This window comes from Sus scrofa, chromosome 1, assembly GCF_054392235.1.
Source record: "Sus scrofa isolate SSC_HxYL_T2T_F1_AM1 chromosome 1, Sscrofa_HxYL_maternal_Yorkshire_Landrace_v2.0, whole genome shotgun sequence".
Lineage (NCBI taxonomy): Eukaryota > Metazoa > Chordata > Mammalia > Artiodactyla > Suidae > Sus > Sus scrofa.
Genome location: NC_139383.1, coordinates 256,251,197 through 256,395,375, shown reverse-complemented (window position 1 = coordinate 256,395,375; position 144,179 = coordinate 256,251,197). Strand labels below are relative to the sequence as shown.

At 36.1% G+C, this 144,179-nt stretch overlaps 1 protein-coding gene and 1 pseudogene across 2 annotated transcripts; both read right to left on the bottom strand.

Annotated features, from left to right (window-relative positions):
* Positions 1–2,950: 2,950 nt before the first annotated feature.
* On the bottom strand, positions 2,951–3,261 carry LOC106509222 (cytochrome c pseudogene; annotated as a pseudogene).
* A 73,460-nt stretch (positions 3,262–76,721) lies between these two features.
* Positions 76,722–126,148, bottom strand: SMC2 (structural maintenance of chromosomes 2). Of its 2 annotated transcripts, none has more exons than XM_021066949.2 (25): positions 126,047–126,148; positions 124,387–124,615; positions 123,641–123,790; positions 121,571–121,693; positions 120,922–120,960; positions 118,026–118,136; positions 117,786–117,830; positions 116,227–116,460; positions 115,860–116,009; positions 112,804–113,037; positions 110,867–111,026; positions 109,982–110,099; positions 109,118–109,256; positions 108,632–108,751; positions 106,233–106,437; positions 104,167–104,302; positions 101,250–101,374; positions 94,825–95,018; positions 93,852–93,995; positions 92,326–92,520; positions 89,991–90,191; positions 87,477–87,593; positions 83,176–83,336; positions 79,428–79,575; positions 76,722–78,542 (listed from the first exon to the last, which is right to left on the bottom strand). In XM_021066949.2, the coding sequence occupies exons 2-25, from the start codon at positions 124,552–124,554 to the stop codon at positions 78,384–78,386; spliced, it is 3,576 nt and encodes a 1,191-aa protein (XP_020922608.1). In that variant the 5' UTR covers positions 124,555–124,615; positions 126,047–126,148; the 3' UTR covers positions 76,722–78,383. The 2 variants fall into 2 exon arrangements, with proteins under 2 accessions (XP_020922608.1, XP_020922599.1); XM_021066940.2 differs by lacking the exon at positions 126,047–126,148 and adding an exon at positions 125,480–125,640.
* Positions 126,149–144,179: the final 18,031 nt, after the last annotated feature.

The window sequence follows — 144,179 nt, the reverse complement described above, 5'->3', positions numbered from 1 at the left end:
AGAATAGATATTTTAAGGCTGTCAGAATATTTCTAGAATGAAAATACATGAAAGTCTCACATTTTCATTAACATTATAAATCCATACTATTATGTTTCTCTTCAATATAATGCACTTGAAAATAGAGTATCCCACAAATTGAAATAAGTAGTGTACACCCAGGTGAGCCTTTAATATGAATTTGCAGTTTAAACTCTTTTATGTTTGGAACATTAACAGACTAGGAAATCGTCAATATCTTTTGTGTGTTGTTGGAAATATTTTGCTAATATTATTTAGAATATTTGATCATATCCAAAGATTAATGTTATATACCAGTTTCTATTTTTGTCACCTCCAAGAGTATAGGCACTAGACAGTGTTCAACATAAGGTAACTGAATAAAGAGCAAAAGGAATTATTACTGAGAAGTAAATTCATTAATATCCTTAGGGATAAAGATATAATGAAAAAATGATTACCAGTGGTGATATTTACTTCAGTTAAACTATCATTTTCCTTATTTGTCTATTTCAAAACATTTTCTAGTGAGAAGAGTTGAATTCACTTGAAATCGTAAAAAAGAATATGAGCCAACTGGTCTGAGTACAGGGCATGAGAATGACACATGCATAATACTATTTTTTTTTTTACTGTCTTTTTTGGGCTGCATCTGTGGCACATGGAGGTTCCCAGACTAGGGATTGAATTGGAGCTACAGCTGCTGGCATAAGTAACAGCTACAGCAATGCCAGATCCAAGCCATCTCTGTGACCTACACCACAGCTCATGGCAACACTGGATCCTTAACCCATTGAGTGAGGCCAGGGATCGAACCTGTGTCATCATGGATTCTAGTCAGATTTGTTTCCCTGAGCCATGATGGGAACTCCCCATGATACTGCTTTGTAAATGCCACTTCTTAAGTTTAGCACTGGAAGAATGGTTTCTAATACCTTTCAATAACCTCTGAGCTCACACCAGCAACCTCCACTCCCTTCCCACACATTTTTTATTCCCTTACTTTCTCCCCTCTTCAAATAGTCCCTCAGATTCCCTCATCTAGACATTGCACATCTTTTTTATTATTTCTAGTTTCTCACTCAGTCAGTCCACCTTGAAAGGGACCTGAAACACAAGATGGCCATTCCAGTAAATGCTCTTACCTAAAATCTAGACCCCTTAGGTGAGCAAATCTGGTCTTAGTGATCTGATTACTAAGGGTGTCTCCTCCTCACTCCTCACAACAGACCTTGCTGCCATTTACAAAACAGTTGTCACAAATAATTTAGCAGAGCTAGATAATGAATGAATACACACAAACATCTCTATATTCCCCCTCAATCTCTAACTACAATGGCATGCATTTTCTCTTATACTAGGTTATGATTTCTGTTTTATTCTGTTGTAATAATTTTATCATGCCGATGATGCCATACTTTTGAGGGAAGGATTCTCTCTTGAGGAAGAAACTGGGACTAACAAGTATATTCTTAGAGAGGCAATAGGAAATTCCTAACCATAACATACCCAAAAATCTTAGCGGGAATTAAATTGAAAATCTAAGGGCAAACATAACAAAATTGATAGACATATGTAAAGTTATCATCACATATTTTGAAATATTATTTTTATTTGTTTTTCAAAAGAGAGAAAAAAATCATATTTATTGATCAACACAGAAAACAGAAAATATGACAATTTTACTAACCGTCTCTTGGGGGAATTACCGTGCTCTAGGTGATATATATGCATATGTGTGTGTATGTATATATTATATGTATACATATATGTAATCTCTTCTTTATTCATCCATCTATTGATGGTCACAGGTTGATTCTATATCTTGGCTATTGTAAATAATGCTGCTATGAACATTGGGGTGCAATATCTTTTCAAATTAATGTTTTTGTTTTCTTTTGGATATATACACAATAGTGGAATTGCCAGATCATGTAAGAGTTTTGAATTTAATTTTTTAAGGAACTCATACTGTTTTCCATAGTGGCTGTACCTGTTCACATTTTCATCAGTGTACTAGGGTTACCTTTTCTCCACATCCTTCCCAGCACTTGTTATTTCCTGTCTTTTTTTTTCATGATCTGTGATTTTGTTTTTAATTTCTAAGCCTTATGATCAGATAATTTACAAATCTGTGCTGATGATATAGCTCCCCTACTTTAAACCTTCCATGAGTTGGCAAAAGCACCATTATTGATCACACATTTTTAGTAGTTCTATAGTTATGTTTTTGAATATCTATCTAAAAGACAATCCTGAATGATAACAGCCTGACTTTGTAAGAATTCACAAGCAAAATTTGCTAACATATCTTGCCAGACTGAATTTTAAAAGCATCCAATCTTAAAGATCATCTATAAAATGTGAGAAATGCTAAATATTCTTTGTTTGATGCTGTACATAAACCACAATAAAATGCCTTTTAATGGGTAAAAGGCAGTACTTTAGATAGAATTTTGATGAAATTGGCATAGTTAAGGCCAAAGATACAGTGGGCATTTTCAGTTTATCTTCAGCTCATGCCTTAACAGGCTAGTGAACACAATTTGAAACACAGGTGAATCTTGCTGTGTTCTATGAGACAGTGTCAGAAGCTTCTCTGTATTTAAATATATTAATATAACCAGTTATAGAAATGTAAATATAAAACCAATCTCCTATAGGTTTTGAGAAGGTATTCACTATCTTCCTGGAAAGTTTAACATTTCATATTCAAGTTTAATCATCTCTGTAGAAAGGGAAAACAGTGATAGCACTTGTTAAACTGGAATTTTGCTACTAAAATTCATTTAGCTATCAACCAATCTTATTTGAATCAGGACCATCCAACAGAAACATTCCATCAGCCATACATGATCTGAATTCTAGTGTATGAGATCAAGTTAAATATGGTACACATATAAAAGTCATGAGATTTCAGTCTTGTAATAAATAAGGTGGTGGCCAACTATTATTCATTAGTAGCTTTTTTGAGATAAGCTACCAAGTCTTCCCTTTCTCCTTAATGCCAGCAAAGATCATTTCCGTTCCAGGGATGTACTTCTTTGGATTCTCCAACTACTCCATCAGTGTCTCCTCTCCCCAGGTGATGCCTTTGTTCTTGTTGGCATCTGTGTAAGTAAATCCAGGAGCTTGACCTGTCTTCTGCACAAACAGACCATGGAAGTTTGGTCCAGTCTTGTGCTTGCCTCCCTCTTCTATAGTATGGCACTGGGCACACTTCTGAACAAAAATCTTCTTGCCCTTCTCAACATCACCCATTTTAAAATCATTCTTTCACTGAACGCGATAAACAAGTGGCCACTCTCAAGCTGGACATCCTGGTCTATTTCCTGTCTTTTTGATGATAGCTATTCTGACAGGTATAAGGTGATAGCTCATTGTGGGTTTGATTTATATTTCCCTTATGATTAGTGATTTGAGCATCTTTTCAAATGTTTGTTGAGCATCTATATGTCTTCTTTGGAAAAAAATATGTATCCACTTCTGCCTAGTTTTAACTGGGTTATTGGGTTTTTTTGGATACTGAATAATATGAGTTTTTATATATTTTGGGTATTAGCCTTTTATCAGATATATTATTTGCAAATATTTTCTCCTGTTCAGTAGGTTGCCTTTTCATTTTCTTGATGGTTTCCTTCACTGTGCAAAGCTTCCAAGTCCTGTTTGTTTATTTTTGCTTGTGTTTCCCTCACCTGAGGAGACTGATCCAAACAAATATTGCTAAGACCAATTTTGAAGGTTGTATTTCCTATATGTTTTCTTCTAGGAATTTTATAGTTTTAGATTTTACTTCTAGGTCTTAAATCCATTTTGAGTTTACTTTTGTATGTGGTATGTGAAAATGTTCTGAGGCCATTTCTTATATGTACAGTTTCTGTCTTGCAGCTTTGGATGCCCAAAGAAAAATAATATAAACAGGTTTAGATACATTATTTCCATCCATTATTGGTATATTTCACCTTCATAGAAGGCTGAAGATTCCTGTGGAAATTTTGAATTATATACCCCTTAGATTACTTTTGTATATTCTTTAGGGACCCTGGCATCGGCCTCTTATATTGAGGACATACTGCATTAGGCTCCCTGAGAAGCTGCAAGTTGCATCACTGAAAAACAGTGATAATGGTGATGCTTGTATGGATCAGTCCATTTTAATGTTTATCTCATAAAGGATTTTTCAAAGTTCACTATAACGACTTGTTTACATGTATATCTTTTGTTTTAACTTTTGAATTTTTTGTTTAGCAGAATGGCTAGCAAAGTAGAAGTCTTTCATATACCTGTTTCTTTTGAAATGAAGTAAATTACCCTGAGAGTTTAGACATAAAATTACCCTTCCCAAGAGTTTACTAAGAACTAACACCAAACTGAATAAGAGTAGACAGGAACAGAAGTGATTAAGTCTAAAAGTAGTTTTATAGATGTGCTTTTAGGAGAAGCTTGGGAAACATCAAAGCCACTCATGGAAACCAGGACGTATGCTTAGATTTGGAGTGTAACTAAATAAAGCCTGGGGGAAACACTGCCCTGCTTCTTCACCAAAACCTGGGGCTAAATGTCTCCAGCAGAAAACCTTCCTCTCAGGGGTCCTGCTAAAGCCGAATTGTCTACTTAGATCAATATTAGTATGCTATCACAAACCAAGGGTAATCTGGCAGAACAATTACCTAGAGAAAACAGAAGCCAACTGGGGTAAAAATTCTCACATATAAGAATGAAAACAAAATCAAAGACACCATCTCAGCTACCAAATCCAATATGGGGTTAAACACACACAAAGAAAAATAGCCTAGGGCCATAAAGGCACAGGGCAGAATGTGAAATTGGAGAATTGAAGGAGGGATTGGAGAAGGCACACAAAGATTTATAACTTTACTTATGATAAGTGTAAGAATTTTCACAGCTCATTCTCTTTCTGGCTATTGGGTCTTCTGTTAGGTCAGTTAGCCTGAGTTAAACACTTAGATGTGAGATGAATACTAAGAGAGAGACAATCCTAGCTGTCCTACATGAGTTATAATATCATTGTTAAACCAAGTTTTAAGACAAGGTATATTATCTAAGATAAGCAGGATATTTAAAAGGATAGTAGAGTCAGGTCATCAGGAAGACATCAAAATAATGTGTTTGATGAAAATGTTCTTTATCTTTTTTTGTTTTATTTTGTTTTATAGGGATGCACCTGCAGCATATGGAAGTTCCCTAGGTTAGGGGCTGAATCAGAGCTGCAGCTGCAGGACCTATGCCACAGCCACAGCAATGCCATATCCAAGCCACATGTGCTACACCACAGTTCACGGCAATGCCAGATCCTTAACCCACTGACTGAGGCATCCTCATGGATACTAGTCGGGTTCATAACCTGCTGAGCCACAACAGGAACTCCCATGTTCTGTATCTTAAGTTAGGTGATGAGTAGATGGGTGGACACATTTATTTATATTCATCATATCTGCAGTTAATATCTGTGAATTTTATTTTATATAAGGTTTAACTCAATAAAAGGTTTACAAAATGAACCATATTTTCAGCTATAATAATCCTAAAAATTTATGCTATGAAGTAACTATGCATGTGTTAAAGGCAGGAGGAAAGGAGAATAATTTTAGTCTCACCTGGAGAAGTCTCTTGGACTCCAGTCCCAGACCATATGAAATGTGAAGTCTAAGAATCTATGAATCCAGTTTATTTCTGTATATCCAATGCCTAGAATATGGTCTGATGCATTAGCCAATCAATAAGCACTGAGTATTTTATCTGCCTTGTATCCTAGTGATAATGGTTTCAATGTGTTAGCCTATCTGCCTAGTTTCTTAGTGATAATGGTTTCTCTTTCTTCAGATTCTTGAATATAAATTCTTTGCTCATCCTGTGTCTATTGCAAAAAATGAGGACATGAGCCTCACTTTTTGGTGTTTCTGGAATTAGATGCTCACCTCATCCTTATCTTTAAAATGTAGCAGGTTTTTGTACTCATATATTCATTGCAACATTATTTGTAGTAGTCAAGAGTTGGAAGCAACCCAAAAGTCTATTAATGGGCGAATGAATAAAGAATATTAATGGAATATTACCTAGGCTCAAAAAAGAAGTAAATGCTGCACATGCTGCAAGATGGATGAAACCTGGGGACATTATGCCAAATGAAATGCTACAAAATGAAAAATATTTATTTAAGATATCTAAAGTAGAAACAAAAATTTAGAATGGTAGTTACCAAGAGGCTTGGGGAGTGGAAGTGGAGAGTTATTAATGGATGCAGAGTCTTAGTTTTACAAGTAGAAAAAAAAAATTCCTGAGATATGTTGCAAAACATTGCTAATATACTTAACACTATTAAACTGTACATTTAAAATGGTTAAGATATTGAATATTGTGTTATGTGATTTTTTTATCACAAACAATTTTTTAATGTAGCAAGTTTTTTTATTGTCTCATATTGTAGAGAGAATATAAAACCAAGCCATCAACAAAGATATTTGTTCCACATACTTACTTTAGGATAACTTCCTGTACCCATTGAACTTGGCTCTCTTGGTGCCACATTTCTACAATTTCTTGACCCTGTTTTCCAATTCTCCCTATTTGATCCTGGCCCTTTCCCATGTTTTGGTGCCTTTCCTAACTTACTGCTTGTTTCCTGATGCCTGCCATTGCTGGTCCCTTGATGACTCAGCATTCTCCTTTGACACTGAAAGCACCAGAAACCAGAGTAAGAGACACTTCCTCTAGATGGTATGGCCTGTGAAATCCCCACTGCCTTGGTTACCCATCCTGTCCCTCTAAAGAGCAGTTAATAGGGGATTTTGTATTTGGCAGCAGAATGGGCCCAATGCATTTAGTCCTTATAACAACTATATAAGCATCCTTCAACAGAGAATATTCAGATTGACCAGAGACCTATACTCTAAGACACCTAGCAAGGGCAGAGTCCTAGACAGCAAAGGACAATTAGGGAGAATGTCTTCCTAAAGTCATAGGAGCAGGGAAGCCAGTTTAAAACAACAACAACAACATTTTTTTAAAGCTAAGATCTGCAGAGAAATGAAGTTCAACACTGTTATAGAATATTATGTCTTGTCCATGGGGTGAATGTTTAGCCAGGTATTAGACATGGTACCAACTCATATGACTGCTAAGCACAGCTTCTAATCTTTCATCACAACTATTATACCTATTTTCTTAGTTTAAAAATTTTACTCATTCTATGCAATAAGACTTTGCTATTATATTCATTGTGATATGTTAACTGATTTCCCCAAACTGATTTAAAGGTAAACTTTTAAAAACATATAATTATTAAAAAAAATGAATAAAATAGATATGGCACATGTATATATCTAGTATACAACTTTCTTCAGTTGAATTTTTTTTCTTGTCTCATCTCTGATGTTGCCTTTTGGAGGTGATTTTTTTTAAGGTATTGATTTAGATATTTAGAAGTGGGTTTTGCAAATATCTTCAATACATCTGTTCTGTATTTATCTTAATTCAGAAGTTCACTGATGGACATAGATATGAAAATATCTAATTGATGCAGAACCACCATTATTAGGCTATCAGGGTAGAAAATAACCTTAAAGATTATCTATTTCAACTATTTCCAAAACCTAAGTCCTGGAAAGGACTTGATCATTGACTCTCTCTCCTCAACAACCTGTACTGGTCTCATCCCATCCAGTGTTCACTCCCTCATCTAGAACATCTAAAACACTACCTTCCCAATGGTTTAGAAATTCAGATCTTAAGACTTTTTAAAGGTCTCTTCTTTTGTGAGGAAATTCACTTGCATCTTCACCATCTAGTGTGGGAGGCACACAGGACATTCCCTATTCTCACATCTATCAGTCTCTCTCTTTTCTTCACAAACTGCTGCCGACATGCTGGGTATTTTCAGACCACGAAAAAGATGTTGAGCCCTCCAGCAACTTCAGAAGACACACTTGTGCATTCCTGCCTTCCCTGTTACAGACATTTCAGCCACCCATTCATCACATTCTTCTAGCACACCCCATGCCAGGATTTCTACAGTACAATGGGAAAGTGTTGCCTGATAGAAATTTCTGCAATGATGGAAATATTCCATAATTCTGAGATGTCTAATCCACATCATTATCAACATGTGACTATTGAGCACTTGAAATATAAAAAGCAAAGTATCTTGAATGATACATATTGGCATTGGGGTAAAAAATGTTAAACAGTAAACCAATTTTGTTAAACAGCAAAACACTTTTGAAAGCTTATCCAGCCCCACACCACCATGCAAGATTTCTGTTGTTAATCTCTAAGACTCATCAGTTATTCTTGATCCTAAGATCCTGAAATCTCCCAGTGAATATGGAAATTGGCCATCACACCAGATTTCTACAGTATTTTCTGAGTGTCAGAAAATGTCCTCTGTCAGCTCTCACTTCCATGTGCTGAAAACGTCAGTGAAGTTTTGTTTGGGGGAGTTAGAGATAGGTAGCTTCAGGATTTTATGCATTTGGTGTTTGATTCTTTTTAACTAACACTCTAATTCATTTATTCAATTATTTATTCTGCAAGCATCCATTTTAGTCCTAGAGCATAGCACTATGCTAACAAGAGAAGTTCCCAAATAAATATTTGATGAGTGAATATATGATTGAAATCATCAATCAAAGAATAAGACATACTAGTATATGAATCTGGAGACAAGGGGTGTTTATTTAAAACATAACAGGGTACTGTGGTTATATAAGCTGACAATGTAATAAATAATTCCCGAGAAACAACTCAGCATCATGACAGCATTTTTCTCTTAACCCAGCTAATTAACCTTTTAAATTAAAGGGTGTATTATAAATTATTTTTCATAAAATATGTTATGTAATAAGGAGTAATTTCTTCAGTTAAATTTCTTAAACTAGTTGAGTGTTTTAGTTATGCATAAACAAATTACTACTACCAAAAAGATATGGTCCATAGATTTTTATAGATTTATCACGTTTTTACTTTTCTTTCTTTCTTTTTTTTTTTTCTTTTGCTTTTTAGGGCTGCACCTGTGGCATATGGAGGTTCCAAGGCTAGGAGGCTAGGGGTCAAATTGAAACTGCAGCTACTGGCCATAGCCACAGCCACAGCAATGCCAGATCCAAGCCGCGTCCGCAGCCTACACCAAAAGCTCAAGGCAACGCTGGATCCTTAACCCACTGAGCAAGGCCAGGGTTCAAATCTGCAACCTCATGGTTCCTAGTCAGATTCATTTCTGCTGCACCATGATGGGAACTTAATGTTTTTACTTTTCTAAAATGCTTCAAACATTCGTTTATCAACATATTATTTGTTAACTAATTGGCACTTGGTTTTTGTCCCATCATCCTTCTCTTTGAATTTTGTAGTGTGCCTATTTGACAGGCATCAAATCCTATAATTGGTGTGATACACACAAAGGCATAGGCTGACCTGGGACAGCGCAGCATTAGTTCTAAGCAGATCACTTTATTATTCTTGTCATAGGATTGATCAGCACAAAGAGGGCTGAAAGTCCAAACACACTATCTTGATTGTATCAAGATAGGGAGTCTGATTATGGGGGCAAAATCAGTGTAATAAGTCAGACACTAAGAGAAAATGTTATAATAATAAGAATTTCCAAACTGTATCAGCCAGGGTTCTCCAGGGAAATAGAACCAATTATAGATGAATGAATATAAGATAGAAAGGGATTGATTTCAAAAAATTAGCTAAGAAGTTTGTGGGCGATAAGTATAAAACATGCAGGTGCAGAAACTCAGGTGGCAATTTGTGTTGCAGTCGCGTTTGAAATCTCTAAGACAGGCCACCAGGCTAGAACCTTGGCAGAAGTTTACATTGCTATCATGAGGCCAAACTTTTCCATAAAACCTTAGTTCTTGTTCTAAAGGCCTTCAACTGATTGGATGGGGCCCACCCACACTATCAAGGATAAACTTCTTGACTTAAAGTCAACTGATTGTATATGTTAACCACATCTACAAAATACTTTTATAGTAGCATCAAATTAGTATCTAATTAGATAACTGGTTAGTTACTATCTTCTAGCCAAGTTGACACATAAAATTAACCATCACATACACTAAACTACAGTTCTCACTTACCTAAGAACAAATGTAACAAATGATTGGTAATGATGCAAATATAAGCCAGCAGCCATCTCTGAGTAGTAATAGGGAGATCCATGTTTAGGGGAAGAACACCAAGAAATGGATACAAGATGGGAAATCTAGCTTCTGATGGGAAATGGGGAATGTCACAGGTCTGTGTCACTGAGGTGTAGGAAGAGTAGTCAGAGGTGACATTACTGTATATACCTGATATAGAAGAGGACACAACATGTCAGATATTCAGTTCTGAAGTCAGCTCTGAGTTCAAATCCCAGTTCTGTGCGTACCTAAAAAACTTACCAATGTAAGTCTTTTATTTTCATCACTGGAGTGGATGCTATGAAGCCAAGCAGGCAGGAATGTGATGAAAATAAAATAACATCATAAATAATATGTGCTTAATAGTCATCATAACATGATAGATGCTCAATATTTTTTCTTAGCTTTTCCTTTTCTCTTCATTTACAGGGAAGTACAATGAGGTTTGGGAAACTAAGGTACCTAGGTCAGAGCATAATCAGTAACAAGTGGAATAAATTCAGGGATGCAAAAACATTAGGCCAGTCTCCTCCAGCCTCCCCTTTCTATTTGTCTAAGGTCATTTCTGAGTCCAGTCTTGGAGAGGACCCGATTTTGTAATAATCTTGGAATTTAAAACTTCTTAGCATTTATGGTACTTATTGTGCCACTTTTGAGCATTAAGGTTAATTCCATATGCCTCACAGCCAGGAGGTTCCAAGTCATTAATCAGGACTTACTGTGCCATAATATAATTCTTGTTACATCATCATCACATCACAGGCGGTGAGCGATGTTAATAACAAGCTGACTAAAGGGTTCGTTTCATGGATGAATACTATTGGAGTAATTTAAGGGTTATCTGCAAGAATTAATTCCTTCAAACTGTGCGCCAGCCTGGCCATATGGTCCCCAAATCTTCAGGAGTGTCTTTCCTGGGCAAATACCCCAGAGTCAATTCACAAGACCAGTATCTTTAGCACCTGGATATAGAGTAGCTGATTCATTAGACTAGTGGTGTGTCAGGTGCAAAACGAAAAATCTAGCATCTATTTATTTTGGAAATAATGAAATGTCTTTGACACTTGGATGCAGGCATTTTATAGGAATTTAAAGCAGGTACCAAAAAAAACGAGAAAATGAAGGCATGTTTGTCTCTTCACCCCCTCCAAATCTATACCAACTTCCAGAAAGGAAATAAAATAAAATAAGCCAACAACAAATCAGAAAGTCACAGGACCTGTAAAGTGCTATTTTGATACTGCAAATTAATAAAGAAAGCACAAGTATTGTGAATTTGTAAAAAAAAAAAAAAAGAGAGAGAGAGATAAAAGAGAAATATGAGCTAGCCTAGCAAAAATATGATTCACAAAACTTAATGTGTGAGGTCCTTGCTGCTTTCTCAACAAAGACATGCAAGAAGATACTTTCTTCTTTGCTTTTAGAAGAAATTAAAGAAATATTAGGGGGAAGTAAACCACAATTACAGTCTCCAAATAATCTATTTGTCATATTTTACCATCTAGTGTTTGTCTTCAGACATCATACTTTAGAGTTATAATCAGTATAAGTGCCGTTTTATATTGACAATTCAATTGCTGTGCTAACATAGCAATTTTTCCACATGGCTAAATAGTTTCAAAAGTCATTATTTTCTCCTCTTCTTAATACCTTTATTTATTATTATTTTATATCTCTCCAGTGAATAGGAGATGGTCCTATAAATATTCATTGGTTTGTCACATCTGAAAAAAAATTCCAGTAGTTGTCAGGGGCACAGTGGGACTTCCCTTCCAAAGTAAAAACGAATTATTATATGGTGCATCTTTTTCTGCCACAAAAGAGGAAGCCCAGTGCCTGGCATTTTGACACCTAGGAATACTACTCAGGCCCATGTACTGTAAATGTAAAAACAAAACCAAACCCAAAAACTACTGTTTTTGAGTGGGGACCAGAATTGGAAAGTCTGCCACAGAACTAGGTTATGGTTCAAGAAGTCTTGCATGAAGGCAGTAAAATCTGGCAGACCCTGTGGCAGACCACACAGATAATCTGACAGAAAACAAAGATGCTGTGTGGAGTTTGTGGCAAATTCCAATGAAAGAATCACAGTGAATGCACTTTGGGAGAAAGAACACTTAACCTCAGACTAAGAAAGTTAATTAATTAGAATGAATTGTCACCACTAAATTGTATGAATCATAGTTTTAATATGAAATTTTGTCATATGATTTTGTAAAGCCCTGATAATTGCTTCTTTGAATCCCAATCTGTATGTCTACTTATTCTTCTGACTCCTACTTATTTCTCTGATCTAAATTGATGGGTCATTTAAGCATAGAAGTCTTTTCTGATCCTCCCAATTTAAATGATCACACTTGGGAATTATATTTGTGTGTGTTTGTTTTATATTTATATCCTCCTATATCTATGTCTATATTGAAGCATCCTGAAAGCCGTGACCACCAAGTCTGTTTTGTTCACTGCCATATACTCGGTGTCTAGCATAGTGACTGACAATAAATAAATATTGAATGAATGAGTGAGGGAAAGCTGAAAGACATTTTCTTTTCTCCTTTGGATGAAACCTTTTTATAAGTAAATATGGTAAAGTTCACCAAATAAATGGAAATGGAATATGAACTTTTATAATCCTGGTTCTCATGGAGCTTTCATTCTAGTCATGGAGCCTTTTTGAGAATGTAACATCTAGGCTGACTCTAATTATTAGATAGAGGCCTATCCTGAAAGGGGGAATGTGGGGAAAAAGCATGTTATATACAGAGATGGTAGCAAATGAAACGTTCTATGGTGGAATTGGGTTCAGCAACTATGATGAACAGAGAGAGGTGTCCAATGGCTTAAACAACACAGTAAATAGATAATTAGAAAAGATGAGGCTGGGAAGGTAGACAGAGAAAAAGTTGTGTAGGACTTCTGAGTTTTGGTAAGAATCTTTTACTTTATTGTACTCTGCTTTTAAGCAGAGCAGCAACATCTATTTCAAATCTTTAAAATGCTATTTTTTCCATTGTGGAAAATAAGTCTGGGCTGTAATAAAAGTGGAAATGAGGGGGCCCATTAGTAGATTGTTGTTTTAGTATAAGAGAAATATGGTGGTGTTAACTAAAGTGATAGTTAGGAGGCAGAGAGTCAAGAGAGGACGTAGTATATGTTTTCAATTCTAACATGAATTGAAAGTGGCTTGGTTGTGAGATGATGAAAGAAAGAAAGGAATCAAAGATGATATCTACATTTTCAGTTCAAAGATTGGGTGGAAGGTGGTTTCTCCTTTTTTGTTTATTATGTTGGAACTCCAGGGGCATGTTAAATTTGAAATACTTTTTAGAAATGTAGCTGGAGGGAGTTCCTATTGTGGCTCAGAGGTAACGAACCCAACTAGCATCCATGAAGAAGTGGGTTCAATCCTTTGCCTCGCTCAGTGGGTTAAGGATCCAGCGTTGCCATGAGCTGTGGTGTAGGTCACAGATGGGCTTGGATCTTGTGTCACTGTGGCTGTGGTATAGGCTGGCACCCTAGCCTGGGAACTTCCATACGCTGCAGGTGCAGCCGAAAAAGGAAAAAGAGAGAGAGAGAGAGAGAGAGAGGGAGAGGGAGAAAAGAAAGGAAGAAAGGAAGAAAGGAAGAAAAGAGAAAGAAAGAAAGAAAGAGAAAGAAAGGAAGGAAGGAAGGAAGGAAGAAAGGAAGAAAGAAAGGAAGAAAGGAAGAAAGGAAGAAAGAAAGAAAGAAAGAAAGAAAGAAAGAAAGAAAGAAAGAAAGAAAGAAAGAAAGAAAGAAAGAAAGAAAGAAAGAAAAAGGAAGGAAGGAAGAAAGAAAGAAAGGAAGGAAGGAAGGAAGGAAGGAAGGAAGAAAGAAAGAAAGAAAGAAAGAAAGAAAGAAAGAAAGAAAGAAAGAAAGAAAGAAAGAAAGAAAACGAAAAGAAAGGAAGGAAGAAAAGAAAGAAAGAGAGAGAGAGAAAGAGAGACAGAGAGAGAGACAGAGAGAGAGAAAGAGAGAGAGACAGAGAGAGAGAGGGAAGAAGCGAGAGGGACAAAGAAAGAAGAGAAATTAGCTCGAGGTGTCAAGTGGACAGCTGAGTTTAGAATACAGGAAATAAATTAGGGCTGTAAAGATATATAGGAAAGGATCCGTATATAGTTGAGATCAAGAAGATGAGATCAAGGTATGAGAAGAGAGAAAAAGAAAATAGAAAAATAGAGGAAAAAGTGCCAAGTTTGGTTGCCAAGCCCACTAATATTTACAGATTATTTGGAAGAGGAGATGCCAACAAAGGAGACTGAGAGCAAAACCAGGATAATGTTGCATCATAGAAGCAAGGAAAGTAATTGCAGGAAAGAACGAACCTATTCTACCAAAAATTATTCAACCGTAGAGTAAAATAAGGACCATTGGATCAGGCAAACTGGAGACCACTGGTAATCATAGTAAAAATCGTTTCAATGGAATAGAAAGAATGATAATTCAGAGTAGAAAACACTTTCATAACATTGGCACTATTACTACTCCACTCTACTACATATTCAGAAGATTAGATATTTAGCCAATAAATTCAGTTCATTTATTCAGTCATTTAACGGTTCTCCCTAGCAAGAAGTTAAGATCGCAAGGTAATTAAGGGGTGGTCCCTCTCCTTGAAGGTATTGCTTTTTAGATATCTCAGAACTGCCAGGAATATGTCATTCATTTCTGGAAATTTTTCTAATGTAGTTATTCAATTTTGTATCTGCCAAAAGATGATTTAAAACTTTACACCTCCTTGATGCTTTACGCAGTAAGAAATGAACCTAAGGCTTGATTTAGTCTTACACCTTTTCAAATTCTTTACCCTGGCAGAGTGTTTCATTCATTTTATAACATCTATGTTCAGTACATTAAAAAATCCTTTTATGGATTTAAACGAAGTAAAGGACAACTATTCACACTTGCAACTTCTTTAACATGTTATCTTTATTTGCCCTATATTCTCCTAAATGACTTGGCAGTTTGGGGTCAATAACTGACTATAAATATATTCTTTTATTAAATTCACTAGTTCTTCAATAACACTAGAGAATTCATTACAATGAATGAGTTTCTTAGTGAAGTAATTAGAGAGTTTGATATTGATTTCCCATGCTGTGACAATCTTTGGCATTTCTGCAACAAAAAAAAATAGCCATTATATTTAGAGAATCCTTTAAATATTGAATAGAAATAGAAGTTTAAGGTACAGAAACATCCATTCTTATACCCAAAGTGTTTATTTTTTATTCCTTTACTACAATCCAAAGATACAGAACTATTCTTTTGCTTTACTGACTAGAGGTAGAATTAGAATTCCTTTTCATGCTGTTTTAATTTCTTTTTTTTTCCTTCAGTTTCTGTTGTAGAGCAAAGTGACCCAATCACACACACAGTTTTACTTCCAACATGTAAGATATTTATCATAGCAATGATACAGGGCTAGGTTTGTTTTATTTTTTTTTAATGTCTATCATACAGAAATTTTGAAAGTGAAAGAAACCCAAGATCTCATCATCTAAAAATAATTACTGTTAATATTTATATATATATTATCCCTTGCAAATATTTTTCAATGCTTCTATCTTTGAATTAAAAGCCTGGGAATAGATCTGGCTAGTACAACAACACTTCTTCATGCTTTTAAGGGACTATTTTTGTTAAATTGATTTTTCTGTTTTCAAAGCAAATATTAGTATTTGAAGAAAATCAAGTGCTGCAAAGTAAAAAGAAATCCCCTCACCATCACTACCACCAATCTCACCACCCAAATATAAAAAGAGCCAGTATTCGGGTGGTTATCTTTCCAGAATGCCTTTTACATTTGTATTAAGTTTATATTAGTAGGGAGTTTACTGCGGATAATTTTATATAGATTAAATCACATCATGTATACTATTTTGGAACTTGCTTTATTAGAAAAATTTAAAATCATGGTATCTTCTAATGGAAATGAATATAGAGTATGTCCTTATGTGGTTATAAGTTATTATTTAATAAATAATTTATTATTGAGCACTTAAATTCAGTACTTTCAGTTATTTTGAGTTGAAGTGAATATTCTTGTACCTTTATATTTGCTCTCTTTTCAGTTTATCTCCTTTTCTACCCTTAATCTCAAAGTAGTGTTCTCTTAAAATACGATTCAAGGGTTCTTGCCATTTAAATGATATAGCTGTAAATACATATCATGTCAGTGGTCTCTTTTGAGGTGTTCTGGGCCCCCAATCTCCCCTGGGTTTTCTTTAATGAGGAAGTCAGCAAGGTCAGATGGGGTCATTAAGTGTCAACTACTGAGTAAGGAGGGAATGAGGTCATTGCAACCCCATTCTGTGAGACATGTGGGTTCCCAATGAATAAATGAATAAGTCCAGTTATATGAAGTTCTAGAAAATGCAAACAAATCTACAAAGACAGAAAGCCAATCACCAGTGGCTGGTGAAGGTAGAGGGTAGGAGGAGCAGGGCAGAGGGATTGTTTTTTGGAGGTGATTGTTACATTCATATTCTTGATCGTAATGATAGTTTCATAGGAGTATGCATATGCCAAAACTAAATAAACTGGACACCTCAAAATGTGCAGTTATTACATGTCAATTATATTCACATTATGAAATCTGTTTAAAATAAGACAAAAACTATTAATAATGGATGCTGAGAACCTTCAAATACACACAGTTGCTGAATTATCACCTAATAGTACATATTTACATTTTGCTTTTAAATTTATAAAGAGCTTTAATTACATTTTCCCATTTGATCCTCAAAACAGTTTTGTTGGGTACTCTGGGTAGGCATTTTAATCCCATTTTACAGATGAGAAAACTGAGACTCAGAAAACCTACCCAAGATCAGGAAGTTACAAAGAAGTAGATTTAGACTTTTACCTAGATCTGACTTTCATTCTGTACAGTTTTCTCTAATGTCATATTATCTCTTTCTCACAGATTCCACCTTAGATCTCTTATTTTCATGACCTCTAGTGTGATACCATGCATTAGGCAGTGTGCAAATTTGGAGCTATCATTATAGAAAAATTTACATCAAAACATACAAGGTTTTTTACTCCCAAGGAGTTTAAAGCAGAAACTCAAAAGAGATATTTGTACACCCATGTTCATAGCAACACTGTTCTCAATAGTCAAAAGATAGAAGCAACCCAGGTATCCACTGATGGATGAATGAATAAAGAAGAAGTGGTATATAAACACAATAGAATATTATTCAACCTTCAAAAGGAAGGAAATTCTGACGTAATATCATGGATGAACCTCACGGACATTATGCTAAGTGAAATAAGCTAGTCACAAAGGGAAAATTATTGTATAATTTCATTTATATTAAGTACGTAGAATAGTCAAATTCATAGAGACGGAAAGTAGAATGGTGTTTCCCAGGTGCTGCAGAGAGAGAAGAATAGGGACATATTTAATGGGAACAGATTTTCAGCTTGTTAAAATGAAAAGACTTCTGGAGATGGATGTTGCTGACAATCACACAGCAATGTGAATATACCTGGTACCACTGAACTATACACTTAACAATGGTTAGATGACAAATTTAATGTTACAAGTATCTTACTACTGTTTAAATAAAAATTTATCGAGTTCTTGTTGTGGCTTAGCAGTAACAAACCCGACTAGTATCCATGAGGACATAGGTTTGATTCCTGGCCTCGCTCAGTGAGTTATGGATCTGGGGCATTGCAGACACAGCTCAGGTCAAACATTGCTGTGGCTGCGGTGTAGGCCAGCAACTGCAGTTCCAATTCGACCCCTAGCCTGGAAACATCCACGTGTGTTGGGTACAGCCCTAAAAAGACAAAAAAAATTTATAATGAGGTTTTTAACATACTCTTTCTATTTATTTGGAAACTTAGAGACCTAGGAAGCATGTGTGGGTTTATTAGAAAAAAACTGAAAGGGTCAATTATTTTCTTTGTCTTTGTTTTCAAAATGTAATTCTGAGACATGTTATAACCTGCTTGCAAACTCAGGCTACATTTTCATTTCTCCATTTAGGGATAGAATCAAATACAGCACAGGAGATACTCTCTGCCTGATGACTGCACTCTGGGAACATAATGTGGAGTCCTCCTGAGTTGGAAAGATCAGCTACTATACATGGTCGATTCCATCACAATTTTTAACCACAGTCACCCTTCCTGTTTTTCCTTTTTTGACTCCTTCCCATTCATTCTCTACATATCAACCAAAGATTTTTAAAAATATGTATGGCATTATTTAAGTGAAATAAGTCAGAGAAAGACAAACACTCTATGATCTCACTGATATGGAGAGTCTAAAAATGCTGAACACATAGCAGCAAAGAATAGAATGGTGGTTGCCAGGGCTTGGGGTGGTCAAAATGGGGAGATATTAGTCAAATGGGAAAAATTTCCATTATTGGGAAATGCTGGGTATCCTATGTAAGCCATAGTGACTATAGCTAACAGTGCTGGATTATATACTTGAAAGTTTCTTGGAGAGTAGCTCTTAAATGTTCTCACCACACACACACCCACACACACAATGGTAATTAACTATCCTTATTGCAGTATAGTCATTTTGCAGTATATATGTGTATTAAGTCATCATATTGCAAACCTTAAACTAAAGCTGAAATATACATTATTTCATGTCCAGTCACTGCCCGATGGCTTCCTATTTCATGTAGGATAAGATCTAAACACATTGCTATGGCATAGAAAGTGTTGTACCATCTAGTCCTCACTATCTGGTCCCTTTGGAACAGCGTGTAGCACTCTCTGCCTCTCTCAGCATCCCCTAGATCACTGGCATTCTTTCTTTTTTTGAATAGACCAAGCTCATGCCACCAGACATCTGCCCATCCCACTGCCATGCTTGAAAGGCTCTCTCCCCCACTTTTCAAGTCAATTCTTCCTTGTCCTCTGGATCTCAAATATCAGTTCTACCCAGAAGTCTCTCTTGAATCTCATGATTCTCTATCATGGTTCTCTCTTTGTTAATTTCCTCACAATTTAATGTAATTGGTAATTATGTCATTTACCTGTTGGCTCACATTGTTTTCCTGTTCCCTTTAATTATATTCCCCTCAATTGAATATAAGCTCTTCAAGGTCTGGGGCTATATTTGTTTTGTTCACTATTAGCCAGAGAACCTAGTGAAATTTGGCACACAGTGGGAAATCAGTAAAAATTTGTTGAGGGATTCCCATCATGGCTCAGTGGTAACGAAACCGACTAATATCCATGAAGACACAGGTTCGACCCCTGGCCTTTTTCAGTGGGTTAAGGATCCAGTGTTGCCATGAGTTGTGGTATAGGTTGCAGATACAGCTCATATTCCTCATTGCTGTGGCTGTGGTTGTGGCTAGCAGCTACAGCTCCAATTTGACCCCTAGCCTGGGAACTTCCACATTCTGCAGGTGCGGCCTTAAAAAAGAAAATTGTTAAATGATTGAGTAAATAAAAACAAAAATTAAATACAACCTAAACATCTATCAATAGAGGAATAGGTTTTCTATAAAATACCATTCTCTCGTTTAAAAGAATGAGAGAGATTTATACATAGTATTGTTAAATGAAAAAAAGCAAGTTGCATAATAGTACATTATTTACAGTAATATTTTAATAAAATGTATGTTTATGTATGAGTACATATAACTATATGTATTTATGTGTGTGTGTAATTTGCAGCACATACGGAGGAAACTATTAATAATGCTTAACAGCCTAAAAAGGAAATAACTTGTAGAAGCTGGGAAGTGGACAATGAGATTTCAGGTTTTTTTTCTTTTGCTAAAGAATAAATTTTTACTTCTTTGAGTGCATTCATATTTTTCCCACGATTCTTAATTTTTATTTATTTTTTAATTTTTTATTATTTTATTGGAGTATAGTTGATTTACAGTGCTGTATTAGCCTCAGCAGAGTGAATCAGTTATGCGTATATATATATATATTCTTTTTTCCCATATAGGTTACTACAGAACATGAAGTAGACCTCCCCATGCTATATAGTAGGTCCTTGTTAGTTGTCTATTTTATACACAGTAATGTGCCTATGTTAATCCCATCCTCTCAATTTATCCCTCCCCCAAAATAGTTTCCCCTTTGGTAACCTAAATTTGATTTTAAAATCATATTTTTGTGTAAATTAAAAACTATTTTTTTGTTTGTTAATGCCTTTATTTACTATGTTCAAATTGACTTGGTTAATTCTATAATCAATAGGTGTGAAAAGTTTCCAGAATCAATATATGGGGCAAATGGGATACTATATGTAGAAATTAAGTAATTTCAAGCCCTTAAACTGAAATCATTACATAAGAATAAATATTCAATGTTGGAAACACTAGGGGCAAAAAATTACACATTATTGCTCATCCAAGACACGGATGACATGGAGCTCCCCTCGTGGCACAGCGAAAACAAATCCAACTAGGAACCATGAGGTTGCAGGTTCGATCCCTGGCCTTGCTCAGTGGGTTAAGGATCTGGCACTGCCATGAGCTGTGGTGTAGGTTGCAGATTCAGCTGGGATCTGGTGTTGCTATGGCTGTGGCGTATGCTACAGCTCGGATTAGACCCCTAGCCTGGGAACCTCCATATGCCGCAAGTGTGGCCCTAAAAAGCAAAGAAAAAAAAAAAAGAACACAGATGATGACATGGATGAAACTAATGTCAAGAGTTTTCAGGCCTAAAATATTAATTTTTTGTACCAATAAAGAATAAATATATTTGAGAGTTTTACATTTCATTCAGCAGTGCTGCAATTGATAATGAACACAGAAACAAGACCTCAAATTTTACAACCAAGCAGAGTTGTGTCCATTGCATTTTTACATTTGACCAGTTCTGTCACATTTACTCAACTTCCAAAAAACAAGCCAATAACAAAAATAATAGAGCTCTATCTACTTTTATAGGTGGTTGGATCAGTGTGGTAAGAATGCATATACCCTTTATATAACCACCAATAAAAGAGCACTGCAGAAATGCAAGTCCTGGTATCCTGAAAGAATTATAAAATATAGGTCAGAGGGAAACCAAGGAATTGGAAGCATGCACTTTCTCACCTAGAGTAGGCATGGGTGCAAGACAGTTTCATGTTCTCAAGGATGAGCATTGCATGGCCTTATAGATTTTGTAGTTTTGAGCTTTAGGCCACTTCTTTTTCCAAATTCAGCCGTCATCTTCTTTGCCTCAGGTGTTAGAAGCTCTTCCTGCATCACTATCGCCTTTGACATTGTCATGACCAATAGTTGTGCTCCTTTTCCCTACCTGGCTGCAGAGAGGAACACAGTCTCCCGAAAACCTACTCTCCTTGATATTCTGAAAAGAGTGTCATCTCTGCACCTTGGGCATCAAGAAGTTCAGTTCCAATGCCTCAGAGTGCAGACAGAGCAGGAGTGGTGGGAAGAGCATCCTATGGTGAATGATAGAAGAATATATAAGGAGGATTATGGCATAAAGCCATGACATAAAATTTTAAGTCTCCATTGGTGCCAGTTCCAGCTCAGTCTGGATGGCTTCCAACTCATTAATGTATGGTTGCATAAACACAGATTCCCAAAAAGCATTTTCTTATTGAGACAAGTAGGATATTAAAAGTATTTTCCCTTCAATTTCTGATTGTAGGGAGAAGAAGCTTTTTTCTTACCCCATGGTTACTGCATCTGACCATAAAACTGTTATTCCCTTGAAAGTACTAAGAGAAAGTATTCTGCCCTCTTCCCACCTCACTCATGCAGCCCACAGAAGGAAGGCCTTAACTGAATGGGGAAAGGTCACCAAGGTGAAGGTCATTGCCTTCTGTAAGGAACCACCTGCCCTACAGGTTACAAATATCCATTCCCTTCTCCTCGCCTGGTTCCTCCCTGTAGTAAGTCTAGCATTTGATTACCAAAAATAAAGCTGATGTTTTGATCCTTCCAAACTCTATGTCTCAATATATTCAGAAACATGCAGGAGAAAGGTCTTCATAGAAATGTTCCTTTCCTTCATTGTTTAAGTCTCGGGTTGGTGGATGTCTGTCTCTGACCCACAAAGCACTGAGTGATATGGAGGTTTGAGACATAATACGGTAACATTTATCGAACTCAGCACAGGTAAGATATCAAACAAAATCAACAAAAGAGTGAATGAATGGGAGTTCCCATTGTGGTGCAGCGGAAATGAATCCGACTAGGATCCATGAGGTTGCAGGTTCGAACCCTGGCCTCCCTCAGTGGGATAAGGATCCAGCGCTGCCATGAGCTGTGGTGCAGGTCACAGACACAGACATGGCTTGGATCTGGGGTTGCTATGGCTCTGGCATAGGCTGGCATCAACAGCTCTGATTGGACCCCTAGCCTGGGAACCTCCATATGCTGTGGGTGCAGCCCTAAAAAGACAAAAAACAAAAAACAAAACAAAGAGAATGAATGAAAACAAAAATAGCTAATATTTAGTGAGCATAAATTAGGTGCCAGATGCACACACAACTAGTAACACACACATCAATCAATGTCCTTCCAGTAACAAAATTCTGCTAAGATGGTTTCAACTCAAGGACCTTTAATGAGGGGACTATTTACAGGGAAATGGGCAAAGTTAAGAGAACCAACAATGGGTTCTGTGGAGACCTGCTGTATAGCACAGGGAACTCCAGCCAATATTCTGTGATAACCTATATGGGGAAAGAATCTGAAAAAGAATGGATATGTGTGTGTGTATAACTGAATCACTTTGTTGTACAGCACAAATTATCACAACATTGTAAATCAACTATACTTCAAGAAAACTTTAGAAAATGAAAAAAGCAAAAAACAATGGGTACTAAAGCACCTGGGTTTAGAAATGGGCGAAAGCCATTAAGGATGACACTTAGTCCTAAAGGACAAGGGGAGGAATAGTGTTTCAAGAGCCAAATAAGAGCTGGTATCCTGGAGGTGGGGCTGTGGGACAGAGGAGGAGGGTCAAATCTACTGCCATGATGTGCCAGAACCAGTTCACTTACGCAGAGAGAGAGAGGGGAAGAAAGACCAACTAATTCTCCTTTTCTTCTATTTCCTGTAAGTGTCCTGTTAGTGCCTTGCATTGATCAAAAGCCACCAGAAACTAGCCAGCCTGGAAGTCTGGGTGACACAATGTGTAGGGGTCAGCCTTAGGGAAACAAAGAGAGAAGAGATGGACAGAGAATGGGTTTGTCAGAGCAGGAAGAAGAGACAGAAACTGGAAAGCAGTCAACATAAATGTGACTAATGTGTTAATTTTCGAAACTACCTTGTGAGATAAATACTCATGTTAAAAGTAAAAAAAAAGGAGTTTCTGTTTTGGCTCAGCAGTTTAAGAATTGGACTTTTCTCTGTGAGGATGTGGATTTGATCCCTGGCCTTGCTCAGTGGGTGTTAAGGATCTGGCATTGCCGCAAGCTGCAGCATAGGTCAAAGATGGGGCTCAGATCCAGTTTTGCTGTGGCTATGGTAGGCCTCAGTTGTGGCTCCAATTCAACCCCTAGCCTGGGAACTTCCATAACCCTGCAGGTGGGGCCATAAAAATAAAAAAAAAATTTTAAAAAGTGAGATTTAGAGATGGTAACTAAATTGTTCAATTCCAGAGTCAACAGGCCTAACGACTAAACTATTCTAGATGCAGAGTGTATTCCCCAAAATGTTTTGCTTCAATAATTAATTGAATAAGAGCTATACTTGATGTAATTAGGCATGTATTGTCTTTATAAATATAAGCTAATTAACCATAGTAATTATTGGTCCATGAAACAGAGATGACTTTTCTCCCCTGAGATACCAAATGCCACTTAATTAGGATTAGGAAACAACTGAAGGAATATTCAGGACCAGAGCTGAAGGCAGAGGAAGAAGAAATTCTCTGGAAATGAACTCTCAAAGGCAGGTTTATCTCAGGCAGCCAACAGAGCTTAAGTCCTTGCTGAGTTCCCGCAAATATCTTTCCTCCTCATAACTCTGGTGTGGTTCAGGCAAACGGTGTCAATTTAGTGTCTGAGCACATAATTCATGCTCCTGCTCTGAGGTCTTCCACCTGCTGTTTCCTGGGCCTCAAATACCTTTCTTCTTTTTCTTTTCCTGACTTGATCATCCAACTTATTTTTCAAAGCCAAGTTCAAAGCCACTTCCCCTATGAAGTCTTCCTGAAGGCTGGGGATCTGCCTTACACTTTGTGTACTCCTCATGCCCCACAAATAGCCTGCAATACATAAGGCACTTCATGAATGTGTTTAAATTAATTAAAGAGAAATCAGAATTGGGTTCTGAAGATTGCAGACTTTTGGGAAACCATAGAGAGAGATGCAGAACTAAAATGGAATAGATACTAGGAATAGATCAAAGGGATATAGCATAAAGAGCTTCCAATAGAGTTTATCTCCTACAGAGAACAGAGCTAGATGCAAATGCCCTGAAACTGTCCACCACACTGTGTGAATGTCTGCTCAGTCTACTACCCGAAGTCTCCCTGTATATATTCTTTATATTCTTGGGAGAATTATGCATGTATGTTTCTTTACCTTTTTCACTTTGATGTTTTATCTTCTCTCTCATAATTTACAGCTAAAACTGACTGGAATCACTTTGGTCACAAATGTCCACTATCCCTTCCCCAACAAAATGATTGCATTTTTTTCCCCCTTGGCCACAGGGTGATGTAGGTTCTCAGCTCCCAGACCAGGGATTAAACTGGGGTTGCAGCAGTGAAAGCACCGAGTCCTAACCACTAGACCACCAGGGAATTCCAGGAGTGATACATTTTATTAGAACCTTTTTATGAAACATTATTCATGTCAAATTTGACTAGTCTTAAGGTCCATTGTTAAAAGCTTCTCTTGGAGTTCCCATTGTGGCTCACTGGGTTAAGGACCCCGTATTATCTCCATAAGGATGTAGGATCAATCCCTGTCCTCACTCAGTGGGTTAAGGACCCAGCATTGCTGTAAGCTGTGGCTAGTTTCCAGATGTGGCTCAGATCCAGTGTTGCCATGGCTGTGGTATAGGCCTCAGCTGCAGTTCCAGTTCAACTCCTGGCCCAGGAATTTCCATATGCCACAGGTGCAGCTGTAAAAAGAAAAAGAAAAAAATCTTCTCTTGTTCCCAATTCTATTCACCCCTCCCCACATCCCTCTTTATGTGCAGTTGATTTCTCTGTTAGTTAAGGCATCAAACATGGCATCAAAGAGGATATGACAGTGAAAGAGATATGGTTTCTGAAACTAGGAAGTTTAGGCTGTAGCAGGAAGAGTAGGAAAAAATACACAGTATTTGATCAAAAGAGTAGAATTTCGAGTTGCAAAAATAACTGCTAGGGTGTAAAGGGATGAAAGAACTCACTTCTCTTAATAAGGAGAATAGGAAGGGCTTCATGAAGAATATAACATCTTTTCATTTTTATCCAGTTTTCAAAGTGCCATAGACCTTCTGTTTAGGAACCAAGGAGTAGATGGGAGAATGGTGAAGGTTTTTTTATATCTCCTTTAAAGGGATAAGAAAAGGAATGGATGGCATTCAAATTTAGGTTGACTCTGGAAGAAAAGAGCACACCTGCATCCATAGAGAGATGATTTATAAAATTATCCAATTTGAGGGAATCAGATGCTTAGAGCCTAACTTGACTCAGGAAAGTCATAAATCTCTTCCCTTCCCACAGGGGCCACCAAGTTGCTCATCAAGATATGCCTTACACCTCAGAGTCTATGTACATGTAAAACAGTCCGGAGCTTCTAGGAGTCTTTTTTCTTTTTGGTTTCTTGTAAAATTTTAATACTACAGGTATACCATGTGTCTTTTATTTCTTATACATATATCTGTGTATGTACTTCATACATACTTCATACATCAAGGTGAGTCTTTTTATTCCTCTCCTTACCCATCTCCTATCAATAAGAACACATTTTCACCCTCTTGGGAGTGATAGCATCTGTGTTGTGAGTGCTTGATGGAAAAGCAGCTTCCAGAGTTCCTGTCATGGCTCAGAGGAAACGAATCCAACTAGGAACCATGAGGTTGAGGGTTCGATCCCTGGCCTCACTAATTGGGTTAAGGATCCAGCGTCGCTGTGAGCTGTGGTGTGGCTCAGATCTGGTTGCTGTAGCTGTGGCATAGGCCAGCAGCTACAGCTCCGATTAAATCCCTAGCCTGGGAACCTCCATATGCCATGGGGGGTGCGGCCCTAAAAAGACAAAAGACCAAAAAAAAAAAAAAAAGAAAAGCAACGACAAAAAAACAAGAGCAGCATCCATTGGTGTTGCATCTTTAATATAGACCATAATGTGAATGGTTCTGCCAGAGGGGAGAATCTTAGTTCCCCCATGCCACTTCAAATCCCCGGAGAGATTGGATAATAATGCAGGGACCCTGTACCAGGAAAATTTGATTTTTGAGACATTTAATTTCAATCTCAAATGTTAGGGTGTCTTAGTTGATGTCTACATCATACCATGAATAACAATAAAACTACAGCCAGATACTGAGAATTCCCACATTTTTACAAGGCTGATGGAACTTTACTGAAAGACTGTTAATCACCCATTGCAGTCTTTTGATGTGTTGCAGACTTTAACAAGGGATTAAAGTGTTCATCTTTAGACTTTCCTGCTTAGTACAATCCTCATTATATTATAACGTGGCGCACTTTGTCCTTCTTGATTCTTCATCTCAAGCACGTTCATAAAGACTCATTAGTGTCATTTTCTAAAGGGGCAAAGACTTTGAAATATGATTATTTAATTTTCATTTTTCCTGTTAAATTTTTTCATGGATGAGGTCAGTATAGATTTATTTTCTTGCTGATGTGAATTGTCTCTGAAATATACAGAGATTAAAAAGTTGGAGTGGTTATTCTTCTTAACAGTTTTAAGTAACATTTTTTTTCCATTATGGTGAGTCATGTATCATTATAGATATTTTAGTTCTATTTTGGATTGCTAGCTAGATTCTGGTTTTGTTTTGGTTTGGTTTTTCTTCCCATTTTCAAGTATTGTTCTTTGTAACGGCAAACAAAGCAAAATGCTTTCACTTTTCTTCAATGGAATGATCTGTCTTGAGAAGAAATTACTTTCTCAAAGGCCTGTTCAAATACAAGACTCAATGGCCATTTTCAAGTTTATTAAATATTGAGAAAATTCTCACATAGAAAACAAGTTTAGATTTTGAAATCCCTAAGGTTCTAACAGTTATTTCTTTTTGAGTATAGCAAGGACCTAGGAAGATGTCACTGTCCCAGGATCAGGTGACAAGCTGGGACCACAGCAGGTAGTTTCACCAGCCATTCTCCTCCTCACTATTAGTCAGAGATCATACCTGTCGATCTCCTTTCTTGCCTCGATTTTTGTGATATTCGACTACTGTAAGTTTGGAAAATTTCATTGCATAAAGTTTAAAGGATATGTCTATGTTGAAAAGGAATGCAAAAGTACCTAAGAAACTCTCCACTTTAAAACATCCAGTATTTCATACAGTGGAATTCCGTCCTTATCCCCTAAAGACAGTTCTGATTCTATCACATCAGGCCTTCAGCAACTTCAAATTGCCCTCAGCAAAAAGTAAAAATTCCTTAACATGACATCCAAAGGCATCTCAGCCTCATCCCATCTATATTTATGACCTCATTCCAAGCTAGCCTTTCTCACTTTTTCTGTTACTGGACTTGTCTAAACAAGACAAAAAAAAATTTTTTTTTCCATTTCTCTGCCTCTCTGTATGTTGTTCCTTTTGTCTAAAATTACTTTCTTCTCGTGCTGACCATTAACAATTAGCAGCTGGCACCTCCCTTAACAAGATTTCACATAACTAGTCACTATTCTCTAATGCCACCATGCTTTGCACATATCACCATCATAGCTCTTCTCCAATTGAATTGTATTATACGAATTGCATGCAGGCTTGTTTCTGCTAATAGGCAGTCTCATTTTGAAGGGCAGGGACAGTGTTAACTCAGTAAAGTGCTTATGTCATTATGCATTTATTTATTTATTACGCTGAATTCTTTAAAACTGATATTTAACCATTTTTGACCTATAAAATGACAATACTTCTATTATTTATGCCTTACCTCATTCTAAAAATATTTCTCAGAATCCTGTCAAAAATACACAGAGACAGACTGTAGGCTCACCAAATATTGCATTTGAACCTCTCTATTTCCTGACTCTCTTGCTACTGGTTAGGGCCTCACAACCAGGCCTGGTCAATAAAGCAACAAAAAAGTAATAGAAGCAGATCCCTTGGTGGTTGAAACAGTGAAAATAGCATGTGTATCTTTCTAGGCATTCTTCTACTATAATGACCAAAGAGACTGTATCTTCCAGATGGCACTGCTGCAGATGATAAAACTTTTTAGCTGACACATGACATAATACCCTACACCATCCAAATATACATAGACAAGAAATAAACCAGTGTTGTGTTAGGTGACTGGGATTTCAGCTTTAGTCTCTGGCCAGTCTTACATAGAACCAAGTGAAACAAAACAGACAAGGAAATGAGAGAAAGGGATGTAATGATAGAGAAATAAAGACAGGATAAGATCAAACCCAAGTGCAAGCCATTATGTCTTCTGTGTACTAGAGGTGTGATACATATTTTGGTTGGAGCTTCCCTCCTTGTGGTCCCAAAAAGGGAGTAACACTGTCTCTTGCAAAATTAAGTATCTCCAAAAAATGAAAACTAACTTGTAACAGTGCTTTATATTCTGGATGTATATCGAATGAATGAACTTCTTATTATCATTGTTTATGAGTATACTGCATATCAGGAAAATGGAGAATAGCAGTATTAGCTCTGGGAAGATTAAGAGTCTTTAAGAGAGTGGATCAGAAGAAACCTCTCAACTGTGGTGAGCACAGCCTAACACTAGATTAGTTACTTTCTATCTCCAGAGTTATTAACCTTGAATTTCCAATTTGCAAATGATTCTAAACAAAAGAAGACTGATGTTGTAGTAAAACACTCACCTTGTGCATGCATCTTTAATAAGTTCTTTCAAAAACATTATTTTAGACAATGTTCAACTACATATTAACAAATCTGCAGTAAAAGATTTTACATTAAAAAAAAAAATCCTTAGCTCAGAGGTGAGACTAACACTTCCATTAATTTTGTGAGAATCACAGAGCATAGAGACTTACAGTAAGATATTATTAACTTTATTTTCCAAACCTTTGTTGAAACTAAGATGGTAATTATCTGAGTTGTTATCTCTCCAGTTATACATTTCCAAATTAAGATATAAAGGCAAAACTGTTATGCATTAATAGTATTATCTGTGTAAAAGCATTTGAATAAAAAGGCTGGTGAGATTATGGATCTTTATCTTCTTTGTAGTTTGCATTTTTCAAAACATTTAATAACAAACTATATTATTTTTATAATCATAGAATGCATTTTTAAGTATTTATAAATTCAAATATTTTGGCGTTTTGATCCAGCCTGTTCTCTGTGCACCCACCCTCTCTTCCTCATTCACGGCCTTGAACTTCAAAGACAGGGATTCTTTCGTACTTACCACTCATTACCCCCTTTACTACCTCTATCATTCAATGATTCTTTGAGGACAGAAACTGTTGTTATAAATAAACGGGGTAGGTATAGGTCTATAAAATAGAAAAACCTCTGCATTCCTCCTGGCAAAGTTCATAGAGGAGACCACTTCTAGTTTACTTCTAGATATTCCTCCTTTAGCCAGTGTGCCCCAGCCTCACTGTATGTCATCCTCAGCAGTGTATTTAATATGAGCGCATCTTTTTGCTCAAAGCCAAAATCCTTCAAACTCTTCCTATGACCTTTTATCCACGACTAAAGCTATGTTATTCATTTCCAGAAAGGCACCTCCAATTCTGCTACCCTGTTCAAAGCACACAGCATCTCTGCATGGCAGTTAATGTCTCATTCAATGCTTTCCCAAGGTGGAGAGAAGAAGAGTACCAGCTCTTTTTGGTATGAGTTGATCTAAAATCTGGAATACCAGTCTTTTCCCTTGGTATTCAATAACCAATTATAAAATCAATATGTCTATGGATTCTATCCTATTGCAATAATGTCTTGTTCTATCTAAAACTTAGGAAAGGAGAATTTAGGAAAATAAAAGGAACACCTCTCTGTTCAAACCATGTTTTGAGTCAATATTTGTGTACATGTGCGTATATACACACACACACACACACATACACAAAACCCTCATGTTAGGGCCGATCAGCTCATCAAACAATCCTTATATTGTCCCCCACATCTCCAGTCTCAGTTTCTCCTATAGTATTACAGATAATTGTCTCTGATCCAAAATAATACCTCTATACTTACAAAGTTCAGGTCCTTTTATTTCTATTACTCCCAAGAGTCAATTCATCTCTGCTACAAAGGAGCTACCTGGCTTTTCCCAAAAGAGATGCAAAAGGCTACATCATTAATACTTTGATAGATAGAGCTGGTAATATATTTATTTGACATAACCTTCTGGAAGGTAGTTTGGCAATAAATCAAAAGTGTTAAATTTCTGCAAAAACTATGACTCCCAAATTTTACTTTCAGTAATTTATCCTAGGGAAATAATAGTGGATATGTGCATAGTTTGCTTAAATGAATGCTTATTATAATATTATGATGTTCCTAGAAGAAAATATTAACAGCTTTTATTTCAAGGTAATGTGATTATGTTTTTTATTTTCTTCATGACAGGTTTATTTAATGTAGTTGAAATTTCATATAATAAAACTGTGATCATACATAAGAATTCCAGTTTCTGATCTGAGGATAGGTCTTGTCCATAGGCAATCCACAAGACCGTGTAACTGATTCACATAACTTCGCCTTTCGTGTTAAGACTTTTCCTCTAGAATCAGAAGAAGGGTGTTGTCAAGCCAACATTCATTTAAGAAATGTTCTTCTAGAGGAAAAGGAGGGTCACTTACCCACACTGCTATAACAAGCAGGTTTTTTAAAATGTCACTTCCCACTTGAACTCTCTGCTAAAGTCCTTCTTCAGCCACTCAGTTTAATAATCCGTATTTGCTCTCTCGTACAGTTATAAATCATCAGCCCCTGAACAAGTCTGAATTATTGAAAATCTCAATAAGAGTGCAAATATAGAAAAATTGTTCCCATGCATTAATGTTCTTGGGAATATTCCTTGGCCAAAGGAAATAGCTGACCCCCAATGGCTCATTGATGACAGAGTAAAAATGTCTGAAACGCTTGCTTCAATTTATAAAAATCTCTGATTTGATATTTCAAATAGAGCTCCCTATGAAACTGACCAGGACAGCTGTATGCTGGAGCCAGGTCATACCTACTCACAAAACCCAATTTTTAATATTCGGGTGAAGTACAGCAGATTTGGTTATAAAAAGATATAGGAGCTGGAATCAGGATTGGTAATTATTTTATCTTCTTGAGCAAACCTATTTAACCTCTTGGAACCTCAGTGTCATTACTCAAGAAAAGAGTAATCCCTACTTCTCAAGTATATTGTGAGGATTACATAAGAAAGTATCTGGTGTACAGTAAATATTTATTATAATAAGAATATGCTGGCAAAAATAGTAACTGACCACAGGAAATTTTTTTTAGCATTTCCAGTGAGCTCTTTGCCATATTTCTTTAGAATGCCCTTGTTCTATTTCTTCTGGCATTTTCTTGACTAGTAAGTTTGTGTGTTGGAAAAGATTATTGCAGTAGGAAAGAAAAGACTTAGGTTTCAGTCCAAGCTGTGAACTTGTGACATGGAATAATGCTTTCTGGGTTGCAATTATCTTGACTACACAGATAGGATGGCTGTTTAAGGTAACTTGAAGTTACAAAATTGTATGATCTTATCTTTTTAGCTTTTTTTTTGTACAAATTTCCATTGTAAATTAAGCTTGAACTTCTCTAGTTCTCCTTTTGCGCATGAGACAGCATCCTTTCCCAAAGAGCTCTAAATATTCCAGTCACAGCTTAGCTGTAGGAATGTAATAAAAGTTTAGAGAGAGATCTCTGAGAATGCTGTGATGCAAACTTCAGCTTAAATTGCTTCCAATGAAGCCATTGACAAGCAAATCTTTCTCTTCCTCAATATCACAATCAGGCATTGGGAGCTAATTGGGTTTGATTTACTACATGTCTCACCTGACTTTCCAGCTCACTGGCTAAGCTGTTAGGTTTGCCCTGGAGTCGGTAAAACTTGGGTCCCTCTGGTTCTCAGTTCGGGCCTTGGGGGTCATACAAGCATCATTCACCTTGATTGCCTCAGTCAGTGGCCTTTCTTTTTAACTCTTTAGAGCTCCTGGGATATCTTCTTTTTATCCTCCACAATAAAACGTTTCACAATTGAGATCTCAGGACCTGAGATAAGAAGCTAGCTAAAGTATCTTAGGCCATTTTTATGTACCTTGGGAAGATATTATTGCTATACATTGTTTTTTTCAACAAAACTTCCTCTCTGAGATGCTGTGTATTTATTTCTTGGTGCCTATGATTATTTCTAATTTCTAATAGTAGCGTTATAGACTTAATATAATGGATATATATTGAGCATCCATGCAAATATCACTTTGGAGACCATTTGTAAATCTAACTGGCACCTAAAATTTATAAAATGTTACCTTTTAATTATGAGGACAATTTTTTACTTTCAATATTTATTTCACAGTAGAATTTCTATAATTCCCTTAAGAGAGAACTTGGTACCTATTAGACTTTTGAATTATAGATTGGACCCTCATTCTAAGGTTCTAGAGAGTCCCTATAAGGAAAACCCTTGTGTGGACTATGTAATGGCTTGAAACTTCTCATTTATGAGAAACCTTGCATGGTGAGTATTTTAAGAGAAAAAAATCCAAGACAGTTATAGAGATGCTGCTTAAGGAACAGGCACCTGAATATATCACATCATTTCTGAAAGTGCTTTCAAGCCATTCTTGGAGGTACAGCCCTTACTAGCTAACAACACACTTTATGAATACTAGAATGTTCATCAAGTTTGTTGACTCCTTGAAGTAGCTGAGGTAGTAGCAATGATTAGGATAAACTTGGCGCCTTGGGCTATAGCAACAGAGATATTAACGTACAGGCTTTCATGGAAGACATACCTATGTGGTTGGTGAGTGAGGTCCCACAGACACTAAAGTAGGTACATGGAGGTGGTATGGACAGTTGTTGGAATTTAGCCAAGGGCTCACCCAGCCCCTCCCTGTGGCTTCTGCTGTGCTATCCATAGGCCATAAATTTAGGAGGAAATGTTAAGAGAGGATCTTGTGCTGATGTGAATCAAAGTAAAGTAAACTGAAATGGGATAACCTGCTTTTTGGGGGGTCCTTGCTGAATAGAAATGAGTTCCAATTCTAGTGTCATCCTTCACCAGCAATATGATTTGAGGCAAGATCTTTCAACTTTATAGGTCTTGTGTTCTTATTAATAAATCTGACAAAATAATGTATATTTTATAAGGTCATCATAGAGATGAAATTCTAAAGTATATATAAAGTCCTTGCTACGTAATAGGTCCTTAATAAATGGCAGCTATCATTACAATTAAGATAATGATGACATTGAGGTTGATAATGGTGATTGGGATTTTTAAACAAAGTTTGGTACATAGTAAGAAATCAGCACTCATTTTCCTTCACTTCTTGTTTTGAGATTACTTCATGTCAGATTACTTCATTTACATTGTAATCTACCAATACCTTTTCTCCCTGAAGCCTCAAGGAAAAACACACTGCATGTTTCTCTAAAGAGGTATCAAAAATCTTCTCTCAGCAAGATACTCTATTTTGTTTCATGCTAAGAAGTGGAGGGAAATGGCCTTTGGAGTCGAAATACCTGAATTTTTCCTTTTTCACTGTTCTCTATGCTATAATGAACATCTCTGTTAGAGTCATTGTTCTCTTATATTAAGAGAACGTTATTTGTACCAAAGCTCCTGAACTTTACTCCATCCAAAATATAATGAGAATAGCTACCATTTGCGAATACTTAAGTGTATAGGTGTACCATCTTATTTAACACTGAAAATATTATTATGCAATTATTGCTGCCATTCTCATTTTTCAGATGAGAAAAATCTGGCCTATAAAGGTCAAATACAACTGAACCAATGTCACACAGCTAATAGACAACAGAGTTGGGATTTAAACTTCTGTCTGACTCTAAAGCCTATGCTCATATCCATAATGCCGTATATCTCCTCGACAAAGACGTAAACACTAAGAAAGCTTATTCTCTCAGGGAACTATAAAATAATAAAAATCAGGTGAACCAAATGTCAACTTACTCATTAAGATAGGAAATACACACAATATAAAAATGATAAATCGGTTAACTTTATTTTTTTACAACCTCAGTGTTCCATGAGAAAGGTAAACTCATCAATCTTCTTCCCAACTAATCTTTTCAACATTAATAATTTCCAAAAGTAAATTATGAACTGGGAATTAATTTAATGAGTTTTTCTTCCTAATGACATAACCCTCATATCATTGTAGTTTCTAAAGCAAATTGCCACTTAAGTTATCAAAAGGTATGGACCGCAGTCCTCTACAGAACTCAGAATTTAAAACAGAATTTAGGAGTTCCCATCACGGTTCAGTGGCTAACGAATTCGACTGGGAACCATGAGGTTGCGGGTTCAATCGCTGGCCTCGTTCAGTGGGTTAAGGATCTGGCATTGCTGTGAGCAATGCCAGATCATGCAGGTCACAGATGCGGCTGGGATCCTCTGTTGATGTGGCTCTGTGTAGACTAGTGGCTACAGCTCCATATAGAACCTCCATATGCCACAGGTGCGGCCCTAGAAAAAGACAAAATAATAATAATAAAAAAACCAGAATTTAATAATTAGAATTTCTTATTGAAGTGGACACCCTTAATTGTCAAAAAAAAAAAAATTGTGTGTGTTAGCATAGTCAGCAGGCTCATTTCCTTGGCAATTGAAGGATGTTTGTTTCTTGTCATGTGTTACCTGCTCCTCAAAACACATGATGCCAATGTAAAATATGGCTTGTATACATTTTTAAATACACAATTATAATTTTCAATGAACCATGTACAAGAGATGTATTAGTTCATGTCATTTGCATAAAATGTCAGTCAAACTGGCCATTAGTTCACCCTTCTGTTAAAAGTCAGTCACTGACTTTTAACTAAAAGAATGAAAAATTGAATCACTTCTGATTTGTCAAAATCATTTCACAGAGTAATGATACCATTAATAAATCATATTAGTCCTACAAAGGGACCAAAATTCCCACCATAGCATTTATGGGCAAGCCATTATACTTGAGGAAGAGGTGGATTAAATCAAAAGGTTTGGATACTTCTTTAGGCATATTAGTACTTAAAAAGGATGAATAACTTGAAGTATTATTTTTCCAGTCAATCTATATTGTTTGTTTTTGTTTTTTGGGTTTTGTTTGTTTGTTTTTGTTGGTCTTTTCTAGGGCCACACACATGGTATATGGAGGTTCCCAGGCTAGGGGTCAAATCAGAACTGTAGCCGCCAGCCTACACCACAGCCACAGCACTCAGGATCTGAGCCGTGTCTGCAACCTACACCACAGCTCACGGCAGTGCCAGATCCTTAACCCACTGAGTGAGACCAGGGATCGAACCCGAAACCTCATCATTCCTAGTCAGATTCATTAACAATTGAGCCACGATGGGAATTTCTGTTTGTTTGTTTTTTTTTTTTAATACGCACCCTAAATAAGATGCTTTTGATAAGGAGAGTGGCAGCACACTTTTATAAAATTGAGATTTCTCTATGATAAGGGATGAGTAATTTATGTAGTTTACAGGAGCAGTGGCACTATGATGGTGAGGGATCTTAAAACATATGAGAAATGGTTGAGGAAACTGGATTTATTTGGCCTCAAGAAGATTCAGCAGAGGATGTGCTAGGTACTTTTATTTAAAACTGTCACATGGACGTGGATTAATAAAACAAAGGCAAATGGTTGGAAGACAATCATAGGAGGAGGATTTTGTCAACATTAGACTATGCATTAATGTCTACCCTGGATACCTCGGAAATTATGTAAACGTATGTTGAGATTGAGAACTCTACAGTGGGAAAAAGCATTGTACACAAGGAAAAAGTAGGTGGCCAGTGATGTTTCTTATAGTCCTAAATTTCTCTGTTCCAGAGATTTAAAAGACACAGACATGCAGTTACCCAAAGATAATATTAAAAGATTATGACAGAAATTAGCAAATGCGAAACAAAAATTCAAACTGAGGGCAAAGTATTGTCACAGGTTCGGTTCCTCCAGAAGGTGACCATAAAACTGAGTTTGGTGTGCTGCATGCTAATTAGGCAGATTTCTTAGGGATAATCCCCTTAGAAGGGAGGAAAAAGAAATAGGGCTAAGCAGACAGAGAAGTCAAGCTAAGAGGCAGGACCAGCTACCGCTTCCACCTACTCCAAAAGTTGCTCTGGAGCTCGAATATCATTTAACAGTTGGCCTGAGTTGCGCCAAGATGGCCAGGCCTTCATACACTTTTATCAAGCATTCATTAGAAATGGATCCAAGGCAGGTGTAACCTTAAGGAGAGTCACTCCCTGCAGCTGAGGAAGACCCTGAAAGAGCTGACAGCTGAGGCCTGTTATCCAGCAGCATTCCCAACAATTGGAGCAATAAGCCCTGCACTGAAGGGAGATCTGGGTGACATTTCACAGTGAGCACCAAATCCACCCTTTGTGCAAATCAAATCTATTGTATGTACAAATTGCAAGCAATTTCCTCAGGATTCTAGTAGACCTCTCTTCTTAAATGAACTTTATAAGAGGAGGAAAGCTGATGGGACAGGCTGCAGCCACTGCAGCAGGTCTCAGAGCTGCAGCTAATCCTCATTGTTTCCCCAGCAACGGACATTCTAGATACCCCACCGGTAGCAATATTAGCTCAATCAGCAACGGCAGCTAAAACCCCATGCTTCCGGGCACAGGCACAGACCCTTTTGCACTATGTGCCTATTGTATCAGGTCATGTGAGCCAGAGTTTTTAGGGAGGAGTCAGGGATGAGGGGCTTCTGGCACCAGAGGCACCCAGGTGTTTCTCAGCCCAGGATTCCCACGCCCAACTCCACACCCCCGTATCTCCTGCAAGATTGGGCTTTCACTGGGAAGAGTAGTCATGGGAGCAGCACCTGGGACCTAATTCTACCATTTTTTGGAGCCTCCCCTAACACCTAGCTCATCCCAGCCTATTCTCCCCCTGCCACTCTGCCGGGACCCATTCTTACGCCCTCTAAACACCCTAGGCCACAAAATATACCCTGAAAGCTCCAGGTTGCCTTTCTGGGAAGCCCCACACTCCACCCCATATTCCCACCAGGCCCTGGGCCAGGTCCTTGTGCCACTTGTGGAATTCAAAAAAGGTAAACGTTTTCTGATAGAGTGGCTTGAGTGAAGGGCCAGCTCCCCCATCACAAGGTACCATCAGTCAGCCTGAGTCAAAAGAAAGAGTAGTGTGCAGAGGCTGCTCAGGGGAAGACTTGAGGAAGAGGCAGCCATGGTCTTCTGGGATGAATTCAAGATGTCTCGCATCTGCTGGAAGGAAAAACTGACCCCAATGAAAATGAAACGGAGCTACTGGGTTGCTGCAGCATTTGACCTTGCTGGAGGTAAGCCTGTGCCAGCCGGTATCCCGGGGCTTTGGCCCTCACACCCTGGGCACCCTGGGCACCCTAGAAGGTGATGGACTCAGTGCTGGACCTTGCAACTCTCTGCCGTGAGCAGGTCTCAGATGTTCCCACCCTTGTGCCTCCTTTGGGACAGAGCCTTGTCCCTCACCCTTGCCACGCCCCTGGGGCAGCTGCGCTCTCTAGCCCCGTTGGGTCAGAAGGAATGTACTGTGCAGAAACCACTTTGACAAAGGCTCTGAGATGGATTGACCAGATGTGGGCAGGGCAGGAGTGAGACATGATATGTCACAGGACTGAACTAGGTGATCAGGAACTTGTGCTTGATTCTTGATAGAGCATTTTTATCTTTAAAAGGATTGTTGCTGGGCCCTCCTGACTTTATGACTCGGTGGTTCAGACTGAACTGAGCTGACAATGTGCAGTTGGGGCTGTGTGCTCACTTTGTACCTTGTGGTTAGATGCTTTGTCAGTGCAAGGGCTCATTAGCACACCATGGATTGTTTTTCAAAAGTTATTGAAGCCTCTGCTGCAGGTGGCATGGCCTTGCCCTGTGGTTCTGTGTTGCGAAGATTCCCCTTGGGGCTTGTCATAAATTCCGCATGATATCTTTTGCACAGCTGAAGATGCTAGAGTCTGCCTGATCTTTTTCAAGTAGCAAGGCTGCTTCTACCATGGCCTGGCCTTACTATGGAGTTTTACCTTTTTGGGGCTCCACTCAAAGTTTCCGTGTCACTTGATATACAGATAAATAGAGTGTCGTGGGTTACTGAATATACTGCTTTTGGAATCTGAAGGGGCCTACTGGTCATTGTGCCTCTTTGTATTGGGAGGTGCAAGATGCAATAATTTATCTTTTACTTTGTATGGGATGTCCTGGAACACCTATGACCACTGAAATTTTCCTGATGTGGCCTACCCCTGAGTCGTCAGCATTTATTTCCCATCCTCTGGAGCTCAGGTATCTTAACAAAGTCTCTGCTATGCTAGCCACTTCTTGCACATCTTGCCCAGCTGGCATAATGTCATTGATACAGTGGATCAAGATGGTATTTTTCAAGAATTTAGTTTGTCCAGACCTCTTCATATTACATCATGAGAGCAGAAAGAAAATTTAACATGATCCTGGAACTAAACTCTAAATACATACTGTTGTCTGTTATCTGAATTCCAACTATTTCCAATTCTCTATTCTGATAGTGATGGAAAGGAGTATATTTGATAAATCAATGGCTCTATTCCATGTCCATGGAGCTGTTTTTTTGTTTGTTTGATTGTTTGTTTTCTTTTTAGGGGGGCACCCACGGCATATGGAAGTTCCCAGGTTCAGGGTCAAATTGGAACTGCAGCTGCCGGCCTACACCACAGCCACAGCAACACACAATCTGAGCCATGTCTGCGACCTACACCACAGTTCATAGCAATGCCAGACCCACTGAGCAAGGCTGGGGGACAAACCTGCATCCTGCTGTATCCTTGTGGATACTAGTCAGATTCGTTACCACCGAGCCATGACAGGAACTCCCATGTGGCTATTTTAATCTGCCCAAGCAAAGCTATCCCACCTGGTGTGGTGGCTGTAATTAAGGCTACTCCTTGGTTGAGTTTGCTGTAGTCTAATGTCATCTTCTAGGATCCGTCTGGTCATTTCAGGAACCAGGCTGGTGAAGTGAGTGTAAACTATCCGGAACCACTGACCTGCATTCTGTAAATAGTTAAGCATGGTGTAAATTTCAACAATCCCATGCATATGGTATTATTTTTTGATTTGCTCTATTGGAAGGGAGTTTTACAATAGCAGAAGCTTCTGTTGAGAAAATCACATTGGAACAGCTTTTACTCCACAGGCCAAGCATCCCTTGCAGGTGTTGTGCCATTACCAAAGATGGCTGTTCTGTCTACATTGGGGACCAGGAAAATGACTCCTAGATGGGTCAATGCACCCAGTGAACACTTTGAGCCAGTGTTCATTTCTTAACCAGCCTCCATATGCCCCCACTTTAACAGATCATGATGACACATTGGACTTCCAAGTATCAATTTAATTCAGCCCCTTTACCTATCATTCCATAAAGTGTTTGACTAATTACTTTCCTCTAGAGCACGATTATTCTAGCATATGGTTGGGGCTTCTTTGTTAATCCAGTCTGAAAAATCTTTGTCTTTTGATGTGTTTATACCATTTTCATTTAATGCAATTACTAATATATTTGGATTTTGTCTTGCCATTTTCTTGTTTTTCATCTTTCTGGTTTTCTTCTGTTTATTGCTGATTTGTTGTGGATTATTTCAATATGTTGTGGATTGTTTGAATATGTTTAAGTTTTCCATTTTAATTTATTAATATGGCTTTTTGACTGTATGCCTTTATTTAGGTTTTTTTAGTGATTGCAGTGTGGATTACTGTGTGTGTGAATGTGTGTGTGTGTATAATTTTTCAGTCTACTTAAAGTTAATATTTACCTCTTCAAGTGAACTGTAGACTCCTTAAAGCTATGTAGGTCTCCTTACGCCCTTTATTTTGTTGCAGTCATATGTATTATACATGACAGGAAGTGGCAGGGGCATAGGATGTGAACAAGAAAGTAATAAACTAAGGAAGAAAGATTAGGCAAGAAGGAGCAGTGAAAAAGTAACTTGCCTCTTAATATTTATACATTCTACTAACAAAAAGACAGCTTTAATCCCTAGGTCTTTTGGGCAAACATACTGGGGTTTTAAATGAAATCAAAAGCTTTTGTTTTCATTCTGTACAATGTTTACATGAAACATGCTCTCATTTCATTTATCAATATGCCTCCTTTGTGTTTTGGGGCATAGCTAAGCAAGGCTTGGAAGCTGACAAGGTGGGGTGGAGGAAGTGCTTTGGAGAAAATATGCATATTTAAGATCAGAAAACCCCACTGAAAATCCTATCAGACAATTTTATAATTTTTGCTTTCCATACCCATACATATTTCAAAGAATTAAAGAAGAAAGTAAATTTATTTTATATATTTATTTATTTATTTACTGTTTCTGTGTTTCTTTCTTCATTCTGAAGTTCCAGGTTTCCCTCTGATACCATCCTCTGCCTACACAACTTCCTTCTCTTAGAAAAGTTATACTGGAGACAAATTCTCTTTGTTTTATTTCGTCTTAGAATATCCTTATTTCTCCTTCATTTCCAATGGCTGTTTTATCCAGATAGAGAATTATAGGCAGGAGACTTTTTCTCTTAGCACTTCAAAAATATTTTCCCTGAGTTCCTGTCATGGTGCAGTGGAACAAACCTGACTAGGAACCATGAGGTGGAGGGTTCAATCCCTGGCCTCGCTCAGTAGGTTAAGGATCCAGCATTGCCGTGAGCTGTGGTATAGGTCACAGATGAGTCTTGGATCCAGCATTGCTGTGGCTGTGGCACAGGCCGGCGGCTACAGCTTTGATTCGACCCCTAGCTTGAGAACCACCATATGCCGTGAGTGCTGCCCTAAAAAGCAGAAAAAAAAAAATATTTTCCTACTGTTTTCTGCCATTTGTGGTTTCTGGTGAGAAATCATTCAAGTTGGCATGCCCTCATTTTTAGTTTCCACTAGTTTGATTATGATATGTTGGGATACAGTTTTCTTTTTTGATTTTTTTTATTTTTAATGATTTTTATTATTTTCCGTTATAGCTGATGTACAGTGTTCTGTCAATTTTCTACTGTGTAGCAAGGTGACCCAGTCACACATACATATATACATTCTTTTTTTCTCACATTATCATTCTCCATCATAAGTGACCAGATATAGTTCCTAGTGCTATACAGTAGTACCTCATTGTTATCCACTCCGAAGGCAATAGTTTGCATCTATTAACCCCAAATTCCCAGTCCATCGCACTCTCTCCCTTCCCCCCTCCCCCTTGGCAACCACAAGTCTGCTCTCCATGTCCATGATTTTCCTTTCTCTGGAAAGTTTCATTTGTGCCATATATTAGATTCCAGACAGGGATATAGTTTTTTTTTTTTGCATTTGTCCTGGTTAGATGGCACCAAATTTCTTGTATCTGTTTAATTATGTCTGTCCACACCAAATTTTGGAAATATTTCGCCATTGTTTCTTAAAAAATTTTTTCTGCGTTGATGTTTCTCTTCTATCTTTCTGGGACTCCACTGACATATATATTAATTTTTTAATATTGCCCCATAATATCCTTGAGGCTTTGTTCATTTTATCCAATTTTGTTTTTCTTTTCAGATTGGAAATTTTCATTTGGTCTATCTTCAAGTTAATTTATTCTTTCTTCAGTCATATCTATTTTGTAAAGATGAGCCATATGTGATTCTTGTTAATTCTGTTGTATTTTTCAGTTCTAAAATTACCATTTTCTCATTTTTAAAGTTTCTATTTATTTCCTGAGAACTTCTATCTACCCATTCATTTTAAGAATATTTATCCTTACTTCATGAGGCATGGTTACATTTTCTGCTTCATGGTTTTTCATAATTTCAGCACCTGAGTCATCTCAGGGTTAGCATCTGTGAATTTTCTAACATCCATGAGTTTTACGGAGATTTTATAGGCACTTTGTATATTAAATACTTATCAGTTGTATCAAGAAGTTTTGAATATTACATCACAAGATTGTTAAATTTTTCAGAGAATGTTGGCATTTTGTTTTAGCAGTAACTAACCTCATTATTCAGATACAAGACTTACCCTGTCTTTTGTGGGCTGTAGTTTACATGTCTGTTTGTTGTAGTCTGGCAATACATCAGTGGTTTAAACCACAGTGTGACGGCACATCTCAGGTTAACTCCATGTTTCTGCAGTTCATGAGGATGAGCCTGGGACTTTATACATGCATTTAGGGATCGCTTATGAATACCCTTCCTGTCATTTTCCCCATACTCTCTATCATCAGGAGATCCTTTTTGCCGATCCCCTGACCATAAGGCTGAGTTTTAGTGTCCTGTTCCATCATACACTTTGTATTATTGTGTCAACCTCAGCAGCAAAGTGGTGAGAGAAAAAAAGGGAACAATAATCTGGATTTGCCCCATACTCTTTGGAACCCAGGGACTTCTTTTCTGAGTTAGGGTCAGAAATAAGGGTTTTATCTCACAATTTTAGGTGCTTGAGTGGCTTCCATTGCTATCCTTGCTATGCAAGTGCAGCTTCATGACTGGGACCTGCATAGGACTGGGCTGAAGGAGTTTTTTGTTTTTTGGTTTTTGGTTTTTTTTTAAACTAGAATTTCTCAAACAAATTCAAACCACTATGAGATATCACCTCATTCTCACACTTGTCAGAATGGCTATTGTTAAAAAGTCAAGAAGTAACAAGTATTGGCAAGGATGTGGAGAAAAGGAAACCCGCATATGCTTTTGGTGGGAATAAAAATTGGTACAGCCACTGTGGAAAAAAGTATGGAAGTTCCTTAAAAAATTAAGTAGAACTACCACAAGTCTGTTCTCCAAGTCTGTGGTTGTTCCCAAGGGAGAGAGGGAGGGAGTGTGATGGATTGGGAATTTGGGGTTAATAGATGCAAACTATTGCCTTGGGAATGAATAAGCAAGGAGATCCTACTGTATAGTACTGGGAGCTATAGCTAGTCACTTATGATGGAGCATGATAATGTGAGAAAAATGAATGTATATATGTATGTATGACTGGGTCACCTTGCTGTGTAGTAGGAAATTGACAGAACACTGTAAATCAGCTATAATGGAAAAAAATAAAAATCACTAAAATAAAAAAAAAAACAGAATAGAACTACCATACAATCTAGCAACTCAACTTTGAAGAAAATGAAAACAATAATATGAAAAGATATATGCACCCCTGTGTTCATCACAGTGTTATTTAAAGTAGCCAAGATATGGAAACAATTTAAGTGCCTATCAATGAATGCATGGATAAGGAATATTGTACAAATATAAATGGATAAGGAATACTGTATAAATATTGTATATTTATACAGTAGAATACTACTCAGCCATAAAAATGATGAAACGTTGCCACTCATGACAGCATGGATGGACCTTGACAGTATTATACTGAATTAAATGTCATATAGAGAAAGGATAAATATTGTATGGTTTCACTCATAGGTGGAACAAAAACAAATAAAAAACAAAAAATCAAAAATAAACACATACATACAGAGAACAGGGTACCAGGGGAAGGGGCTGGGGGAATGACAGAATAGGTAAAGGGGGTCAACTGTATGTTGATGGGGAAAACTAAATTTTGGGTGGTGAGCACGTTGAGTCAGAAAATAATCTTTTAAACCAATGTTATTGCACTAAAAAGAAAAATAAAAAAGCCAAACTGAAATTTACTCTACAACTATTCTGCAACGTCCCCTTTCCTTCTTCCCCAGGAAGAAAAGGAGAGAGAATTTCTAGGTGATTTTTCTGTTCATACCTACGTATTTGGGATGACTTACAACCTAAGGTCATGGGAGAAAACAACACAATGGGAGATCTAAGGCTGCATTGGTTTATTTTTCCATTTTTTTATTTCCCTCCCAAATCTGCTTGCTATTATTTACTTTCAAGAGTTCTCAGAGCCTTTATGCATTTTGTTCAGGGGTTTTAGTTTTAATAAGTTTGAGAGAGATAGGGTGGATTGTGTTTACTCCATCTTAATTGGAATTCAAGCTTCAAAAAATTGAAGTTTGAAAAATTTACAGGTAAATTAATGTGAAACTCACAAAAGAATGTTAAGTATTACTAAGTCATTACTTCTGATAAATTAGGGTCATGGCATTTGAGAAACCTAAAAAATATCTGTAAGGAACATTCAATAGTTTTTTTTTTTTTCTTATTAAACCCTTTTTACTTAGTCAGTTGGTTTTTGAATTATCCTGTAGTTTCAGTTCTTCTCATGCATTAAATGATTTTACCACTCCTTGACATAATAAAGGCTAGAAGTGTTTTGACAAATGGTTCATTTGACCTATTTATAAATAATTGGAATTGTTTGACATTTCTTCTACAAAGAGTAAAGATCTCTTAATTTTTCTGTATTATTTTTCTTCCTCAGTGAAATGACTTAAATGTTAAGAATTTTAGGCATTTTGAGAATAGACTGCTTTACAGAAAAAATGGTTTTAATGTCTATATATTATAATAAATTACATATTAGCATCTTCATGTTCTAAGCACAACTTTAAAAATTTTAAATGCATTATAATGAGCAGAAACCTTGGATATAATACTATTCCTTGATGATACAATAATTTAAGTACTTTTCATAATAAAAAGGAACAATTTAACTTGTAATAATGGTCATGCCTTCTATAAATTCTACCTTTTCAAATTCCCATAAACATTTTGGTCTTAATAATGAAATTTAAATTTCAAAACAATTCCTTGGTGGCCTAGTGGGTAAGAATCTGGTGTCGTCACTGCTGTGGCTCAAATTACTGCTGTGGCACAGGTTGGACCCTGGCCTGGGCACTTCCCCATGGCATGGCCAAAAAAATAATTTAAAATAAAAAATAAAATTTAATTAAAAAAATCTTTATTTCACCCTTTACTAAAAATCATTCTATGCAAGCTACTTCCTCTGTTGGTGCTGCAGCTTCTCTGCTGTAAAATTGGAATAGCACGCACTACTTTACATGATTGTTGCTGGAATTAAGTGATATCTATGAAGTTGACAGGCATAGTAATTTATAGTTATTAATGGTTATGATACATTATTGTTTCTCCATACTTCCACTGTATCTTCTCATTATCAAATTCAATCACTGTCAATAGATGACATTTGTGCTATTCTTGATATTTCCATATGTGCCCAGTGTGACCCTCTGATCCCATGCTGTGGGTGCTCTTCTTAGTAGAATATGCATGTGTTCTCAATTTAGAAGAATGTATTGGGTACACAACATTACTGTTGGACAGGTGAATTATTTTCAGAAGTGCAAAGGGAATCATGAATTATATATATATATACACACACACACACACAAATACATAAATATACATATGTATACATATATTTATTTCTATATACCAAGAACTGGTCTAAGATCTGGAAATCAAAATGCAGAAAAAAATGTGCCTACCCAAAGATTTGTGGAAAAATCAGAAATCCCTAAACTAGTTTATGAATCCTTTCATGATAGGTACCTTGTTTTACCCTCTTCGTGCTCTCAGAATTTAGCAGACTTTCTGATATATGAGAAAGTAGTAAGTTAGATTTTCAGGTAAAATTTCATGGTTAATTTTTACTTCTAGGTACCATCATTTTTAGGACACCCTGGACTACCTTTTTGATTTAAGTTGAGAGAACAGAGTCCCCAGGTATTCTTGTCACAACTTTCTGACAGGGAAGTATAATAATGGAAATCTCTCCTTTCGCATTTCTAGTTCCTTCTTTGTTCCCCAAGACCAGGAGAGAGACACACAGCAGGGTTAAATTCTGTAAAAACCTCTTCTAAGGTAGTGTTTTACTTTTTACTATCTATTTATATATTTTTTAGGGTCATACCCTTTCTCCAAAGATAACACAGAAGTAAAAACTCAAAAGGTTTGGATAGACCCAGGAGAGAATCTCAAAGCAACTTGGCTTCTGTCAACCCATGGCAGTGTATCTATGAAACCCTATAGAACCTAATTTGAAAATCATCCTTCTAAAGAAATACCTGCCATATCAGATGTGAAGAGTGTCCTGCTGAATAGTGTCTGCACTATCTTTTCTTCAGTGCTTCCCATTTTCTCTTGTGTAAAAATCTTGTCAGAACAACATATCATCATTACAGGGAGCAAAAATCACAAATTCTATTCCTTGTTATATTTTCATTGAAATAGAGTCAGAGGCTTGTCATGTAACAAGAAAGGAATTAATGATCCTTTCTGTCCTAAAAGCAAATGTATTCCTAGCAGGTTCTACAAAGTCCTGTGGACTACATGGAGGGATGCAGCTCTGTGGAGGATTTGCCTAAGCCTCCCTCTTGATGATAGTTTCTATAAGTATGTTTCAGTGAGATATTCTAAATCCCAGTCACATCTATTCTCTCTCTACTTCCTCATTTTAATACGTACAGCTCAGGGTTCTCATCTCGAACAGCTCTATAGGAATAAATACAAATAGAGAGAGGGAGCAGATTAAGCCCATTGTCTGAAAGGGTAGTGGGAAATAATTGAGTTTGAAATAAGACTGTGGATTAAAATATGTTACATATTCAAAGAGTTTTAAACTTCTGAGCACAGCTTCCACTCTGCCTGACCAGGAAGCCTGGTCAGAAAGCCCAGGCAGACTTGGAATCCCTCTTATGGTCCAGCTCCTGCTGGAAGCCAAGCTAGAATACCCCCTTCCCTCCCTGCCCCCCACACCAGATAGGGAGCATCAACTTTGGTTCCTGCTGACCGGTGAGTCTGAACAGGCAGGCGCAGAGCCCAGCCTAGCGTACCACTTCAATGAGTATTTCTTCCAACACCACCAAGCAATTTGCTCAGTTCCAGTTCTCTTTGGACACTGACCCTATGTCCCACAAATTTAACTCAGTTCTGACACTATGTACCTGGAGATAGTGTCAGATTCCATAGATTAAGAGCTCAGTCCCATCAGATTGCCTCCACTTCAGATGCCAATTACAAGTTCAAGTCATTACCAGCACTTCTGACTGACTGGTTATCAGTCAGAGATTCTCACCACCCCCTCATGAGTTTGATTAATTTGCCAAAACAGATGACAGAACTTGGGAAAACAGTTGACTTACTAGATTACTGGTTCATTACAAAAGATATTAAAGGATACAAATGAACAGCCAAATACATGAGAGGTACAACAGGCAAAGAATCAGGAAAGGGGCTCAGGGCTTACATGCTCATTTAGAGCTCTCCCAGCACCTCCACCCTGCTGGCCAACCTGGACACTCTTCCACATCCATCCTTTTGGGTTCTTATGAATGTTTCATTAATAGGCAAGCTGGGTGGTTAAATTCAATCTCCAGCCCCTTGCCCCTTCCCAGAAAAGAGGTTACAACACTCTAATTACAAAGTAGATTCTCCTGGAAACCAGTCTCCCATCTTTATGTTACCAAGGGGCTTTCTAAAAGCCACCTCATTAACATCACAAAGGACACTTTAGGGTTCTGCTTACTTAACAAAAAGGGTTTTAGGAACTCTATGCCAGGAATGGGGACAAAGACTAAATATATATTTCCCATTATAGATCATAATATTAAAATCTCCCAACTATGGGGAAGCTCTACCTATGCCCCACCCAGCAGCCAGGCCCAGGCTAAGTAAGGCCTTGCAAATGCTGAGCAAAGCCTACAGCCTGATCCACTCAGGGAGCCCAACCAGTGACCCCACCAGACACAGAGCACAGCCTCCAGCCTTAGCCAACTGCAGGGTATAGCTGGAAACCCTGCCAGATCAGGGAGCTCAGCAAGTTGACTGCCCATTCTTCAAGCCCAGCATGCAGGCCCAGCCCAACTATAGGGTGCAGTCCCTGCCCCTGCCTGATCTGCAGGCACAGCTTCTCCTGAGGCTCTGTCCAATCAGGAGGCCCAGCCCCCAGCCACACCCAAACAGGGAGGACAGCCAATGGCATCATCCTTTTGAAGAATACAGCCTGAGGTTCCACCTGACCAAGGAGTGATTCTGATTCTGGAGCCAGGAACACAGTCCCACACAGTTACGCTGTCCAACCCAAGGCACCACCATGCCAGGGAACACAGCCTGTGACTCTCCCAATCAGAGATGCCTGCAGTCCAGCTCAGGGCCCTGGCTGACTTGAGGACACAGCTAGCAGGCACACCTGACCATGGAGCCCAACAAGTGGCCATCCCCCCACCCCACTCAGAACACAGGCAGCAACCTTGCCCAGCTAGAGCCCTGCCTGTTTTTGGATGCTACCAGCTGACCCATGTTGCATCTCAAGCTGAACTGACTGGTGAAGGTCTTTCCCTGCTGAAGCAAACCTATAAAACTGGAAGAGGAGATTGCTTCCTCAAATAGGATGAGATGTTCAAAGAGTACAAACTTCCGGTTATAAGAGGAATAAGTTCTGAGAATCTAATATATAACACAATGACTGTAGTTAACAATATTGTGTTGAGTATTCGAAAGCTGCTCAGAGTGTAGATGGTAAGTGTTCTCACCTCACACACCCACCAAACATAACACAAGACAACACAATGGTAATTATGTGAGATGATGGATGTGTTAGCTAACCTTCTTGTGATAATCATTTTTGCAGTATTTACATATATCAAATCATGTATACCTTAAACTTACACAATGTTATATGTCAATTATATCTCAGATATATGGGGATAAAAGTAAAGAGTTTTAATCTTTTTATTATTTCTATACTACACTGACAATTGTACCAGTGGAGAAAGCTTGTTGTCTGACGCCTTCAGTAATTCATATTTCATTTCAGAATTTCCTTCACTCTCTGCTCCTCTTTTCCCTTGACCCCCACTTCCTAGCACCTTCTTCCTCCACCATCATGCACCCTCTTACCCCCAATGCCTGCTAGAATTGGTTTTCCTTTTGTCTTAATCCTTAGGCTTCCCTGGCAGCTAGAATACCTAGTAGATCAGTGATAAACCCTGTTGCCCCTTAGACTCTGAGTCATGACCTCCCCTATTCACTCCCTCCTTGTCCAGTTCCTAGGACTGAGTTTCCTTCTTATTCACTCTTCACGTTCTGCTTTCCCAAGGATGGAGTTCTATAAATGCACCTTTGATCGCATGCCTTGGACTACCTCCCTTTCCAGCAATGTTTCCCCTCCTGACCCCTCTTGATCAGTAGTTAACAATGTCGCCAGCCACTGGGTAGGTGTGTTTACCCTGATTAAGTTATACGCTCATGATTTATGCACCCTGCATTACTGTGTTACACTTAACAAGATGGTCATTAAAGCAAAAAAAAAAAAAATTTAGACAAAAAACAAGAGGGCTGAGTCCAAAACATCAAGGATTTGGGAAAAGTTTTTATATATCTCACAGGGAAGAGAACATCTACATGGTTGAGGGAGACCGGTAAGAGCTGCTCAGGGTAGTTGGATAAAGTGTTCCATTTGGCACTGTAAGGGGAGGGGGTGTGTGTATGTAAGAAGACATATAGCTAGGAAAGCCTACAGAGATGTCTTATAAAAAAGCCTGCAATGATTCTTATAAAATGCTACCCCTTACGTTTCTGATGAGAATCTTGCACATTACTTTCGTGACTCCCGGAGTTGTGTCCTGCAGGGATTTCCCTTGCTGTGCCCAGAACCGCCTAATTGGCATCTCCGGGTGACAGAATAAGGACTGTGCACCCTAGCGCCTTCTCCAGAATCAGCCTGTTTCAGGGTCAGTTTTTCTAGGCCCTGCCCCACTTTCTGTGCCTTCCCAAAGACCTCTCTTGTACTGACCCCAATATGCCAAAATTAGCAGCCATTTATAGCCATGTCAACTGTTTTCACATATAATATAAATGTTTCTGTTCTCTAATGTTGAGGCAGGTCATAAAACATACCCAGCACTGTTATTTTAAGTTCAGCTTGACCTGAGTCCCTGGTAGGCTGAGGTGAGAAAATTCAGAGCATGAAAAGGTCACTAGTAGTTTTTACAGATCAGGAAACTCATTTAAGTAAGAAATCTGGAGAAAAAGAATAAAAATTGTCTATACATAAGTTAAGTTGTATCATGACTAGATAGGGCATAGAATAACCCTAGTCTACATAAACTATGCTGCCATGGAAAAAAGTTGAATTATTTTTCCTTTAGGACATCAACATTATTGTGAGCCGTATTTCCTAATTATTGTGGGGTTTTGTTTGTTTATTTATAGGCTTACCCCCTATTCATACAAAGAATTCAGAGCTTACACAAACAAAAAGTTAAACCATTTTATAGAGGTTACATTTTGAATTCATTTTATTTGAAACTAGAAATAGGTGAACTATAGAAAGTAAATATGATGGCCTGTTTGTCTTTGCCAAAAATGGATTTCATGACCACCACATTCCTGTGACTATTAGTTTTAATCTTTAAAGTATAATAGTATTTGATGACTTTGATAAAAAGTTAGGTTCTAGAAATGGTTAGAAGTATGTGAAGAATTGTAGTTATTCTCTTTATTCTAAAACCATACCAAAGGAAGTGGATTATTCAGTATTTGCATTAGGGTGCCAGGAAAACAAAGATGAAAGTATTATTCTTGAACTTGAATTCAAGATCTAATTAGTTCATGATCTACTTTTGAGATTTAGAAATATCAACAAATACAGTTCAGAGTCATGAGGGTTACACTCGAAGAATGTTCAAAACCCTAGGAACATGAAGAAATCATGATACAAAGTCATGCCTCAGTTGGGCTTTGGAGAATGAGAATCCAACAGGAAGAAGAGCTGCATGAATTAATGTATCACATTGTGGCTGGAGCAGAGAACCTGTGAGTGAAGGAGACAGGGGTGTGTTGCAAGGCCGCCACAGCAAAATCTGAGTAGTGAAACTTACTGTTATATTTAACATATTTTCAGTATTGAAAAGCTCTTATCAAAGGCAGAACAATTTTTGCAATTAAATTTATAAATGCTTTGAACACTTCATTTAACAAACACTTATTAGATACCAGTGTCATATACTAGGCATAGAAAAAACTGAAATATTTAAGTATATGTAGAAAACTTTAACTGTAATTATATCTATCCCAAGGTTCTTTACAACAAAATCTGGAAACTATCAAAGTCCCACAATTACTAAATTGGCCAAAAATATATATTTTTCTCTTTTATATGCACACAAACATGTGAACTATACACACACATACACACATATATATATAATGTATATATACAATTTCTTTTTTAAAAGGTACATGGTTTTTGAACATTTTCTTCCCTTTTATAAAATATCATGAATAATTTTCAGTTGTTATCTGAATGTGAATTCATTCCATCACAGCTATAGCATGTATGTATACATTAAATATTGAGATAGCATATATAAACATATTGCTATAACTATGATGGATGCATTCAATTATATACATAGTTTAAAAGTTTATAGTAAAAGAATATGTAAACATCTACAAATTGTTCATATGTTGTAAAGAAAAAAATGTAAAAATATGCACTTTGGGAGTTCCCCTTGTGGCTCAGCAGTAACAAACCTGTCTAATATCCATGAGGATGTGGGTTTGATTTCTGGCCTTGCTCAGTGGGTTAATGATCCCACATTGCCATGAACTGTGGTGTAGGTTGAAGACATGGCTCAGATGCCATGTTGATATGGCATAGGCAGGCAGCTGCTGCTCATATTCAGCCCCTAGCCTGGGAACTTCCATTTGCCATGGGTGCAGCCCTAAAAAGCGGGAAAAAATGCACTTTCTACTAAAAAGAAATTATATATTCAATTCAGGTAATAGAAAGAAATGCAAGAGTATATACATGATAGTATGGATTGATAATAACTAGGCAATGACATTGTGAGTGATTTTTATTGTCATATTGTCTTTAGTAAAGTACATATTTTTGTAAAGAGAATTTTTTTTAATAACGGATATATTCAAAACTTGTCAATCTCTGAAGTTCCAGAGGCCAATAAAACTCACACAAATTTGAGTTCCCCTTCTGATTCAGTGGATTAAGAAGTTCACATAGTGTCCGAGAGAATGTGGGTTCAATACCTGGCCTCGCTCATTGGGTTAAGGATCGGGCATTGCCTCAAGATGTGGCTCAGACCTGGTGTTGCTGTGGTTGTAGTGTAAGCCAACAGCTGCTGTTCTGATTCCACCCCAGGCTAGGAATGTCCATGTGCCACAGGTGGGGCCATAAAAACAAAACAAAATGGAAACAAAACCTCATGCCAACCATTCTATGACCCATGAATGAAAGGTGAAATGTGGATATGTTTGCTGATGTTTGAATCTGTGACTGTTCCTGATTGTTACTTACAAACCTTTTAGTGTCTGAATCTTTCCCCTGTCCATACTGTTCCTGCATTTCTGAATGTTACCTTAGCCATAGACCAGAGTGGTTTATATCAGACTAAATCAGTTTGTCTCCAAGTTCTTGGAGTAAAAGACACCATCCTAAATCCAGATCACACCAATCTGAACAGCTTGCACTAATGTTTAAATGCACACATAGAGTTAATATGGCCTATGGAACTGACTTTTTAACAGTATGTGAGTAAATTGGGAGCTAAGTTGTTTCCAATTTCATTTAATGCTTCTATTAATATTTAGAGCCCCAATAAATTTAAGATACCATAATTACAATAAACCATGATTATAAAGAAATTTTATTTTGCATGAAATACAGATTTGTGACCACTTAATAATTAGAATGTAGACTTCTAATGGAAATGTAGTAAACATTACTGTGCTGTATAGCTTCTTTGTTTTATGGAACTCACTTGTGCTTTGTTAAGTCCAACCTATTTGAATTCTTTTCAGGTAGTTTGTCAAACAGAAAAAAAAATAAAAAATAAGGAAAAGCATTTAATTTAGGTACCACTGGGATATAATTTGGACCGTATGCAATTTTATTGGAAACCTTGCTTTGGAATCTATTTGTTCTGTGGTATCACAAATATATGATATAATTGTTTATCATAGATTTTTTCTTCTTGTTTTCTTGGTATATAATTCTCTGTGCTGATGTGTGAGGACAATCACCACAGACTGGTGCAATTGGTGTAACATTTGAATAATTTATAAAAATAATTATTCAAAAATAAATTTTGAATAATTTATACATTACACATTGCATATTGGGGAAAAAAAAAGGGAGGCTATTTTTAATGTCAAACTGCTGAGGTTAGGATGAAATGAAGATGAAAACATTCCTAACTTTCTTCTTAACTCAAGTGATTATTTGACTTTTAAATGGACACTGATGGGAAGTGGTATAACATGGACAAGGAACACCCAGGCTTTGGAAAGACATGACCTGTATTAAAATCTCAGCCTCTCTTATTTATTACCTATGTGTCCTTGGGCTAATTACTGAACCAGTCGAATTCTTATTGTCCAAATATCTGTATAACAGACCTGATTGTATCTACCTTTCAAGGATGATGGAAGAATTAAGCAAGCAAAAACTTTAAAGTGGCTGGCAGAGAATATTACACACACATGAACTAAAAAGTTGTTAGCTATCTGCTTTATCCCATTACCTGTGGACAAAAATAATCAATACTTATTTTTTAGTGTACATCTATGGAAACAGCATTAAAGCCTCTTTTTCCCCACAATATCCAACTAATGTCCCTGCAAAGTGATCCCTTGATAAAGGCGTGATATTTTGGCATATGTCAAAGATTGGTTCTACCCAAACTGTTACATTTGTTGGCTAGATATATCTCCAGGTCAGTTAATTGCTTTTTACAGTGTTTATTTTTTACATTGGCCTTACTTTGTAATCTTTTAAAATAATTTCATCAATGCTGATTACAGTGGTTTCCGTTAAATATTTTATTTTCTTTTTTAAATTTTTTATTGATTTTTATTTTTTCCATTATGGTTGGCTCCCATTAAATATTTTATTTTATTTATTTTTTGCTTTTTAGTGCCACACCCAGAGCATTTGGAGGTTCTGAGGCTAGGGGTCAAATCAGAGCTGTAGCTCCTGGCCTACACCACAGCTACACAAGATCCTTAACCCACTGAGCAAAGCCAAGGATCGAACCTGTGTCATCATGGATGCTAGTCAGATTTGTTAACCTTTGAGCCAGAGCGGGAACTCCTCCATTAAATATTTTAAATTGTAACTTTCCTACTTGATTTTGTATTTTGATTCACCTCTTGATTAGCTAGATTATTTCTTAGAGGCTCTCTTCAGCGAATGTGGGTTGGGGTTTTTTTCAAGGAAGGCTATATGTATGATACTTTAAAAAAGTTCTATTGAAGTATAGTTGATTTACAATGTTGTGTGAATTTCTGCTTTACAGCAAAGTGATTCAGTTATAAATATATACATATCTACTCCCATATATCACAGAATATTGAGTAGATTTCCCTGTGCTATATGCCAGGTCCGTGTTGACTAACCATCCAACCCTCCCCTACTTTCTGCTTTGGTAACCACAAGTTTGATTTCAAAGTGTGAATCTGTTTCTGTTGTGCAAATAAGTTCATTTGTGACATTTTTTAAAATTCCACATATAAGTGATATATGATGTTTGTCATTCTCTGACTTACTTTGCTTGGTATGATAATCTGTAGGTTGCTGCAAATGGCCTTATTTCATTCTTTTTTATGGATAACAGTCCATTGTATATACCACATTTTTTAATCTATTCCTCTGTCAAAGGATGTTTAGGTTGCTTCCATATCTTGACTATTGCAAATAGTGCTGCAATAAACATTGGGGTGCATATATCTTTTTGAATTATGGTTTTCTCCACACTCTCCAGCATTTATTGACTGTAGAACATTTTTTGTTTGTTTTTGTTTTTTGTTTGTTCGTTTTTATGGCCCACTGGTAGTATATGGAAGTTCCTGGGCTAGGGACGGAACTGGAGTTACAGCTGCCAGCCTACTCCATAGCCATAGCAATGTGGGATCCAAGCCACATCTGTGACCTACACCACAGGTCATGCCAATGCCAGATCCTCAGCCCACTGAGAGAGCCCAGGGCTTGAGCCCACATCCTCATGGGTACTAGTCAGATTCATTTCTGCTGTGCCACAATAGGAACTCCTGATTATAGAATTTTTGATGATGGCCATTCTGACCTGTATAGGTGATACCTCATTGTAGTTTTGATTTGCATTTCTCTAATAAATTAGCAATGCTGAACATCTTTTTATGAGTTTTTGGCCATCTGTCTGTCTTCTTTGGAGAAGAATCTGTTTAGATCTTCAGTCCATTTTTCGATTAGGTTGTTTGGGTTATTTGTTTTGTTTTGTTTTTGATATTGAGCTCCATATGTTGTTTGTATATTTTGGAGACTAATCTCTTGGCAGTTGCTTCACTTGTGAATATTTGCTCTATTCTGTGGGCTGTCGTTTCATTTTTTAATGGTTTCTTTGCTGTGCAAAAGCTTTTAAGTTTAATAGGTCCCATTTGTTTATTTTTGTTTTTATTTTCATTACTCTAGAAGGTGGATGCAAAAAGATATTGCTGTAATTTATGTCAGAGTGTTCTGCCTATGTTTTCCTCTAAGAATTTTATAGTATCCAGTCTTATATTTAGGTCTTTAATACATTGAGTTTATTTTTGTGAATGATGTTAGAGAGTGTTCTACTTTCATTCTTCTACATGAAGCTGTCTGGTTTTTGCAGCACCACTTATTGAAGAGATTATCTTTTTGAATTGTATATTCTTTCCTTCTTTGTCAAAGATTAATTGACCAGAGGTGCATGGCTTTATTTCTGTGCTTTCTATTCCATTCTATTTATCTATATTTCTGTGTTTACACCAGTACCATACTGTTTGATGACTGTAGCTTTGTAGTATAGTCTGAAATTAGGGAGCCTGAATCTCCCAGCTCCATTTTTCTTTCTCAGGATTGCTTTGGCTATTCGGGGTCTTTTGTGTTTCTATTTAAATTAAATCTTTTTTGTTCTAGTTCTGTGAAAAATGCCATTGGTAATTTGATAGGGATTGCATTGAATCTGTAGATTGTAAAGCAATTTTGAGAATGTTGATTTTTTCCAATCCAAGAATATGGTGTACCTTTCCATCTGTTTGTGTCCACTTCAATTTCTTTCATCAACATCTTATTGTTTTCAGAGCACTGGTCTTTTGCCTCCCTAGGTAGGTTTATTCCTAGGTATTTTATTCTTTATGATGTGGTGGTAAATAAGATTGTTCCCTTGATTTATCTTTCTGATCTTTCATTTTCAGTGTACAGGAACACAAAAGACTTCTGTGTTTTGTATCCTGCAACTTTATTGAATTCATTGATAAACTCTAGATTCTGATAGTATCTTTAGGATTTTTCTACATATAGTGTGACACTTCTGTAACTTTTGTAACTGAGATGACATTCTTTTGCTTTCTCAAATGATCATCATTTGAGCTGAATATAGAATTCATCTGTTAGAGATTTTTTCCCATGTAGATTCTATTCAAATATTTTTTGATATATAATATTATGAAATTGAAGCCAGTCAGATTTTTCCTTTGTAAAGCATTTTTTTTGCCAAAATTCATATGAATTTCTTTATTTTATATATAAAGTTCATATATTGATATATTTATTTACATTTAAATTATATATATTTGTATATTATTTATAATATTAAAAGTTTTGTCTAAATATTTTTCTCTTCATTAAGCATTAGCATTCATGAGACCTTTTAAGGTCAAGACTTTCTTCACCTCAGAAAAATATCCATTCCTTACCTATTTGTTTTTTATGGATAATTTGTTCTGGACTTTTTTTTAGGAGCTAATTATTTTATAGTGGGTCTTTCTTGGCTAAATTCTGTTATTTTCAATTATTTTGTTTTTTCTTTGTCCTTTTTTTTTTTTTCAGTAACTGGAAGTGTATCTCACATTTTGTTTTCCATAACATTGATATTTGATTTTCCACAGACCTTAAATGCTTCTAATGTAAATTTTAGTTCTCTTTGCTTTTTAGTATCATTATAAATGTTATCTAGTACAGGGCCTTTTAATTTGTGTATTTATCAGTACATCCTTATTTTGGGCTCTTCTTTCATTTAATTATATCTTTGTTATTTCATAAAATTTATTGTTTCTTAAACATTGAGAGAGAAGGAAGTACTTAATTCCTGATTATTTTGATTTATTGTTTAAAATGTTTAAAGTATATTTTCCTCTACATTTTAAGGATTTTATTCTTTGTATTTAATATTGAAAATAATGTTATACACAATATACTCAGTGGGGTTTTTTTGTTAATTTATTTACTTTAACTACTAGAAGTGTTTGACAGCCCAGTGCTCACACATATATGTAGGTGGTTATTTATTTCTTGAACATCCTCACTATCCACCAACAGAATTTCCTCCTCTTTCAGATGGATGGATAATTAATTGATATAAATGTTTATGACTGGCTTAGATGTGGCTGGTTTGGAAACAAAATAAAGTAACAGATATTTCAAGCATGGACATTTCATATTATTCATCAGGCTTCTTCAGAGCTGAATCGATTTTCTTTACATAACTACTTTTGTGTCCTAGCATCCAATTCAGATACAAACTGTGGTTGTTTCTAGTCTTCTTAATGAAGAAGACTAAACAATAAAACTAAATAATGTTCATAAACATTATTTTTAAAACATGAAATATACTGTATGACAACATACCTAACAATAATTGGATGAATTATTTGAATGTTAAATAACTCATAATACCACTCTTATGTGATTTCATGTTTTACACAATACCTTCCAAACCTTTTATTGTAATCTTTTCAAATTTTACATAGTAAGAAAAAAAAATGTAGTAGTCTTCTAGAAGCAATCATAAACAAGGAAAAACACCTATTTGTGTTTTGTCCAAGAAAGCCTTTCTAAGATGGCTGGGACCAAAAGCCTACGTTCCTCCCTCAGGATGTAATTTACTTTCTACCCCGAGAGGAGTGAGGTAGGTCGGTGGACCATGGCAAAATTGATTCAACCTCGTCTAAACAGAGTTCAAAGTGTACAGAAGCTATGCCACTCATTGTTGAAACTTAAGTAACTACATGTATGAAAAGCCGCAGAAAACTTGACACAATACATTGCCTTGATTTCTTTTGTAAAAATAGTGAATGGCCTGAGACAGGGTGATGTTCTGTGTTTACAGTAAGAGTAACATAAAAGAATATCACTGATGAGAGAAAGCTGTGTGAACCAATGTTGTATCATTCAGTCCTGAGTCTTATCTTAGGCTGAAGTTGATTTGCCTTGCCTACTCTGTGAGAAGTTCACTTGAGAGCAAGGAATAGGCTGATTACAATATATGAGGATGCAAATAGGAAGTAGAACACATGATGGAATTTCTGCTCACACCAATTAGGTAGAAAGGTCACTTCTTATCTCCTAGATCAAAAGAAACTAGCTCAAGTAAACTTTATGACACTGACACAGTGGAAAGGGAATTGTCAGTATTATTTAGGAGAGACTAAAACAAAATGGTCTATTACTTTAGAAATAGTTATGTGGGGGGAGAGGGAGAGGGCTTCTTTTTATTTTAGATATAAAATATAAATTGAGTTTCTTTTGCCATGCACATCCATTTTTCTTATAATTTATAATAAACAAAACGGTTAAAATAAGATTAATGATGTAATTAAAAGTTTGAAAATACAAGAATATCCCAGTATAATTCTAGAATTCCAGCCCACTATTAGTACTTCTTAATTTTGTTTCATATGCAAGTAGAATGGAAAAGCTAAGTGTGGTTTGGGGCATTTTGCTTTCTTGGGGAATGGCAGATAGCAGAAGTATTCAACATACAGCTCCCCCCACCATATTTTCTAACAAAAATAATCTACAAACTGATGTTATTCCCTCTCCAAATAGTTGCTCTCTTACTTAATTTTCTGAGTCATACCAATCAAAAAGAAGGTGTGGGTGTTAGTAAGTTCTTTTTGAAACATTTTAACATTAAATAATATATATATATATACATATATATATATATACACACACATATATGCTGGAAAAAAAAAAAAAAACACCAGTTGAAATGGAGTGTTTTCCAGTACAAAAAGAATTTGTGTTAGGAATGAAAATTTGGGGGAGAAGCTGAAAACTACAACTGAAAAATCTATGCACATGTGTTCTCAGCAAAAAATATGTAAAAACATGAAGACTGCTAATTGCAGTTTCAGTGGAATCTGTCACAACCTGCACACAACTAAAACAGATTTTTTAGCACATGAATTCACCAACACATGAATCCGTTGTCATCACCCTGATTCAGTGCTGAGAAACTCTTCCACTGTGACAGTTCCTACATTTATAAACTTAATATGCAATGAGCCTTTTTATCTGTACTATTCGATAATGTTCCCTATAACATGTTAGAGAGCATCATTCATTTAAGGGATTCTGAAATAACTAAATGAGTTGGCATTACTCTTACTTTTGATGTTCTTTTACAGAAAGAAAGCATTTATGAGTCAAATTTCTCATTAGAATGTTTTCATATAAAAATAAAGGCACAGATTTCTTTTCCTTAACAATTTTTTTTATTTTTTAAAGTTTCATTATAGTTGATTTTAAATGTGATAATTTCTGCTGTTCAACAAAGTGATTCAGTTATACATGTACAGACATCCATTCTCTTTCAGATTCTTTTCCCATGTAGATTATCACAGAATATTGGGTAGAGTTCCCTGTACTATAGAGCAGGTCTCCATTGGTCAATCATTCCATATGCCAATCCCAAACCCCCAGTCCATCACCTCCCCGGATGAGCAGTGGATGCAAGGCTTAGCCTGGGCTGTAGATATCTGGACCTGGAACTGAGGTAGGAACAGAAATTTGGTGGAAAAAATATCATGTAGAAATACTTGCAAAGGACGTTCAAGAGTATGCCATTAAATAACAAAAGAAGGCCAGGCAAAAATGGGAGAATCAGATTTGTCAGCAAGACTTGAGTGGGCAGTTCAGGAGGGGAAAAGTACAGAGGAGTGTACCTGAGGCTCTTGTTGATTCTGAGCTTTTACCCAGGCAATTAATATAAGCCAAACCATTTTTCATTCTGGGTTACTGAATTAGGTTTGTTGTCATGTCAGTAGTTTAGACAAAGCAGGAGACACTGAGAAGTGGAGTAGATTTTCATTAGTGTGCTTGGAGCTGGATTTAATAAATTGACAATTTTCATACCAGGAATTTGAGTTGAATTTATCAAGCTTCCAGTATAGTTATGGATGGTGCCTTTGTAACAAAAAGCAAATCAATAAGTCTAGATACTTCTAGGTGTGGTTCCTTTCCTAATGATTTTTTCTTAAAGTGCAGGAACATCTTTTACCTGGCTTTGTAGTATTTTTCTCCCATTCAGGGACCTTTTAATTACACCTCTGGTTATCAATCTTATTAAAATAGTGCTAAATTTTCAAGGTTGTATCATGGTTCTACAGTCTTGAATAATTTGTTGTTTTTTTTTTTTTCCTCTCCTGTTTGACAACTTTCCTTTTATATTTTAGGAGGGAGTTTTCATTTTATTCTCCTGATATCTAATTAGATTTTCTAGCATCAATTTTCTATACAATCAATTTATTAACAGGACAATTTAAAGTCATATAGACTTTTCTCAATGCAGTCCTAGACTACCTTTCCAGCTTCATTTTAAAAAAAATCTGAGTAAAACTGATGTAACATAAGTTTCAGGTGTACAACAGTGATTCATAATTGTCACCACAGTAAGTGTAGTTAAAATCTATCACTACACATAGTTAGAAAATTTTTTTCTTCTGATAAGAACTTTTAAGATCTACTCCCTTAGCAATTTTTAAGTATACAACACAGTATTATTAACTATAATCACCATGTTATACATTACATCCCATAGTTTACTTTATAACTGAATGTTAGGACCTTTCTACTCCATTCATTTTGCCCTCTCCTCACCTCTGGCAACCACCAATCTTTTCTCTGTATTGGTGAGCTTGGGTTTTTTTGTTTTGTTTTAGACTCCACATATTCATGAGATAATTTGGCATTTGTCTTTTTCTTTCTGACTTATTTCACTTAGCATAATGCCCTCAAAATCTTGTTGTTGCAGATGGCAAGATTTCTGTCTTTTCACGGCTGAATAATATTCCATTTGTGTGTATGTGTGTGTGTGCACATGCATGTGCGTTTCACATTTTCTTTATCCATTCACCCATCAATAGACATTTAGGTTGTTTCCATATGCTAGTGGGAATAACGTTTAAAGTGTTTTCCATACCTCATATATTTCAAGAGGTGCAAACATGTACTGTGTTCTAATTCAATTTTTCTATCAGTTTTACATTATCAATTTCACACTACAGAGGCACAATAAAATAGGTTACTTTAGATCTGACATTTGAGGGGAGGGACTTTGAGAAATTAAAAACTAGACATCAAATGGGAGAGCTATTCCAGCTTGGTTTTCCTCAGTGCCAAAATAGCAGGTAGGAAGGGTGTTCTAAAGCTGTTACCTTTCAGGAAAATGAAACTTTATCCTACATAAAATACAGTAGGACAGAGGTGTAGGATACTAGTAAAAATACGATTGTGGAAAGAACCTTGCTTTGTCAGAGAATAATGATCCTCTATACAAATTATGCAAGTATATCTGATATAATGTCATGCAGTCTTTTTCAAACTGCAGTTTGAAGATCTCTGGGGAGCAGTATCAGGACTCATTCTCAGAGGTCTGTAATGCCTTCTCAGTATGTTAAATTTCTGTGCTTTTATTTTGGCAGTAGTTTAAATATACATATGTAATTGGTCTCATCTCAACAACTTGCATCCTAAGCAATGCATGGTGATTTCATTTATACTTGTATAAACACTCTCTTTAGCATTGAAGTAGCGGTATTTTAATAGGCTAGGAAATAAAAGAACAGATGTGTTTAATATGTACACCTAGCAGGTGATGAGCAAATGACATTATAGCACATGGTACAAGGTTTTACGGTGGAGAAGGGTGATGGAAGTGGTGGGGAAAATGATTCATTACAAGCTTCACATTAATGTGCTGCCCTTCAGCAGGTAATATCATAGTCTACTCAAAGCAATAACTATTTCACTTTAATCTGCATAATTAGATGTTATGGAGCTAAACTTGTTTTCTGTGGTTATTTGTACTTTGTATGTTTTTTTATATTTTAATGAGAATGGAAGGCAAAAGGAGTTAATTTCAAAGTTATGCTTGTACATATTTAAGTAGACCTTGTGTGGAAAGATTTTTTTTCCCTTAGTTTTTACATTTTAATATAAACAATTGTGTAGTTGAAAGATCATGAAACTTGGAGTTAAAGAGACATACTCAAATTCTGGTTCTGCTGCACTTTAGCTGAGGAAGGAAATTAACTTCTCTGAGCCCAAGTTTTCTCATCTGGGAATGATCACAGCAACTTTGTTGATAGTGTCATCTGTTCCTTGATTTTATGTGCAGTCAGTGTAGGCTTTTCTTCCCCTCTTTTCTCTCTTTATGCTGAATCTACATTTTGCCTTCTTTTTAAAGAGCAACCCACCAGGGAAGAGCATGGGTCATGGATTGGCAGCACCGTGCATTTTTGGTCCATTTAGCCTTGATGAAAATTATTTGAAAGAGGGAGTAGAAGATATGGCTAATATACTGAAATTATTTATAAAAGTGAATTACGCATGCTCTTTCTGGTTCCAAAAACACATGTAATCAGGATATGTTTAACACCTGCCTCCTCATGCTGAGCTGGAAGCGATCTCAGGATAAAAGTCTTTTTTAGGCTTTTTTTCTCTTTTCTTCAAATTAACATCTGCTTTGAATTTTTAATCTTAAGTAATTAGCAATAAAGAAACTTCTATGCCTAAGTTACTAAGGGATTTTAAATGATGTCTTTGATTAAAGTTAATGTGAAATAAAAATCTTTCAACTTTGGAACACAGTAGTTTATACATTTTAATACTTTTTCACACCTACAAAAATAGAATAGGAAGGAATAGATAACAATACATAAAAAGGCTGATACCAACAATTCTTTTAATTCTTTGGAGCAAAAGTCTCCAGTATAAAATCTTTGATTATAAAATTTTACTGTGAGATTTCATTATAAGCATGGCTACATGACAAAATCCTAATAGTAACTCTTCAGAATAAGTATGGGTCAATCTCATTCTTTAGTTTGATAATCACACAGTGTGGTACATGAGTTAATAGCATGGTCTATTCCATCTTTAACTTTTACAATTCCTTGAACTTATTTTTTTAATTTATTTTATTTTTTATTAAAGTATGCATGATTTATAATGTGCCAATTTCTGCTGTACAACAGAGATCCAGTCATACATATATACACCTTTCTTATATTGTCTTCCATCATGGTCTATCCCAAGCAATTTGACATAGATCCTAGTGCTTTTAGGACATCATTGCTTATCCATTCTAAAATGTAACACGTTGTAACTATTAACCCCTAACTCCCAGTCCATCCCACTCCTTCCTCCTCCCCGATGGCAGTCACAAGTCTATTCTCTATGTCTGTGAGTCTGTTTCTCCCTTAAACTCATCTATTAAGTGAATAATCTTTGAGATAAAGGCATTAATAGGTTATGAGCTCTAAAGAGATGCACCCAGCAGTTGATAATCTGCCAGAAGAAATAAGACATGTATCCAGTTACTACTATTTTGGAAATTTTTTGAAGTCACTTGAAAGGGGATGGGAATGGAGAAGGCTCCATAGAGATAGTGACTTTTGAGTAGAATCTTAAGAGATGTGTACACTGTTGATAGGATGGTACAGTGTTCCACATGGAGAGAAGAATATGAGCAGAAACTAGAGACGAAGAATGTTATGTTCAGATTGGGAGGAGTTAGGGTTCATAAAGGCAGTTAGTTTAAATAGGCTGTAATTCCTCCAGGTGGGTGACTAGAGGGCTTAGAATGCCGAAAGGTCTAAATATTAGGGTAGTAGCGTGCACTGGGACCAATATGCAAAATGGAGCAAGAGTGAGCCTTGAGGTTTAGAATGTTACAAGATGCTTAATGACCATCAAGTAGCAGAGCTCATCCTACAAACCACATAAGAAAAGTTGTCTTGTAAAGGATGTGTGAAGCCTCAGGTCATTGAAGAAAATTCTGGTCTTGAGCTGGTGGCAAGAAGAGAGACATGTTATGCCTGCTATTCTGTAATATCTTTAGGGATTAGTGGACATACTATTTTACCAGAGCCTCAAGACTAATCTGCAACCTCTGTTTTTTACAGTGGATTTAAGTACATCATTCCTTGCTCCCACCTGTGCATGACAAGTGACAGGAGAATCTTGTTTATGCAAAATAATGGGAATGTTCTCTCAGCTACAGGCACAAACCCAGGAGTATATTCAACTCATAGTTGTTATAGCACAATGGCTAGGAGTATGGGCTTTTCAGTAAGACAGTCTCAGTTTAAACTCTGCCCTCACCCCTTTCTAGTTGTATAATAACTTCGGACAAATTATTCAAGTTCCCCATCTAGAGCTCAGAATAAATATGTAGTTGGAAAAGGCATTAGATAATGTGGATATTCTTTATACTAACAACAAAATGCAACAAGTGACAGCTTCTTAAGCTGGTTACAATGTGGAATGAGAAACCCTATCAGTAAAGTTCTACCTGTAACATTAAAATCCACTGTCCTTCCCTGTAATTAGAATGGCTATTTTACCCATAAAATATCCAATGCATTTTGGATATATGCATTTTTTTTTGCCTTAAACATTTTTGAAATTAAAGTATAATTGATTTAAAATGTAGTGTTAGTTTCAAGTATACAGCAAAGTGAATTAGTTATTCATATGCATGTATCCATTCTTTTTTCCAATATAGTTTATGAATAGACCTCCCTGTGGTATACAGCAGGTCCTTGTTAGTTACCTATTTTATATATAGTAGTGTATGTTAATCCCATCCTCCCAATTTATCCCTCCCTATCCACAGGTTAGTAATCATTGTTTGATTTTCAGATCTCTGAATTTGTTTCTGTTTCAGTTCTTTTCTATCATTAATTTTTTTTTTAATTGGAGTATAGCTGACTTACACTGTTGTATTAGTTTCAGGTGTACAGCAAGTGAAATCAGCTGTACATACACATATATCCATTCTTTTTTCATATAGGTTATTACAACTATTCAGATTCTCTGTACTATACAGTAGGTCCTTATTATCTTTTATGTCGTAGTGTATATATATTACTTCTGTCCACCTAATTCACCCCCCCCAAGGTTTCCCTATAGTAACCATAAGTTTGGTTTTGAAATCCATTTGTTTCTATTTTCTAAATTCTTGGTAACATTTTTTACTAGATTCCATGTATAAGTGATATCATATGATAATTTGTCCTCATCTGATTTATTTCCCATAGTATAATAATCTCTAAGTCCATCCATTTGTTCTAAATGGCATAATTTCATTCTTTTTTATGGATGAGTAATATTCCATTGTATATGTGTACCACATCTTTATCTATTCCTCTGTCAATGGACATTTAGGGATGCTTCTATGTCTTGGCTATTGTAAATACAGCTGCAGTAAACATTGCGGTGCATGTATCTTTTCAAATTATCATTTTATCTGGATAGATGCCCAGGAGTGAGATTTTTGGATCAAATGGTAGTTCTATATTTAGTTTTCTAAGGAACCTCCATACTGTTCTCCATGGTGAATACAACAATTTACATTCCCACTAACACTGAAGAAGGGAGGAAGGATCAAGATGATGGAGGAGTAAGACATCATGTTCACCTTTTTCCACAAACACACAAAAAAACCCACAGCTACATGTAGAACGATTCACACAGAACATCTACTGAACACTGGCAGAAGAACTTAAACCTCCAAAAAGGGCAAGAAACCCTCCACATAACTGGGTAGAACAAAAGAAAAAAAAAAGAGCGAGAAAAGGAATCAGTTCTAGACTAGCACTCTGAGAGGGAGCTCTTCAAGAGAAAAGGAACCCAAATCCTGGGAAGCCACCTAACTGACTGGGAGATCAGAGATGGAGGGACCCCAGTCGCTGAGAAAAGCACAGCAGCTGGACTAAGGAAGGCAAAGCAGAGTGAGATCTCTCACATGATCTACCGGTCGGGGGTACAAACCACAGCAGTCATCTCAAACAAGAGGGAGGCATGGCCTGCCACCACTAGGGGTCTGTGAACAGACTCCACCTGTGGCCCCAGTCACCTGAGAGGTCAGCAAAAAAAAAAAAGAGAGGGCACTGCAACCAAGCAGCACCCATTGTTGCTCTCATTCCCCTGGGAACACACCCGCCCTGTGGATGCCACTGCTAAACACTCTGGGCAGTGCCCACACATGCCTGATCACTGTCAGTTCCCAGGACCCTGCAACTAGGAGCAGCCTCTGCAGCACCTCCTGCATGGGCTAAACAGGATGGGGTGCATTGTACAGGGTCTACAGGTGGTGGGGGCAAACCACCAAGTTATCTCTGACTCCAAAGATGGGCTTGGTCTGCCACCACTAGGGGTCTGTGAACAGGCACCTCTTGCAGCCCCCGTCACCTCAGAAGGCACTAAAGAGGAAGGCATTGTGACCAAACACCGCCTGTTGTTGCTCTCACTCTCCTGGGAACTCACACATGGTGCCAGTGCCACTGCCAAATGCTCCGGGCAATGCCTAAACCTGCCTGAGGCTTATTACAACTTCCTAGGGCCCTGCAATGAGGAGTAGCCTGCACCAACTTCCTGTAGGTCCTTGCTACTCTCAAGAGCCCAGGAACCAGGCACTGACTGCTAGCCCTGCCCATTTTCCTACTTCTCCCTGGAAACACACTCAAGGGGATAATAGCGTGCTCACACCAAAAAAAGAGACAGCAAATATCCAAACTCCCATGCTGAAAATAAACAGTAACTCCCCCCCCCAAGAAAATACAAAGGAGAGCTCTTGCATAGAAAGAGCCCTCCAAGTCGACAGTAGCTGATTTCCCTAAACTCACAGAAAAAGAAAAATTTAAGTGAAATGAGGAAGCTCAGGAACCATTCCCAGTTAAAAGAACAGGAGAATTCACCTAAAGCATTAAACAATGAAGCAGACCTCTGCAGTCTGATAGACACTGAGTTCAAAAGAGAGATGGTGAAAATTCTGAAGGAATTAAGGGTGAATATGAAGGAATTAAGAACGGATATAAACAGTAATGCAGATTACTTTAGAAAGGATCTAGAAATTATAAGGAGGAACAGAAAAATATAAAAACATTTGCAGAAATGCAAACTGAGTTAAAGGCACTAAAGAGCAGGATGAATAATGCAGAGGATAATGGAAATCACCCAATCAGGACAGCAGACAGAAAACCAAATGAAAAAAATATGAAAGCAATATAAGAGATCCATGGCATAATATGAAACAGGCCAATCTATGTAGGAATTCCAGAATGAGAAGACAAAGAAAAGGTGACTGAAAATATATATTAAGAAATTATGTCTGAAAACTTCCCAAATCTAAAGGAAACTGATATATAAAGATACAGGAAGCACAGAGGGCCCCAAACAAGTTGAATGCAAATAGGCCCACACCAAGACATAATAAAAATGGCAAAAGTTAAAGAGAGGATTCTAAAGGCAGCAAGAGAAACACAAAGTGTTAATTATGAGGGAACCCCCCATAAGGTTATCGGCTGATTTCTCTACAGAAATACTACAGGCCAGAAGACAGTGGAAAAATATATTCAAAGTTCTAAAATGGGAAAAATTTGCAAGAATATCATTTAAAATAGAAGGAGAAATAAAGAATTTCTCCAACAAACAAAAGCTAAAACAGTACAGCAATACTAAACCCATTCTAAATGAAATACTGAAAGGACTTCTATAATAAAAAAGAAGTAAGAAGAAATAGGATGGAGGAAATCACAATTGGAAAACAGTCAAATAAGCCAGTACACAGCTCTAAAAGAAAAAAAAAAAAAAACCCACAAAACTATTGTAAAAGTGACAATAAACAAAGGAACAGCAAAAGGACAATCATGAAGATGTTAAAAAAGGACTTCAAAATCATTGAATGTGGGGAAGGAAAGTAAGAAAATGTAGACTCTGTTTTTTATAATGTGTCTGAGCCTATATGACTATCAGGTTAAAGCAAGCTGCTATAGGAAGGGGTTAACATATTTGAAAAACAGGGCAACCACAAATTAAAACCAAACATTACAGTCACAAAAACTAAAAAGAAAAGTACACAAGCATAAAATAAATGGAAATCATCCAATCATAAAAAAAGAGAAACAGAATCAACTGGAAAACAAGGTTTAAAATGGCCATAAATACATACCTTTCAATAATTACCTTAAATGTAAATGGACTGAATGCTCCAATCAAAAGACACAGAGTGGCAGACTGCATAAAAAAAAAAGCAAGAGCCTACAATATGCTGTCCATAAGAGATACACCTTAGGGAAAAGGACACATTTAGACTGAAAGTGAGGGGATGGGAAAAGATATGTCATGCCAATGGAAAAGACAGGAAAGCAGGAGTTGCAATACTCCTATCAGACAAAATAGACTAAAATGAAGGCCATAAAGAAAGACAAAGAAGGACACTATTTAATGATTAAGGGATCCATTCAAGGAGAGGATATTACAATCATCAATGTATATGCTCCTAATATAGGAACACCCAGATACATACAACAAATATTAACAGACATAAAAGGGGAAATTGATGGGATACAATAATAGTAGGAGACTTTAACACCCCACTCACATCAATGGACAGATCCTCTAGACAGAAAATCAATAAGGCAACAGAGATCCTAAAGGACACAAGAGAACAGACTTAATTGACATTTTCAGGACATTAAATCCAAAAAAGTCAGAATATACATCTTTTTCAAGAGCACATGGAACATCCTCAAGTATTGACCACATACTGGGGCACAAAACTAATCTCAAATTTAAAAATATAGAAATTATTTCAAGTATCTTCTCTGACCACAATGGCATGAAACTGGAAATCAACCACAGGAAAAGAAATGAGAAAAAACTTACTACATGGAGACTGAAAAACATGCTACTAAAAAACCAATTGGTCAATGAGGAAATCAAAAAGAAATAACTTGAGACAAATGATAAGACATAACCATTCAAAAAAATCTATGGGATGCTGCAAAAGCAGTGCTGAGAGGGAAATTCAGAGAACTACTGGCCTTCCTCAAAAAAGAAGAAAAATCTCAAATTGACAATTTAACCCACTACCTAAATGAATAAGGAAAAAGAAGAACAAACAAAACATAAAGTCAGCAATAGGAAGGAAATCATAAAGAGCAAAGAGGAAATCAATAAAATAGAGATTCCGAAACAACAGAAAAATCAATAAAACCAAGAGCTGGTTCTTTGAAAAGGTAAACAAAATTGACAAACCTCTGGCCGGACTCACCAAGAAGAGGAGGGAAAAAAACCCCAAATAAACAAAATAAGAAATGAAAAAGGAGAAATCTCAATGGATACTGCAGATATAAAAAAATAATAAATAAAATAAAAGAATACTATAAACAATTATATGCTAACAAATGTGACTACCTTGAAGAAATGGACAACTTTCTAGAGACTCACAGCCCACCAAAACTGAATTAAGAAGAAATAGATCAACCAAACAGATCAATCGCTAGAAATGAAATTGAATATGTAATAAAAACACTCCCTACAAACAAAAGTCCAGGCTTCATATGTGAATTTACCAAATATACAAAGAAGAACTTAGATCCATCCTCCATAAACTTTTCCAAAAGGCTGAAGAAGGATCCACTCCCAAAGACATTCTATGAAGCCACCATCACCCTAATTCCAAACCAGACAAAGATATTACCAAATTAATATCTTTGATGAATACAGACACAAAAATTCTCAACAAAATTTTAGCCAACCGAATCCAACAACATATAAAAAAGATCATACACCACGACCAAGTGAGATTTATCCCAGGTTCACAAGGATGGTTCAACATATGCAAATCAGTCAACATCATATACCACATTAAAAAAAGAAAGAAAAAATCCACATGATCATCTCAATATATACTGAAAAAGCATTTGACATCATCCAATATCCAGTCATGATTAAAACTCTTACCAAAGTGGGTATAGAAAGAACATCATATTGGAAGCCAGAGCAATCAGACAAACAAAAGAAATAAAAGGTATCCAAATTGGAAGAGAAGAGGTAAAATTGTCATTGTATGCAGATAACATGATACTATATATAGAAAAACCTAAGGACTTCACACAAAAACTACTCAAATTGATCAACGAATTCAGCAAAGTAGCAAGAATAAGATTAACATTCAGAAAATGGTTGCATTTCTGTATAAAAGGAATACAAAAATACCTTTTAAAATAGCACCCCCACAAAATTAAATACCTAGGAATAAACCTGACCAAGGAGGTGAAAGACATATGCTGTGAAGTATAAAACATTAATAAAGGAAATTAAAGAGGATTCATAGAAATGGAAAGATAGTCCATGCTCCTGGGTTGGAAGAATATACTAAAGGTGGCCATACCACCCAGAGCAATCTACAGATTCAAGAGCAATCTACAGATTCAATGCAATCCCTATCAAATTACCCATGACATTTTTCACAGAACTAGAACAAACAAAAGTTTATATGAAACCATAAAAGACCCAGAATTGCCAAAGCAATCCTGAGGAACAAAAACCAAAGCAGAAGGCATAACTCTCCCAGACTTTAGGCAATACTGCAAAGCTACAGTAATCAAGACAGTGTGGTACTGGTATCAAAACAGACATACAAACCAATGGAACAGAATAGAGAACCCAGAAATAATCCAGACACTTGTAGTCTGGAGGCAAGAATATAAAATGGAAAAAAACAGTCTTTTGAGAAAGTGGTGCTGGGAAAACTGGACAACCACATGTAAATCAATGAAACTCACACACACTCTCACACCATGCACAAAAATAAACTCAAAATGGCTGAAAGACTTAAATGTAAGATAAGACACCAACAAACTCCTGGAAGAAAATATAGGCAAAACATTCTTTGACATCAACCTTACAGATGTTTTCTTAGGTCAGTCTCCCAAGACAACAGAAATTAAAACAAAAATAAACCAATGGGACCTAATCAAACTGCCAAGGAAACCATAAAAAAAAAAAAAAAAGACAACCTATGGAATGGGAGAAACTAGTTTCAAATGATGCAACTGACAAGGGCTTAATCTATAAAATATAAAAACAAGTTATGCAACTCAACAGCAAAAGAGCCAACAACCCAATAGAAAAATGGGCAAAAGACCTAAATAGACATTTCTCCAAAGAGATATAGATGGCCCACAGGCCCATGAAAAAATGCTCAACATCACTTGTTAGTAGAGAAATTAAAATCAAAACTCCTGTGAGGTACCACCTCACACCTGTTAGTATGACCATCTTTAACAAGTCAACAAATAACAAATTCTAGAGAGGGTGTGGGAAAGGGCTACCCTCCTACACTGTTGATGGGAATGTAAACTGGTATAACCACTATGGAAAACAGCACGGAGCTACCTCAGAAAACTAAATATGGAACAACTATATGACCCAGCAATCCCACTCTTGGGCATATATCCAGACACAACTTTCCTTGAAAAACATACATTCCCCTTTATGTTCACTGCAGCACTATTCACAATAGCCAAGACATGGAAACAACCTAAATGTCCCTTGACAGATGAATGGATTAAGATGTGGTATACATACCCAATGGAATACTACTCAGCCATAAAAAGAACAAAATAATGCCATTTGCAGCAACATGGATACAACTAGAGACTCTCGTACTAAGTGAAGTAAGTCAAAAAGAGAAAGACAAATATCATTTGATATCACATATCTGGAATCTAATATACAGCATAAATGAACCTTTCCACAGAAAAGAAAAATCATGGACTTTGAGAACTCACTTATGGGTGCCAAGGGGGAGATGGGATGGACTGGGAGTCTGGGGTTAATAGATGCAAAGTATTGCATTTGCAGTGGATAAGCAATGAGATCCTGCTGTATAGCACAGAGAACTAAATCTAGTCACTTATGACTGGGTCACTTTGCTGTACAGTAGAAATTGACAACACCATAAACCAACTATAATGGAAAAAATAAAAGTCACTATGAGAAAAAAAAAAAGAGAGTTCCCTTCTCTCCACATCTTCTCCAACATGTACTGTTTGTAGACTTTTTGATAATGGCCATTCTGACTGGTATATAATGATAGATAGCTCTTTGTAATTTTTGATTTGCATCTCTAATAATTAGTGATACTGAACATCTTTTCATGTGCTTTTTGAACATCTGTCTTCTTTGGAGAAATATTTAGATTGTTTGCCTTTTTCTTAAATATAAAGCTGCATGAGCTGTTTTTGTATTTTGGAGGTTAATCCTTTATTGGTTGCTTTGTTTGCAAAGATTTTCTCATTTTATAGTTTCCTTTGCTGTGCAAAAGCTTTTAAGTTCAAGTCGGTCTCATTTGTTTATTTTCATTACTCTAGGTGGTGGATCCAAAAAAAATATTGGTGTAATTTATGTCAGAGAATGTTCTGCCTTTTTCCTCTAGGAGTTTTATAGTCTCTGGACTTACATTTAGGTCGTTAATCCATTTTGAGTTTGTATATGGTGTCAGAGAATGTTCTAATTTCATTCTTTCACAAGTAGCTGTCTAGTTTCCCCAGCACCACTTATTGAAGAGACTGCCCTTTTTCGATTGTATGTTCTTGTCATAGGTTAGTTGATCATAGATATGTAGGTTTTACCCATGCATGATTTTGTTATATCACTAATTGGTCACTAAAAAATAACACTCACTCACTGAGTTGTGCAAATCTTCAAACTATTAACATATTTCATAATACAATACCCCCAAATCCTATTTCTTAATATTACCATGTTAATCAGGAAAGTCTTTAGGACTGAGATGTCAAGCTCACAGTGACAAGTACAAGTTTGCTAAAATTCTAATTTTCATTGGAAAGCTACAATTTTATTATTTGCGACAAGTACATCAGGTTCATATGACAGGCAAACTTTATTCATTTTTAAGTAGTGTCTAGCAAGTACCATAGAATTAATAACAACAGTTTGCCTTAGTCATCTGTTGAGGTAAAAATGGAACTCCATGAAAAGACATACTTCAGACACCAACAGAAATAACAGAATTTCTGAAAAATAGCCATTATGTTTTGATAGGCAGCAGAAGTGCACTATCTATAATTCTCATTTTATCACTCAAATTATTAAAGACACACTCAGGAGGTTGAGATATAAAATAATTTTTATAGCTTCTTTAAAGACACTCAAGTGAAACTGCCTTTAAAAAAACGGAAATGCATGCCAGTTAAGAATGCAATCAGTACTATTAGTACAGTGTGACAGTTTTACCATTGCTTTTGCACCATTAATGCAAACATTAAATATGAGTCAACAAGTTCTTTACATACACTGCACGAAATTCTGTCACCTCTGTATATTGCAACTAATTTTTCCTAGTCTGTGGTTTGTCTTTCTGAGAAGTCTTCTGAAGATTTTCAGTATGATTTAATGTTCTATTTATCCATTTTTAATTTTTTTTTGTATCCTAATACATCTTTTGCCTAATCCAAGGCCACTAAAATTTTCTTCTTCTTCTAGAAGTGCTAGCTCTATGGCTTGCTTTTAGTGTATGTTGTGAAGGTCCAGTGCTTGTTTTTCCATATAAATATTTAGCTGTCAGTACCATGTGTTGAAAATACTTATCTTTTATAAATGTTAGATTTGGTTTGCTAAAATTTTCAGGATTTTTGTTCCTGAGGACTGTTGTCCTGTAACTTTCTTGTTTTATAATGTCTTTGTCAAGTTCTAGTATTTGAACACTGACCTCATAAAAAAATTGGAAGTATTCTCTCTCCATTTTCAGAAAAACTCTGTTAATTATGACTGGGATTATTTCTTTAAATGGTAAAAATGATAAGCCAAACTGTGGGATGAGGGTTTTCTTTGCAGGAAGATATTTAATAATAATCTCAGTTGTATTTCATAGATGTCTATTCAGGTTTTTATACTTCTTAGATCAGTTTTGGTGAGTTTCCTAATTTTTCCATTGTCTTAAGTTGTCAGATTTAGTGGCATTAAAATGATCATAATTTTCTATTGTTTTTGATTTCTCTGGTTTACTCTATCTAATTAGAGATCTACAGATTTTGCTGTTCTTTTGAGAAGCAGGTGTTGATGTCACCGATTTTTCTCATTGTTTTTCTCTTATATAGTGTTGATTTTTGCCCTTTATTATTTCTTTCTATTTAATTTGGGTTTATTTATTTAGAAGAAAGATTAAGGTAGAACCTTTAACCACTGAATTTATACCCTTTAAAATTTTTTTTTTTTCTTTTGGTCTTTTTGCATTTGCTAGGGCCACTCCCATGGCTAAGGGTCTAATAGTTGCTGTAGCTGCTGGCCTATACCACAGCCACAGCAACACGGGATCTGAGCCACATTTGCGACCTACATCACAGCTCACGGCAACGCGAGATCCTTAACCCACTGAGCAAGGCCAGGGATTGAACCCACAACCTCATGGTTCCTAGTCAGATTCATTAACCACTGAGCCATGACAGGAACTCCATATACCCTTTTACATTTTCTAATAAGATTTTCTAACAGTTTTGTAAAAATTAAAATGATACAAAACATGATCCCTGACCATAACAAAATGAAACTGGAAATCAGTAAGACAGAGTCAGAAAATTCCCAAGTATTTGAATATTAAGAAAAACAAAACAAAAAAAAATCCAATAGTCAAAGAGTAAATGTTAAGGTAAAAGAGAAAATATTTTGAACTTAAGATGAAAATTCAACATAACAAAATCATTAAGTTGAAGCTAAAAGAACATTTAAGAGGAATATTGTATAGTGTTAATTGCTTATTAGAAAAAGAGGACTCTAAACCTCTGCCATAGAAGTAACAAAGAGCAAAGTAAGCCCAAAGCAACAGGAAAAAAGGAAATAAGGTAATAAATTGAAAATATTAAGACAATAGAGAATGTCAATGGAACAAAAAGTTGGTTCTGTAGGATTGACAAAAAGAGAAAAGATACAAATTGCCAATATCAGGAATGGAACATGGGTTATCACTTTAGACTTGGAAGACATCAGAATGATGAGGAAAGGCCACAAATTTGACAATTTAGATGAAATGATTCCTTAAGAAATACAAACTATGACAAGTCATCTAATAGGAAAAGACAAATAGCCTATAACTATTAAGGAAATTGTACTCATACTCAGTTTACCACCACCCCTTCAAATCTCCAGACCCAGATGTTTTCACAGGAAAATTCAAAAAAATGTTTAAAGAATTAACACCAATTCTATACAATGCTCCAGAAAATGGAAGAACAATTCCAAATTCATTTTATAAGGCCAGTATGAAACCGAAGTAGAAGGGGAAAAAAAAAAAACACCACCACAATTAGGACAATGCCTCTCATGCATACTCACAAAAATCATGATCTAACTATTAGCAAACAGAATCTGGCAATACATACAAAATACACATCATAATCCAGTGGGTTTATACCAGGGATACAAGACTTAATATTCAAAAACTAAGCAATATAATTTATAATATTAATGAGCATACAGAAAAAGTTTTATGATAATATCAAGGCAAAAAGGGTTGAGAAAATTGAATACTCATTCATGACAAAACTATGATCAAACAAGCACAAGAAGAGAACTTCTTTAACTCGATAAAGAATACCTATCAAAAGCCTATAGCTAACATTACATTCAGGAGTGAAAGACTGAACGCTTTCCTCCTAATATGGGGAAAAAGGCAAATACGCCAGCTCTCATCAATCCTATACAACACAGAATAAAATATAAAAGATACATAGATTTAAAAGGGAGAAATTGCTCTGATTTGCAGATGACATGACTGTAGGAGTGCCGGCCTGTTGGATTACTCCAACACATTGGAATTAGGGATCAAGACTACTTTTGTATTTGTTATTAGCATACCTGAAATGCCAAAACAAAAATCAAAAATACAAGGAATCCTTTCTTCAAATGTTTGAGGTTCCTCCTAAAGGTAATTTTCATATGTTGTGCATACTACTCATCCAGACATCTCTTAAATTTACTATGAGGTATAGGTTCTGGAGACCAGCCACCAAGATTTGTATCTTGGCTCTGCTATTCACTAACTGTATTAACACTGTGGGCAATTTTCTTAATTTCTCTGCTCAATGCAATTTCCTCAACAAGATAGCGTGATGATAACAGTACTTACCTGACTGTGTTTCTTTTAGGATTAAGTGTAAAAATATGTGCAAATGAAAATAGTGTCTGATATTTATAAAAAGCTCAGTAAATATTACTCATAATATTGCAGATGTATCAGTTGTCCCCATCCCCTTTAATGTGTTCCCTCTAATCAAAGAATATTGACAACATTACTCACAAAAATTTAATGTTTGAGGATTTCCGTAACAAAAATTAGGAAAGCAAACAGAATTGTTGGCTGAGGAAAGAAAATTAATAATATGGCAAAATATTCAATCCCACAAGTTACTTATAAAATGATAATTAAAAATAGCAATTAAATACTGTTTTATAACTAGTAAATCAGAAGCATTACAAATAACAGCCAGTGCTGTGTAGGTTGTGGTCAACATACTATATTGGTGACAGTGTGAACTGATTAATTCCTTTGACAAACAATCTGCAATATACTTGAAAAGAAATAAACTTACATCTATTGCATGTGATAATGGACAGCCTATATAACAGCATTTACAGCTTTGTCTCCTCCTCTTACGGTAGACTGAACTAATTCCACATTCAATCCTTTACAATGTGCCCCAGAGTATCAGTTACCTGACATCCTCACATATGCATGAGGATGAAGGATGAGAAAAAATAAACCTAGGGCCAGGGAATATGAGCATATGTTAAGAAAAGGATACCACAAAGGAACTAAGAAACAACGTGGAGCCAAAATAACACATCCAAGGTCAGATTAGATGTCAGAACTTTCAAGATTTAGAGTTTGGAGACATGGTTCTAGTGACACACTAAGAGATACTAAGGTACTAAGGGGCCAAATATAGTATTCTTATGGTGTTTGTTAGGCCTAGCTTTTGAGTTCTTAACAGAAATTCATGTTTTTGCAATGGAAAGCAGGGACACTAACATATATAATAATCAATGAATTCTGAGCCCTTTTGATAGAACAAATGGATCTATATATATATATATATATATATACATATGACATATATATCAGAACTAAAGGAAAAAGATAATTTGGTTTGGTCTGCTGGCTCCTACATTTTCACTCACCAATAGATTGTTATTGACTGGATTATGAAAAGGCTGACAAAAATCTTTAAAAAAAAATATTAGGAGACTTTGGATAAACTTATAACATGCAACATACCTTCTCCCAAGCATTTATTAAATATTCATAGACTTTTTAAAAAATTTAAGATTGCACAGACCAATTACTAAATATATAGAAACATGATATTCAAACATCATTAAAACAAGAGAAACCTTTCAAGATCTGTTTCTCATGTGAGTATAAATCAGGGATCTGGCATTATGTCCTCGAAGAACTAAATCACAAAAAGCTTAGTGCATGTCTAATAGTTTTCTTTGTGTTCCCTTTGTTGGTCCACCTACTTGCTTGCTTTATAATTCTTCCTTACCCGAATGATATTATTAGTAATAGAAAACACAGTAATATTACCTTAGGAATTAACTAATTATTAAAAGCTGACTATCAGCTATATTTATCCTATAATTTAATTTCATCTTTTTATACTTTGCTTTTACATACAAAATTTACCACCAACTATATGTCTCAGGCTCCCTGATATATAAAAGACTTGTGTAAGAAAAAACAGTTGATAACATACAGAAAATCACTATCACAGTAATTGGACCATAGTTAACACTAATTCAGACGAGGAATTTAGGCTCATTTATAAGTGATTAAATAAGTGGTTAAGTAACAAAATAATGAACCCCAAATTCTTAAAAAAGTTTATGTTTAAAAAACAGGTCAAGATGAAGGAATGGAATAAATCTGTACTTTTAACTTCCATATGTGATCATTTGGGTCCTTTTGTCTTAGATTTTGTTTCCTTTGGAACTTTTCCATTTTGACACTGAGTAAATCTGGCTACTGTAGAAACACCATCCACAAACTTGGTTTTGAAAAGGACGTTGGCATTGTTGAACATACCTTCCTTTAGGGACACCACAATGAACTTAAGAAAAAAAGAAAAAAGCATAAAAAATACTTTTTACAATAGCCTTAAAGATGTTCACTCTTTTATTTAACGGGGTTAACAATCATTTGGAGATATTTTGATTTGCTATCTTTAAATGGTTGGCTCCAAGCAAATGCACATCCTCAACTGCAAATAACAAAGTGATATTAGGCACCTAAACAAATTCCTTCCATATGCGGTTTTAGAAGTCTCTTAATTTTACTGTGAGTGCTTCATTACCCAAGTTGCTATTCCCTGCTGGTTGACTGCTTGTTGTGCTATGTTCTCTAGTTAGCATCACTGTCTTGTTGTCAGCTCTATAAATGCCTCTGTTATCTGCTAAAAAGCTGCCATAACAGTCTATGATAACTATGGTAAGTGCAGCCCCCTAGAGTTGTTCAGTGTATTATCTATACGTTAGATAGACTAGATCTACATCATACTTGGTAGCCCTAGTTCCTGCAGCAGCAGTTCAATAAAAACAAACTGTTCTTCGCTTCAAGGGTTTTCTCTTCCCTCTAGGAGAAATGAAGAGTACTCTATCAAGTGCCATGTGATTTTCTGATATATTTTTCAGGTATATCCCTGAAAAAGTCTTGTTTTGATTTGTACATCCTTTGTGAGATAGTTAGGAAAAATCATTACCCTAAATAATTCCAACTTATGAAAAAATTAGAAACTCCCTCATTCTATACCTACAACTATAATGCCAGGGTCTTTCTTTAATAAGAGGTGAAAAACCCTCTTTCCTTCTATTTAAAGAGATAGACAGCACTTTAGTAATTCTCAATCCTGGGTATCTTATATATACTGTCCACTACTAAAGAATAGTTTTAGAAAAACAAATACTAGGACTATTCTGAGACTTCTTTTGGTTCTTACCTGAGAATGTGTGAAATGAGTACGTAGCATCTGTCCAATATTCTGGGTATGGGAAAGATCTAAGGCTGCATCTACCTCATCCAGGATATAAATTGGAGCAGGTTTGAAGAGAAGCATGGACAGTATTAATGACAAAGCCACTAAAGACCTAAGAAAAGAAGGCCGAAAGAAAAGCCATTAAAACTTGATTTTACTACTTTTTACCAAAAGGTCATTTTGAAAAGGACATTTGCACTGCTGAACATGTCTTCCTTATTTGAAGCAAATCTGCTATCCTATTATTACTATGAATAGTGCAGATTTAGTGGAAAGATAGTCAATATTCTTCATTCCTATCAGATAATTAGGATATTATTTTTGGCACCTATCCTTAAGAAATGATCATGTTAGAGTTAATTTGTGTTCTTTCCTTCCCCAATTACTTATTAGATGCCTTGGTAGCAAGAGTGAGGGCGACACACTTACTTAAGAAAATTGCTGTCTTCCTAGCAGTATTACTGGTTTAGATGCCCTCTTTCAAAGTTTTTCTACATATGCGCCCACGTGTGTACACATACACACAAACATACACATACTCTATTTTTTATTGGCATCACCTGAGAATAAGTTGTACAGATCATAGCCCCTAAATACTTCACAGTGTCAGAAGTTAAAACAATTTTTATGTGATGGTTAATTTTCTGTGTTAACTTGACTGGACCATGGGGTACCCAGATCATCAGCTAACGGTTATTTCTCAGCGTGTCTGTGAGGATGTGTTTAGATGAACTGTAGACAGCAATCTGTGAGACTTCTCAGCCTCCGTAATAAAACCAGCTAATTCCTTACATCTCTTCTTATATCCTACTGGTTCTGTTTGTCTGGAGAAGTCTAATATGCCTACTCTTAGATTCTAAAGTTTTTTTTTCAGTTCTCTTCTAACATCCCCTTTAAATGTAGCTGTTTCTGTTATAATCTGGTTATGAAGAATTATAGTAACTCTTAAAATATTTTTCTTAAGGATTTCAAAACAAGCCTTGTTTATTTTAATAGAACATATTTGTAATTATTTAAAAGTAGAATAAAAATTAGCCACATCTGTAACACACTTGATTCCATAACTTCAAAAATCTCCAGGCATGTAGCACTAGAGTAAATAGTCAATGTACCACTTACTGTATCCCAATAGGCTATTTATTAAGAAACATGTAAAGTAGAGGGAAAAAATATGTGCACAAGTAGTGGAGGTCTAGTTAGGTGAAACAAAAATGTCTAGCAAAGGAAATGAATGAAATAGTACAATAAAGACCAAACAATGGTGAGACTGGCATTTACCTCTGTAGAGAGTGGTTGAGGTCATTCAAGCAACTAAAAATTACTTTTCAATGACTTTCTCTGTGCTGAATATTTAAGACATTGAGCTTTAAATGTGATTATTCAGAAAAAAAAAAAAAAACTCAGCAAGAGTTAAAACTACTATGCTGGATTCTGGTATATCTGAAAATAAATTTCTATCATCTTAATTATGGAAATAAGTTTTAGGTTCCCGTAAGAAAATAAACACACATTTTCTATTTTCCTCAAAAATTTTTCTAGGAGTTTGGTAAAAACAGTTAAAGATGCTAGGATCTAAACTGTGGAATTCAATTCTGACTGACAGGTAGCAGAAGCTGTATTTTAGACTCTTAGAATATTTAGGAATTTTATTAATAATGAAGAATATAGAGGGGACTGCTATTCTACTCATAAAAATGACAAAAATTTTCGTAAGAGAAATTAACAGGTCTTAGTATTTTTTTCTACATCTATAAGAGAGGAGTTATGTGACGGCATAGAGCAATTCAAGGACTATGGATTCTATGTCCTGCAGGGGGAAAAATACAAAATTAATAACCATCTTTATGGGAATATTCAAAATTTTCTCTGAGGAGGCTTTAATTATTTGGCTCTCTGCAGGTAAGGAGTTAGGCCAAATGAACTTCTACATTTCTCTCAGTATGCTGATTGTCTGAATCACTGTGTAAGGGTAGGAGAAACGTCCCTGAGACCCAAAACATGCTATTTCCAATATGCGTCATTCCTTTATGCAGATCCAAGTTTCCATATGGTATTATTCTTCCTTTCATCAGATAACTTCCTTTAAGTTGTACTGTTCTACCGGAATCAAATTCTCCACCATTTCTTTTTCTGAAAAATATACTGCCTTCAATATGAAGAATATTTCTGCTAGATAAAGAATTTTAGGTTGACATGTTTTTCTTTTGCAGTTTCTAGATGTTCCAGACTTCTAGCTTGCGTAGTTCCCCTGACCCCTTTTCTTTATGGCTATATCTGCAACATATGGAAGTTCCCAGGCTAGCAGTCAAATGGAAGCTGCAACTCCAGGCCTATGCGACAGCTTATAGCAACACTGGATCCTTAACACATTGGGCAAGGCCAGGAATCAAGCCTATTTCCTCATAGAACCTGTATTAGGTTCTGTAACCCATTGAAACATAGCAGGAACTCCCTGGCTTGCATAGTTTTTGACAAGAAGTCTAAAGTCATTTTTATTTTTTATTCCTTGGCACTTAATATGCCTTTTTACCTCTCTGGCTGCTTTTAAGGTTTTTTTCCTAATCAGTAGTTTTCCGCAATTTTATATGACAGGCATTGCTGTGTTACTGTATGTGTAGAGTGGGTGCATGCATTTATCTTACCTGAAGTTCACAGAAATCAAGTATGAGGTTTTCAGAACTCATACATCAAATCTAGAAAATCTGGGGCCATTGTTTCAAGTATTTCTGTTTTGCCTCTTCCTCTCCTTTTGAAATTCCTACTACATGTATGTTAGACCACTTAATATTGTCCCACAGGTCACTGAAGCCCCTTGTTTTTATAGTTTTGTGTTTCTAAGTTTAGCTTGAATGGATTCTACTGCTATATCTTCAAATTTACTCATGTTTCTTTTACACTGTTGAATCAGTTATCTCATGCAGTGAACTTTTACGTGTATTTTTTTTCTCTAGAAGTTCCACTTGGTTCTTCTTTAAAAGCTTCTATTTCTCTCATCACATTTTTTTTTTCTTATAATTCTTGAAAATAGTTAATATAACTCTCTAACTTACTTGACTGCTAGAACCTATCACTTCTAGGTCTGTTTCCAGTGACTGTTTTTCCTCTAGGTTATGAATCACATCTTGTTGATTTCAGTCTAGTAACTGCTACTAGATGCTGACCATTGTGATTGTGTTGTCTACAGTCTCAACTTTTATAGTTATCTGTCTTTAAAGAGCACTGGGCCTGCAGTTAACTTTTGCTAAGGTGTGTCTAGAAGAGCTTGCACTTTAGGACCAGTACAGATGTACTGCTAAGGTATAGCTCTCACTGGGGCTTCATCAAATTCTAATCTGTTTCCCTCATTCAGTGAGACTATTAAGCTTTGTGTAGGTTTCCCTCCCTGCACATGCAGTCAAGAAATTGTTCCTAGGAAGAAAGCTAGGCTAGACTGCACTCAGTATTTTTGTTTCCTTTCTTTTAGGTATCATACTCCTGGGTTATTCATTTTCCAAACGTCTAAAAATAACTGTTTCTCATATGTTTTGCCTAGTTTTTTTAGTTGCTTACCCTTATTTCTACTTCGTTGCCTGCTATTTTAATCAAATATTCTGACCAAAATTTGTAGTCTCCCATATTAGGCTCCTTAAATTCTACATGCAAAGATAGATAGAAACACTAAGGTGATGGATTATAATAAAGTAAAAGGAACTATTGCAAAGGGATTACTCACCTCTGACCACCACTAAGTTCAGTCAAGTTTTCTTTCCAAGTATTTCCTAAGGCAACCTTAAACTCCAGACCATCCAATACAGTTTGTCCTTCTGGTGGTGCAAGCATAGCATTAGCACCAGGCAAAAGAGTAGAAAAAATAGATCCAAAGTCCTTGTTCACCTAGATAAAAAAAATGATATTAAAATAGCACAGAAGGTTTTCTAGGAAAAGTCAAATGTGTATATATGCAACCCAGCAGGAGCATTTTGTTTTTTTCTATTACTCTAGCTCTGAGGTTGACAAAAATTATGGTCCATATGACAAACCTGGCCTTCCCATTTATGTATTATCTGTGGCTGAAACACAGACTATATGGATCTGAAATAGTTCTTATCTGTCCCTTTACAGAAATAGTTTACTGAGCTTTGCTCTAACTTCCAAGGGAAGCTACAGGCTAATTCTAATTCTACCATGAAGTTCTGATACTATAAAAGGCCATGTTGCAGGAATCTTCAGACACACAATTGAGTAATATAGGAGATTAAACTTTTAGCTGGAGAAGAAGAACAAAAATTCTTTCCGGCATAAAATATTCTTTCATAAAATTTGTTTTCTGTTTACTGGTATGCTAAGATAGGCCTGTGGTTATCAGCTAACATAAAAGCTGAGGGGGAGGGAGTGGAGTGGTTGGGAGCATGGGGTTAATAGATACAAACTATTGCCTTTGGAATAGATTAGCAGTGAGATCCTGCTGTGTAGCACTGGGAACTATGTCTAGTCACTTATGATGGAGCATGATAATGTAAGAAAATAGAATGTGTTACATGCATGTGTAACTGGATCATCATGCTGTACAGTAGAAAAAAAAAACTGTACTGGGGAAATAACTACTAAAAAATAATAATAATAATTAATAAAAAAAAGCCTAAGATAAGGGTGAAATCTAAGAGAAAAAGGGGCATGGAATCAAACCAGATCTGTTAAAAATGTTGAATGGTTCTTTTCTATATGCTTCTTCGTATAGCTAAACAAGTTGAGGACAGGAATAGGACAGCCACAAAAGAAAAAAGGATAAAGAAGCTATATGACCTATCCCCACAAAGTGTGAACAGGAGATTACATAGAGATTTAGAGTCAATATTTCACACTGTAACTGGGTAATTTTTGTGCATACACAGATAATCAATGATTTGAGAATTTGGCCGTCTGTTCTCCAAAACATAACTAATAATCTTATTGTTCAAAAACTTTGAGACTATATACACACATGCATGTGTGTGCACTCACCCTCACAATGATTTGACAGCCATGTTCTCTGGGGAAATCTCCACATTCAAGTATAAACTTCAAATGCAAATACACTTTTATAAATATTAGGCGTAATAAATTTCCTAGACATAAATAGTACTCCTGAATATAAATTATTTGGAACACATATTTGAAGAGTATTTCACAACTGACATCCCATTTTCTCTAATTTGAATCAAAGGGATTTGATTATTTAGGTATAATCTAGACTCACCTGTTATCAATTCCAGTATCCAATACTTCTACTACTCTCTTACTAATATCTTGGAATCATTTCACTGTCACTCAGTTGAATATCACCTGGCAAAACCCCAACCCTAGGTAGACTGTGGACATTCTCTGCTTCTGCTAAAAGCTAGGTAGGTTGATATTATCCTATCTCTGTATAGAATATATGCTAATATCCTATATAGAGACAGTAGATTCTTTTTTTTTTTTTTTTTTTTTTTGCTATTTCTTTGGGCCACTCCCGTGGCATATGGAGGTTCCCAGGCTAGGGGTCGAATCGGAGCTGTAGCCACCGGCCTACGCCAGAGCCACAGCAACACAGGATCCGAGCCGCGTCTGCAACCTACACCACAGCTCACGGCAACGCCGGATCATTAACCCACTGAGCAAGGGCAGGGATCGAACCTGCAACCTCATGGTTCCTAGTCGGATTCGTTAACCACTGCGCCACGACGGGAACTCCCGAGACAGTAGATTCTAAGTTTTACCTGGGCTAGATTTCCAGAGCTAGGCCAGGTTCACCACAATGGGGAGAGGACCACTGTCTTTTTGGGGGGAAAGATGGAAGAAGACAGCATAGTATTCATAAAACCCTTTTCTTGTTTACATTTTTTGACTAGGCAGGAGAGAGGCAGCTTGAAACTAAGACAGTGATCCCATGTGGAAATTCTCCAAAAAGGAAATAAGAAGCTTATCATTTAATGGGTAGAGAAGAATACAGACTTATCACAGAAAATAAGTCAAATTCTGAAAATCCAATGAAGCTAAAACACATAACCACTGCCTAAAATACTCCAGCTTAGTGAATCAGGTATATTTGAAGCCATAAGGAAGTATATAATGCTGATAATAACAGTACCAACCTCACTTTATTATTATGAGGATAAATGAGAAAATTAATATGAGAATAGTCCCTGACATTCTCAGTAAGTAAATAAATAAGCACTCAATAAATCTGCTTGCTTTGGGAGAACACTGGAGATTGGGAAAAAATCAGTTTAGAAGATAAATTTGTACTCACACTAAATCCACGAACCATGTGGAAAACAACAGACAGAATCTCTCAGATTTAGTGTTAAATCCACACGTTATACATGATAATGGGGCCAACTTTTTGCAAGCATTTTTAAAAAGATAGACAAATACTACAGGGAGATGGAACACTGAAAATAAGTTGTAGCACAAGAAATATAATGTGATTGAAAAAGGCAATCGTGTTGCCATTACTGAAAATAAAGTTCCTGCAGAATTAAAAAGAGAAAAAGAGGCAAGGTGCCCAGTTAAACTCCAGAGGCCTAGACTTATTAAAATACCAAACAGCACAGTAACTTTAAAATCTTTTTAGTAGGAGTCTTTTGCTAGAGCAGGTGTAGGAAAATTGCATCGATGAGACTCAGGAATTACCCTAAAGGAGACAAACCTATGCAGCCAGAGAAGAAATAATAGTAAAGAACCTTGAAACCTGCCAAAGTTGTCATAAACAAACCAAAGGTGCTAATTGGGATACTGTTTAATATTAATCCTATAAAAGAATACTAAATGTCCTTATTTATCACTATAAATAGATCTAGATCTTAAAAAGGCAACAAAAGGCCATTTTAACTTTAGTTCTAATTTAGGAAAAGAGAATTCCAGTTTTTCCACATTTTGACTATTATGAGCTTCAGCTATATTTCATCTTTCTAAGCTTTGCTTTCCTCATTTATAAAAGAGAGATAACAATTATCAAATGTATGGAATTGCTTTAAGATAAATCATATAAAATAACAGAACAACTGCTCCATTAATAACTATACAAAATTAATAATTACTTTATATGTTATTAATCTAACATACAAAAGTGCCTTACTGAAAACCTATAGAATGCATATCATTTATGAATTCTGAAATGCAATTAGTAATTTGTAAGTGGTAAGGAATTTACAATCTTGCTATAGAAACATTCTTAGAACTAACATTTGACCTCTGTGAATCTAAGCAAGAGAAACTGAAGAGGTTAGAACTGAAGGGGCCTTTGAAGAGATTTTCCAACAATTAGAACGTCCCCAATGTGAAACTGACAATGCTTCTGCTTTTAAGCAGAGGGTGAGTGTGGGCACAGCAGATACTGAACAGTACCTAAGGTTTCTTCCAAATATTAGAACCTATGATCTCATGAGAAGGAAAGAGGACAAACAGTGGACCCTTTAAAGGTAACTCAGACCTGGCAAACAACCTAAGAACAAAAAATGGAGAAATCTAGAAAGTTAGAAATTTAATAGTAATGTAGGAACCAGAGAAGTACATTATGAAAGTATGATGAAGTGATACAACTTACCTTTGCAAATCAGTAGTAAAGTCCAAAGAACAAAATGCTTTTAAATATCTATGAGGGGAGTTCCCTTCATGGCTCAGTGGGAACGAACCCAACTAGTATCCATGATGACACCAGGTTTGATCCCTGGCCTCCACATGGTGCTGCTGTCAGCTGTAGCATAGGTCTCAGATGCGGCTCAGATCTGGCATTGCTGTGGCTATGGCACAGGCCAGCAGCTGCAGCTCCAATTTGACCCCTTGACTGGGAACTTCCGTATGTCATGAATGCAACCCTAAAAAGACTAAAAAAAAAAAAAAAAAAAAAAAAAAACACGAACCCAAAGTCTGTGAGATTTTTCATTAAGGTATGAGCATATGCCTTATTCCAACACAAATCAGTCATTTCAAATTCATCTTAGAGTACAACTCTACTGACAATACTTTCATCCTTGCTTCATACCGAATAAACAATATTTTTAGTTCAAATACCTTTTGCCAAGCAATATTTAGGGCTTGGTTTTTCTTCTGGTCAAGATCTTCTATAGTTGCCAGGATTTTAGATTTGTCATTTTCTACAATTCTCTTCTTCTTCATCAAATCATTATACTAATAAAATAAAAAGCATACTTAATTGGGAAATCACAAATTTTTCTTTATATTCTAGAATTCAGTCAGGAATAAACACATTTCATTACTTATATATGTAATGTATATAACTCCCATTTACTGAAAAACCTACCACATTAAGAGTTATAATGTAAACCAGATTGACAAAAGTAAATGTATCATCCATATGAAAAATTCAGTTACTATAAATGAAAATTTATAGGACCAGCTCTTGAAATATTTTGACTTCACTAAGATTCCCTTATCTTCCTAGCAGCCAAGGCAAAAAGGAAAATGTGTCCTATGGAAACTCAAAAGTAGCCCCACACACTTAAGAAGTAAGGTCATCCTTAGCAGTGACACAGTTTCAGTACTTCACCATGATGTATAAATTCCCACGTCATTTGGCTTTTATTTATCTCTGAATTTTTGGCATCACAATCCTTCCCAGGCTCTAGCCGTATGATCTTTTTTCAGTTTCTTGAACATAAGCAGCTCACTGAACCCTTATGGCCCTAGAATTATTCTTTCCCTGGTTCTGATATTGCTGGTGTGTCAAGCTTCAGCTCAAAACACATCTTCAGAGTGACACTCTGTGATTAATGCAGAAATTTACTGAAAGAATTTTTGAGAGAAACTGCAGACAGATAATGAAACCGGGAGTAGCAGCAGAACTTTCTAAAAATTCTTTTCAATTTCTCCCACAGCCTCACATTTCAAGGAGGCTTCAAACTCTTCCTGAAAAACTCCAGCCAGTCTTGCTAGTTTACTCAATGCCCCCCTCCTTTGTGGAGAAGTTTTAGGAGTCTGGCCATATTTTTATCCAATTTATTGCATAATTCCATGTAGTTTCTTATGTGTGGTAACACAAAATATAACGAAAAAATAAAAAGCAGCTGATCGGCAATAGAGCTTTCCTCTCTGATAAGGAGATGGTAGTTAGTAAATTCTTTTTAAAAAATGTTAGACCCAGAGATCATTAGTTTATAAAAGCAAACAAGTAAAAGTAAAAAAGTTTCATGATGTCAAGCAACTAAAATTCAGATGAAAGATTTCTCAACAACATATATATTTTTCTCAACAACAAAGATTTCTCAACAACATATATATTTTTCTCAACATATATTGCCAAGCTTTAATGGAGAAATGAAAACTAGCAGGAACATTTTATAGAGGGATCACAGCATGTGCATTATTAGCTTGTTTGGTATCTAACATAACGTCAGTTCTTTGTAGATATTAATGTTACTAACAGTTTTAAAAAAAAAAACCATTACCACAATATTTCTTAAAAGTGATTGAGCATGTAACTAGTATCTCTTTTAAAGAGCTTTCATTAACTGTTATGCCAATTCAAATAATTTTACAGAATTAGAGAAGGTATAGGGCATAATATAAAATTACTCAGATTGCTATTTCCTATGGGGCCATCAAGAATAGGGTTTCTTTCCCCTTTGGGTTTTTCTAGTGACATATAGACTATAAAAGGTAGGGAGATGGATAACATCATCAAGTAACTGAGAGCATTAAAACCTAGAAGATGCTGCTGGATTTACAGATTAGTAAAATGATGTTTTTATATATGTAACAATCTTAGTCCTTTGATTATGTAATGGTTCCAGCATACACTGGTGTCAAAGGAAGACAACAGTTATGGAGTGACTGGTGAGGAGGATACCAGCAGGATACAAGTATCCCCCATTTTTTGAAAGTTCACTTTACACCACTTTACTTTTATAAGAAAAAGTGCAAACAGTGTTCAGTATGTGTGTTGCATTGAACCCTTATGGAAGCAGTGCACACCATGAGCAGGGAGAGTGGTACCATCAAGTTCCTTTATTGGGAACAACACTGAGCATCTCAGCGTCAAGCTGCCAGAGTTCTGAACTGTGTTTATGAGCATCTGTGCTTTATCTCAGTTTATTCTGTGCATCTGTTAGCAAGATGTGCCCTAAGGAATTGAATGCTTCTTCACTTTATACCATTTCAGCATAGAAAGGTTTTACATGAATGCCCTGCTTTTGGGTAGTGGGAGAAACCTATTTTTCAAAGCCTTTCAAAAAGGCAAATGAAAGAAATGATAGAAATATGAGAAGTTAACATGATCAAAAGTGTTGTCTTTACACTAAGAATAAGAAAAGAACTGAACATGTTTATGGCAATGGATAAAGCCAATGGAGAAATTATTCAAAGTACAATAGAATATACAACTGATGATGTAAAAATAATGAAATTAGAAATAACTGAAAACAGAGAAAAGGAAAACACAAAGTTAAAAAGTCATCAAGAGTATCAAGCAAAAGACTGACTCTAGCAATTGCCTCAGGGGTCATACATAAAGCCATCAATGCTACTCATATTCTAAAGCGGCAAGATAGTCACAGGAAAGTAACTTACCCGCTCTTCAGCTTCTGTCAGTACATTCATAGCTCTCATGTTAACATTTCTTCCTAGTTTTTCCTTCATTTCTTCCAACTTCTGAAGCCTCTGACTAGCTTCTTTTGGGTTGGTAGTTTTGAAATCATAGGCAGTATTGGGTTGCCCAAAGAGGTGTTTGTCTGTATTAATCCAGTCATAATCTTTCAACATTTTGGACACCTAGCCGCATATCATGATGACAATAAAATGATATCATTATTTACAAACCTACATTTAAAAATTAGTTTCTTAAATATTTACTAATTTTAAATAAAAAATTTTGGAGGAAAAAAAAAATCCCACAACGACTCATCTGAAAAAATGAGGTTCACTGTAGACAGTGAACCTGTAATTGACCTAGAGGATAGGGTCAAGAAACATCAGATGATACAGAAAAAGATCTTCCTATTACTTAAGCATTAAAATAAGAGTCAACTCAGAGAAACAGTTATGAAGTATACATATATAAAATATCTCCATTATAATGAAATATAAGTCAGATGAAGCTCTAGATGGTACCAAATTCAATATATTGCTTCAAAAAACAACTCCTGCAAGTTAAGTGTTATACGAATACAGAAGTCAGATTTGGTAAAATGTGCAAGCCTAATCCTGACTGATATCTAATAAATCTTCTTGAAATTACAATCTAAGTAAAAAACTGTCCTAAATACTGACTCCCTCCCCACCAACCTCTTTAGAAAAGGCACAAAAAAATTCTTCCTCATATAACATTTAAAAATTTTAATTATACTGCTTAAGGAAGACTTTCTTCTACTAGAATTGTTTAAGGTTGGTTTTTACTGGTAGAATCTAATCCTTGTCCAGTCATTCTTATTAATTTCATGGGTATGGTCTCACCGCTAGACTCCCAAGTAAAATCATCATTTCTAGTCTATCTTCCCTGCTGATCTGTAAGCTCTATGAATGCCTTCTGTGTTCATGATGCTCATTCTTATATTGCTAGTGCCTGGCATAGTATGAAATAAATATTTGATAAACTACGTATTTCAAGGAACCCTTGGCTTTTTAGCAGCTCTGCTTCCAGGTACCTCTTTCTATGCCCTACCCTTAACTGTACCTAAAATGCCTGGCAATCACCAAAACTAGCATTTTCAATCACAAAAAAATTATTAATATTAGCACTGATAATAATAATTCAGTGAATCTACTAGTATCAAGCTACTAAGCTAACAGGAACTCAACACTAATAAAATAATAGGACATTATGATGTGACATAAAAAATCTTGTTTAAACTAAGCAATGAATCTGAGCAAGCACTCATGGTTCTTTCAGATAAGGTGGACACTGTTTTGTAGGCTCTGATCTTTTTTGAAGTTAAATCTCTTGGACTTTTATGAGGCTAAAAAGATTTAAAAGGCACCAAACTATTACATACTAGTAAAAAAACATGATGAGAGTGAATTATTAAGACCACATAAATGCAGCCTTTTAACAAAGCAATGAATTTCTGAAAAAATCATATATTCCCTTTAAAGTAGTTAAGGCATTGTTAGAGTTCCTGTCATGGCACAGCAGAAAAGAATCCAACTCAGAACCATGAGGTTGCAGGTTCGATCCCTGGTCTCACTCAGTGGGTTAAGGATCGGTGTTGCCGTGAGCTGTGGTGTAGGTCACAGACACAGCTCAGAGCCCATGTTGCTATGGCTGTGGCATAAGCCAGCGGCTGTAGCTCCGATTTGATCCCCAGCCTGGGTATCTCTATATGCCTTGCTCAAAAAGCAAAAAAAAAAAAAACAAAAAAACAGTAGTTAAGGCATTGTGATACATGAGAGAAACCTTGAGAATGACCAAAAACCTGTGGGATAACCTCAAAACAATAACTGCTTAACATCAGATTTCAAATGAAGCTATAAAATCTGCAAATTCTCATAAGGACATCTGGAAATTGATTAAGTCCATATTATAAAAGTTGCCTGTGTATATTTATCTGTGAATTCTCTATATTCAACTTGAAATAAGGTAAAGAATACATATTATTACCACTCATACATTAATAATTAGTTTTATGAACATCTGGGGATAAAAAACAGTCATTTCCATGGGAGACCACTAAATATTTGGTTAAAAATCTTGGAGATGAGAATAAACACCTGAAATTAAATTTAAAAACAAAATAATTTTGACATTTGGTGATTGCTAAGTAGTTAACATAGTTGTAAGCCTCCAAATTACATTACATAGTAGTTCTGCCATTTACATAAAATTCTTCATTGAGCAGTTTATTGGAATATTTCAACAACCCAGAGCCAAATATTTGATTAAGGGTAAAAATGAACAACACAAACATGCCTTTGCAGCAGCATCTTCAGCTTCCCGTTTATGTTTGTTGATGTTGTGATCCAGTTCCTTAATTTTAAGCTGATATTCATTGTTTTGCTCCTTATGTTTTGCTACTTCTGCATATTTAGCTTTAACTATGTTGTCTTGGGCTGTTATTACTTCTTTTTGCTTGGTCACCTCTTCTTGGGCTTTATTTACTGACTCCTAAAACAAATAATTAGAAGACAATATATAGCAAGGTAAAATGGGGACATTTTTAGTTTACTGAGAGATCATCTAACAGACTTCTGGGCAAGATGGCAATGTGATTACAGGCAGATGGTCACCTAACCCTCTACATTTTATATCCCCATTAAAATGACTAATAAATTTAGAGATTAAAAGAAAAAATTGTACTTCCACTAGAAAAAAGAGATGAGAGGCAGTGTTCATGCTGGAATCAACAAAGTTGCTACAAGATGCAGTGTAATTGGGACCACCTGGGGGGAGGAGGGACTATTGGAATCTGACCTGTGAGGTATCTCAAGAAAGCAGCATTTTGGGAGCATATACAAGATCATATTTATTAGGAGGGGCAAACAATGACGATAGTTAACACTACTGTATATTTGAAAGTTTCTAAGAAAGTACATCTTAAAAAGTTCTCATCAAAATAAACAAAATTATAATTATGTATGGTAACAATACTGGGATCATTTCACAATGTATACAGATATTGAATCATAACATTGTATACTTAAAACTAATATAAGTATTATGCCAATTATTTCTCGATTTTTAAAAGTAGGAGTAGAAATTATAAGAAAAACAGAATTCAAGGTCAAAATCATTGGAAAAGGTGAAGAAGATATCTAATATTCATAAGGAAGGAAGAGGCTTTACTTCTTGGTTCTGATATGCTTTTTCTCAAGGGCAAGCTTGTCATGAGCAGCGGCTAGCAGCTTAGAGGGCTTCCCCTGGTATCCCAGCGGTGGGTGCTTTGCAGCATGTCTGCAGAATGGGCATCTCCCCATGGCCCCCAGCAAGTGCCCCTGTGCAGCACTTTCCTGTGCATGGCTTTCCCTAATACTCAACTAAACTTCACCACCAGTGGGCCACAGTTATTCCTTCTCTAACCAAATGTAGTTCTCACCTCTGCAGGGAGAATGGGGCTCCTTTCCAGATGTTCCTTCCAAGGATGCACTGCCTTAGCCTTATGGGTAGGGACTGTTCCCTTTATCTGCTGTTCCTACATTCTACAGAGTTCTCTTTACCCCTTAGCAATCAATCCTGGACCATTCCAAACTCCTATTAATAATGTTTTATTTAAACTTTGCCTGGTCAAATTACTATGTAGTTTTTTGTATTCTAAGTAGACCTAGACTAAAACAACTGTATTATTTCAGGTCTATTTCTGGATTGGTAATCATCATTTTGCCTCTCATCATGACAAGATTGAAGGAGCTGAGACCTCTAAAGTCAAACATCTTCAAACCACCATTTCAGAAGCAGATTAACATTTGTAATTTCTCCAACATGGTAAGTAAAAATCTTACCTTATTTTTAGCCACCTCTGCTGCCACTACTGCAATCTGGCCTTCATAGGATTTGATAGCTTCATTTACAGCTTCAAGCTGTTGTTCACAGGATGCATGCTCTCTCTTGAGCTCTTCCAGCTCCAGGGTAATAGCTTCAACTTCCTATAAGAAACACAACCTGGGCATTCAACAGGTTGTTAACTACTGAAACATTAATACATATATGTCAACCAAATTAGCAAGATTCTTAAGCAAGTAAGACCCACAGCTTTGTTACTCAACCACCAAAAACATGTAAGCTGCTTCCAAAGAAGAAAGGGGAAAGGAAACTTACTTTTCTATATTTAAAAAAGGATGATGACAAACATACATACCATTTTTATGGGTTCAAAGAACTTTTTATAAACTATTTCTTTTACCCTTTTATTCCAATAGGGGAAAACAGTATAGAATTCTATGTAGCAGATAAATCAGAAGAGGTAAAGCCTTTTTAAAACAATTATTCAATGACAAAAAAACCCGTTTTAATTTTCTTCTTTCCCATTATAGTTCTTTAGAAAATATTTTGTGCATCTATTTAATGACAGAATTATATGGTGGGTTAAAAAAAAAAAAACTATGAAAAAAGGTTAGATTTAAGTAAAATTATAAAGAATAGTGAGTGACTGAGTACCCAGACTTTGTAGACAGAAAAAAACACAGATTTTTCATGAATGAAGTGTTTACCAAAAGGTAATTTTGCTCTATCTCCAAAATTAGCAAGCCAATGCAATTCCTACTTAAACCTGTGTAACAATTGTAGGGTTTCAGAGTAAAGCATATTTTACTTTGACGCATAAGATATGTAATTTGTCTCCTAAAGAGACATATTTCACTTTGCGATTTGGTAACAAATACTGATGAATAAGGCCAAGGCCAACCATGGTGGTCTGCTACCTTCAGTTCTATAATGATGTTAAAAGATTAGCGCCATTTCAAAAAAAGGTATTACCTGCTGTTTCTCTTTCATTTTCTTGCTAGAAGCATCTGCTTTAGTTTTGGCACTATCTAGTTTTCTCTGAGCATCCTTTAGCTCTCTCTCTCTTTCAGCTTCTGCGTTTTTCATTTTATTTTCCAATACTTCATATTTTTCTTCTGCTTTTTTTTGAATTTCTTTGGTGTTTTTTAAGGTCTCCTCACTTTCCTCTGCATCAGAAAGTAGACAAGTACACCTAAATGAGACCTTCAAACTATTAAGTTATAGATAATGGCTTACAAACCCAACTTTTAACAGAAGGAAAGGTATGGAAAGTCAAAAGCAAGAGGTTTTTTTAAAAAACTGTTGTAATCTTATTCTAGAAATGGTATGTTAAAACACAGCCCATACCTAAGAACTATACTTGAATTATCTAAAGGTCTGTAAAGGAATTATTTCCCACATGAAACTGAGTAACATAAACTTCATTTACAACTTATCTACTTTAAACAAGGTTTTGAAACAACTTATTAAAAAGATCACAGACTACCTATTTACATACTTGTATGCTTCCTAAAACCAGTACTGAAAGTAAGAAAGCTTACCATTAACTTCATAAACAAGCTTGCTACTTAAGTGTTCCTTGCTCATTTATTTTAATCCAAGGAACCTCTTATTAAACGAGAGAAACACTGTGAGACCATGTCTAGTATGAAGCATATTACCTCTAAATTTATATATTGAAAAATAAAAAAGTAAGCTAGAATGACCGTGTCATGGTCACATCTGACATACACTATTAAGTGTTAGGATCTAGGTACAAATATAACCCTGAAAGCCATGACTACAATTTACTATGCTACTTTTCATTATAGAATGTCACTGCAAGAAATCAAAAGAAAAATTTTAAAAATACCTTGACACAAGGGATAATGGAAATACAAGGTACCAAAATTTGTATTAGATGTATCAAAAATCAATTCTAAGAATGAAGTTCATAGCAATAAACGCCTGCCTTAAGAAACAAGAAAAATCTCAAACACAAAACCTAACTTCCACAACTTAAGGAACTAGAAAAAGAACAAATAAAGACCAAAGTTAGTAGAAGGAAGAAAATAAGAAAGATCAGAGTGGAAATAAATGAAATACACTAAAAATAAATAGAAAAAAAAATGAAACTAAGAGCTGGTTCTTTAAAATATAAAATTTACAAACTTTTAGCTAGACCTAAGGAATAAGAGTCTCCCAATCAGAAATAAAAGAGATGTTATAACTTATATCACAGAAATACAAAGAATCATAAAGTTACTATGAGCAACGTTACACCAACATATTATACAATGTAAAAGAAATAAAATCCTAGAAAGATGCAATCTATCCAGACTGAATCATGATGAAACAGAAAAATCTGAAAATCAGATTACTAGTAGGGAGATTTAATAAGTAATCAAAAACCTCCCAATAAATCAAAGTCCAGGACTAGATGGCTTTACTGTGACTTCTAACAAACATTCAAACTATTTCTTTCTCAATGTCTTCCAAAAAAGCAGATAAGGAGAAAAACTTCCAACTCATTTTGTTAGCCATCATCATCTGAATACCAAAACTAGACAATGAAGCCACAAGAAAAAAATCACATATTATTCCCCATGAACACAAATGCAAAAATCCTCAACAAAATATTAGTAAACCGAAATCATAGTATATTAAAAGGCTTGTTTACCATGACCAAGTGGGGTTTAATTCTGAGGACACAACAATGGTTCAACATCTACAAATCAGTCAACATGATAGAGAACATGAACAAATAAAGGATAAAAATCAGTCATCTCAAAAGCAGAAAAAGCATTTGAGAAAATTCAACATCTATTTATGATAAAACCTCACAATAAAGTTAAGCATAAAGAGAATGTACCTCAACATAGTAAAGGCTACACATGACAAGCTCAAAGCTAACATCAAACTCAATGGTGAAAAGCTGAAAGAAAGCTTTTCCTCTAAGACGAAACAGCAAGGATTTGACATATTATTAGAAATCCTATAGCAATTAGGCAAGAAAAAGAAAAGGCATCAAAATTGTAAAGGATAGGGAGTTCCCACAGTGGTGCAGTGCAAATGAATCCTACTAGTATCCATGAGGATGTGGGTTTGGTCCCTGGCCTTGCTCAGTGGGTCAGGGATCCAGCACTGCTGTGAGCTGCGGTATAAGTCGCAGACACAGCTCGGATCCTGCACTGCTGTGGCTGGCAGCTGTAGCTCCAATTCGACCCCTAGCCAGGGAACTTCCATATGCTTCAGGTATGGCTCTAAAATGCAGGAAAAAAAAAAAAGAAATTGTAAAGGATAAAGTAAAACTGTCACTATTTGCAAATGACATATTATATATAAAAAAACCCCTAAAGACTCCATCAAAAAACTATTAGAAATAATAAGCAAATTCAGCAAAGCTGCAGAATACAAAAATCAATATACACAAAAATCTGTTGTGTTTCTATACCCTAAATAATCCCATTTACAACTGCATCATAAATAGATTACTAGGAATAAATTTAACCAGGGGTGTAAAAAATATGTACAATGAAAATTATAAAATACTGATGAAATAAAACGACAATAGAAAAAAATAAGATTATTCCATGCTTACAGATTGGAGGGATATTGTTAACATGTCCATACCACCCAAAGCAATCTACAGATTCAATTCAATTGAATTTTGATTCAATTTTGGAATCAAAATTCCAATGGCATTTCTCACAGAAAAAGAATAAATAATCATAAAACAAAAGACTCTAAAGAGGCAAGCAATCTTGAAAAAGAAGAACAAAGTTGGAGGTATCATATGCCCTCATTTCAAACTATAGAGTAATCAAAACAGTACAGTATTGGTATAAAAACAAAGATCAATGGAACTATTGAGTAGAGAACCCCCAAATAAACCCACACATACATGATCAATTAATTTATGACAGAGGAGTCAAAAACACACAATAAGGAAAAGAGTCTTCAATACATGGTGCAGGTAAACTGGGCACATGCAAAAGAATGAAACTGGACCACTACCTAATACCACACGCAAAAATTAACTAAAAATTGATTAAAGACTTGAATGTAAGATTTGAAACCATGAAACTCCTACAAGAAAATATAAGTGTTAAGCTCCCTGATAATAGGTTTTGATGATTTTTTTAGATTTGATACCAAAAGCAAAGGTTAACAAAAGCTAATGAACAATTACTACCTCAAACTAAAAAGCTTCTACACATCATAGGAAATTATCAACAAAATGAAAAAGCAACCTATAGGATATGAGGAACCCATAAAATTCAGTGTTAACCATCCCCCAAATACCAATTTAAACAATCAAATCAGGTTCCCCAGCAGAGTAACTGAATTGATGTTTTCCACAGAAGATATACAGATGGCCAACAGGCAGATGAAAAGATGCTCAACACTCATCATCAGGAAAGTGCAAATCAACCACAATGACCCAGAAGGAGAAGAGACAGTGCCTGAAAAAATGTATACAGAGATTACAGCCAAAAATTTCATTAACATGGGAAAGGAAACACTCAAGTCTGGGAAGGGCATAGAGACACAAACAAATGAAGATATACCATGTTCTTGGACTGGAAGACTCAATATTGTCAAAATGACTATACTACCCAAGGCAATTTACAGATTCAATGCAATCCCTATCAATTACCAATGGCATTTTTCACAGAACTAGAATAAGAAATTTTAAAATTCATAAGGAAACACAAAAGATTATGAATAGCCAAAGCAGTCCTGGAAAAAAGGAGCTGGAGGAATCAGGCTCCCTGACTTCCAACTATACTACAAAGCTTCAAAAATCAAAATAGTATTGTACTGGTACAAAACCAATAATATAGATCAATGGAACAGGATAGAAAGCCCAGAAATAAACCCATGCACCTACAACCAACTAATCTATGACAAAGAAGACAAGAATATACAATGGAGAAAAGACAGTCTCTTCAATAAGAGGTGCTGGGGAACTGGACAGCTAAATGTAAAATGATGAAATTATAACACTCTCTAACACCATACACAAAAATAAACTCTTAGAGGAAAACACAGGCAGAATGTTCTTTGACATAAATTGCAGCAATACCTTTTTGAATCCATCTGTGAGACGAATGAAAATAAAAATAAACAAATGGGACTTAGTTTAACTTAAATTTTTTTTGCATAGCAAAAAAAAATAAAATAAAATAAAAAACAAGACCAAAAAGACAACGCAGAGAATGGTAGAAAATTTGCAAATGAAGCAACTGAGTGACTAATCTCCAAAATATACTAACATCTCATGCAGCTAGCTCTCTATCAAAAAACCAAAAAACCCAATCAAAAAAAGGGCAAAAGCTCTAAATAGCCATTTCTCAAAAAAGGACATATAGAGATCCAGGGGGCACATGAAGAGATGAAAGATATTCAACATCACTAATTATTAGAGAAATGCAAATCAAAACTACAATGAGGTTACTGCCTCACAGAATGGCCATCATCAAAAAGTCTATAAACAGGAATTCCCTTGTGGAGCAGTGAGTTAAGGATCCAGCATTGTCACTGCAGCAGGCCAGATTGCTGCTGTAGCACGAGTTCAATTCATGGCCCAAGAACTTCCACATACCACAGGGGTGCCCCGCCCAAAAAAGGTCTATGTTCAATAAATCCTGGAGAGGGTGGGGATAAAGGGAACCCTCCTACAATGTGGGAGGGAATGTAAATTGGTACAACTACTGTGGAAAATAGTATGGAGGTTTCTCAAAAACACTAAATATAATGCTGTGGGGCAGACCAAAAAAACCCATTAAATACAACCATACGCTCTAGCAATCCCTGGGCATATATGCAGAAAAAAATCATAATGCCAAAAGATAAATGCACCCCAGTGTTCACTGCAGCACTATTTACAATCGCCAAAACATGGAAGCAACCTAAATGTCCACTGACAGAGGAATGGATAAAGAAGATGTGGTACATATATATACAATGGAATATTAGCCATAAAAAAGAGCAAAATAATGTCATTTATAGCAACAGGGATGGACCTAGATACTATCATACTAAGTGAAGTAAGTTAGACAAAGGTAGATACCATATATCACTTATATGAGGAATCTAAAAAAAAAAAAAAAAAAAAAAAGATACAAATGAACTTCTTTAAAAAACAGAAACACAGACTTCGAAAACAAACTTATGGTTACCATGGGGGGTAGGGATAAATTAGGAGTTTGGGATTAACATATATACAATACTATATATAGAACAGATAATCGACAAGGACCTGATACAAAGCACAGAGAATTCTACTCAATACTCAATAATAACCTATATGGGAGAAGAATCTCAAAAAGAATGGATATATATGAACATGTGTATCTGAATCACTTTGCTGTGAAACTAAAACATTGTAAATCAACTATATTCCAATATAAAATGAAAATTAAATTAAAACCAAACAAAACAATGAGATATGACCTTGCCTGTTAGAATGGCTATTATTAAAAAGACAAGAAATACCTAATGTCACTAGCAAGAATGTGGAGAAAGAGCACAATTGTGCAGTGTTGGTGGGATTGCAAATTAGTGCAAACAGTGTGGAAAACAGTATGGAGGTTCCTCAAAAAATTAAAAATAGAAATACTTTATGATCTAGCATCCCACTTCTGAATATTTACCTCAAGAAACCAAAGAGACTAACTTTTCAAGATGATTGCACTCCATGTTCACTGTAGTATTAATTACAGTAGCCAAGACATGGAAACAATGTAAGAATCCCACTAATGGATGAATGGATAAAGATATTGTAGTCTATACACACTACAGAATATTATTCAGCCATAAAAAAGAAGGAAATCCTACAATTTGCAACAACATGCATGGACCCTGAAGGCATTTTGCTTCTTGAAATTAAGTCAGACAGCGAAAGGCAAATACTGTATGATTTCACTTATATGTGGAATTTTAAATATCCTGGCTCATAGATACAAAGCAAAGACTGGTGGTTTCTACAATGGGGTGAGGAGAAGTGAGTGAAATGGAGATATTAGCGGGGGGAAAAGGTCTGTGGATACTGTCCTAAAGAACAAGAAAATTTAAAACTACCATTGACAATTCCAGTTAAAGGTATAATACAGTTTCTTAAAATTAGCAACTTCAGTAACAAAAATACTATAAACTTAAACAAAGGTAAGAAAAGCACACAAGAAAAAAAATATATGTAAAGCAGGTAACCCATAAAAAAGAATCAGAACTCTCATGTATGAGAACAGCAGAAACAAACCATGAGCAACCCAACAAAAAAGGACAAATAGGAAATTATTACACATAATATTAACAATTAAAAGGTTTAAAGTAATTAATTCAAATAAATACATAAAATATATGAGATCTTCTAAATACCTGAAGAAGGTTAGCAGAAGAAGTTTTTAGCTTACCAATGATTTTTTTAAGAGCATCTAATTCTTCTTGTTGCTTATGATAGGAGCTTTGCTGAAGCTTGGTTTGTAATAAATCTGCCTCCTCAGTTTTCATCTCCCACTGCTGTTTTAGTTGGCGATACCTTAGAAAAAGAGAAGTTTATAATAAATGACCATTTTTCTTATGTTTGAGACATGTACTTAAACAATAGGCTCTTTCCTAAAACCAACTCATTCAATATAAGCAATACAAGATGCCTCTAGTTACAAGACTGATTTTAATGATTTCCCAGACTTCTGAGGCATCAATTAAAATGAAGTCTAATTTGACTAGAGTTCCCGTCGTGGCTCAGTGGTTAATGAATCTGACTAGGAACCATGAGGTTGCGGGTTTGATCCCTGGCCTTGCTCAGTGGGTTAAGGATCTGGCGTTGCTGTGAGCTGTGGTGTATGTAGGTTGCAGATGTGGCTCCAACTGCGGCTCTGGCATATGCCTACGGCTACAGCTCCGATTATACCCCTAGCCTCGGAACCTCCACATGCCATGTGAGCGGCCCTAGAAAAGGCAGAAAGACCCAAAAAAAAAAAAAAAAAAAGTAATTTGACTGACTACTAAGGTAAATAACTCTAAATGACCAAGACCAATAGCAACTATATGCAGAAATATACTTTAGAAAACACTTATAATCTTTGAATAAACAGGTTTCCTTAAAAATAATTCCTCCTACTGATCCTTATCAAAAAGAAAAATCGACACAATAGCTCCCCACCAGGAAAACAGATTAATAACACATAACAATTATATATAATTTCAAAACTTTGGTTATTAATTGCCAGTTTCAAATGTTGAAAAAAAGTAATAAAGTTTCCTACTTTCTTTTGTAAAGAGATTGATAGTTTAAAATGACTCAATACTACGTGGCCAGTTAGCTCAGGAGGTATAGTGTGGTGTTAAGATGGCACAGTACTGAACTTAAACATCTGAAAGCACTTTTCCTGCAGACCAGGTAATTCTTCCTCAGTTCTGGCTGCTTCAGGTTATTTCTTTGGAAGTCATTTCACTAATTCAGCTGCAATGTAATTTTAAATTTTAGTAAATTCAAAGGTTGGTTGTCATTAGAAATTCATGAGGTTTGAGGAGAAAGTAAGGAAGCAACTTATAAAACATAAACAGTCCCTTGAGTGTTCTCGCCTGAGACTGCTTGACAGCAATTAAAACCATAATTTTAATGTAGAGTCATTTTTAACTCATTAAAAAATGTAGAGTGTAGAAATGTGAAAAAAGAAGCTATTTTCTTGATATGGTCTATGAAAGAATAGTTTTAGTTGACCCTTCTACTCTCATTTTTCAAAATCTATTTCTCCTTTGCCAACCTCAGTGCCATAATTAGTCTACCCGACAACTCTGCAGAATAAATGATCCAGTACTGTTCAACAAAGTTCCAAGCCAAATGTGACTACAAACTCACTGCCTTAACAGAGCTTCCACATATCAGAGAAATCTTTTGCATCTTTCTCAAAAAAAAGTTCATTCACTTTATGGTTAATATATGTTAATGAAGGTAAAAGGCAGACTTTGTGTGTATGACATTTGAAAGTAGGTATTTTGATACAATTTCTATGTTGGAATGGCTACACTGATTTTAACAATCTTTTCCATATGGACTGTGTCCTAAAAAAGGTCGTGGTTCCCATTCTAAGCTTTGATAATTTCAGGAGATGAATGCCAAAAATGTACCAAAATTTATTTTTTAATCATTTCAAAGTTCTTAATCTGTTTTTTCAACTTGTATTCAGTATTGTGAATTCTAAATAAATTGTTTGATTTTAATTTTATCTCAGCTCCCATTTGCCATCTTCAGAGGGACTAAAAACAATTACAATTAAATTCTCTAATAGTGTACTTTGCTAAATTTGTGGCATTTATATTCCTGAAGCTTTTAAAGCAAGTAAGGACCCTTCTCTGAGATAACCATGTGGTGAGTTCATTCACACCACTGAGGTGTTTACTCAACAGTCATCTTCTCAGTAAGGCTTTAAAATTTCAGTACCTCTTTGCCCTGGATAGTTCATACATCCTTTCCTATTTTACTTTTTTCTTCTTAGAACTTAGCATTATTTAATATATATTTTACTAATTTAACTTTTTATATTGTCTGCTTCCCCAACCTCACATATGAAAACAAGATGAAGAGATTTATCTGTTTGATTCACTGCTATATTCCCAGCTCCTAGAAGAGTACTTGGCACACAGGAGGTACTTCAGTGAATAATGGTAAGTGGCCAAAAAAAGGATACATTAAATGGCATGATCCCAGTGGGGGGTGGGGGAGGAGTGCTATACACATATTTTGTATCAGACACAAAATATGTATCATACACAGAGTAATGTTGAAAAGTACACATAAATACCTATATTCACACCCACAAAGAAAAAAAAATTAAGTAAATGCTTTAATTTTTGGCTGTAATTTTTGACATGAACCCATTCAACTCCTTCATAGGCAACCTAGTGATCTTCAACATCTACAGGACAGCCATAATGCTGCAAAACTTAGTGCAGATACCCAGCCAATGCTGTAATATACCTTATTCCAAATCAAATACTCAGATATCCTCTGGTATCAACCTCCAGAGTATCTATCAGTTTCCCCCTGAATCCCAGAAGAATATTAACGAGAGTATATTTGAGCAGAAAAAGGGGAATATTGGGCTGATTTTCTTTGTTTTAATTAGTTTCCCTAACTCCTTAAAATGAAGACATTATTTTCACTAAAAAAATGATAAATTATCAACTCACAATTTATTCAAATAAAACCATTTTATGAAAAAATCAGAAGTATTTCTTTAAACAAAACTTCTTACAATTTCTACCATGCAAAGCTTTGTTCAAAAGATTTTTTAAAATACAGTTTTTTCCCAACCAAAGTCTTACTTTTCAGCAGTGTTTTTAAGATGTGCCAATTCCTCTTCTAGAGCCTGTAGCTCATTCTCCTTGATTCTCAGCTCATCTTGAACATCTTTGAGTTCTTGAAACTTCGTTAAAATAGAAGCTGCCTGGGATCGAGCACCTGACAGAGAAATTGAAACAGGACTTGGACATTAAATTACCACATATTTAGTAAACGATAAAAAGTTTTCTAAGAGAGTTATACTTGAATTGATTCAACAGCCAGTTTTTAGTGAGCTTTTGAAGCTACAGAACTCATTTCATCATTTGAATCTTAGGATATAACATACTTGACAACAAATACCTTTAAGCAGATGTGGTGGATTATTTATTCAAAGAATCACTGCCCCTGCCTACTGGGCCCATCCCTCCCAGGCCCATTTTCCTTCCCACTAAATTTGGCTTAGTCATATGATTTGCACTGGCCAAGGGAATGGGAAATGTATCTCTTCTGAAAGAAGCTTTAATAGGCAGCCCTTGATTCATTTTGTTTTCCCTTTCCCATTAGAAAAGCATGTCCAAAAAGGGCTTTCTCAGTCAGCCTGGGTCTCATAATGCAAATAACATGGACCAGAGACAAGTGACCTACAGTAGTAAACGTAGCATAATTACAGAATAAACTTTTAAGCCACTGAGATTTGGTAGCTATTTGTTACTACACCATAATATATATATAGTCTAAACTCTTGATATAACAGAGTAAACTGGTTTCACCTGACATGCACTATTTAAATATCTGGCAGCAACAGGCTGAGGTGTTTTGTTGGCAAGAAAACTCTGTATTTGATGGGATGATGTGAAAGTCAATTAGCAATACTATTGTGAGCACTTGTTTATATGATACAGGGTTACCTATGTGCCCTCTCTTAAGCAGGGGTGGATTTCAAGAACATCCAAGTCAATAAAATGTAAAACATTCCTTCTATTTTAGATATTTTAAAGTATTTAGTCTTTCTTTATCTTCCAACTGTAGATACTACTTACTCCTCTTACTGTATACTGAAGAACCTGATACTTGATCATGAAATTAATTATATTGGCTACTTGGCCTAGAAAGAAATTAAGACATCTGATATTGCAAGAGGCATGCAAGTCTCTTGGTTTGGAAAAAGCACAAACTCTGATACCTGAGTTCAAATTCTCAACTTTGCCATTTACCAGCAAGTTACTCAACTACCCTGTGCCTCAGTTTCTACAACTGTATGTTGGAGATGCTAGTAACATCTACCTCATAGTTGCTACAAAGTTTAAATAAGTGTTTAAAGCCCTCAGGATAGGGCTCTAATGAATGACAGAAATGTTCTACATCTGCACTGACCAATTACCCATTAACCATTAGTGGTTGCTGAGCCCGTGGAATATGACTGGTTCAATTAATAAAATTATCTTAAAATTATCTTAATTAAATGTAAAGATCCACATGTGGCTAGTAGCTACCTTATTAAGACAATACAGTCTTACAACACTGCCCAGTACACAATAACTACTATTCAGTGTTTGTTATTTATTACATGGTCACTTGACACAGACCTGGAAACTCAGTATAGCAGATATTAGAACAAGAATAATATGGTCATTATCTAAGAATTTCTTTCTAAAGCATTAAAGCACCATCTCAAGGGAAGATTTATTTTTTTGTTTTACTTTTGACAGGAGCAGTGGCATATACAAAAATTGAAGGTAACATGTACCCTGAATGAGAAGTAGACAGTTAAGTTATAAAAGTACTGAATAAAAGACTTCATTTCCCAGCAACTAGAATATCTTGATAGGGCAAAACATAAGAGAAAATAAACAGAAATAAAATATTTAAGATGAATAATAAAAACCTACAGACTGATTATTAGGCTATGAGCTCCTGGAAGGTAATGACAATTAATATTAAGGACCTATCAAACAAATAGTAGATATTCAAAAGAAAACTTTATCCTCAGATTAGGAATAAAACAGTGGATTAAGTCATTCCAACCTAGTATTTCCTGCTTAAAAATAAAAACAAAAACCATTCTATTTACCACAGAATCGTAAGGACAAAATGATATAAAATTTACCTCCACTCAATGTTCCATGAGGATCAAATACATCACCTCCCAGAGTTACAGTTCTAGTCATTATTCTTTTATCAAAAGCTATTTTTTTTGCATTATCCATATTGTCACAAACAAATGTTGTTCCAAATACAAATTCCATTGCTTTCTGAAGTTCTGGTTTATACTCAACCAGAGAAAGAGCCACATGAACATTATTAGGGCCAACCTGTTGGAAAACAGGTATGTCATAATACACATTACTCCTCCTTTAATTGTTATTTTATAAAATAGCAGGAAGTGCTATAACATAAACTTAAGAAATACTCAGTAATACTTACCCAACTGTAGTAATACTCACTATAACTCCTTTTGAACTTTCTAAAACGCTATGGAAAACTCAAGTTTTAGAAAAAACAATTTCAAGTTGTATTTCTAAATAAAATATTTAGAATATCAGTCATTATGAGAGTTTCACTCACGCCAAAGCCACTACCAAGTATCTAAATCCAAAATGGACTATTGGAACATACTCTCTTTTTTTTTTTTTTTTTTTGTCTTTTTGCTATTTCTTGGGCCGCTCCTGCGGCATATGGAGGTTCCCAGGCTAGGGGTCTAATCAGAGCCATAGCCACCAGCCTACACCAGAGCCACAGCAACGCAGGATCCGAGCCGCGTCTGCAACCTACACCACAGCTCACGGCAACGCCGGATCGTTAACCCACTGAGCAAGGGCAGGAACCGAACCCGCAACCTCATGGTTCCTAGTTGGATTCGTTAACCACTGCGCCACGACGGGAACTCCGGAACATATTCTCTTAATTAAAGTACAGCAACTGTTGGATCAACACAATTATAAAAATATGTTTCAATTATTGATTTGGTTGTTTCAAAATGAATACTTTTTCATTCGAATTAAACATGCTTAGGCAACTAACTCCAGTTACAGAAATAAAGCAACTAATAACTGAGTAAAAAAACTAATTTAAAAAAGTTCCTCATTCCTTTACTTTGGTCCAACATTCTATTCTCAACATTGTTTATAATGTCTACCTCTGCCCATATTTTTAGAACAACTCAACATCCCTTATGGAGCTTTAGTAGCAACAGAAATCACAATGAAAACAGCTCTATATAACATATGTTCAACAGTGTCCTGACACAGCAGTTACCAAGAAGAAGCATTTTTGTTGTTACTTAAAATCTCAATTTACTTCTAACACTGGAACTTGACCTCAGGCTAAAATAACTTCCAAAGCATTACAGACTCTAAGGTGATTTTCCAAAGCAAAGAAAATACTAACCAATAATACCACCTTTATCTTTCAATTGCTCATCTTCCTTCTCTTTCTTTTTTTTTTTTCGTCTTTTTGCCTTTGCTAGGGCCGCTCCCATGGCATATGGAGGTTCCCAGGTCAGGGGTCTAATCGGAGCTGTAGCCACCAGCCTACACCAGAGCCACAGCAACGCGGGATCTGAGCCACATCTGCAACCTACACCACAGCTCACGGCAACACCGGATCCTTAACCCACTGAACAAGGCCAGGGATCAAACCCGCAACCTCATGGTTCCTAGTCGGATTCGTTAACCACTGCACCATGACGGGAACTCATCTTCCTTCTCTTGATGGGATACATATCAATACTACCATATTTTGAAATAATTTTCATCGAAGGCTTCTAAACTTCAAAATACTGACTATCCATTTAGTATCTTAATTACACATTCATTTTTAGCTGCCTCTTCAACTCATGAATTTGGAGTACCTGCTCAATAACTGATATCACTGCTGAACATAATGACTAGCTTCATGTTTTTACCAAATATTATAAAACCATAATAGCCTTTTAAATGTATTTGTTTATTCTCACCCGTCTACTAGTAATCATACCACTTTAGATCTACCTCAGCAGCTAACAAGGTATCCTGGTCACCTGCTCTGCATGTTCATAGGTTGGAAGGCAATCTATAAGAATCTAATAGAAAAGCATCTCTGCAAGACTGATGGATACCTTCCATAATGATTGTTGCTGTGAACAGTTTAAGCATGCCTGGCATGAAAAAAACTGAATTCTGGCATTTATCTATAATCTCTATAATTTAACTCTTCAGAAATCAAAAATTTAATATTTAATACTACCCATTAGTCACATGACTTAGGGTTGAAAGATGTTCTAATACTACAACTTTAAAATATCAAAGGGAATTTTAGTATTCCAACATTTCTATTCTTTTTCTATCCTATGTCACAAAAGCCAATTTATTCTTTTTGATATCTTAACTTTTTAAAGCATGTAACAATAAAATTGTGTGGTTTGACATATGACTGAAATCCCAATTTACTTCAAAGGACAAAATTAATGTCCCATAGTTAAAAAAAAAAAAAAAAAAGATGCAAATAAAACATGTAAGAAAGACTTACAAGAGTCTGAGCAATTTTCAGAGTTTCTGGAGCAATACATCTGGCTGAAATTTTATTGAGTGGAATTATAGTATATCGACGCTTCAACTCTCCCTTTTCTAGTAGCTTTTTTCCAGTAACCTAAAACATTGTGCATTAGAAAAAAAATATTAATAATAATAGAAAACATTCAAATGGAAAGAGGAGAAATTTAGGAACCCATAACCAAATAAATGCTGAGTGCCTACTGTCCTGAACAATCAAATTCTAAGATTGATCATACACATTCTGGGGTCCTGAATTAGTTAAGACTTCCTCTGGAATAGAGTTAAATCAAATATAATTGATAACATAATAAAAAAGTCATTAACTCTACAGTTTTACCCTGTAAAGATAAGCAACTTTAGGAGAAACCTAAAACATCAAGAAAGTACGCAATTCTTTTAGGAGCACATGATTTTTCAAGCTAAACACAATAACAGGTTTTTTAAATTAAAATCAATTTACCTCCGTGTCGACTACAACATTATAGAGTCTGTCCCCAGCCACCAATTCTAAAGCTGTGGTTGCAGAAATATCTTTCACACTAATCAGTGAAGCTACAAGTCCTTTCACACAATTTCTATTCCAGTTCTTCTCTGGATCCCTAAAATAGAAAAGTTGACAAAAATTAACCTTAGATAAGAAAATAGAAAAAGTTACATTTTACCAGTCAAGAGCTCTTTCTGGCAACACATTAAATTGAAAGCACAAAAATAATACAGTTTTAACATAACAAAACAAAAGCTAGAAGCACACCTTTTATTGTGTTTCAAATATTGCTGGGGTTTTCTTATTGTCTTTAACAAACTGAAGATTTTTAGCACCCTTTCATTTTCAGCTGGTGGTTATTAGCATTTATTTTTAGTAATAAAGCTTTTTAGAATTAAGGTGTAAATATATATTGCTTTTTTACACATTGTGCTATTGCAGTTAAAAGACTATTGTTTTAAAATCAAAAGATCTTTCAGTATGTATGTTTTCAACATAATAAAAATAACTTTGATGTTCATTTATTACTCTAAGTACTCTATGAAAAACATATAGTATAAACACACCATAAAATGTTGACATAGCTATGTAACATTAAGGGCATAGTAACTTTCAAGGAACTTTTGGACTGAGATTAAATTCCCCTCATTCTGGTCTTAATTTTAGTGTCACTGTAGCCATTAAAATTCACGAAAATGTCCCCTGCCTACAAATCTGAAACATTTCAATAAAGGTTTAAGGAAAAAAATACCAATTAAGGAAAAGCAGCTTAGAATAACTCTCATACAAAAATATGTCTTGGTTATTACTATGTCAGAATTCAAGGTCTAAATCTCTTACCTATAGGCAAATCGAAGATTGGGAAATCTGGCCAAGAGAGCTTCATATGTTTCTTTCAATCTACTGATATCACGAGACAGCTGCCTGCGCTTTTCCAGAAGGCTTTCCTCTTTGTTTTCTGGACAATAAGTAAATTGAAACCAAGTTTTAAAAACTCAAATATTCTGGTTGTTTTGTGTGTATGTATGTGCTTTTAAGGGCCGCACCCGCAGCATATGGAGGTTCCCAGACTAGGGATCAAATTGGAGCTACAGCTGCCAGCCTCCACAGCCACAGCAACATGAGATCTGAGCTGCGTCTAAGACCTACACCACAGCTCATGGCAGTGCCAGATCCTCTAACCCAGTGAGCGAGCCAAGGGACTGAACCCGCAACCTCATGGGTACTAGTTGGATTCGTTTCTGTTGTGCCACAATGGAAACTCCAATATTCTACTGTTTTAAGGAAAAGATTAGTACTCTCTATTTCCAAAGCATTTTTAAAAGCAAAATACAAATTTCTGGTAAATTAAAGCATGCTTAACATTCAAATTTCTATCAAGTGTCAAAGCAGATAGTAGTTCCAACACATAACACCATTTTCATGTCAAGAAACAACAAATGCACTGGATACCTACTAATGCAGATATATACAAATAACACTTTTAAGTTTTCAAGCGGCACTTCGGAATGACTGAAGTAGGAAACTCTCAGTACTGAGTTTAAAAAATCCAAAGGACTGTTTTATACTTAGATATTTTTGTGACTAAGAAACATTTCCTACACTAACACCATTAATATTAATGGGGTAAGAAATTTTCCTACTTGCTATTTCCTTTATTGAAGTTAGTTTCTATCAACTATCACTGCTTCCTAATGATTTAACATCATATCTTTAAAGGCAAACCTTCATAATTTAGCTTTTTCATTTCAGCTTCAAGTTTTTCTTTAAGTTTCTTCACAGCTTCTAATGCTTCTTGATCTTTCCTGTAGCCACTATCCATCTTCTTAACTTCGGTTTGTTTAGTCTTTAATTCTTGCTGGGCATGTTTCAACTTCATTTGAGCCTATAATAGAAAAATATAACAGACTAATATGAGGCAGATAGTGCTAGTGATAAAATGGGCACAGATTCAGATTGGTTTAAGAGACATTAGCCTTAAAAATGTGTTCTCATTTCCTGATTATTTTCTCCTTAAAAATCTAGTCAGAATATAAATGAATATATGCTTAAGTCATTATAACTTGTAACAATATTTATAAAATATGACATTAAAGAGTTCAAAAATTATAGCAAAGAAGAACTGCCATTAGCTGGTTAAATTAATTTAAAAAGCCAGGAGTTCCCTGGTGACACAGCAGGTTAAGATTAAAGATCTGGCATTGTCATTGCTGTGGTACAGATTCCATCCCTGGCTTAGGAACTTGCGCATGCTATGAGCAAGGCGAAAAAAGAAGAAAAGAAAGAAAGAAAAAACCCAAGAACAACAAAAAAACCTTATCTCCAAAAATAAAATAGAAAACTAGAAGTCATTTCCTTCCCTTTTTTTCCACTTACATCTTACATATACACATTTGTATTTATGTATATTTGTGAGTGTTATATAATTGTGAAGCCATGCTGAGCAAGGAGAAATAAAATTATATAAGAAAGGGAAGCTAAACTGACAGAAAATTTAAATGCTAAACATCTCATATTTAAATGCTAGTTTATATAATTGAGCACTGTTCCTCAAAACCATGAACTAGTATTCTAAGATCTAGATGAGTGTAACCTTCCTTTAAAACTTAATAATGGTGTGTGTTTCCTAATATAAAATATGAAAAAAACTATGAGGGCTTTAAAGTTTTTCTATTAGTATCTTACAAATTTTTGTAACTATGATCTATAATGAAAAAGTTGCAAGTATATAATAGAAAACCTTCAATAGGATTAATACAGACACAACACACACATCTGTATATATTTTTAAAGACGAGTCCTCCATTAAAAAACGAACAAGAGGGATTTCCATTGTGGCTCAGTGGTAACAAACAGAACTAGAATCCATGGGGATGCAGGTTCAATCCCTGGCCCCACTCAGTGGTTGCTGTGAGCTGGATATAGGTCACAGACACCACCTGGATCCTGAGTTGCTGTGGCTGTGGTGTAGGCCGGCAGCTGCAGCCTCAGAACTTCCATATGCTACAGGTGCAGACCTAAAAAGAAGGAAAAAAATTGAAAAGAAAGTGTACGTGTGTGTGTATTCTTCTGCCATCAAAAGTCTTGTGTTCATAGGACTTCTAAGCTGCACAACTATTTAAACAAATTTGAAGACCATTATAACAGATCAAAAAGCTGTTGAAGATTATGAAATGAAAGTAAGGTAACCAAACACTGGAATGGGGGTAAATGGGAGGTAGAGATAGTTTCAAGGAGGATGTTGCAAAGGTTCAAGTTTTAAGAATTAAGTATGGTAGACATAGAAACGGAGAGGACATTTTTGTTTTCCTGTTAAAGCTTAAAACAATGTCAATAAAACAGCAAAAAGATGAAAATAAATTGACTAACCCACTCTCCATACAATGCTGAAACAGAACAAAGCATTTATTGCACTTACAATTTCGATTAATCTATAAAAGGATCTTATGTTTTACAGCATCTTCAACTAACACTGTCAATAGTTAGCAATCAACATATTTGAATTTCATCATTTTTGGTGCTAATGAGTAGCAGAATGTAGTAAATGTGTTCCATGATATTGACCTGATTATTTTCAACATTTTATAACAACTGCCAAAGCATAATGTGAAGGAGCTTCTTATAAAAAATGCAATCACATAGTGCTTAATGTCTATATTTACCTGTTTGGCTTCTGTCTGAGCTTTACTTATATCATTTTTACAGGCCATCATTTGACCAGCAAGAGTTGCTTCTGCTCCATCTTCATTACTGGACAGGCCAGCAGAAACAGCATTGAAGTGCTGTTGTGCGGCAGCCAAAGCTTCAGCATCTTTATTGCTTGCTTCTTGAAGAGCATTCAGTCCATCTGTTATCTTTTTAACCTCTTTTTCCTTGGCTGCTAACGTTTTAGAATCCTTTAGAAAGAGTTTCAGATTGGAAAGAGTTTCAGATTAGAAAACCATCCATTTTCTTATATATATAAACCTTCACGTTACCAAATTTCATAGCAATTTGAATTCAGCATGGTAATTTAACCATCATAACTTTAAATACTTCATTCCCATTTTGAAATTCAGCCTTTCTCAGTTTTTAGGATAAATATACCTCTTATTCTAATAGAAATATTTTCATTCCATATGTTTCAGTCAAATATGGAAGATAATGAGCTAAAATACCATTGCAAATTTAAACAAACCACTTGACAAAACTAAAAATCAGTTTCTAAATCTATAAAACTGAAACAATAGTCATCCTATCCCAAGTTTAGTGAGATTTTAGGATTAAGAGCATGTATATGAAAATATTTTTATAAACTCTTAAGGGCCATAAAGTTAAAATATTAAATAATTGTGGGAACAGCACTATTAAAACTTAATACCTTTTAAGTTCCATTAATCAAATATCTAATGCTGTGTAGGACTGGTACCAGTATTCAAAAAAGGAAAAAAAAAATCTAGTTACAATGTCTACATAGAAGTGACCAGAAATTTTGTCCCACTTATTTCATAATTCATTGGGTATTTATTAGATACTATGTTCTAGACATTAAAGACCTAGGATCCTCAGGGTGGCTATATTTCTAAGGTAAAAGACATAGTAAATGAAAACTAAAGCGAGGTAATGGGACAAAAAATGACAGGACTACTGTTTTAAGAATGATGAGGGCAGTGCTTTTTGTGGTGGCATTTTGAACACAAACCTAAATGAAACAAAAACAGTTACTATGCTAATACCAGGGGTACAGTATGCTTGGCAAACTCTGAGGAATATGCTTGGGAGTTGGAGGAACTGTGGTTGGAGTATGGTGAGGAAGTAAAGGATCCAGGAGTTACATCATATAGGGTTTTAGAGACCATGGTAAAGACTTTGAATATAATTATACATGTGACTCTTTGGAAACCACTGCAGAATTTTAAGCACGAGTGTGATATGATCCAATTTTAGCTTCTGTAAAGAGACTATAGAACAACAAGTTCAAAGCGGGTCAATTAATAAAGATACTGGTGGCATATCCCTTCTGGGAGGTGACAGCCTGAACCAAGTTCCAGTGAAGGAGGTGATGAAAAGTGCCTGAATCCTGGATACTTTTAAAGCCAACAGAACTTGTTGACAGATATTACAGAGTTTGAGAAAAAGAGGAAAAAGAAGACTCTAAGTTCTGGGGTCAATATCTAAGGTAAGAATGATATCATTTACTTACATAGGAAAATTTAGTACCTCAGACAAGTCTGGGTAGACAGGGAAAATTTAAGAGTTCTATTTCGGATGTGTTAAGCTTTAGACTTTTTGTAAGTCATCCATATAAAAATGTCAATTAAATAGCTAGACAAATAAGGCTATAAGTCAAAAAAGGAGTCAAGGCTAATTATTGATTTGAAAGGCAGCAACATATAGATGTATTTAAGGCTACAGGGCTGGATGGGATCACCTAAGAAATGAGTATATACAAATTAAGTCTGAGTGATAGCCCTGGAACACGTGAACATCAGTATTTTGTTTTACATTTCTTTTTTTTTTTTTTCTCTTTTTCTTTTTTTTGCTTTTTAGGGCTGTACCCACAACATATGGAGGTTCCCAGGCTAGAGGTCAAATCCAAGTTACAGCTGCCAGGCTATACCACAGCCACAGCAATGTGGGATCCGAGCCACATCTGTGACCTATACCACAGCTCAGGGCAACATCAGATCCTTAATGACCGAGCAAGGCCAGGGATGAACCTGCAACCTCATGGTTCCTAGTCGGATTCATTTCTGCTGTGCCACAACAGGAATTCCTACATTTCTAACCTGGATTCAATATTCATATATTTGACTATGAAGTCAACATCTCTACTTAGATGTCTAACTGGCACCTCAAGCCTATTATTCTCCACTCAACTAATGGTAACTGTATTTCAAATTGTCAAAGACTAAAACCTGGAATTATCCTTCTGTCCCTTCTTTCACATTCCAAAACCAATCTTTGGGTCTATCTGTTGGACCTACCATTAAAATATACATAAAATTCCACAACTTCTCTAATATACCCACTTCTACTGGATTTATCCAAAGACTGTGACCTGGATTGCCACCTACCACCTGGATACTCTGCTAATTCCCTTCATCCTTAGTTTATCCTCAAAACACCAAAAATAGTCCCATTGAAACATTAAAATGTCACTCTTCCACTCAATCAGCTCCAGCATCTTCCCATGACACTCAGAATAAGGGTCAAAGTCCCTTGCAGATTTTGTAAAATCACATGTGATCCTATACCTCATTACCTTTCTGCATTCCTACTACTTAGTGATAACAAACCACACTTAACTCCTTGCTTTTCCAATACCTTGGGCACTTGGGGCAATTGCTATTCTTCTGCCTGGAACATCTTCCCCCAGAGCCTCCCAATTTATCTATTCGGTTCTCTGACCTCCTTCAGGTCTTTAATGAAATACATCAAAGGAGACCTTTGATGGCGATCTAATTTAAAATCCCAAACTACCATCCTCTCCCCTATATTTTATTTTTTTTCTCCACAATAGCTATCACTATATTATATGCCATATATTTCTCTTATTTTATCATTGTCTCCCTTACTGGAATAAAGATGCACAAGGCATTTGCCCATTATTCTCATTTTGTCCATTGCTATTATCCCAGCCCAAACAACTATCCTTGATCCACAGCAGACAGTCAATAAATATTAACAGAATGGATAAATGTACATTACTGGAATTAAATTAAGCTTATTTGCTTACTTCAACCATATTTTTTTCCAGCTCTTTGCGTTTGTTCTCTTCACTTGCCAGATTCTTCTTCTTGAGATCAAAGGCACTTTGAGATTTAGTATTAATTCGCTGAGCTTCTGCAAGAGCGTCTTCTAAAGATCGAAGTATACCTCCAGTTTCCTATAATCAAATAACCCAATTCAGTCATGTACTTAAAATATGTTCATATTATCACTTTCTTATATAATTTCTATATACTTACTTTTCATAAGCTATTTTATCATACTGTAAGATTAATAATCACTATAGAAGACAATACTAGTAAATCCTAAACATTGTATATAATTTAGTATTTTTTTCACAGAGTATATTATCTATTCTTACATATATGTCTGACCTTATCTTTTCTTTTTTCCAACTCTTCTATTTCATGACTAAGTGCTTTTATTTTTTTATCATTCTCAGACAGTTCTTCTTGAAGCTTTAGAATTTTATCTTGCATTTCTTTTAACTCCTCAGCTGAGCGTTCTTTGGTATCTTCAGCCAGCAAAAACTGATAAGCAATGTATAAATGACTCAAATGTTCTATTTCTCTCATTACTTTTTGGTACTCCAAATAGGAAGATCTTTCCTGAAAGAGAAAGCACCAATAAAGTATAACTCAAAATTCATGTTTCTAAACAAATTTAGAAAGAATCAAAATTGAGCCAAATGTACAAAATTTCCCATTACATGATATAGCAGGTCCTTTCTTAGATTGAGTGATCACGGATTATAAATTTTAGGAAACTTTAAATAATATTAGAACTTTGGCTTTTAAGGAAGCATACCATCTGAAGTGAATCCTATGTAGCTATTTCTTCTCACATATAATCAGGCAGTTGGGATTAACAAAGAAATGCGGACAAAAGGTTCACAGACTGGAGGTATTGAGAGATCTATATAAATACAATCTGCACAACCATGAACGATACACCATTAAATGTATTTTGTAGTAATATTACCAAGATGCCTACCCAAACATTCATTTATGTAACTACAAACATTTGGTTACACATTATCAAACTGAATTCTCATAGGACCTACTGGGGCAGACAAAATAACAATTAAAATCCCTAATTTGCAGATGAAGAAACAAATTAAAAGTGATTAAATGACCTCTCCGTATTGTCAGATTTGGAAAGAATTTGGCAAAATAAGGTATGACACCTAAGTTTAAACTCATAATCTAGCGTTTTCCAATAAATCATACATACTAAAGGCAGTACCTTCAAAGCCACAATTTTTCAGTTTTTCCAATAACATCTATGCTACTATATGGATTCAGAAGACAGTTTTGAGAAATATCAAATTTTTGTGAACATTTAATAAATTCCTAAATGTATAATTTTAAAACAATGCACTATAAATGCATTCTTTCACTGGAACACTGATTTTGATGTGAGAAGCTGCAAAGACTACAGAGAAAACATAGTTATCTGTTCCAGTACCTTTCACTTACCAACTGCCTGGACAGTGGTAACTGTAGCAGTAGCACCCCTTATTCTAGAGGTTATTCACTCTTTTTACTAAGAGTGCCATATCTTTCAAAAGTTTTTTAAAATTTTTGAAGTATAGTTGATTTACAAGAATGCCTATCTTTAAGAAATGCTATTCCACTCAATTCCAACTATCCAGGAAAATGGAGAGTTCTCTTCCACAAAAAACTAAATTCTGACACATCATCTTCTGAGATTATGAAGGGCAATGTACAAAACCATTATGACTTAACAGAAATGAAGTACACTGTTCTCTACAAGCAGAAGACTGAGTATGGAGTCCACCAACTCTAACTCATCCCTGTGAAAAACTCCTGAGAAGCGGTACACTTTCCATCCCTATGTATATGATCGTGGATACGTCACCAATTTTGAGACATATTCTGGCTGGATTTCCTCAAATATACAGTGTATATACCTCTTTTAATTTTTGAATGGTTGGAGTAATTTCTTCTTCAAGAATCTGGAAAATAAAGGAAAATCATATTTTTTAGTATGTGAAGTACCATTAAAGAAATTTAAAAGAAAGAAATAGAATAGAAGACTAAGGAAAATTGAACTGAGGGTGATGGAGGGTGGATTTCCCTCTTTACAGCAGAGAGATTCTAAATACAAAATTACACTCTTCTCTAAAAATATTTTATATAAATTTAATTACCGTCTTAATTTCTTTTAGCTTAGCCTCCTTTTTCTCTATTGTCTTCTGGGCAGCTATTTTTTTGTATTCATACATCCTAGTTCCAGCTGCTTCTTCTATCATGGACAAAATCTGTAAAGATACTTGTTTTAACGTTTTAAGAATCCAAGACAATGAGTTTCATTGGAATTTACATTAATGATATTATTTAGGGCCTTAACCTCACCAAGAATTTTAACAAAATTATGGACCATAAAAGTTAAGTATATAAATGTACATATTATCCATTAACCCTAACATTCAGGACATACTCCTGGCCTTCACTCCAATTTTAAAATCAAACTTTATGCTACATGAGGTTCCAGAGTACATCTCTTTTAAGACTGAAGCCAGTAATTCCTTCCTTCTCTTTTCCTTCAAATACAAGACTTAAAATTAAGGCTAACAATATTCATCTTTCATTTTACAAATCTCTACTTAGAATTGTTGTAAATAAGACTTCAGCCATTTTGTGCATACATGGATGAAGCATGGTCTAATATTTGCATTTGAACTGTGGCACATGCTTGGGCAAGGAACTTATTCTCTGTGCCCCAGTTTTTTCATCTGCAGAGTCCTGATACTATCTTATAACACTGTTGAGAAGTAAACAAAATAGTTCATGTGAGAAGTACTGTAAGAAAAGGAAGTAGTATTATTATTATAATTAATTTTATAAGGACAATTTTGCTAGCATTCCTTTTTCAGAAGCTTCTATTCACCATCAGTCCCTCTCCCAGGAGGATTATTTCTCTGAAAACCATTTTAATTCTATGTATTTGGAAAATAAGCATGAACAATGGTCAAACCAGACTAGTGTTACTGATTATCAGTCATCTTCTTAGTTTTATTCCATAGGAAAAAATACCAAAAGAGCCTTTGCTCTTGTTTAAAATGTTCATTCTTTCACACCAACTCTTCTCAAGGGAGCTCCAAGAGAAAATTAAGTCTTAATGTCCTGAGTAATCCACTGTATGGAATGAATTAATTTCACTCAGATCTTTTTCTGTAGGTTTAACTCCGACATGAACATCAGTTGAGAAAGGCTACTTTTTCTAGTCAAAAATTCTTTTAATATGGTATTGGGCATATAAAACTCCTAGAAGAAATTTAAAAAGGTAAGGTCTTTGACATCTGTCTTGGTGATGAATTCTTTGGATCTGACACCAAAACCAAAAATAAACAATGAGACTACATCAAAATAAAAAGCTTCTGCACAGCAAAGAAAATTGTTAACAAAATGAAAAGGCAACCTACTGAATGTGAAAAAGTATCTGTAAATCATATATATAAGGGGTTAATACCCAAACACACAAAGAACTCATACAACTCAATAGGAAAAAACCCTATGAAAAAAATGTGCAGTATGACATCTTCCCATAGAAGACATACAAATGGGCAATAAGTACATGATTAGATGCTTAATATCACTAATCATCAGGCAAGTACAAATCAAAATGACAATGAGATATCAACTGTTAGAATGGCTATTATCAAAAATATAAGAAATAAGTTTCGGTGAATATGTGAAGAAAAGGGAACCCTTGTGCACTATTGGTGAGATTGTAAATTGGTGCAGCCATTATGGGAAACAGCATGGAAGCTGCTCAAAAAATTAAAAATAGAACTACTAGGGCATCCCCCAATGTCTCAGTGGATATCAATCTGACTAGTATCCATGAGGATGCAGGTTTGATCCCTGGCCTCTCTTAGTAGGTTAAGGATCTGGTGTTGCTGTGAGCTGTGGTATAGGTCGCAGACACAGCTTAGATCTTGCATTGCTGTGGCTGTGGTGTAGGCCAGTGGATCTGACACCAAAAAAAAAGAAAAAAAATAGAACTACCATATGATCCAACCATTCTACATCTAGGTATTTATCTGAAGGAACCAAAGACACTAACTTGAAAAGATATTTGCACTCCCATGTTCACTGCAGCATTATTTTTAATAGTCAAGACATAGAAACAACCTAAGTGTCCCTTGACAGATGCACAGATAAATATGTTATATTTATATCTATAAATTAAAAGGGATATTATTTAGCCATACCAAAAAAAAAAAACTCCTGCCATTTGTAACAGCATGAATAGGACCTCTGGGGCATTACGCTAAGTGAAATAAGTCAGACAGTGAAAGTCAAATATAGTATAATCTCACTTATATGTGAATTCCTAAAAAAAAAAAAAAAAAAAACAACTCAACTAACAGATACACAGAGCAGATTGGTGGTTGCCAAAGGTGGGGGATAGATAGTGGGCAAGATGAGTACAGTTTGTTAAAAGCTACAAACTTTCAGTTATAAAATAAAAATTCCCAGAGATGTAATGTATTACATGGTGACCTATTGTTAATAATTCTGTACTGCATATCTGAAAATTGCTGAGAGTAAATCTTACAAGTTCTCATCTTTCAAAAAAAAATTTAACTGTGTGATGAATGCTGACTAGACTTAAGATGGTCATTTTGTGATATATACATATATCAATATATATAAAAAATCATTATTTTACACCCTGAAGCTACAACTCGATTAAAAGAATAATTTTTTTAAAATATGGTTAACAAGGTCTTAGGACTTTTCTCCTCCTTCTTTTAAGGATTCCCATTTAATCCTCACAATAATCCTTGAGGTAAGGATTACTGACTCCAATTTATGGATGAAGAAACTAAGGCTCAGAAGGTTTATGCTATATAACTTAAAAACTGGGACACAGTGGTAAATATTAAAAAACAAAACAAGACTATTTTCTTTACTAATTTTTCTTAAATGTTTCCAAGAATTTCAATATGGAAGAAATTAAGTTAAAAATTAATTGCCTGGAAGATTAAGACAATACCTATAAATACTATTTTTATTGTCCTTAAAAAGTACTCTTACCTCTGGAGGTTTCATATTCAACACCTTTGTAATTCGGCCCTAAAAATAAAATGGCAAACTTACTACAGTAACAAAGAATTACAAAAAGAGTAATGTAAAGGCATACATGTTTATCTGCACTGAAGATGCGGTATCCTAATATACCGATCTTTCAGGAATTATTTCTTCCACCTATATGAAAAGATGTTTCTTTTATTAGATTTGAGATCAGAGATAGCTTACAATTCTAGAGTTGTGATACAAAAATTATGTAATTTACAAATTAGGTAAATTATTAAATGATGCAAATTTAACTCAAGACCAATTTTCTGAGACAGTTAATATGAACGATGCAGAAGTCTCCAATTCTAAAACAGGTAAGTATATAAATACATAATAGCATAATTATTGAACACCTCTTGATTTTTTAGAACAAGAGCCCTCCAAGTTAAAGAAAATTATTTCCAGACAATCTTCAAAATTCAAATTCATACAATATACTGGAACACGTAAGCACAAATAACTAACCTACATTTCTTAAAAAGTGCCCAAACACTAGCTTAATAGTAAATAAAAAATAAAAAATCCAAACAGAAGTATTTCTTCCATTAAGTTAAAAAAAAATGTCAAAACTATTATGAAAGACATATAAAGACCAAAAACAAAATACCTGCATGATGAGAAAGTGAGGGTTGTTAACGTTAAGGCCAACAGAACAGAAGAGATCCTGTACTCTGGTATTATTTGCATTTACTCCATTGATTAAATATTTATTTCTGCCACCAATAACCACCTAAAAAGGAAAGAGTTTTAAAAGATACAAATGAACACACACATTTTGAGCTAAGATGATAAATTCCTGAAGTACATTATCTTTCATTTGTTTGTTTTGTCAATCTAACAGTAAACAAAAGCAATCCAGGGTAAATAGTGGAGAAAGTGTGACATGATCAAAAAGATTATGACACTGAGTTAGGACAATTGGCTTCTAATCCAGAGACTTTTGCTAACTAGTTATGAAAAAAGCAAAAGCTCCTAATCTTCCCTGCAGTGGACGACTAAGTCTTTAAGTTCCCCTGCAGCTTTATGTTTCCAAGTATAAGCAGAACATATTTTCTAGCTCAGATCACCTTCTTTCTATAATACTCAGAGACTAACCCTTCTTCCTTTACTTTTTGATTTCCAAAGGTCAGACACTAAATCTTTAAGTCAATACTAAAAACAAAAGTTTAATACCAATTCTTGTCAAGACTCTAAATGGGATTAATAAGACATGACTTGTGAATACATGAAAGAAAAAGAATAGTCATGGAACTTCAGCATGGGTTTAATAAGAACAACTTATACCAGAAACCAGCTGTTCACTCTACACCATGTGCATTGTCATCTTTTGGTATGATTGTCTCACCCATGATATTTTGAGGTCCTTAAAGATAAGATCTGTTTCTCATTCTTTTATCTCTATTTCCCCATGCATTCAAGAATGCCCAGCACACATCAAGTGCTTAATAAATATTAAATATTAATTTCTTTTCCTGATAGGATTATTTGCCTGGTAGATCATGTATTAATATATTTAAGCAACAGTCCTAATATACCCATAAGTAATTTTTAGAAAGTTTTTATAACAAAATTCTGGTGAAGATACAGGCATATGGATTGCACGAGGACAGGAATTTCAGGTAGACTAGTACCAGACTTATTGAAAAATCCTTAAAGGGTGATTATTTGATAGATGCTTAATGATAGAAAACAGGATTCTGTTCCAATCTGGTCAATCCTTTTTTTCTTTTTCCCCAACCAACCAGAGGCTTTCATTAAAAGAGAGAGGAACCTCTAAGTTATATAGTGCTAAAGTAATGAGTAAATGGAAATTAACAGAATTTTTAAAAATAAAATTTTGAAAAACTGAAAATATGGACATAATAAGAAAAAAGATTTTAAGGGACAAATGTAAAGTCCTCCACGGGTTTCAAAAACCTGCTTAGATACAGCAATGGAATACATGGCTAAGTAACAGCACGCATAAACAAATATAGAGAGGTTTTAAGGAAATCAGATATGAATTCATAACGTATCATGAACTCTCCAGCATCATATTAGGAAAAAAAAGAAGTAGAGTACCTAAAATGAAAGAAGTGAAATTCTGTCTAATCCTGTCCTAGCTAGATCAATTCTGGTACATGCAATTTGTGGTGCCAAGCATTAAAAGAAAAAAAGAAAAAAGATACAAAAAAACTGGAGCCAAAACTAAATATCAATCAAAAGACCTGAGAGATTTAGCTTAGAAAACAGACTTACAGAACACTGAAATATGGCCTAATCAGATTTGCTCTCAGTGTTCTCCAAAAAACTAGGATTTAATATATAAAACTTGAAGACAGCACTTAAGCTCAATTTATAGGAATAACCTTCTTTCCCAAAACAGAATGGGTTACCTGGGAAGATCCCAAGTATACAGGTATTCCAGCATAGTCAGAGAAGACTCAAGTGTGGCTCAAGATTTAAGCTTGGGTGAGAGCTTGTACTGATGGCTTTCAGATCCCTTTCAATCCTTTTAGGAAATGGCAGAATTTGCATGATCAAAATTTTAACATAGGGAAGATAGTCTTAAAGAATCTGGTAGGTATTTGGTGCATCAATTCTGCTCATAAACTTTTTCCTCTCCAGTAGTCATATTGCCAAAAAACATACCAGACATACAAGTTTTTAGATAACCAAATATTTAGTAGCCACTCACCTGCCTTGTTACTGTAATTTCATCATGAACCTCAAATCCTAAAGGACTTTGCTTTTTGTCAGAATTATCAAAGGTGATTGACACTGAGGCTTTGGTAATACCAGCCTGTCCATTTTTGTAAACTAAATCTTGTAAATTAGAAGCCCGAACCTAAAACAAAGGATAATTTATAAATTACAAAAACCCATATTGCACAACATAGCACTCAAATTTTTTTTTTTTTTTTTTGCTATTGGAAAACTACCCATGTAGTATTCATTAAGCAGCCAAGGACAGACATCTGTAGACAAAGCAAAGAAAATGGGCAACAATCTGAAATGGGTCCTTTCTTCACAGAAATTTTTCCAACCCTGAACTAAATTGTTTTCTAACAGAAGTTTATATGCAAGATTTAAGGAAAGACAGTGTGTAAGAATTTTACTACTCATCCGATCTCATTAGTACACACACACACACACACACACAATAATGAGGGGGCAGAGCTACAGCTCTGGTAGAAAAATACCTGAGTTTTAGTGTTCTTTCAAACATCTTACGGGGATGAACTCAGAATCCTCTAAGTTTCTATTTTCTCATCTACAATATGGAGTAATAACACCTAATTTAAAAAACTCTGGTGCGGTCTAAGCTAAGTCACATAAAACTGCAAATGAAGAAAATATTGGCAATAGTCTCCAAGTGCAATGAGGATTCCCTTAAGGTTCCTCAAACTTAAATTCACATAAATCAGAAAGTTTATACTTTACCTGAGACAAATTGGAGATGCCCAGCAAAAAGCAGATGGAGTCCAAAATGTTGGATTTCCCACTACCGTTTAAACCAGTGATAGCATTGAAGAGGGGGTCAAAACCATTGACTTCAGTCCTCTGTGCATAGGACTTGAATCCCTCAAGAATGATTGACTTAATGTGCATTTTCACTACTGACTTGGAAAGGTAAATCGCTGCTAGAAACCAAACACGCCACAATGCAGTTCTGTACAAAACAGAAATAAACACTTAAGTGGAATGTAAAACTGGAATCATAATAAATGTAAAGGCCTAAAACATAAGAATGACAGCTCAACAGAAATAAAAGCGCTATTTATTTGCCAATTTACTTCCTCCGATAGATCCTTTTCTAACTTCAAATTATACAGAAGCTAGTCCCTACTTGGAAGTTAATTAAACCATTAATTCAACCTGGAAGTTAACTACTTACTTTTCCATGGTTCTCCACCGTTATCATACACATAACATAGACTACTGCTTATTTCACATCTCATTCCCTTTGCCCATAATGCACTTCTCCCGGATACTAGCATAGCTCATGCTACTTTACAACATTCACCTCTCTGCTCACCATCACCCAAGAAGAATCCTTCCTTACTTCTCTCTATATAAAAGAGCACCTCTACCCATCCCCTCGCTCAGCTTTTTTTTTTTTCCTCCATTGCACTTAAAGCTGATACTAAATTATTAGTCTATTCAACCTATCATAATGTAATCTCCCATTATTAGCATCTTCCCCTACGTCCACTTTGTAAGTCAGAATAGTATCTGACTAGAGGTCGCGGGGTTGGTGGGTGGTTAGTAAATATTTATTATATCCCAGATGAAGAGCTTATGCCTCCCCCCTCCCCCGCCCCCGAGGCTGTTCCCTCGTCTCACCAGGCATTTCTGTCAACACTGCCTCGCCCTATTCCAAGGCTAGATAAGAACTAGCCATTCTACCAAGAACCCATTAGGACTAATTTCAGTCTGAAATCTCTTACTAGTCAGCTCCCCAGCCACCGACTCCCCATCCCCTGCCAGGAATGCCAGGATAGGCCCAACCGGCCGACCCACGCAACTGCCTCACCGCTGCGTCAGGCTGCCTGGGCTTGAGGCGTCCCCAAAGTTCTTCCTGGTCACCAGGGAGGAGAGCACATCAGCTTTGCCCAAATTCGGGCGCTAAGAAGGAAACCCCATCACAGCGGCTACAACACCCTCCCGCGCTCAGCGCCGGGGCCGGAACTATTTATGCCTTTGAATTTCGGCGCGAGCAAAAGACCCCATCTCCACTGCCTATTTCATTGGCTGGTGCCTTGGAGATGCCTGACTTAAAGATTCCATTTTTTCCCTTCTATCAAAGAAAGTGACAGAGAGATAGAAAAGAATATCGTGACGGTGGTGGCTTCCGGAAAGCGAAGGCTCCGGCCTGAGGAGTAAAGGAACTGGTGGCGTATGTTAAGACCCGCGTCCGGCACACCTCGGGCAGACCCTCATCTCAGCCTCGGGGCCTCGCTCTTGCCGGCCCCGCCTCCCCTGAGGCCCCGGTCTGGCTGCCGGCCGACTTCTGGAAGCCCCGCCTTCCCGCCGACCTAGTTGCACTCGCTTGGGCTGACTCCTTTCGCTTCAGAGCGAGGGAGGCAGCGTGGCTTCTTACCGGTGTCCTCTTTCTGCTTTAGAAGCATCACCCTGGGGTGGCTCAGATTCGTCAAAAATGGAGGCTGCTCCTTGCTGGGGCTGGGGAGGTGCTGAACGAACTGAGGACTGTGGGTTGCGTTCTGGCTCCGCCCCTCGCTGGCAGTGGACACTGGCGCACTTTTTTGGGTCAAGTTTCCTGTTGGGGAGGGACAGTAAGACTAGCTGCTGGAGCTGTGTAGAGCCCAAGGGAGCAATTGAGTGGGGCTGATAGTAGATGCTGGACGAATAGAAGTTCCCCTCCTTTCACTGTAAAGCTGTATGATAAGCCGTGGCAGAACTAATATTTCAGAGAATTAGGGCCGTGGGGGGTGAGGGGAGAGACATTTGGCAGCTAATGTTTATTGAGCGTTGTGTGCCACGCCAAGTTTCCAAGAGCTTTTTAAAGTTTTTGTAGGAACCCTACGAAATCTGTGAAATTGTTCTCATTTTATAGTTGAGAATTTGGGTGAGTCGCAGAGAGGTTAAGCAACTTAATCCAAGTAAGTGGAGAAGCTGGGATTTCTTTCCAGTCTTATTCCAGAGAGCATTCTCTTAAATAGTATATTTAGTTCTCTCCATGTACAGATTCTGGTACTAGTAATAACAGCTCTTATATTCATTAGTGTGTATTGTTATTAAAAAAAAAAAAAGACTGGCCACTTTACTCACAGTTGAGCATGTTGACTCTTATGAGTCAAGAAGGGCTTAGCTTCATAGTGCACTGTGGTTCTATCCCCAGGTGGTGTATAAAAAGATGGTGAGGTCAGTATTGCTATTTTAGGCGGTTGATTTAAAGTTGCTTTCCTCCTCCCAGACTGGCTTTGCAGTATTTGACACCAGTTGAACTACCAAGATTTACCAAGAATAGGCCAATGTTTCGAAATTCTTTGTGTAATTATGAGAGTAAAATAGGTTTTATGGAATTTTTGTTTATATAAGAAAGAATTTATATACTCTCATACAACCCCCTCTGTAAGTCAATCATTACGGCCTAACATCATTTAGTTAAGCAGTTATCTTTATTTACTGTAATTCCTGTATCCCCTATACTCCACAGCTCTTCACTTGTATTGACACTATTCAATTTTATATTTCTTTTCAACTGCACTCCCTTCATTTCATCATTTTGTGAATAAAGAATTTTAAATGCCCATCAATGGAGGGTTGGATAAGGAAGATGTGGTATACATGTACAATGGAATATTACTCGGCTGTGAATGAACAGATAATGCCATTTGCAGCAACATGGATGGACCTGGAAATTGTCATACTACATGAAAAGGTTAGACAGAGAAAGGCAAATATCATATGAGATCACTTTTATGTGGAATCTGATTTAAAAAAATGATACACAAGAACTTAAAAAACAGAAACAGACTCAAAGATTTTAAAACCCATCTTGTGGTTACCAAAGGGGAAACGTGGCAGGGGGGGTAATAAATTTGACATATGTACGCTATTATATATAAAATAGATAAGTAGGAGTTCCCATAGTGGTTCATTGGTGACAAACCTGACTGGTATCCATGAGTAAGCAGGTTTGATCCCTGGCCTCATTCAGTGGGTTAACGATCCAGTATTGCCATGAGCTGTGGTGTAGGTCACAGACACGACTTGGATCCTGTGTTGCTATGGATGTGGTATAGGCCAGCAGCTCCAGCTGGGATATGACCCCTAGCCTTGGAACTTCCATATGCCACAGGTGCCCTACAAAGCAAAATAAAATAGATAAATAACAAGGACTTACTGTGTAGCTCAGAGAAATCTCAATACTGTGCAATAACTTACACGGGAAGATAACCCCAAGAGAAATGGATATATGTAAAACTGATTTACTTTGCTCTACACCTGAAACTAATGCAACTTTGTAAGTCAACTATACTCAATGCAATTTTTTATAAAAGAATTCGTTTATTTACTCTTATACCACGACCTGCTGTAAGTCAATCATTATAAGCCTAACATTTAGTTAAGCAGTTACCTTTGCTGTCCCTGCACCCCCTCCACTCCATAGCTCTTCACTTGTATTGATTCTGTTCATTCTTATATTTCTTTTCAACTATGTCCCCTTCATCTCATCACTTTGTGAGTAAAGAATTTTAATTTGCCAACAAACTGTAATGTGGATTTTATCAAGTTGTGAAATAAACAGTTCTTTGGGGTGGCATGAAAATGTAGAGGGTTAAAAGAGGCGTTGGCATTCTCACTGTGGTGCAGTGGGTTAAGAAACCATCTGCAGCAGCTTGAGTTCCATCCTTGGCTCAGTGAAGTGGGTAAAGGGTCAGTGCTGCAGCTGCAGCATAGATCATAGCTATAGCTCTGACTCAATCCCTGGCCTGGGAACTTCCATATTCTGTAGGTGCAGCTATTAAAAAAAAAAAAAAAAGACATTATTTGTCTTTGCACTATTTTAGTAAATAACAAGCTGATATTAGCTAAGTCAAATGTTTGAAAAAAATGTATGCAAATATACTTTTGCTGGATAATGACTTCTGGGTAGTTAGTAAAAATAGACACAACTAACTACTCCCACTAAAAATATTTATTAGAATGAAAATTGCTTTATCTATTTTATGATTTTTATTTTTTCCATTATAGCTGGTTTACAGTGTTATGTCAATTTCTACTGTACAGCAAAGTGACCCAGTCATATATATATATATTCTTTCTCTCACATTATAGGTCTATGGCATGGCAGAAGCACTAAGTCTTGGTTTTAGTCTTAGAGCATGTCAGAAGCACTAAGGAATTTCAGTTAGGATAGATGGAGTTGAGGAACTCACTCATGGCTGACTTAAAATTCTGCCCCTGAGATTACCACAGGGAACTGGAGAACGCCAAGGTACAAAGCCACTAAAACCTCTCTAATACAGAGAGGTAAGAGCTGGAAGTAAAGATATAAGGTAGATATTGCATAAACAGAGTACTGTTCTTATTTCTTCACCATGGATCAAAAGCTTTGAAAGCTTCAACACTGCAGTCTTAGTCCTCATGTAGAAGCAGCAGCACCAGCAAGGACATTGATAAAGCCATAAAATGGGGCCTAGGAAAAAGATTTAGTCTTCTACTATTCCAGGGCATTGGGTGGGACCTCCTTTCCCTGGGTGCACTTTTCTAATTTGGGGTCCAACAGCAGTTGTCTAGCAGTTGTGAATCCTCTCTCCCGGAAACTTAAGGCAAGAAAAAAATGAAAGTACTTTTCACTGCAGAAATAAGAAAGGTTGATTCATTTTGTTGAGAGATTAATTGTGGGTTCAAGAGGATGAACTAAAGTTCATATTGCAAAATTGTACAGAGTAGCAGCACATTTTGAATACACCAAGTATAACCTGTTTGATAAATATGGGAAGAAATACAGCCGAGCATAATTTAAAGTGGGGAATAGAAAAAGAGGTGATTATATTCACTCATGGAATCTGATTAGATACATTTTCTTCATTTCAATGATAATATTGTATTCAGTATTACATATTCTCTTTGGTTCCTTGTGAAATCCGCCTATTCTTTCATCATGATTTCTATTATTTTTGCCTCCTTTATGAAGCTAACTATCTCTTTTTTAATCTTCTCTTTCGGGTAGTTTTATTAAATCTAGCTTTTGAGTTCCTAGCTCTACTGTTTACAACAGTCGCAGACTCTCACTCATAGTGATTTATTTCCTCCTGTGGTGCCATTCTAGGATGGGGAGTATGTTATGCCCTGAGTTGTGAAAAGGTCCCTTCAGAGTACTTATGCATTTGTTACTGCCAGGGTTCTTTGGCTTTTACAGATCTGGGAACATTTGTAAATGATTATTTCTCAGTTTTTGATTCCTGAATTATACAGATATTGTAAATTTATATCTTTTGCGGGTCTGGGGTTTTGATTTCTCACAAGTACCTTTTGTTTTATCCCCATACCCAGAGCTCCAGGCAAATTAAAAAATTCCTTGCCTCTTCCCAGACTTGTAGGTGGAGTTTTTCCAATCCCAGTGACGGGCAGATGTTTAAGGCTCCAGTTTTTACCTGAGGGCCTAGTTCCTCTGGGTCACTGAAGTTCAAAGGCTAGGGCCTGTGCAGTAGAACCCAGGCCCTGGCTCCTAAGCCCTATAGTCAAGTATAAAATGTTGGAGGTCTGCCTGTTAGTGCCTGCTCTTCAAATTTCAATTTGAAAGATCCAAGCCATGTCTGCAACCTAGGTTGCAGCTTATTGAAACACCAGATCCTTAACTCAAGAGTGAGGCCAGGGATCAAACCCTCATCCTCATGGATACCAGAAGGGTTCAAAACCTGCTGAGCCACCGGTGCGAACTCCCTCAGTCTACTTTTCTAGGCTCATCTCCTGCAGCTCCTTCCTTAGATTACCATGTCATTTATTGTTCACTATTGTAAACCAAGCACCAGTCAATGACCAAAAAAAAGCCAATACTTTTTCAATGGATAGATGAATGAATAAATGAATTCAATAATCATTTATAGAATGCTACCTTATTCTAAGAATTTTGCGAGGTTCTGGGATACAAAGATGAATAAGACATGGGCATGTCCCCCAGGAGTCCATTGTTGAACAGAGATGACACGTATGAAGACATTAACCTGAAGAAGAGTGAAAGGCATTATAAACAGAGAAGATTGCACATGCAAGGCATAGAAGACAAACATAATGCATGAGGCAAGAAGTAGCAATATTTAGTGTAGGAGACGCACAGAAGCCAGATTATGGAGCATTTTATGTGCCATCTTAACTTTCTTTGTTATTCCTGAAAATTTGATGTTCTCTTCTACATCTTAGTATCTTTGTGCATGCTGAACTTGAAATGCTTATCTCCTCTTCTTATCTCCTCCAATGTGTATTTCTACTTATACTTCAAACCCCCAACTTATCCATTTCTATAAGAATTACTTGCAACCTCTTCTGTAATCCCTTAACCATTATCCAGACTTTTCAGACGTTTCTTCTGACCTCTGTTCCGATTGTGACTTACCTTTGTGACATGCCTCAGGACCAGGCACATAGCAGACAATAAATATTGGTTGAGTATGAATAAATTTAGTGGATTCATTTGCTGCTTACTGACTAAGGTAAAGGGAAGTATAGATTTTAAAAGAAAAAAACCGAGAGTATGCTGAATATTGAAATGCACGGTATAATCCACAAACTATTCAATATTTCAAGGTTCAGCAAGTTAATGGTGGTCATTATTTCGTTGTTCTAACAGTGAACTTTTTCTTATACCAGCTAACAGTGTTCTGTTTATATAATACCATCAGCAACCACTGTGACATCCATAAGTACGAGGAACCTGCCATGGAATGAACATTCCAGCTTTTGGCTTTAGGGAGCTCTCAGCACTGTGTACTTTCCCCTGTCCTGCTCTTTTGACCTGTAAAATAAAAAACAAGGTCTTACTGTGCTGGAATAGCTGCAGTTTCAGGGTAAAAGAACACAATTCAAATACAACCACTTCCTTAGTTGCTGCCCAGATATAATTACCACCCCTCCTTCTCACTCCTTTATTGCGCGTACAGACTCATGTTACATGTTATTGTATTTATTCGTTATTTATCTCTCCCAACCATGAGAACCTTTAAGATGGTGGTCTTGCCTAACCCATGTCTGTAAACCTAGCATCTAGCCCAGTTATTGACAGAGAGTTATCCTCCATAAATGTTTATTGAATGGAGGAAAAACTACATGAACATAAGAAGATTATAAAGTCAGTCGTTCTTTCTAAACCAGATTCATTCTCTGATTTTTAGATTTTTCAAGTGAGTGTCTGTGGTCATTTTATAGTTGTTATTTTTACCCTTATTTAAATTCCTAGATAATTATCTGAATACTTCATCAATCATTAATATGCATAGAAACTCGGGAATTATCTTGATTACTGTCTCTCTTCCTTTTCCCATTTGCGCAGCATCTCTAAACACTGACTTCCATCCCACCTCTACTGTATTTGGGGTGGGTAGCACATGAGGAATCCTTCTGTTTATTCCCTTTCAGTCTCCACCCTTCCTAGACTCCATTCTCTTCAAATTCCGCTCCCCCTCATAAGGGTGGGTCTTTCCCCTTGGTTCCCAAGGGACTACAGATCAGGATGGTGTTAACATCAGTATATTTGTAAGAGTTTAAGGTTATTTTTTCCCCTCAAAAATACCAGCATTCAAAGTAGAGTTCAAATAGGGTTTCAGCAATCCAAATCTGGTTCTCTCTCTCTCTTTTTTTTTTTTCTTTTGTCTTTTTGCCTTTTCTAGGGCCACTCTAGCAGCATATGGAGGTTCCCAGGCTAGGGGTCTAATCGGAGCTGTAGCTGGTGGCCTACATCAGAATCACAGCAAAGTGGGATCTGAGCCGCGTCTGCAACCTACACCACAGCTCATGGCAATGCCGGATCATTAACCCACTGAGCAAGGCCAGGGATCGAACCCGCAACTTCATGGTTCCTAGTTGGATTCGTTAACCACTGCCACGACGGGAACTCCAAATCTGGTTCTCTTTATGCCCTTTGTCAGTGGGCAAGGAAAACCATGTCTCCAAGTCTTTCTGCCATTTGTAGGTCTCCTCTCCCAATTTTTTCTTGATAACAGCTCAGAAAAAAAATGCTCATATACATTCTCTAAGATAGTTCATATTCCTCAACAATTCCTTTATTATTATAAAGAAGCTAGATCATGAAACTAGACATTGTTCATAGAACTACATTGGAACTAAAGTCCATCAACTAACACATGAGTGCTTACAATGTCGATGAACAGTACAACAAAAATTCCTGCCTTATGGAACTTATATTGCAGTGGACATCAGTTATTGTTTTATTGATTATAAAGCATAGCTTTTTACAACAATCTTATTCTTCCCTAGGAGAAGCTATCAGTCTTAGAGCCTCAAATAATTGTCCTTTCCATGTGACTACTGAAGCCCTCGATTCAATTTATTGAAACTCTGGCTGACCTATTTCGCCAGATGCCTGGACATTCTCAGTGAAACTTGGACTTCTAGTGGGCAGCCAGGTTTACGTCAAGAACAAAATCTGAAGCATTTTAAACACTCCTCACAGGGGATAAATTCTTAGAGAAGAAGCAGTGTTCCACTAGGAATAAATGCTATAACAGGCTAAAAGGTAGATTTGTGAATATTCATAAAAAGTAGATTGGATTTAGCATAGGCAGAAGTGTTGAGCAGGGGCAGCAGGAGGAAACACTCTTAATAGAGATGATTGGTGGCATCTTCTTTTCAAAGAAATGTTGCCAACAATTCTGCTTGGAAGACTAATTTGGAGTAATTTTTATTTTGTATGTTTTTTATTAGTTAATGGGATCTAGGAGTGTAATAACCTGGTGAGAATTTCTCTGCAAATGGCAAGAAAATTAGTTTTATTCATGATACTCATAAATAAGTTATAATTTAGCATTTCATGTCTAGGGAAAATAAAACTGGGGTCATGCTGTTTAAGAGGATAAGGGAATATAATAGAACATTGGGGGATTTATAGCAGATTTGTGATGAAGATACATTCTCACTGGAAGCTTAATTGTGAATTAAATTACAGGTCAAACTGTGCAACGTGTTTTCTTTTTAGGGAAAAATCTTTGGGGGAAAAGAATGTGCTTGTTGAAAGAAGAAACAGAAAGCAAATGAAAAAAACCGACTGCATTTTCCCCTTTTCTTTTAAAATTTCAAGCCACAGCAAGTCAAATTGCCCCCAAGTTCCTGACGATGGCTGTTGTGAAATTTCTTGTTTTACTTTGTGTTATTCTTGCTCTCTATTCCAGAACAGTTATTTTACTTGACAGTACCAAAAAGATTTTGGCAACGTATCTGCCAGCAAACTAATATGGAAACTGGAGATAAGATATTCTCAACATTTTTAGAATTGTGACATCCTATCACTGAAGCTGACTCACGTAAAATCAGTAACTTCTACAGATGGACAGGTCCTTGAAGAGTTATAGCTACTCATTTTGCAAATGGGGAAATTAAAGCTTCTAATGATTTTCTTAAATTTACTCTTTATCTCAAATAAATTAAGGTCTAGTGAGGAAATAAAGTATGTGTATGAATGATTTTAATTCAAAGAATAAAGAAGTTGCTTTCCTGTGAAAAAGTTAAAACAGATTATCAGAATTTGACTCTGATGGGAAGATTTTACTCGGAAAGTAACAGTTAGACCTAACTGCCCAGTCTCTTACTCTGTGATGTTTCCTCCATCATCACAATCCTTCAATGGGTAAAAGTACAACCACCATGCAAGATTCAGTCATGGAAGGGGATGGGGTCAAGGGTGGAGAAATGGGGACAAAAAGCCTGAGAAAGAATTGAAATGATCTGTTCTCCCTGTAAGACTCTGAAACAAGGTCAAGAATGGAGCATTTAAACAATCCTTGGCTAAAGCTTTAGGAGTAATAATGGTGAAACAATCTATAGAATATGGTGAAAAGAAAGAACAGTCTAGCTTCTAAGACACAACTTGGGTCAGCAAGATACTTTGGGACTCATAGGCATAGTTTCATCTGTGGGACCCCCAGAAAAACAAATGGCACTAACTTGTCCCATCGAAATCCTCCCTGTTATTTCCCCTCACCCCTTCTGTTTCCATCTTAGTTACTCTATGACTCAAGTTTGAGAAGTAACCCCATAGTCATTCACTTAGACGAACTCTTCTTCATACAAGCAACACTTATAACACAGGATTGCTGCAGAGTGCCAGGGAAGCCCACAAGAAAAAACAAAAAACAAAAAAAACAACCAAAAAATATGGAATACCATCAGGAGATACATCCTGGTGGCATCCCCCTTGTGGCTCAGTGGAAACAAACCCAACTAAGGATGCAGGTTCAACTCCTGGCCTTGTTCATTGCTTCCATGAGCTGTGGCATAGATCACAGTCACTGCACTGATCTTGTATTATTTGCTGTGGCTGTGGTATATAGACTGGCAGCTGCAGCTCCGATTTGACCCCTAGCCTGGGAACTTCCAAAAACCAAGGATGCAGCCCTAAAAAGACAAAAAAAAAAAAAAGAGAGAGAGAGAGAGAGAGACATCCTGGAGGGATTTTCCCTAGATGGTATTTGAGCCAAAACCTAAGGGAATATATGCTTTTGACAGGTGGATAGAGGGAAATGACTGTACAAGTGGACACATCATTGGGGACATAATGAAAAGGTGATGGTTTTGATAGGAGATACATCGATACAGGCTTCTGATATCTTTATCAGAAATTTATGCTACTCTTGTAGTGTGTGCTGTGTTATGCCATGCAGAATCCCCCCTCAGGACCAAGGCATGAGATCCTCCAGTAGCCAGGAGTGTTGGCTGCAGATGGCTCACAGGTGAGTTCCTTCCCCAGCATTACCTTCCACTAAAGGAAGCTGCCTAGCTGAAAGTTACACCACCTCTTCTGTGGTACAGATAATCCAATGACTAGTTGATGCAGGGACACAAAAGCTCCTTTGATTCAACCAGGACAACTGTAATGGGCCATCTAAACAGCTCCCCATGCCATTAGCTGAAGCCTTGTGACTGCATCACCGTACTTCTTCACCCTCTGGCCAATTCTGTTTTCTGCACTAGGGCACAGGTGTTGTTCTACACAGCACTCCCAAATAAACACTCTGTACACAGGCCACTATCTCAGTCTACACTTTGGAGAATCCCACCAAAGACAATTCCAAAAATAATTTGGGCCACTATAGGCCATTTTAACAGAATTTAATGCAGAGTTTGGAAAGCCTAAAGAGTACATATGATTCAGTCATTAGAAGTGCTGACTCGTAGTCTCTATGGTAACAAGCTGGCATCTTGAGTTAAGTGCTAAATTACTAAACCCACTTATATTCCACTGACAAAGAACTGGAAAGGAGAGAAATCATACCTGAGCTGTGATTCCTCTGTTCTCAAGCTTTGCCAAACCTATCAATCAGCTCTGGTCACTAAGTGTTAGGGGCTCTACCAGTAAGGCTATATCACAAAGTTACACAGTAGGGTGGGGGCTTGGGGGGGGGATGACCAAAGGCCTAAAAAGCAATGATGGTTTATTTCTTGATTGTGATACATAATTGGTGCAGGGGGAGTAGACATTTCATAGTCAGTAGGTAAGCCAGTCCAGTGATCTAGAGTCTTGTACATCCCTGATAGAGGGAATAAGAGCTCTGGAAGGGTCTAGAACCAGAACTAAAAATGCTCCATCCAAAGTGACACATATTACTCACACTCACAATTCACCACAATTACGTATTAAAAGGGGCTCAGGAAATATAACTTCAAATGTGCCTGGAGAGTAATGTGGGATATGGGGCGACTTGGACTATTTGGTAGGCTGTAAAAATGACTAGGGGGAAATCTTGGAATCTAGAAAATCAAAAAAAGAAAGGAAATATCAGTTTAAAACTGGTAGTTGGATTTTCAATTAAATAAAAAGAATCTTAGTAATAAGTAATCATTGATCCTTTATGATCTTTCAAATTATATTTGCATTGTTAGAGTTTATTTTATAAACACGAATTAGATAACTTCTATTTACAAAGTGCTGTGATGGTTACTCTTAGGGCACAACTACAAAAAAAAAAAAAAAAATCTCTGGATCTGTTTCTTTAAAAACACATATCTATGGAGTTCCCATTGTGGGATAGAGGAAACGAACCTGAGTAGTATCCACGATGATGGGGGTTTGATCCCTGGCCTTGCTCAGTGGGTTAAGGACCCGACGTTGCGGTGAGCTGTGGTGTAGGTCACAGGCACGGCTCGGATCTGGCTTTGCTGTGGCTTAGGCCAGCAGGAGGCTACAGCTTCAATGAGACCCCTAGCCTGGGAACCTCCATATGCTGCAGGTGTGGCGCTAAAAGGACAAAAAAGGCAATAAAGAAAAAAGAGAAAGAAAATACCCCTGATCTGAGGTACACAGAAGGGCTAGATAAGCAAAAGTAAATGTTACATTAATGCTTTTAAATCCCCTTCTTGATTTCCATGTCCCCTCCCATTCCAGAACCTTTTATTTATAATTTAAAAAATGTCACAGATAACGCCACAAATATTTATGTTCTTAGGACAAATGATTGTGAATTGAAAGGTGATACTGTTGCTCCTTGAAATTAGGAGCCCTGCTTTTTTGATATTCTGTATACTCTCTTCCAAGTTAATGATGAATTATTGGGATAATTATAATAAATTGCTCCTCTAATGACTCTCAGAGCTTATAAAGCAAGTTTACATATACTATTAAAGTTATTTCCACAACATGCTCATGAGTTAGGTTTAGGAAGTTTTAATAAAATGATTCCCATGCTATAGACAGAGAAACTGAGGGTGAAAGAAATAAAATAATTTAATCATAGTTGCAGTTTGTAGCTGTGAACAAATCACCCCAAAACACTAATTTAAAACAATAGCCGTCATTTCTTTGCTCACCTGAGAGTTGTCTAGGGTCAGCTAGTAGTCCTCACTTGGGGTATCTCAAGCAGTTGCAATCAAGTGATGGCTGAGGCTGAAGTCACCTCTAAAGCTTGGCTCACATGTGTGATGCCTGGGCTGGGGAGATCGCTAACATCCAGTTAAGAGCAGCTAGGGCTTCTTGAGCAAAGTTCTCTCTGTGGTCTCCCCACGTAGGCTCTTCACATTGGGTGTGGGCCACTCAAAGAAGTATGAACTCAGAAAATGTTGAAGCAGTCCCTGAAGATGATAACAGCTGTGGATTGTCTGCCAATAGGACTCTTTGCTGCAGTAACAAGTTCTTCACTGAAGGAAGATTAGCTCACTTGAGTTCCAAATTCAGTAACTTCCCATTGTATCACGCCATCTCCATTGGTAAAACACTATTAGTCTGTTGACATTAACGCATGTTAACAGTGAATTCTACAGAGAAAGTAAATACTCACATCAGGCTGCTTTGTTCAAAAATTATATAGCATTTTGCATGTGCATATATTATGGGAACATGTCATCTCTTACTAATTTTCAGATATCAATGAGATCACATGAACATTAGAACTCAAATCTTGCTTTCATCAAGCTTCCACATGCTCCTTCAAAAATTTTAGTTCCTTTCCTTTCAGAATAACCATCTTCAAACATATGTTGCAACACTCAAGAGATGGGGAAAAATGGATTATGAATCAGTCCAGGCATCCACTTGCTGTCATCCTGCATGTATTTATTGCTCCAGGCTGTACCATTAATGCTCCTATCCCTAAATCGATGCTTGTTGCAGTAGAGATTCACTGGTGTGTGTGAAAACTATATTCCACTGCTTAATCAACATCTCCATTAATATCGAGTCAGCATCTCAAAATTTCCTTGTTCAAAACTAAACACTTGATTCTGCTCACTGAAAAAATCAAAAGAAGTGCTACAGTTTGATAAATGGCATACTTCATTCTCCAAAACCTAGAAGTCATCCTTGATTCGTTTCTTTCCTATCTTTGGTATGAATGCTAAAATCACATTACTTATTTACTCATCTACTTGCTTATTTCCTGTCTCCTCCTCCTCCTAAGATTTTAGCTCATGAGGTCAGAAAATTCATGTTTTGTCCCCTAGTGTGTGCGTGGCACTTACACTGAGGTAAGGCACTAGGCAAACATATGATGACTGAATTTGTGAAGGCATTATGAAGTCAATTATGTTCTGTTCACTGATTCAAGATTCCAACAACACCAGCCTCAACAATTCTACAGAAATGCTGCTCTAAAAGGACCCATTTCTGCATCTGCACTAAACAAAGATAGTTCTCCCTGGCTTTAGAATCAGACCATTTCTACTACCACTATTTATTAAAAACCCAGCCACTCTCAAGATTTGCTGATATCACAGCCAAAGTTGCTAGTATAATAGGGATTTCCCAGCTGCTGCTTCAAAACTGTTTTGCCCTTATTTTAACGGCCCTGTGCCCAGTGATCTATGATGGCATGAGCCAGTATTACTGCTGCCAATATGCAAGCACCTCTGCACTTGTGAAGTATGTTATGTTCAATTGTAAAAAGAAGTGTTCCACAGCAAAGTTATTTGGGTCCCAAATGATTACTGAGTTTAGTGAAACAGACTTTTCAATTGACACACAGCCCTTTTTTATTCTCTCTGAACACAGACACAAATCCTAGCTGGGTTAGAATGAATACAAATAAAACTTAACACTGAAAGGGGCCCACATCTTTTCAGACTAATTTCTCCCACTCCTAAAAAAATTATCTTGCTAAAACCCTATTGTCCCTTATCACAGCCCGGATCCAGTTTATCAGAGTCTATCCTTCTTTCCTTGCTTCTCTTTCTCCTTCCTTAACAAATATGCACAGAACACCTATTGTGCTAAGTAATGAGGCAAGACAGATGAATTAGTCTATATGAATTAGTCTATAATCCCAAGGTCTAGACATAGACTTGGAAAGATGCAAAAAAATTGCTTCAGGTTTATGACAAATATATATTCAAGCTACAATGGGTCACAAAAATAGGAGCAGTAAATTGTTAGTGAGTAATTAATAAAATCAATTCAGGAGGAGAAACAAGTTGTTTCTGGTGATATGTTTAGGTTTTTTTCTTTAGGGTGATGATAGAGTTTTGGAGGTGAAAGGAGAAAAGGGATACAGGCTATTGGAGAAAAGCACAGCATAGACAAAAACACAGAGGGATGGCCTAATTTGTAATTTAATATTGTAATATATTAAATCAGCCTAAGTTGGACACCCAAAGATTTGTCTTTGTCTTCAATTAATAATGTATCATGGTTCATACATAAATAATTCATGCAGGGGAAAAGACATCCCTTTATTTCTCTTTTATTAATTTTCTGATTAGAAAAGTACTATAATTCATAGTGGGAATCCAGAAAATATAGAAAAGTACTTGGTAATAGTCTTAAATATTTTCTCCCATTTTAAATATATGCTTGTACATTACCTACATATGTCTAATATTAATACACAATTTTTAATATATTTCTAAGGTCTTATTTTGCATACCTTGTAACTTTTTTTCTGAGTATAATGCACATAGGAATCTAACTGCTCAAGGCCAAAGTGAGGCTGGGTGTGTGTTCTAAATGCTTCTACTGAACCAACTGTTCCAAGATATGACTTGCTTTTGTGTGTGGTCCAGCAGGATGCCAGTTCCAAAGATAAAATTATGGTCAACATAGCTCATAGTTTCTGATTGATCCGATAGATCCTTGTTTTAAAAAGGAGAGAGAAAAACACATATATATTAGGGTGTATGAATATACAACTATATATGCATATATAGTAGATTATAATATATTTAAAATATAAAAACATCTTTCCTTTTATAATGAAGCACAATCTATGTTTTCACTTATTTAGACAGAATAATAGAAATGCTTTATCAAGTACTGATTATTGGCAGAAACTGTCCTCAGTTTTCTTACATATTATGTCTAACCCTCAAAACTATCTCCTTATATTTATAGATGGGGAAACTGAGGAGTCAAGGAGATTAAGTAATTTGGCCAATGTCACACATGCAGTAATGCCCAAATTGAAACCAAACCCAAGAGTATTGTGGTAATTATTGTGGTATTAGGCAAATACCATAATTTGTTTGTCTATTCTCCTCTTATTGGATACTTAGATTGGAGAAACAGACACTGTATTTTAATAGAAGTTATTTCCATTTAAGATGATTTTGTAGTTACAATTAGAAAAAGTTAGTATAATAGTGACAGTGCCACTTTCTAGCAGTGTGACCATGGGCAAATAACTTCTTTATACTTAATTTTTCATCCTTGTCTTATCTGGAAATTGGTAATGTTGAACTAACTTTTTAAGGATCCCTTCCTGTTTTGAAATTCTGTGGCTGTAAGACTCGACAGGGGATAAAATATTGCATGCAGAGGACCTGTATAATATTGAGACTAAAGTTCATGTTTACATAATATTATTTCCAGGAATACATTACAAAACTCAATTTTGTTTAGCAAATGCCAATGAAATCTCAGAGGAAAAACTGGAGAAACTAAAGGGAATCATTTTGGAAGAATGGTATAGTAGAAAGAACATTTTGCTAAAAAGCAGAAGGATGGGTTACAATCCGTTGTTTGCCTCTTTGTGTCTGTGCTGAGAAAATGTTTTCCCTCCCTGATTCCCAGTTGCCTCCCCTGTAATAAGTGAGGCTACTGGGATTAAAGATGTTAATGTACAAATTTGATGCTACCTGGGAAGATCAAAATTTGAAGAGTGGGCAAATAGGCTTATCACTTGCTGAGGGATGGAGGGAGGAGGGCAAAATTTGGTGGCTCCTGGACTGCAACACAAGACATACAAAAGGTGCCTCATTCCAAAGACAAAAAGAGTTCCTTAATATAAGGCTTTCTAGGAGAATTTGGGATTAGAAGGTTAAGAAACTACTGATTCCCAGGCTACAAAATACCCTGAGCCTTGCCCTGTGAGATCTGTATGCTTTTTTGTATGGTCAGCCTTTAACCAATCAACCAATCTGCTCCCTCCATGTGGGAGCAGAGAGATGTGTGAATTCTCAACACTCTTGATTTCTTCCTCTTGCAAAATAAACATCTTTCTTGGTGAAAACCATGTTGGAGAAATGATAGGGTCCTCCTTCTGTCTAATCACAATCCATGATCTTGATGAGGAGTCTGGCAGTTACCATAGTTGAGTACATCACTAAGATCTGAGTTAAGAGAGAAAATGAATCATAGTTCCTTTTCCTTGAATCATCATCACATGTCATTATGTGAAAACAAAAAAAGCACAAACTTATGATAAAAAGAAAAATGCAGAGAAAGGGAACATTCCATAGCAAATGAATTGTTGACTGGTAATATCTAGCAGAGTTGAAGGAATATATCCTCTACAACCCAGCAGCTCCTTTTCTAGCAGAGAAACTCACGTGCACAAAAGGAGATAGATCCAAAAATTTCTAGTAGCATTGTTTGAAAAGGGGGAATATTAGAAACAACTGCAGTGTCCATTAGCAGGAGAATAAATAAAATGTGTGACAATAGGAATAAAATAGAATGCTACAAAAACAATTCAGTCAAAATAAATATACCAGAGCAATACGTATATTAACAAGGATAAAGCTCACAAACATAAAGTGAAATAAAACAAAACATTTAAAAAAAAAGGAAGAGAAGAGGTAAAACTGTCACTGTATGCAGATGACATGATACTATATATAGAAAACCCTAAGGACTTAACCCCAAAACTACTTGAACTGATTAATAAATTCAGCAAAGTAGCAGGATATAAGATTAACATCCAGAAATCAGTCACATTTCTGTATACTAACAATGAAATATTAGAAAAGGAGGACAGAATTACAATACCTTTTAAAATTGCACCCCCAAAAATCAAATACCTGGGAACACACCTGACCAAGGAGGTAAAAGACTTATACGCTGAGAACTCTAAACCATTAACCAAGGAAATTAAGGAAGACGTAAAGAAATGGAAAGATATTCCATGCTCCTGGGTTGGAAAAATTAATATTGTAAAAAATGGCCATACTACCCAAAGCAATCTACAGATTCAATGCAATCCCTATCAAATTACCCATGACATTTTTCACAGAACTAGAACAAACAATCCAAAAATTTATATGGAATCACAAAAGATCCAGAATTGCCAAAGCAATTCTGAATAACAAAAACCAAGTAGGATACATAACTCTCCCAGACTTCAGGCAATATTACAAAGCTATAGTCATCAAGACAGTGTGGTGCTAGGAACAAAACAGTCAGACAGACCAATGGAACAGAATAGAGAACCCAGAAATAAACCCAGGCACTAATGGTTAATTAATCTTTGGCAAAGGAGGCAAGAACATAAAATGGGAAAAAGAAAGTCTATTCAGCAAGCATTGCTGGGAAACCTGGACAGCTGCATGTAAATCAATGAAACTGGAACACACCCTCCCACCATGCACAAACATAAACTCAAAATGCCTGAAAGACTTAAATATAAGACAAGACACCATCAAACTCCTGGAAGAGAACATAGGCAAATATTCTCTGACATCAACGTTATGAATATTTTCTCAGGTCAGTCTGCCAAAGCGACAGAAATAAAAGCAAAAAACAAAACAAAACAAAACAAAACAGTGGGACCTAAGCAAACTGACAAGCTTTTGCACTGCAAAGGAAACCAAAAAGAAAACAAAAAGACAACTTACAGAATGGGAGAAAATAGTTTCAAATGATGCAATGGACAAGGGCTTAATCTCTAGAATATACAAGCAACTTATACAATGCAACAGTAAAAAAGCCAACAACCCAATGGAAAAATGGGCAAAAGACCTGAAGAGGCATTTCTCCAAGGAAGATATACAGATGGCCAACAAGCACTTGAAACAATGCTGAACATCCCTGATTATTAGAGAAATGCAAATCAAAACTACCACAAGATACCACCTCACGCCAGTCAGAATGGCCATTACTAAGAAGTCCACAAATAGCAAATGCTGAAGGGGTTTTGGAGAAAAGGGAACCCTCCTGCACTGTTGGTGGGAATGTAAGCTGGTACTGCCACTATGGAGAACAGTATGGAGGTACCTTAGAAAACTATACATAGAACAACCATATGACCCAGCAATCCCACTCTTGGGCATATATCCAGACAAAAATTTCCTTGAAAAATACACATGCACCTGCATGCTCATTGCAGCAGTGTTCACAGTAACCAGGACATGGAAACAACCCAAATGTCCATCGACAGATGATTGGATTAGGAAGATGTGGTATATATACACAATGGAATACTACTCAGCCATAAAAAGAACAAAATAATGCCATTTGCAGCAACATGGATGGAACTAGAGACTCTAATACTGAGTGAAGTCAGTCAGAAAGATAAAGACAAATAGCATATGATACCACTTATAACTGGAATCTAATATCCAGCACAAATGAACATCTCCACAGAAAAGAAAATCATGGACTTGGAGAATAGACTTGTGGTTGCCAAGGGGGAGAGAGAGGGAGTGGTTTGGGAGCTTTAGGTTAATGGATGCAAACTATTCCTTTTGGAATGGATTATCAATGAGATCCTGCTGTGTAGCACTGAGAACTCTGTCTAGTCACCTATGATGGAGCATGATAATGGGAGAAAAAAGAATGTATACACGTTATGTGTAACAGGGTCACCATGCTGTACATTAAGGAGAAAAAATTGTAT

Coding starts and splice junctions, on each gene's coding strand:
- SMC2 (XM_021066949.2), bottom strand. CDS start 124,554: ATGCACATTAAGTCAATCATTCTTGAGGGATTCAAGTCCTATGCACAG. Junction 104,303..106,232: donor TCATGGAACATTGAGTGGAG/GTAAATTTTATA, acceptor TTTCTCTGTCAG/GTGCTCGATCCCAGGCAGCT. Junction 90,192..92,325: donor CTGAAGATGCTGCTGCAAAG/GCATGTTTGTGT, acceptor ATATGCGGCTAG/GTGTCCAAAATGTTGAAAGA.